This window comes from Sorex fumeus, unplaced genomic scaffold (assembly GCF_029834395.1).
Source record: "Sorex fumeus unplaced genomic scaffold, SorFum_2.1 ptg000007l, whole genome shotgun sequence".
NCBI classification, from domain to species: Eukaryota; Metazoa; Chordata; class Mammalia; order Eulipotyphla; family Soricidae; genus Sorex; species Sorex fumeus.
Window position 1 is genome coordinate 39,418,024 of NW_026606064.1, and position 144,179 is coordinate 39,562,202.

A 144,179-nucleotide genomic window follows, 5' to 3' on the forward strand; every position below is an offset into this window, starting at 1 on the left:
CTCTATTTCCTTCTGCATAATCTCTAAATTAAACTTTTCCTTCACTATTTGTCTGCTCCGGAAATTCTTTTCTGTGAGACAAAGAAGGCGGACTCAAAAAGTCCAGGTAAGATTTGAGACTGAATTTCCTTTCCTGTAATGAGCAATTCCTCACTCCAGCCTGAGTCCACTGCTCCCCCAAAAATCAGGTAGCAAATGTCACCTACCACATGCTGCAGTCCAATTATACTTCAGTCCCAGCTTGAGAGCTACCTCATGGGGAAGGTGAGAGACATGAGGTATGTACATTGTGGGATCTCATCACAGACTCATTGGTCCTAGATTTCCCCAGCCACTTCTCAGGTGACTTAGGTGGGTAGAGAAGGAAGTAATAGATTCCCGGTTGGAGGCTGCCATTCACCTCCCTCTTCTTTCCACTGCACAAAAGCATCTGCAACAAGCTAGTGGCTAGAATTTAGACACAAATGAACCTAATTTGTGGCCAACCTGGTGGTATGTGATACCCGCCCCTTCACTCCCACACCACCATGTCTAAAGGTTGGAATTTAGAAGTCAACCCTTAGGTCGAAATTTAAAGATTCCTGCTCATCCAGCATCGAAGTATGTTTTAATAGTGCTCAGGGCTTACTTCTGGCTCTGTACTCAAGAATCACTCCAGGAGATATCTGGGAACCATATGGGTACTGGGGATTTAACCCAGATATGCCACATGCAAGGCAAGCACCCTGCCTAATATATTTTTTTGGTGGTAGGGGGGCATACCTGGTGGTGTTCAGGGCTCACTCATAGCTGTATGCTTAAGGATCACTCCTGACTGTGCTCATGGGAACATGCAGGGTGCCAGGTATAGAATCCAGGTCAACTGAGAGCAAGGCAAGTGTCCAGGGCAAGTATCCTACCCGCTGTACTACCACTTTGGATCCCCTGCCAGCTGGTCGCACTGTCTCTCTGGTGCCCACTGTATTTCTATTATCTGTATTATTTTCTTTTCTTTATGGTTTTTGGGCCACACCTGGTTATGCTCAGGGGTTACTACTGGCAGTGCTTGGAGGACCTTATGGGGTGCGGGGAGCAAACTCAGATTAGTTGCATGCATAGCAAGTGCCCTACCTACTTTACTATGGCTCCAGCCCCTATCTTTACTTCTGAGTAGTACTTGGGTCATAAAAGTCTCAGGATCGAGATAAATAATACTCTAGGGGCTAGAGCCATAGTTCAGTGGGTAGGGCATCTGCCTTGCATGTGGCTGACCTGGGTTCAATCCCTGGCATCCCAGATGGTCCCCCAAGCACTGCCAGGAGTAATTCCTGAGTGCAGAGCCAGAAATAACCCCTGAGCATCGCTGGTTGTGACCCAAAAAGAAAAAAACAACAACAACTCTAATTCAAAATAAGAAAACAGAGAGGGGGTATGGTGCCGCCAGCAAGTCAATCTGTACCTGTGAGGCAAGTGCATCAGCTGCCTGATGGTGCCTTCAGACTTCCAGATACCCCAAAATTGCTGCTGTGCCTTTGGCCAGACCCCAAAAACTTGGGGCAAAGTTTACCAAGAAAGTAAATGGCCAAAAGTTAGGTATGTGGGAAACACATCCACAAACCACCTCTGGCTCAGCTATATAATTGGAGGCATGTCCTCTCTGGTTCCTGATCGAACTGCTTAATGGCCATGATCCCAGAGACTCAGAAACAAATATCAAAACCCAGCGACTTTTGGCAGAAATGAGTCCAGTCCCTACAGTAGGTTACTGGTGCTGGGCCAACCCAAGTGGGAAGAGGTTTCGTGCCTTGGCCTGTTCCCCCAGAGGCCACTGGACAGTCATATTTGGGCCTGCAGTGACGAGACACACAGGGCCTCATGGGATGGGGGTGGAGCTGGGCCTGGCCTCCCCACCCCAACGAGACCCCAAGTCATTGCCCACGAACAGCCTCTCTGGCTCCTGATCAAGCTGCTTAATGGCCATGATCCCAGAGACTCAGAAACAAATCTCGAGACCCATTGGCTTTTGGCAGAAATGCTTCTGGACCCTGCAGGAGGTTACTGTTGCCGGGCCACCCCAGGGGGGAAAGGGTGTTGTCACTCTGCCTGCTCCCCCTTGGCAGCTCGGTGGCTGTCATCCTCCAGAGGCCATTGGACAGTCAGGCTTGGGCCCGCAGTGACAAAACTTGTTGGGCCTCATGGGATGGGGGTGGAGCCAGTCCTGTCATCCCTGTCCCAACAAGACCCCAAGTCATCGCCCACGAACGGCCTTTCTGGCTCCTGATCAAGCTGTGTAACGGCCATGATCCCAGAGACTCAGGAGCAAATCTCAGAACCCAGCAGGTTTTGGCAGAAATTCCTCCAGATTTAAGTGTTAAAAGTTCGGAATTTCAAAATTGTGCGGCCACGACTGCAGCCACGTGACATCATATGTTATTCATAACCAGCAATAGAAAACAAATTGTCTACTGTTGCCTTTTCAGCAGATGTGAGTGTTGTTGGGGTAAAATCCCAAATAATAATGGTGGGTCTGGTGTCAAAATATTGAATGTAATCAAAGTAGAGAGAGAGTAATGTGGAAATCATCTGCCCCACAGGTAGGGGGAGGGGGAGGGATGGGGGGTATACTGGGGTTTTTGGGGGTGGAGGATGGGCACTAGTGAAGGTATGGGAGTTTCATTGTACGACCGAGACTTGAACCCGAAAGCTTTGTAACTGCTCTCACGGTGATTCAATAAATAAAATTATAAAAAATGAAAAAAAAGTAAGGTGGAGTTTATGCACAATTCAATCAGCTAATCAGTGGCTGAATAAATAGCAGTAGTCCTACATAAACAAAAATAATTCAAAATAAGAAAACAGAGAGACAGAGCAGTGAATCCTGGAAGATAGCAGCTTGCCAGAGATCCCTCTGGATCCCCATACTAACCCAGTTCCACCGGGGCACCTCAGATGGAGAGGGTGTGCCCTCTCCACCTGCTCCAGATGAAACCGCGGTGGCCATGAGCTTCCAGAAGAAAAACCCAGGTACGCGGGTTCAGGAACTAAGACTCCAGGACACATGGCATTAGGCGTCCCTTCCCGTCTCCCAGCCCCTTCGGCGTCTTGGTTCTTATTCCCATGAACTGCCTTCAGGTGCTATCTCAGTGCAGCAATGACCTTGATTCAGAGACTCACAAATAAATCTCAAAATGGATTAGCTCCTACAGAGGTGTCTCTGGACCTCAACCATTTAAAATTTTAAAATTCCAGCAGCACGTGACAACAAACCACAAAAGCAACTCTTCGACCTCTCTGATATTCGTAATAAGCAATAGAAAATAAATTGTCTAGAATCTGCCCCTGGCTTGAATGGTGGTGGGAAAATTCAAAATGATGGTGGGAAGGTGTAATGGTGGTGGGATTGGTGTTGAAATATTGAATGTAATCAATTAACATGAACAACCTTATAAAATAAAATTTAAAAAAATTAGAAAACAAATTGGTAGATTAGGCCAGCTGCCAACTGCCTGCTTCTTGATTGCACGAATACAGAGGTGGATTCTGTGTCATGAATTTTCATTAAATTTGATTTTTAAACTACTGCCTTAAAGGGTTTTTTTTTGTTGTTGTTGTTGCATTCAGATGGAGGAGGCTGGTAATGAGCTTTTGGGAAATAATAAAACTTAGGAAGAAACCATTTAGCTGTGAAGTAGTCCAAGATGTAAAGAACATGTTCCATTGAGATGCAAATCTTGAACTCTTAGGAGATGAGTTCAGTACACAAAACTGAGAAGCTGAGACATTACACACAAAAAAAGTGTGTATCCCTCAGAAAAGGAGAAGTTACAGGAGACTCTAAAGGTCCTGATAATGTGAAAGGACCACCAGGAGGTCAAGGCAAAGCCTAGATTAACTTTCATGCATGCAGATAAACTTTCATACATGCATGACCTGAGGTAAAGCCCAGATTAACTTTCACACATGCAGATAACTCCAGGCTAAGACAATCTGGAGAAATTTGTGTATAGCATTCTCCAGAAAGCTATTCCTTGCTTTTTCTCCTTCTGGAGCAGCCTAAGCTCTCTCTTGAAAGGGTATCACAAGGAAAACTACCTTGCTTGACTACTTCACCTCCTCCTCAAATTCTTTTCTGTGAAGAAACCCATTGTACCGGCAATGCTTGTGGAGGGTAGGACTGACTTTCCTTTGCTGCAATGGGCTCTAGACTGAGTCACAGCTCAAGAACTGGGGTGTGTGTGTGGGAGGGAGAGGGGCGAGTGGAAGGGTACGAACACACTGTTCTACACCTGCAGAATAAGTGGACTTCAGGGGCTGGAGAAGATAGTTCATTAAGTAGGGCGCTCGCCTTGCATGCAGCTGACCTGGTTTGATCCCCCAAACCCTGCCCTGGGTATACCCCAGTGCCCCGCCAGAAGCAATTACTGAGTGCAGAGCTCAGGAGTAACCCTTGAGCATTGCTGGTTGTGCCCTCAAAACCAACCAAATAAACAAGAGCATTTGACTGCAAACAAATTAAAAAAAAAAAAACGAATAAGTGGATTCAGGCACAGCTTGATCGGATTTCAACACTCCTAATTAATGCCAGCCATTTCCCTGGTGGCCAAGTGGGCCAAACAGAGAGCTGGAAGGACTCTTCCGGAAGCTATCTCCCTTGCTTTCGCACTTGACTAAGGACCTTGTTTCAGGTGTGTTTTGAATTTTTGTTTTTAAGCCATACATTTTTGCAACCAACTCAATGACTTACACTAATCTTACCGTCGTCCCAGCCCTATACAAATATTTACAAATCTACAAAAATCTATCCATTCTTTTTCCTCCAGGACTTTACACCGAAACCCCAGGTAGGCTCCTACTAGCCCCCGGGAATGCATCTTCCTTGGGTCCTGGCCGGGTTTCAGGCCTCCTGGGCTAGATTTTCCTTGCAAGGCTTCCCTGGCCTAAAATACCAAGACCCAGGCCGCTTTTATACTTGCATCACGAAATGACCGTTCTCTTCTCAGTTCTCCAAATGTCTTATTGGAGGACCACGTTTTCCACTGCGCTACCCTCCCCCATGTCCTGTCCAGCAGCCGGGATCTTCCCCCTCGCCCAGACTTGGCGGTGACCAGATCTGGCCCAGTTTGGGTGGCGCCAGTGCAGCGGGGGAGTCGCGAGGGAGCGTGTGCGCGCTCCTCCGCCCGCGCGCGCGCTCGAGCAAGGCCGCGCGCCCGGTTCTCCGGGATCCCCCTTCGGACCCGGTGGTGGTTCCCCGACAGGGGGCGCTGCTGACGGCCGGCTCGGCGGCAGGGGGCTCGGCGGCGGCGAGAGCAGAGTGCAGGGTCGCTCCGCCGCCCTCGGGGGCGGGCCCGGCCCCGGCCCGGGGGCGGAGTGGGGGGGGGGGCGGTGTGTGTGTTAACCCAGCGCGCTGGGGACGCAGGCCTGATGAGGCGAGCGACGGCGGGTGACAGCGGGCGGGGCGGCGGGCGGCGCCGCGTCCACGCCCTCTGCTCGGTGGGGCCGGGAGGGTCCTCCCCCGGCTCGGTGCTCGCGGGGCTCGGCGGGCGAGGCGAGGCTCGGACGCGGCGCCATGCACGCGCTGGCCCCAGCCTGGCCGCTGTGGCTGCTGGTGCGCCGGCCGCCGGCCTGTCGCGTTCGGGGCCCGCGGCCGGGGCCGACTGACCTGGGGCCGGCGCGACCTTGGACCGCGGGGCCGGGGCTCCTCGGGGGCGCGGGAACCGCGCGGAGCCCGTGCCGCTGGGTCAGCGGCGGGCAGCGTGCGGGCGCGGGGGCCCGCGGCGGTGGCGGAGCGGGCCTGGCGCGGCTGCTGTGGCCCGGGGCGCGAACCCCCGGCGCTCCCCTGGCGCCCCGCGCTGGCTTCCCGGGTGGTCCCGCAGCGGTCGCTGCACGGGCCGGGGACCAGGCCTGGCGCCGCGGACCGACGTTGCCCTCGGCATCAGCGCCTGCCCCGAACGACTCCGGGCTGCGCCCCGCCGCGGCCGGGCGCTCGGAAGCCCAGAAACTCCTGAGGCTGGCGTACCCCGAGCGCTGGAGACTGACAGGTAAGGCCCTGGGGGCTGATCCTCGGGCCACCGAGTGGACACCGTGCTGCAGCTGCTGCTGCCAGGGCCCGTTTATAACATCGCTGGAAGGTCCAGAACTTAACCTGGGCGGGAGTTGGGGGTGGAGGGTGGGGGTTTCCACCTAGTCGTTTGAACAGAAAGCTCATCTCCTATCACCAAGGCTTTCGGGTTAGGACTGGAAACCCATGTGCAGATTTCTTTTATGTTTGCTTTCTTAGCATTAAGCACACAGTTCTGATTCTTTAGTAGAATCTTTGCATTTGTTTCGCTTTGTCTTTGCCAGCCTTCTCAGAATGGGCTGAGGTTTTGTTAAAAAAAAAGTTTGGTAAAGATCACCCTCGTTTGGTACTATGATTTGGTCTTATGCACTTATACTTTTTTGGGGGGGGGGGAACATCATTTGTTTTAGGCTAATGGGAAATAACCAGCGATATTTTTTCGTCAGATGAAGCAAAAACAATCTAAATCTTTCAAATGTACTTCACATACTTCTACCAGAGTAGAAAGCAGGAAGTTCTTAAACACTTTTCGGAAAATCAACACTGCCTGGGATGGAACCTAGGCCATTTTCATACACAGCATATTCCCTGGCCCTAAAGTAAATATTTTTTGTTTTGCTTGTTTTGGGGCCACCCCCGGAGGTGCTCAAGGCTTAACTCCTGGCTCTGTTCTAAGGAATTGCTCCTGGTGGTGAATGGGATGCTGGGAATTGAATCTGAGTGAGCTTTGTAAGACTTGCGCCCTACCTGCTGTACTCTCTCTTCTGCCTTTAAAGGAAAACTTGGAAACTAGGTCCCCTCACTGTAAGCCGTTAAAATGAGCTGTGTCAGATTCATCTTTCTGTCTGATGTGTGTGTTTGTGTGTGTGTGTGTGTGGGGGGGGTGTTGTGTGCACTCAGTAGGAGTCCAGAGTGCCCTTACCAAAGACTATGATGGTAGGCCTAAGACCCGATGGAGCCCTAAATTTAGAGACCCTGGGCACTGTAGGGTCTTCCCCAAATCTAAGTAAACATAAGGAAATCTAGATTTGTTTTGTAGTTTAAGTTATTAGATGTCAGAAAGGTTTTTTTTTAAAAAAAAATTAAATCACCTTGTGATTCACAGTTACAAAGTTGTTCATAATTGAGTTTCAGTCATAAAATGTTCCAACACCAATTCCTTAACCAGTGTGTGTTTCCCGCCACCAATGTCCAGTTTTCCTCCTGCCAGCCCTCCCCATCCCCCAACCTTACTCTGGCAAACACCTCTCTGTCTCTCTGTCTGTCTATCTGTCTGTCTCTCTTTCCTCTCTCTCTCTCTCTCTCTGTTTCCTTTTAGCACTGTGGTTCATAATACTGTTATTGAAAGGGTAACAGATATATATCACTTTACCTCCTTTCAGTACTCAGTACTTGTTAAGCGTGATCATTTCCAACAATCATTGTCATAGTGGTCCTAGTGGTCCTTTCTGTGTCCTAACTCACTCTCCCCCCCCCCCCCCCCACCTCCCGGCTTCGTGGCAAGTTATCAGGAAGGTATTTAAGCCGTAGACTTTGCTCACTCACACTCAGCCCTGAGGAGTTTCAGCCTTGCCTTTTCCGTGACCATTCCCACAACCTATCGCCCATTCTTACTTGTCCTGCCATGCCTGTGTGTTAAAGCCGTCTTAAGTAAGGCAAGAATTGCACCTCCTTTTATTTGAAGAAGAGGGGGGCTAATTGGCTGCATAGAATAATTGTGAACACATAATTTGAGGAAATAAGTCTAGGGTTGGTTTACTTTAAAAAAATTGTTTTTAACAGATAATACGTATGTTAGTTTCTGAGCAAATCTAATAAAAAAAAACCTTATTAGGACATATGGTTTCTGCAGAACTCATTAGATATTACATATTGAAGTTAATCTGGATGTTGGCATTTGTATAATTAAGATTAAATACCAGGAGCCCTGGGCAGTGGGGTGTGGGGCTGGGAGGATGGGCAGAGCGCTAGTATGGCAGTTTAGGCACTTGGCTTTACACACAGCCGACTCAAGTTCAATCCCTGGCATTGCAGATGGTCTTTTGAGCCTATGAGGAGTGATACCTGAGCAGAGTCGGCAATAAGCCCAGAGCACAGCCAGGTGTGGCCCCCAAAACAAAACAAAGAGTATGTAGGGGACTCCAGACATGGCTCAAAGGAGTGGAGCACATACTTTGCATGCAGAGCATCATTTTTGATCCTAGGTTCCTCAACACTGCCAGGTGAGGGGGACCCAAACTAAAAAATTGTTTAAAGGAGGAAGTCTGTGTGAGGGCCTGGAGGGGGTAGGGAGGAATCATTATTAACTTGTACCATCATCAGAAGAGTAGCCCGGGAAGTTGGCACATCTGTTTGTATTACTGGCTATACGTATTTTGTGTGTCTTTTGTTTTTGTTTTGGAGTTACATCCAGTGGTGCTAAAGGCCTGCTCCCAACTCTGTGCTTGGAAACAGTTCCTGGAGGTGGCAACATGGGCAAAGCATGTACACTGGCCCTTTGAGCTGTTTTCTGGTCTTAGGGTCTTTTTTCTTTTTATGTGTGTGTGTGTCTCAGGTGGGGATTTCACACCTGGTTGTGCTCAGGGTTTACTCTGGCTCTGTGCTCAGAGATCACTCCTGCCAGATTTAGAGGATCATATGTGCTGCCTAGGATTGAACTTGTGTTAGCCATGTTGTCAGGTAAATACCTGCTGTACTATCACTCCAGCTCTTAGGTTGAAAAAAAAGTGAATTCTAATGTTAATTTGTTACTTAATAAAATGAATACAAATGACTTTTTAAAAATTCACCTATATGGAACCAGAGAGATAGATGTACAGCAGGTAAGGCACTTGCGTTGCATGCAACCAACCTGGGTTTGAATCCCACCTCCCCATTTGGTCCTTTGGGCAATGTCAGGAGTGATATTTGAGTACAGAGGCAGTAGTAAGCCCTGCGCACAGCTGGATGTGGTTCCCCCACACAGTTCAGCTATACATTTGACTAAAAATTTTATCATCTGTCTTTAGCAGTTTGTGAGTATACTACCAATACTGTGTAACCCTAAAACTCTGTCCTTAGATAATTTGTATTGGCAACTTTAAAAATGGGTTTTAAATGTTTATAGATGTGGGGTCAGTTTTAGCATTACTTCCATCCCTCTTCTAAAGGAACCCCCTGATCCTCCCTGTGTCTCATTTTGTGAAGACTTTGTGGCTATCTTCCTATAGCTGCGATCTGCTCTCCAGTCTCTTTTTCACTGATAGTTCTTGTCTTATCCCTTTTGCTTAAAAAAAAAAAATGCAGTGGGAGATGTGTGCTGAAAGTAGATAAAGGAGCAAACGTGATGGCCTCTCGTTATCTATATTGCAAGCCATAATGCCCATAAGTAGAGAGAAAGAGGGAAATTGTCTGCTAAAGAGGCAGGGTGAGGGTGGGGGTGGATACTGGGGATATGGGTGTTGGAAAATGTGCACTGGTGGAGGGATGGGTGTTCGATCACTGTATGGCTGAAACTCAAACATGAAGATTTTGTAACTGTAGCTCACAGTGGTTTACTACTACTACTAATAAAAATATTCAGGAGCTTACTGAGGAGCCCCTGTGGCCCTATAAGATAAGAAGTGACTCTTGCTATATGGGGCAGATAGAAGAAACCCACTGAGGGTTCTATTCATTGTAGTGAACTAGATGCAGGGGACCAATTCTAAGAATGAGCTGTGGATCCATAAGAAACTGTGAGAGTGCAAAGTTGGTGCCAACCTGCATTCTTTGTGTGGTGAGCAGGATACTTACCAGCTGATTACCCCAGCAAGTTTCTAAGTAAACTTCTAAGTAAGCTGGCTTCCCTCTACTTCCAATGTGTTCACTTTGGCCTCTCACTTAAATTACTGATAAGAGTCTGTGAGGTTTGAGATTAAAACTATCCTTAGAAGCAGATGCTCACCAAGAGCTTGTACAAAGTTTGCAGCTAACATTTATGAAGCTGTGACCTGACCAGAATGTATCGCCTGATAACAGCAGGAAATTCAGCTGTCAAGGAGAAAGCTAGGCATGGTTAGAATGACTATTTCCTGAAGCCAAGTCAGAACAAAGGTTCTGATAAAGTAGATCAGTCCTGATGGAAGTGAGGATACACCTTTGAGATGGAGATTGCTCCAAAAATTTGGGGATAGTTGGAAAGACCAGCTGTGGAAATTTCAGAAAGCATTAACCTTTTTCAACTATTCTGTAAAATGTTCTAGTCAGAATTCATTTAACTGTAAAATATACGTAAGATTTTGAAAGGACTTAGTATTTAAAAAAGTGAAAATATGCCATTCATTATGTTTTTTAATGTTATAGGTCAATTAATACTTTGGTCATTTATATTGACAGGTCCATTATTGTACAGGTCAACTAGTATTTTGGATATGTTGGATCAAATAAGATTTTATTAAAGTTAATTTTATCTGTTCCATTTTACTCTTAATATGGCAAATAGCATTGTAGCATTGGCACTATCTTCCCGTTGTTCATCGATTTGCTCAAGTGGACATCAATAATGTCTCCATTGTGAGACTTGTTACTGTGTATGACATATCAAATACGCCACAGGTAGCTTACCAGGCTCTGTCGGGTGGGTGGGATACTCTCCGTAGCTTGCTGGGCTCTCCGAGAGGGACGAAAGAGTCGAACCTGGGTCGGCTGTGTGCAAGGCAAACGCCCTACCCGCTGTGCTATCGCTCCAGTCCAAGGCAGATAGAAAATTTTTAATTACTTTTATGGCTTCTACTATGTCCTGTTTACAGGACAGCAAATGCTAGCAGCAAAGGCAGACATCTCTCTGCTAATAGAGCATAGACCCCTAGCTTTTCAGCACACTGACAGACCTTCTACTAGATGTGCCAGGGCTCTGGTCTTTGTTTGGCCTATTGCTCCAGAGTTTTGTAAATACTCTGCTTCCTACTAGTCTCTGTGCCCCTTGTATCTTTTTCCCTTTTCCAGAACAAATGTGACTTCACTTTGGCTTATAATCTATACTTCATTGTTCCACGTCACTGCATCCATAGAAATGTTTCTTTGTGGGCCTGAGTTGTGGCTTAGAGGAAGAGTGCTTGCCTGAATTTGGTCCCTGATACCACAAAAAAGAAAGGAAAGAAAGAAAAAAGGGGCCCAGAGAGATAGTACAGTAGGTAGGGCGCTTGCCTTTAATGTTGTTGACCCGGTTTGATCCCCAGAATCCCATATGATCCCCTGAGCACTGCCAGAAGTTTTTTATGGGTGTAGAGCCAGGAATAAACCCTGAGCAGTGCTGTACGTGACCCCAAAATATAAATAAATATTAAAAAAAGGAAGAAAGAAAAAAATTATTTTTAGACACCTAAAAATGCAATGTCTACGATTCAGTAGAGAAAAACCATCATCTCTAACACAAAGGCCTTTTAAATCTGCCTTACTGCAAAATTCCAATTCTACTTTATAACATAGAACCTGCTATCACCCCACTTTATTTCTCAATATTCCTTCCTCCGCTGCATCACAAGGTCCCTGCTCCAGCTCTAATCCTACAGTCTTTTTCGCTTTAGGGACAGCCTGATTCCCAAACTAGGCCCCTGCTGTTTTCCCGTATTTGGAATGTGCAAAGATGAGGAAGACAGATTAGATCTCAGTGAGGTTCTGCATCATGTGACCTATGAGCTCGGTCACCTTTCTAAGAATGAAGCTATTAAAGAACTTTGGTCTGATATCCTTTTATGCTATCTTTTCCAGAGTTCAATTTGTTTCTTCTTTCTTCATTCAGCAGATCTTTGTTGAGTTTCTGCTAATTGTTTGATCTTACGTGTTGTGAACAAAATAGATAATGGAGCCAGAGCAATAGTATAGTGGATAGGGTGCTTTCCTTGCATGCTGCCTACTTGGGTTTGATCCCTGGCATTTGATTTGGTCCCCTGAGTACCACCATAATAGAGCCAGGAGTAAGCCCTGAGTACCCCCACGTGTGGACCCCAAATGAAAATGAACAAAGAAGCAGAAAACAATCTTCTATGTTTTAATGGAGAGACAATAAGTAAGTGGGTTATTTATTTAGATGTCAGAAGGTGGAGAATGGTTGGAGGAAAGTGAAGAGGATGTGAATCTGTTTTTTGTTTATTGTTTTTTTTTTTGGCCAGGGATTGAAGCCAGTGCCTTAGGCATTCTAGGCATAAGCACTACCATTGACTCATATTCTCAGTCCTTGTTTTATATAAGGTTAGAACCTCTGTTTTATATAAGGTTGTCAGAGTAGGCCTCCATGAGAAGAGAATGTTAGAAGATCTGGGGGGGGGAGAAAGATTGTGATTGTCCCAAATGTTCTCTACTTAAAAGTCTTGCATTTCTCTTAAAACTCTTATTTGCCAACTAAGTAACCAGTTATCATTAAGTTTGCTATATCCTTTTTTTTTCGGGGGGGCTTTTGTGGTCACACCCAGAAATACTCAAGGGTTTCTCCTGTCTCTGCACTCAGGAATTACTCCTGGCAGTGCTTGGAGGATCGTATGGGATAGTGGGGATTGAACCCGGGTAGGCTGGGTGCAAGGCAAACACCCTACTCTCTGTACTATCACTCTAAAGTATATCACAATATACTTTTATTGGAGGGTTCCACACATAGATAGCAGTCCCCAGGAGATACTCCCAGCTCTGTGATCAGGTGTCATATCTGGTGATATTCATGTGGTGTCAGGGATCATGCCCAGGTCTCCTGAATGCAAAGTGTGCACTTAGCCCTTTGAGCTATCTGTTCAGCCCTTTAAATTAATTAATTAAGTATTGGGGTTATTCCTGGTGATGTTCACTGGTTACTGCTGACTCTGCATTCATTCCTGGAGGTTCTTGGGGGACCATATGGGATTCCTTAGTCAGCCATGTGCCAGGCAAGCACCCTACCCACTGTACTATCTCTTCAGTCCCCCTTTTTAATTTTTTAAATTTAGTTTTGCTCATTTTTCTTATTTTTTTGTTGTTGGTTTTGCTGTTGTTACATAAAAGTACTGCCTTAAACTAAAGTGTTAACATTAAGCAAACACAAATAGAGAAGCAATTACAGCTTAGGATGTCAGGAGCTCTCATCTTCTGGGGCTCAATTCCTGTGTTAAGATTAAAATTAAAAAAAATTTAGGCACTGTGTATTCTAAATACAATACTGTTAATGATTGGGTTTCATATATACTATGCTTGAACACCAAACTCTTCACCAGAGTTTTCCCCCACCTCATACTTTCCCTATTATCCCCCAGTGGTTCCCAGACTATTACTGCCACTTTTCAGAAGGAGCCTGTGTTATACTTCCTGTTTCTCTTCTGGAGATTTTCTGTGTAGACTTGAGAAACTAATAAGTAAGCTGGAGATAACTCAACTGGTTAGAGTGCATGTTTTGTATGTAGGGAGCCCAGGTTTAATCCCCAGAACTGTATGGTCTCCTGAACACCATCAGGAGTGACCCCTGAGCACAGAGCTAAGAGTGACCCAGAGTATCACTGGGTTTGACTCCAAGATAAAACAAACAAACAAACAAAAAATCAAGAAACCTCACACATTTAAATTTTATATTTATTTTATTTTTTGTCCTGGACTTTTTTTTCTTCTTGGGTCACACCCAGTGATGCTCAGGGGTTAATCCTGGCTTTGCATTCAGGAATTACTTCTGGCGGTGCTTGGGGGACCATATGGGATGCCGGGGATTGAACCCGGGTCGGCCTCATGCAAGGCAAATGCCCTACCTGCTGTACTATTGCTCTGGCCCCTGTCCTGGACTTTTTAAATAAAGAATCTTGCCTTAACCACAGCACCCAAAAGGAGAGAGAGAACAAAAGGGAATGCCCTGCCACAGAGGCAGGGTGGGATGGGGGGGATGGGGGTGGGAGGGATACTGGGATCAGTGGTGGTGGAGAATGGGCACTGGTAGAGGGATGGATATTCAATCATGTATAACTGAAACCCAAGCACAAAAATTTGTAAGTCTACAACTGTACCTCATGGTGTTTAACTAATAAAAATTAAAAAAAAATTTAATTAAAAAATTATAAAAAAAAAGAATCTTGCCTTATTTTGAGCTACTCTTTTAAATGACTGCCTGGTATTCATCAAATAAATGCTCCATAGTTGATTTAACTTTTTCCCATTGATAGGTGTTTATATCATTTGAATATTTTGACCACTGTGAATAGTTGGCTGACATGCATTATTGTAATGACTATGTCTAGGTTAGATATGACATTGCTAGATCAGTCCAACTTTGCCTTTATAGTTTGAACAGTATGATCACATAACTTTTCATTGCCCTTATGTCAGTTTGCACTCCCACTTACAATTTAATTTTTTGTTTGTTTTTTTGGCCATGCTCAGCATGCTCAGAGATTACTCCTGGCTCTGCACTCAGGGATCACACTTGATAGGGTTCAGGAGACCTTATGGGGTGCCAGCGATTGAACCCTGGTCAGCTGCATGCAAGGCAAGCACCCTACCTGCTATATAAGATAAGTTTGTTTTGTTTGGGGAGCATAGGAGTGCTTAGAACTTACTCTTTGCTCTATACGCAGGGATCACTTCTAACACTCTGGCCACTGCATGCTTTGTGGTACTGGGGATTGGACCAGGGTTGGCTGCATACAAGACAAACTCTGTCCGCTATACTATTTCTTCAGTCCCTTTCACTGAAGGGCGGGGGGGAAAGTTTAAAGCTCTTATTTTCTCATAGCTTCACTAACAGTTTATTATCAAAGTATTTAATCTTTTCCAATATAATAGATGGAAAATGGTATATCTTTGTAATTTAAATTTGCATTCCTCTTATTATGATTGTGGTTATCTAGGATATGTGTTTTTCCTAATTGAATTTATTGATGTTTTCATTTCTAATAAGAATCCCATGTGTTTTTTTTTTTTGGTCACACCCAGCGATGCATAGGGGTTACTCCTGGTTCATGCACTCAGGAATTACCCCTGGGATGCTGGGAATCATATGGGATGCTGGGAATCAAACTCAGGTTGGGCCGCATGCAAGGCAAATGCTCTACCCGCTGTGCTATCACTCCAGCCCCCTGTGTTTTATTAGAGTATTGAACGAATAATTGTTTTCTTATTTATTTTCATGATCAATTATACAAACACAATTTATTTTCATATAATCTTGATATTTTGGTGCTTCATTCCCCCAAAGAAGCAATATTAGAAAGGAACATATCACATGTATAATTAATGCCTGTAATTGATTTTTGTTTTGTTTAAATTTTGTTTGGGGGACACGTCCAGTAATGGTCATGGATGACTCCTGGCTGTGCACTCAGAAATTATCCTGGTTGTACTCAAGAGATGTATGGGATATGGGATGCTGGGGATGGAACCTGGCCCTGTCACGTGCTAGGAAAACGGCTTTTCTGTTGTACTGTTGCAGCCCCTGGAATTGATTTTCAAGTGTTAAAATGTTTTTGAAACATTAGCTATAATCAGGAGCTTAAGTTGCATGGTTTTATCTCCATACTAAAATGCAGTTTGATGACAAAGAATGTAGAACTATCTGTAGCACTGTCCTCCCGTAGTTCATCAATTGGCTCGAGCAGGCACCAGTAACATCTCCATTGTGAGACTTGTTATTGATGCCAAGGAATAATAATATATATCGTATGAATATAGGGGAAATGTCATCTGAGATCAACATGTATGGAAAGGGGAGAGAGGGCAGAACAGAGTTTTAGAGTTCTCAGTTGTACCTGCCAAGGAAGAGATGATCAGACCAAGATAATGTAATTTCTTTTAGTTGGGTACTGGATTACTTGTTTTGGCCTGAGAACCCATACGATCTCCGGGAGTTAAGGGAGGAAAGCACCTAGCTATTGAGAGCAGCTCTTACAGTTTACTGGTAAGGAAGCTTGGGGACTCAGCATCTGCCACTTTGCTGAAGCGCTAATGAACCTGAGAATTGCCTGTGTTTTTCAGCTGCTGTTGGGTTTCTAGCCATGTCCAGTGTCATCACCATGTCTGCTCCCTTCTTTCTGGGGAAGATAATCGATGTCATTTATACCAACCCCACTGTGGAATACAGCAGCAGCTTGACCCAGTTCTGCCTGGCACTCAGTGGTGTGTTTCTGTGTGGTGCTGCTGCGAATGGTGTTCGTGTCTACCTCATGCAAACTTCAGGTAAAGAGTCCCTTGTCTCTGGTGAGTGAGTCATCCTAGGGAGCATGTAGGTAGTGGAGTCAGAGTGGTTGTCTGGGCCTCAAGTTTCAAGTGCTACAGACTTTAGTATTACCCTCACTTCCTGGCGTCGAAGTCAATCGTGACGAATCCTATGTCTTGCTAGATGGGATAGTTATGAACTATTTAAATTGATCGTTCATTTCAACTCACTTTTTTCTTCAGTTTTTGGATCACACTCAGCTGTGCTCAGGTCCTACTCCTGGCTCTGTTCTCAGGGACCATATGTGGTGCCAGAGATAGAACACAGGTGGGCTGCATGCAAGGCAAATGCTTTCAACACTGTATCTCTCCAGCCCCTCAACTCAAACTTTTAATGAGTTTTAATGAGACTGAGTTGTTTCCCTATGTCTATGGGAGATTTGAGAGGGGTCCTCAGTCAAGAAGCTAGAGTTGGGGGGCCAATGAGATAGTACAGCAGGTAAGACATTTGCCTTGCATGTGGAGAACCAGGATTCCATCCCCAGCACTGCATATTGTTCCCTGAGCACCACCCAGAAAAATACCTGCACATAGAGGCAGTAAACACTACCCGGTATGCCCCAGACTCTACCCCCACTAACAACACCCCTCTCTCCCCAAAAAACCCAGACCTGGAGTTCTGGGTCATCTAGGAGCTTCAGAATCTGTTGATTCCCTCCATGCTTGTTATTCCCTTTTAGAATCACAAGCTGAGTTAACATGTTCGACAATATTTTTGTGATTAGGCTTACTTGTTAATAGGTAGAAGACAAACACAGAAACGATAGAGTCCAGGACACCCGTCTAAGTTAGTTGCTCTCCATTTGGCTAATAAAATACTTTGTAGATAATTAACTAGTTTTTCCATTTAAAAGTTCAATACAGAAAAGGGTTGCTAAGGAGGGTCAAAGATAGGTTTTGAGAAGTTAATGTAATAAAACTACTTTGTAAATGATAGGTTAAAAATATCTCTTAGTTATGTTTATTTTATTACTGTATCCTTTCCTCAACACCCATAGTCAGTAGTTACTAAGAAAAATATGGTACTCATTACTAGGGCACAGGAGAGTCTGTTCTTACCAGATTGATGCAGGGCACCAGTTGTGCCTCAGAGACTATGGCAAATCTGAAGGAGTGATTTGGTCAGACTAGGCCATGATCTATCCACTAGGCTCCCATACTGACACCATCCTGGTTTACTTTTGCAGGTCAGCGCATTGTGAATAGATTGAGGGCTTCTTTGTTCTCCTCCATTATGAAGCAGGAGGTTGCTTTCTTTGACAAGACTCGCACAGGAGAATTGATTAACCGCCTCTCATCAGACACTGCTCTTTTGGGGCGCTCAGTGACAGAAAATCTTTCCGATGGGCTCAGGGCTGGGGCCCAGGCTTCTGTTGGCATTAGCATGATGGTAAGTCAGCTGAACTTTTGTTGGTATCTTCTGGGTAGGGCTTGACTGCACCACGCCTCTCAAGAAGAAGGTGAGTTCAAGGTGAGTTGTTCTCATACTCGATAAGCCAGTTAGCCATGAGTGCCATCAGTTGCAGGAGGGGGCCAAAGAGATGTAATGCAGGTAGAGCATTGGCCTTGTACGCAGCCAATCCCTGTTTGATGCCTGGCATCCCATATGGTCCCATGAGCCCACCAGGAGTGATTCCTGATTCAGAGCCATGAGTGAGGCCTGAACACGGCTGGGTGTGGCCCCCACAAAAGTCAAAACAAAGCTCAAAAAGTGGCAAAGAAGGATTAATCTTTAGACAAAAAAGTGCACGCAAAAGGGAAGAGGGGAGCCAAGGGAAAACAGTGAACATAGCTAACCAAGAAACCAAAGACCTTCAGAGAATGAAGAATCAAAAACCAGGCGAGGCCAGCCTCTGGCACAGCAGAGACAATGAAGAGACACCAAGTCTGATATCTGCCATGTCCCATACGTACCATTGTACCCCATCTCCCTTCTTGTGCAACCCAGAGGAATATTTTTACCGAATTTTTGTAAATGCAAGGTTTTTAGTAGCTCTAGAAACACTTTTAAGAGGAGGGAATACTGCCTCATATCATTTTGTAAGGGTAAGTGTTTTTTTTTTAATGAGGTGAAGTTGTTTGTTGGTTATTTATATTTGGTACAACCAGAGAATAGTGGGATATTGAATATGGAAGGCTTTGAATGTCTTGGGTATCAGTTTAACATTCCATAGCTAGAGGAAAGGTTTTTATATCTTGTGTATATAAAGCACAGAAAATCTCAGTTTGGTGTAACAGTTGTGCATTTATAGATCTTGAAAATTTTCTTTTATATTCATTTATTTTGATTTTTGGGTCACACCTGGTGATGCTTAGGGGTCACTCCTGACTCTGCACTCCGGAATTATTCCTGGCAATGCCCAGGGGACCATTCAAGGACCCTACCCATCGTGCTATCTCACCAGCCCCAGATCTTAAACTAAATAAAAAATATCAAATTAAATAAAAAATTTAACTGCTCTGTTTTTGTGCTGTGTTTGATAGAAATGTTTCCTAAAGAAAACCATTCCTTGGTCCTGGCTTTTCCTGTCAGAATTTCATGAACTTGATTTAACATTGTTGGTCTTGGCCATCCAATTTTTCTAGTTTTTGTTACTGTGCTGTGCAAGGTAAAGAACTTGAGTATGTTGTGTATATGACACTAAGTTGTGAATTAGTAGGATTTAGGATGTAATAACTTATCAACATTTATTTGAAAATACTGGTACTTGATTTCCAGGTAAGAAAATTTTGTCTTTAAATTGTAAAGTGGAAAGTCACTGGAATAACTATTTAAAAAGGAATCACAACTCTATAGTTTTTCAGACTCTCTGTAAGTATATTAAAAATTGTATACAAATTGAAATGTCTGTACCAATCCTCAAAACAGCCAATAAAATCTTAGGAAAAAAAGCAAAAAGAAAGAGGAGGGTTTTAAAAACCATTCTGTATCACACTCCATGGTTCTTAGGGTCTACTTCTGACTGTGTGCTCATGGATAGGGATCAACCCTGCTGGGCTTGCGAGACCACCTGGGCTGCAAGCGATTGAACCTGGGTGGGCTGTGTGCAAGGCAAGCACCCTGCCCACTGTCCTGTCTTTCCACCCCCAGGATGAGGTTATTTTTAATAATATTTTTTACTTAATCCAATAAATATATTATTTATCCAGTATTAAAAATATTAACTCAACATATAACTAAAATTGAAATTATTGATTAGGATTGAGGATATAGCTCTATGGAATATTCTGCTTGTTTTTTATTAAAAGCCCTGGGTTTAGTCCCAAGTTATCCACTGTTATCCACTTAACCAGCAATTTGACAGGAATGCCTCTTAAGTTCTGATGGTGTGACCCCAAAATAAAAAGATATTTTTATATATATTTCTATATATCAATATATGTATTTCTATATTGTATATTATATTCTGACATTTTATATATATAATACTATTATTTTGAAATCCAGTGTGCATTTTATATTTATGGAATATCTCTTGGTCAGTTGGACCAATGGCTCAATAAGGGGGTTCAAGGATGCAGAGTTGCAAAGGGTCCTGTAGATGCTAGGGATAACCTAGGTCATTGCAGTAGTACTTAGAGGGTCAAACCAAGTGGTGCTTGGGTGTATACCCAGGGTTGTACCCAGTGATGATTGGGGGACCATGTGGTGCTGGGGATCAAACCGAAGTCAGCTGTATTCAAGTAATGTACCTTAAAACCCTATTCTCTCCCTAGCATCGCACCTTTCTTCTTAAAATTAAGAAAATAAAAACTTAAACTGTTTAAGATAAAAAAAATTCTACTTTTCAGTCACAGCCCTGTTTCAAATCTCATTAATTATTTGAGGGTTATCATTTTAGACAGTGAAGTTCTACATCCCCGCTTGTCTCTAGATAAGAACTTAACTATTGCTTTCTAATAGTGAAACGGCGTGGGTGTTTATCTTCTCTGTCCAACACAGCATTCAGCTCAAAGCAAAGAATGTGTTGTCAGAGTAAACCTATAGATATGACTTATAGAATAGAAGACATGTCTTGAAATGTCATTCTACTTGAGAAGCAAAGTTCTGGAAGAAGATCCTTCCCACCACCATTATCTCGAATTTTCCCCCCACCACCCAAGCCTGCCCCATAGGCAGATGCTAAATCGTGTATTTTTTATTATTTGTTAGGAATAGCATAAGATGTTGCACGCTCCTGGAATTATAAAATTTTTAATATTTTTAATATTTGGGGTCCAGAGGCATCTCTGCAGCATACTGCTCTCTTCCGAGATTCATCCGAGTCTCTGAATCATGGACGTTAATGCACTTAAATGGTGCCTAGAAGCAGTTCGTGGATGTGACTCCCAGGGAACCAGAAGGGCGCGGAGATGGGGGGAGGTGGCCCAACTCCAACTCCATGAAACCTGGACGTTTTCAGCACTAGTCCCGCATTACTAGGTTTTTCAGTGGATTCATTCTCATGCATGAGGAACTTGGGACAAACCTGTGAAGGTCGGCTGAGAGAAGGGGGCAATTGGATTCTGAAAGTTTGTGACTGCCAGGGTTCATTTGGGGTAGATGGATGGACACACCTGCCCCCCTCCAAGGTGCCTTGTGCAGGGTGGGAAGACATCTCTGCAGCGTGCTGCTGTCTTCAGAGATTCATTTGTGAGTAAATAATTATTTTTTAATTTGTGGACCACACCCAGAGTTACTGAGGGACTACTGTTTGTTTTGTGCTTATGAGTTGCTCTTGGTAGTGCTTGGGGACCATATATGGTACCAGAGATTAAACTTGGGCTTCTCATATGCAATCTGGTCCTGATATAGGTTGGGCATTTTTCTCCTCTAGCCATCTTGATCATTCCAGTGACGCACGTTGCTCTGTTTGCTCAGTGCCCCTGTCGTAGTCTATACTTGCATACAAAATTCCTGGTGTTATCTGGCCACTGTGGGGAAGAACAGGCCTCCTTCACTCCTGGTCTGCCTCCGATTTCTGTAATGTGGAACACCATGGTCTTACAGACCAGAAGTGGTATAGGGTGGGAGGCCAAAGTGCTTCCACCCTCTCTTTAGCGCCTCCCTCATTAGTGTTACTACTACTAGAGTGGACTGGAGCAATAGCACAGCGGGTAAGGTGTTTGCCTTGCATGCGGTCGACCCAGATTTGATTCCTTCATCTCTTTCAGAGAGCCTGGCATGCTACTGAGAGTATCCCGCCCGCACGGCAGAGCCTGGCAAGCTCCCTGTGGTGTATTCGATATGCCAAAAACAGTAACAAGTCTCACAATGGAGACATCCGCTCGAGCAAATCGATGAACAGTGGGAGGACAGTGCTATAGTGTTACTTCAGTGTAGCATGCTTAATATTCACAGTTGAGAGACAGCACTTGCCAACCTATTAACAAAAACCTCAGTAGTTAATGAGAATTTCTTGATACGTTAATAAGTATCAGGTAATAAGCATTTTTTGGCTTTTGTTTTTGACAGTTCTTTGTCTCACCTACTCTGGCCACTTTTGTTTTGAGTGTGGTGCCTCCAATATCTATCCTTGCTGTGATTTATGGACGATACCTACGAAAAATGACAAAAGTCACTCAGGACTCCCTGGCACAAGCTACTCAGGTAAGTGCCTTTCTCTATCCTCAAGGTCTTAACTAGAATAAACCCAGAGCCAATATATCAGTGGGAAGACCCTATAGGATGTACTTAGGCTTTAAAAAAAGTGTAAGTTACTTTAAATTAGACTCTAAGATCTTAAAAAACTAAAAAACTCAGCTTTCTAGAAGAGATTACTATCTAATGCTTCTAATGCTCAGAGTAGATTAAGTTTAACTAAACATTTTTTTAATCACTATTTCTTTCTATTTTTTTTTATTTTAGTTTTTGGGCCATACTAAAACCAGTTTTCTGGCTGTGCTCAGGGCTTACACCTGGCTCTATGCTCAAGGGTTGGGGGATCATATGCGATACCAGGGATTTAATCCAGGTTGTCTGCATGCAAAGCAAGCTGTTATGTGTTATTGTAACTTTCTGGCCTTTTGTAATCATCCATTCCATTCCCCTCCCTTCCTCGACCCCACCCACCCCTTTACTTTTTTTTTGGGGGGGGGGCGTATTTTTGGCCATGCATGGCTGTGCTCAGGATTTATTACTGGCTCTGCATTTAGAGATCACTCCTGGTGGGCTCTGGGATCAAATGGGTTCAGGGTCTGGCACATGCAATGCATGCAAGTGCTTTATACACTATACTGTCTCCTTCCCTCCCTCCTTCCCTCCCTTCCTTCCTTCCTTCCTTCCTTCCTTTTTTCTTTGATGCACAGACTGACCTGGCTTGTTAATCACTCTTTTTTTTTTTCCCTTTTTGGCTTTGGGGATCATACCTGGCGATACTCAGGGGTTACTCCTGACATTGCACTAAGAAATTACTCCTGACAGTGCTCAGGCGACCATAGGGGATACCAGGGATTGAACCTGGATCAGCCCATGCAAGGCAAGCTTCTTACCTGCAGTGTTATCACTCACCCCAACACTATTGTTATAGGACCAAAAGACTAATCATATTTTGAAAAGTTTGTGACTGGCACTTTATTCTTCATTAATTAGTAAAGGTAGCTTTGCACTGCTGTCCAATTGGTTCGTTTATTTTTAGTTTTTGGTCCACACCCAGTGATGCTCAGGAGTTAATCATAGCACTGTGCTCAGGAATCAATCCTGGTGTTGCTTGGGGAGCCATATGGGATACCGGGGATCAAACCTAGATTGGTCCTTTCTGCTGTACTATCTCTCCAGCCCTCTGTCCAATTTTTCATTCTTTAAAAAAATAAAAAATAATTGTTATATTTTGTTATTAAAACCATGCATGTTTGTAATAGATTTGAAAATGTACATAAAAACATATATGATCCTCTCAAAATTAATGTTACTAACATTTTGAAATCTATCCTTTTTATGTATCTTTTTCCCTGTATAATAAAAAATTTATGCAGGCTGGGGACCAGCAAAATAGGGATGATGTACTTGCCTTGCATGCAGGCAACTTGGGTTCGCTCCTCAGCACCCATATGGTCCCCTGAGCCTGCCAGGAGAAAGCCTTGAACACTGCCGGTAATGGCCCCTTTGCCCCCCCCAAAAATTAGGTAGTCTATAGAGAGTATAGCGCAACATCTTATCATCTCATTCCTAATTCAGTCAAACTGGCAGGCTACCAAATGTAACATGCCCACACGGCAGAGTCTGGCAAACTCCCCGTGGTATACCCAATATGCCAAATACCAGTAACAATGATGGGTCTCATTCTCCTAACCCTGAAAAAGCCTTGAATATGGCACTTTAAAAAAAAAAAATCTCAGGGCTAGGACGAAGAAGACGTTACTGGCACCTGCTCGAGGCAATCGACGAACAACAGGGTGGTCGTGATCGTGATCGTGATAGAGAGTATAGTGGGTACCTTGCACAAAGTACCACATACCTTCCAGGAATAATCCTTGAGCACTGTTTTGGTTGGCCCAAAAACAAAGACAGATTTATTTTCTCCATTGACCCTTCTGTTTATATTTCTGTATATTTCTACTTATGTATATATGTACTTAACTGATTATTCTATATACAATCCTATTATAGATTTTTCTATATGCTCCATTTTTTAAGAATTTTTTTAAAAATTTAAAACATTTTTTAGCTAATTTTTGACTTACACATGTATTATGAGCACCTTTTTATTCGTAGTGTCTTAAAGTAAAAACCATGTTTAGGGGTCACAGCAATAGTACAGGAAGTACTATTACAAGTAGGGTGCTTGCCTTGCACACAGATGACCAGAGTTCAGTCCTAAGCCCACCAGGAGTGATTCCTGAGTGCACCACTGTCATAGTCCCAACAACAAAATCAATTTTTTTTTTAAAAACCCACATTTTTGGGCTGGAGTGATAGTACAGCTGACAAAGTGTTTATCTTGTACATGGTTGATTGGGTTTGATCCCAGTATCCCATATGGTCCCCTGAGCACTGCCAGGAGTAATTCCTGAGTGTTGATCCAGGAGTAATCCCTGAGCATCTGTGGGTGTGATCCCCACCCCCCTGCAAAAATAAAAGCAAAAAAAAATCCACATTTTATTGTTAATTTTCATCCCCTCCTTCCTCTTCCCTTTCTTGTTATGGACACACTTGGCTGCAATGTCTTCAGGGTTTGTTCCCCTTCAGTTGCAGTGGTTCTGGTGCTTGCCGGCACTTCTCAGCCATAGTGCTTACTCACGTTTTGGGTTGGGTGCTTGCAACCCCTTTTGTTTGTTTGTTTTTATTAAATCACCATGAGATACACAGTTACAAAAGTTGTTCATTGTTGGGTTTCCATCATACAGTGTTCCAACACCTATCCTATCACCAGCATTCATTTCCCACCACCAATGTCCTCCTTCCATTCCCCACCCCAAGTCTGCCTCTACAGCAGGCACTTTTCTTCTCTCTCTCTTTCCTTTGGGGCATTACAGGTATGGAAAGGTTTTCATGTATATCCCTTTACCTAGTTTCAGTAATCAGTTCTTGTCTAGAGTGATCATTTCCAGCTATCATTCTCATAGTGGTCCCTTCTCTATCCCATCTGCCCTCTTTCCACCACTTGTGGCAAGCTTCCAACCATGGGTGAATCCTCCTGGCCCTCATTTCTACTCTCCTTGGGTAAGAATCTCATTCTGTGTATTTTATATCCCACAAATGATTGCAGTCATTCTATGTTTGTCCCTCTCCTGACTCATTTCACTCAGCATGGTACTCTTTGTTTGTAAAAGAAGAGTATCATAGTCCATTCGTTTATAAACATACTCCATGACTTCATCTTTTCCTGGTGGCTGCATAGTATTCCACTATGTAGATGTACCATAGCTTCTGTATCCAGTTGTCTGTCCTCAGGCACTCAGGATGTTTCCAGATTCTAGCTATTATGAATAGTGCTGCAATGAACATAGAAGTGCAGGTGGCATTTCTGCTGAGGCCATACCCCTTTTGTAGCTGGATAGCATTTATAGACCCAGGGATCACAGACAGCCGAGCTGTCATGGACTCCTTTGGGATACTGGTGATTTGAACTCATGACCATTTGAGCCATTTGATTTTTGGGGGAAAAAAAGCCTTATGCTTTTTCCCCAAGCCATGAGAACCATGTTTTAATTTTGCCTCTATAAATCTTGGAATGTGATCTCCCATTCCCTGAGATGTATTTATTATTCTCCCAGCTAGCTGAGGAACGAATTGGAAATATAAGGACTGTTCGAGCTTTTGGTAAAGAAACGACTGAAATAAAGAAATACACCAGCAAAGTGGACTATGTGATGCAATTAGCAAGGAAAGAGGCATTTGCTCGGGCTGGCTTCTTTGGAGCAGTAAGTACATTATTTTGGAAAAAGTGAAAAGGGCAAATGTTATTGGGAGAAATTTTCTATGATTCTTACCATAATAAAAAGTTATTCTATTCTAACTCGGGACTAAGCATTTCTTTCTTTAAGATATTTTTATAATAGAGGAGGAGGAAATGCTAACATAGTTAAAGAAAAGGCATTGGGTGGTAAGAACAAAACAGCATGTAATTCACATTAGCAGCCTAGCTCTACCAGGTAACTGGCTGAACATGTAAAGTCTCATCTCCACTCCAGACAGACAAGGTGGAAATTGATGAGATCATTTCCTTTAAGACTGCAATATATTGGAATTATTTTTAAATTTCAATTCATTTTTAAAAATTAATATTTTGTAAAAAAATCTTGCTCTGATAGTTAATGTAAAAATAAAATTTTAGACCATATTACTACTTTTTTGTATTTGAGGTCTTTGGTTCCCACTTAATATCTATGTATGTTTCGTTTCACAGACTGGGCTCTCTGGGAACCTGATTGTGCTTTCTGTCCTGTACAAAGGAGGGTTGCTGATGGGCAGTGCCCACATGACAGTGGGTGAACTCTCTTCGTTCCTCATGTATGCTTTCTGGGTTGGAGTAAGCATTGGAGGTATATAATTTAAATAGGAGTTAAAAGGTTTTTAATCAGGTTATAGTTTCTGAAACACAAATTTGACTTTCTCATTATTCCATCTCTCATCAATTGGTTTCAATGGGAAAATCATTTACTATAATGACTCTGAAAGAAAAAGGTGCCAGAGGATAGACAGGGATTAAGATGCTTACCTTGCATGTGGCCAACCAAGTTTGATCTCCAGCATCATATGGAGCCTGGAGCACAGCCAGAAGTGACCCCTGAGCACAGAGCCAAAATAGGCCCCTGAACACTCTCAGGTCTGAACGCTCCCTGCAAAAAAATTAAAATATATATGAGTGTGATCCTGCTGTCTTAGTGAGTAGTTCCTCTGTGGGACTTGACAGATTTCTACAGGTTTCCTGTACCTTCCTTTACTCAGGGTCCTCTTGGAGCATTGTTCTCTACCTGCATTTTACCTTGTTTACTTTGATCATAGACTGCAGGAAGCAGGAAGGTTGGTGCTAAACCCGTGTGAAAGAAAACATAATCAAGGACAGATATTGATGGGCAAATCACATACCTTCTAATGTCAGCAATGATCAAAGATTTTGTTGTCTATTCATGGGGAGGAGAGAGGGGGCTGGAGCGATAGTACAGCGGGTAGGGCATTTGCCTTGCACGCAGCCGACCTGGGTTTGATTCCCAGCATTCCATATGGTCCCCTGAGCACTGCCAGGAGTAATTCCTGAGTATAAATCCAGGAGTAACCCCTGTGCATCTCCGGGTGTGACCCAAAAAAGCAAAAAAAAAAAAAAAGTCACGGTGGGGGAGGGAGACAAGGTCCAATAAGATTAAGCTAAATAGAGTGAATTTTTTGTTTTGTGTCATTTGGAGGCCACACCCAGCTGTGCTCAGGACTTACTCTTGGCTCTGCACTCAGGGCTTAGGGGACCTTATGTGATGTGGGGAATCAAACCTGTCTTGGCCATGTGCAAGGCAAATGAACTATCTACTGAACTATTGCTCCAGATTCTTAAATAGTTGTTTTGTTTTATTTTGTGTTGGGACACCTGACTGCTCAGGGCTTACTCCTGGCTCTACAGTCAGGAATCACTCCTGGCAGTGCTTAGGGGACCATATGTGGTGCTGGGTATCTGACTTAGGACTGCTACATGCAAAGCAAGTAAGCAAGTGTATTAATGCTCCAGCCCCTAGTGTGACATTTTCTTATCTCTATCTTTTCTGGTTTCCAGTTAAAAAGGGACAAGTGATTTTTGGATATGGCAAAGAGATAGTAAAGCAGGTAGAACATTTGCCTTGCATTTGGCTGACCTGGGTTCAATTTCTGGCTCCCTGTATGGTCCCCTGAGCTCTCCAGGTATGATCCCTGAGCAGAGTCAAAAGTAAACCCTTAGGGCTAGAGCAGTACTTGCCTTGCGTGAAGCTGACCAGGGTTCTATCCCTGACATCCCAGTTGGTCCCACAAGCACTGCCAGGAGTAATTCTTGAATGTAGAACCAGGAGAAATCCCTGAGCATTGTTGAGTGTGGCCCCCAAACAAATCACAAGAACAAAAAGTAAGATTTGAGAACTATTGGGTGGGCCTGAAAAACAAAAAAAAATAGTTTTTTATTAAAAAAGATGAGAAGGTTAAATAATTTGAGATCTAATGAGCAGAACTAGGGTTCAGATAGTTTTTATTGTTTTAGAGTTTTGTGTATACTTGTTAAAGGTAGAGACTTTTTTCTTAGACATTTGCAGGCAAATGAGGATATTTTCTGGAGAGACTTCCAGAGACATCTAAAAGTGTTGTAGATCTGGAGAGGGCACACTGGGACCACTCCAAGCAATGCTTACGATTTACTCCTGGCTATGTTCTCAGGAATTACTCCTAGTGGTGTTCAGGATACTATCAGGAGACTATCTGTGGTTCTGGGGATTAAACCGTACCTGCTATGCTATCTTTCCAGTATAAAGCCTCAGGATTTTTAGTGCTTTAGTGAAGTTCATTGGTTTTTGGTTTTTGTTTGTTTGATTTTTGGGTCACAGGGTTACTCCTGGCTCTGCACTCAGGAATTACCTCTGGCAGTGCTTGGGGGCCCATATGGGAATGGGGGGGGGGGAAGGTGGGGAATGAACCTGTGCGCTACCTGCAAAGCAAACGCCCTACCCACTGTACTATCGCTCCAGCCCTGAAGTTCATTGTTTAAAGTAACTCGTAGGGCTGGTGAAATGGCTCAAGAAGCTGGTGCATATGGTTTTGTATGTGTGAGACTCAGATTCAATTCCTGTCATCACATGAATGCCCAGCCCCAAAACCCAAAAGTAATTTTGTAATTTCCATGCAAGAAATCCTATTTTATTTATTTAAAGCAATAGAATTTTTTAATATTATACTTAGAACAATGTGATAGAAATAAAACAATGCATTTTGCGTATATTAAGAGAAATTTTCACAAGTGTGTGTTCAGGTAAATTAAAATAGAACAGTATAGTTGGAGTTTGCTTTGTGTTATTAGTTAAATCATACTTCAAAGGTGACTTTGAAAAGAGATTGTTGGAAGCATGAATGGGGCTTTATTGAGCAAAATAAGTCTGAAAGAAAGAGAGATTACTGCATGTAATACATAAGGAATATAATTCATAAGGAACATAAGGAATATAATTTATAAGGAATATTAATTGTGCGTGAAAAAGTTTGATTTTTGTGAAATAAGTTGAAAATGAATTTTGAGATATTTTATATTACTTTTAAGTATGGAATAAAAATAAGCATTATGTTGCTATATTTTTACTATATCGACTTTGTAACTTCATCATTTAATTCAGTGATTGATTAGTATGAATATATGTATTTGTACCCCAATCATACATCAAATCCTTACCAGAAAGAAATTCATGATATAGGATCACGATCACAATCACGATCATCCTGTTGTTTGTCGATTGCCTCAAGCAGGCCCCATAACGTCTCTTTCGTCCTAACCCTGAGATTTTAAAAAGTGCCATATTCAAGGCTCTTTCAGGGTTAGGAGAATGAGACCCATCATTGTTACTGGTATTTGGCATATTGGGTATGCCACCGGGAGTTTGCCAGACTCTGCCGTGTGGGCAGGTTACATTCGATAGCCTGCCAGGTTGTCCAAAGTAAGAATGAGATAATAAGATGTCGGGCGACCGTGAATGCCATAGGAATGATATAGGAAGGGGAGAAATATGAGTCAGAGGGAATACTAAACATGAATTCCCAAGTAGATTTTTTTTCTTTTTTTTTTTTTTTGCTTTTTGGGGCACACCCAGTGATGCCTAGAGGTTACTCCTGGCTTTGCACTCAGGAATTGTTCAGGGAACCATATGGGATGCTGGGAATCGAACCTGGGTCAGCTGTGTGCAAGGCAAATGCCTTACTCACTGTACTATCTCTCCAGCCCCCCAAGTAGATTTTTTCCTCCGCTGTATTTTTGTCATAGCTGGTGGTGCTTGGGGCTTATTCCTGGCTCTGTTCTTAGGGGTCACTCCTGGCAAGACTTGGGGGATCATGTGAGGTTCTGGGGATTGAATCCAGGTAGGCCACATGCTTGGCAAACTTCATATCTGATGTACTATCATTCTGGCCCCCAGTCTATTCAAAATAGATTTTTATTACAAGAGAGGTGAAGTAGTGGATGGCTGTTTCCTGTTTCCAGAAGTGGTTCAATTTGTATCTTTGCTTCTTATTTTCAGGTCTGAGCTCTTTCTACTCAGAGTTGATGAAAGGACTAGGTGCTGGAGGACGCCTCTGGGAGCTCCTTGAGAGAGAGCCTAAGCTTCCTTTTAATGGTGGGTCTGAAATGGGGTTAAATTCACTTTGGATAGTTGAGCAGCTCTCTGCCCTTCCTGTGAAAGATGACTATAAGAAGAATATCATTCCCCCCCTTATGGCAGGATCATCAGAGGGAGAATAGCTGCTGGGCTGCTGTTGCGGAGCCCAAGAATATTCCTGCAGCTGTGGGCCTCACCACACAGTTTGCTGCCCACTGTTTACCTTGCTGCAGTTTCTTTGTTACCACCCATTGACTGGAAACCAATACAGAACAGAGTTGCAAATGAATTGCTCCACCAATCCACTAGATTTATCTTCCAGGATGAATCTGTATCTGGGCAGCTAATTTGTGTAAGGAAATGAAGTGGTGTTACACATGTAAAAGTCTCTATATTTCTTGACTTTGAGGAAGTGGAGTTGAGAATGCTGGTAATAATAGAAATGATCGCTCTGGACAAAAACTGAGTGTTGAAAGTAGGTAAAGGGATATATACCAAAGGATGATAACCTTTCAGTATCTGTATTGCAAACCTTAATGCAGAAAGGGGGGAGAGGGAGAGAGGGAGTTGCCTTTCATAGAGGCGGGGGTGGGGGTGGGGGTGGGAGTGGGTGGAAGGAGGGAAACTGGGGACATTGGCGGTGGAAAATGTACATTGGTGAAAGGACTGGTATTGGAACATATGACTGAAACCCAGTCACGAACAACTTTGTAACAGTAAATCACTGTGATTCAAAAAAAAGGAAAAGAAAAGAATGCTGATAGTAATTGGCTGAATCATCTCTTTTATTAACTTACTTCCATGGAAGCAAGTATTTCACAGGAAGAACTTTTTTGCCTGTACCATCAAAGGAGGGCGTTGGAGTGGTTGCTGAGAGCAGTAACCAGTCCAACTACTCAGTGACTCCTAGGACATTTTCAGTAAATGAAAGCCTGTCACTGTCACTGTCCTCCCATTGTTCATCGATTTGCTCGAGCGGGCCCAGTAACGTCTCCAATGTGAGACTTGTTGTTACTGTGTTTGGCATATTGAATATGACATGGGTAGCTTGCCAGGCTTTGCCATGCAGGCGAGATACTCTTGGTAGCTTGCTGGGCTCTCTGAGAGGGGTGGAGGAATCGAACTCGGGTTGGCCATGTTGGCCGCTTGCAAGGCAAATGCCCTACCCACTGTGCTATCGCTCCAGCCCAAATGAAAGCCTAGTTTTCTTTATTGTAGGCACTAGGAAATAAGCTCCGTTGAGAGATACTGAGCAGACTTCTTCCTAGTCAGTAGCAAGGTAATAAAAGGACAGGACAGATGTCCGACATTCACAGGTCCACATCTGTTTTGCAACAGTCTCACATTTGTCATAAGTAGATAAGAAATATTCTGGACCAAAGTAACTGCAGAGACTGTGGCATAGGGAGGAAGCAAATTGGATTTAAAATTAGATGGCTTCAATGTGAACACTAACTTATACTTGTTATCTCTGAGCCTTAGCTCCTGTTAGTGACTTCAGGCTCTGAGATCAAGCAAGACTCTACATATATGTACAGTGCCTGGTACATAGAGGATAAGGGCAGACCTCTTCCTGATTTACCCAGTAAGAGCTCAAACTCTAGACCTGACATGTAGAGTCAGACAAATGAGAGAATTTAGTGCAGCCCAAGTTTGATCTCTGCATTAAATAAATATTTATATTTCAGATGGAGTTGTTTTAAGTGAGAAGAACTTCCAAGGTGGTTTGGAGTTTAAGAATGTACATTTCACCTATCCAGCTCGTCCAGAGGTGCCCATATTCCAGGATTTCAGCCTTTCTATTCCATCAGGATCAGTCACTGCACTGGTTGGCCCCAGTGGTTCTGGAAAATCAACAGTGATTTCCCTCCTGCTGAGGTTGTATGATCCTCTGTCCGGTAAGCAATTTACTGCAATGTAGAGCAGAGCTCTCCTGAGCCCTCTTCTCCTGTGCAAAGACCCGGGAGTGTAAACATTCCAAATACCAGAGGGTTTGTTTCCACAAAATAAATCCCTTAGACAAAGATATTAGTTTTGAACTTGTTAGGCATTTTGTATATATTTTGTGTCCAGCCTCTTTAAGTTCAGTGATTTCCCAAGTCACACTTACACAATTCTAATGCTAGTGTCTCTGAGTCCCTTACACCTTATGGGAAAAGGACAGGTTGGGTTGCTTAACATCTATAAGATGTTTATCACTCAAGCCATAGAGATTGCACAAGAGGTAGGATGAAGAACTTTTTTTTTTTTTTTGGATTTTTTGGTCACACCTGGTGATGCTCCTGGCTCTGCACTCAGGAATCACTCCTGGTGGTGCTCAGGGGACCATATGGGATGCTGGGAATTGAACCTGGGTTGGCCGTGTGCAAGGCAAATGCCCTACCTGCTGTGGTATTGCTCCAGCCCCTGAAGAACTTTCTATATCATGGTACTTTAATAAAAATAAATAGCAAAAGAAAAGTTTTTTACTCTCTTCAGCAGTAGCACCAGGAGAGAGCAAGTACCACTGGGCACCAGATGTTGTGCAGAAGCCTTGAGAAGTTTCTGGTACCATCTGATGGCTTCTGCTCATGGATTGCTCTGTAGTTAGTATGGAAATAGGTAATGTGTCCATCAGCAATTTACTTCTATGTGACACTCCAGTGAAGCTATTTTGAGGCAGTAGAGATTATCTTAATTGATTTTTCTTTCCTTCTTTCTGTTTGTTTTGGGGCCAAACCTGGGAGCTTAGGGGCTGCTCTCGGCTTGTGAGATACTGGGGATTAAATCTGGACCTTTTGCATGCAAAGCATGCATTCCAGTCCTTTGAATTATCTCTCTGACTCAAATTTTTCTCATTTTTGTTTTTATTTAATTTGTAACTACATCATAGCATCTTTCAGAACAAAGAGTGTTATTTTACTTAAGAATATTTTTAAAGGTATAATTGAAATAATATTGTATGAATTCCATTAGTACAACTTAATGACACTTGCACATGTTATAAAAAGTCAGTGTAATATATCTGATTAATATCCATCCTGATACATAGTTACAAAGTTTATATCATTTTTTTTTTTTTCCTTTTTGGGTCACACCCGGCAGTGCACAGGGGTTATTCCTGACTCTGCGCTCAGGAATTAAACCTGGCGGTGCTCAGGGGACCCTATGGGATGCTGGGAATCGAACAGAAGTTGGCTATGTGCAAGGCAAATGCCCTACCCGCTGTACTATCACTCCAGCCCCCAAAGTTTATATCCTTGTATCATTCTGGAGTAAGCATTCCATATGATTGATTGAATTTTGGATTAAAAAACAATACTAACAAGAAAACAACTGTTAGTAAAAGTAAAACTATGAATTTAAATAGAATGTCTGTTGCTTTGTACCTATGTACAGAATTCTCTTAACTAAGATCACAGTTACAACTCATTATTTAAGATTGGTCAGATTTGATTCCAACTCAGTTTATTCAATAAAGCTGTTTTAAGGAGTGATCAAAGAGCTAAAAAATCATTGGCAGAGTTGGGCCTGTAAGACTTTTTCCCAAAACATCACTGCAGAACCAGAACCTCCCAGTGGCTGCCAAGACTGACATGGCCAGAAAAGGGCAGAATTAAGCAGCCTCGATTATGGATGTCAGCTTCAGAACTGTGTCACCTCTGCCTTTGTCCAACTGGTGGCTTCCTTAGTATGTTCCTCTCCCATATAACTTCCAAATAAAAGCTTTACACAGAATCATCTTGCTACGGAGTACTGAGTCACTCCAGGGGGTCTAGGAAGCTCTCAGCAGCTTCTGGAGCATGGTAAACTGAATAGTTCAACTAGAAAGGCTGATTATCTAACAGGGCCAGAGTAGACATGGAAATTCTGTGAAACACTCCATTTTAATTCCTGTTGGAGATTTTTGAGTATACTTTTAAAAGGTAAAAGTAAAGGCCCTCCCGTTGATCGTCGATTTGCTCGAGCGGGCCCAGTAACGTCTCCATTGGAGACTTTGTTGTTACTGTGTCTGGCATATCGAATACTCTCGGTAGCTTGCCGGGCTCTCCGAGAGGGGCGGAGGAATCGAACTCGGGTCGGCCATGTTGGCCACGTGTAAGGCCAACTCCCTACCACTATGTGGGTAGGGCGTCTGCCTTGCACACAGCCAACATGGCCGACCCGAGTTCGATTCCTCCGCCCCTCTCGGAGAGCCCGGCAAGCTACCGAGAGTATTCGATATGCCAGACACAGTAACAACAAAGTCTCCAATGGAGACGTTACTGGGCCTGCTCGAGTATACTTTTATCTTTTAAAAATAGTCTTGGAAATTTTTCTCCTAGATTCTAATGTGTCTACATGGTACTAAATGTTTCTTCCCTCTTCCCTTTACAAGGAACTATCTGTCTTGATGGGCATGATATCCGAGAGCTAAATCCAGTCTGGCTTCGATCCAAGATTGGGACAGTGAGTCAGGTATGAGACCAGGGTTTGTGTTTTTATTACACTTCCTCTTTTGGTTTCTTTTTGGTCCTATCTGGCCACGCTTGAGAGCTGGTCCTGGCTCTGTGCTCAGTGCTCCTCTCAGCAGACCTTGTGGTATGGGTATATAACTCAGGGATCCCAATGCAAAACATGCACTCTTAGCCCTTTGAGCTAGCTTAGTGACTCCTATAATTCCTTCTAAATTGTTTTTCTCGGTCTTGAACCACTCAGAGGGAAAAGACTGGGTGTTTTCCAGGTGTATTAAACTAATCTCACATGGCAGATTGGTTTTAAATAGTGCCTCTTTAAGACTTGGTTTGTAAATAGTGCCATTTAAGACTTTAAAATTTGGGCCACGGTGGGTTGAGTGCTTGCCTTTCATGCAGCTGATCCGGGTCTGATCCCTGGCATCCCATTTGGTCCCTGGAGCCATGTCAGTAATAATTTCTTAGTGTAAAGACAGGAGTAACCCCAGAGCATTGGTGGGTGTGGCCCAAAACCAAATGAACAAAAATGGACTTTAAACTTTTGTTTGTTTTTGGCCCACACCTGGCTGTGCTCAGGACTTACTCCTGGCTCTGTGCTCAGGAATCACTCCTGACAGAGCTCCAGGGACCACAGTGGGGTTCTGGGAATTGTACCTGGGTCCACCAGGTAAGCTTGCATGTACAGTAAGTGTCCTACCCTGATACTATCTTACTAGGCTTTTGAATTAAAAAATTGAATAACTTGAAATACTGATATTTTATCAAAATCTGAAGACCAATGTTACTTTGTAATGCTAATTATTCACAGATGAGGGAGAGAATAATAAAGCATTTTTGTTTCTATAACTCACTTGCAATTTCAATTTTTTATTAACAGCCATAGTTTAATATTTTGCATAAAATGTTTCTCTATAAACAAGCAAAGTTTATGGCAAGAACCATAGAGGTTCTTTGCAAAGATTTCTTTTTTTTTTCTTTTTGGGTCACACCCGGAGATGCACAGGGGTTACTCCTGACTCTGCACTCAGGACCTGGCGGTGCTTGGGGGATCTTACGGGATGCTGGGAATCGAACCCAGGTCGACCGTGCAAGGCAAATGCCCTACCCGCTGTGCTATCACTCCAGCCCTGCAAAGATGTTTCACAGCAGAGTATTAATGTAATATGCGCACTCCCTTTTGCTTCATGGAACTTTTGACATAGCTCTTTATATTTTATTACTGCTGGACCATGTGCAGAGGGGACAAACCCAAGAAATCCCATTTCTAAGTATCTTCCACTAATAAGTTCTCCTCAAATCTTCCCCTCACCCTGACTGCACTTGCTGAGCTGCAGGTGGAGATGGGAGTTGCTCAGTAATGATATTAATGATGTATATTATTTAGGGGTGTAAAAAGAAAGTTAGAAGTTTATTTTTTCACTCTTCTACAGGGTTCTTTCAAAATGCCATTTTCCTATCTTGTGTATAGTTTTAAAAGTTCTGGATAGAGATTGATTCCTCCTTTGTGCTTAGCGGAAGGCAGGCGTCTGGAAAGTACAGATGGATCCAAGATCTGCCAGTACCTCACATTGTACAGAAGCGGAACTTGAATTCATGAGGTGCCTACTGTGCATGAAGTATTGTGCACGCACCTACTATGGGGTCTTATTTCCTGTGGTGCTTTGTGAACTAAAGATAATAAAATTCCTTCTGTTCTAGACCAGAGACATAGTACAAGGGTTAAGGCAGCACTTGCCATGCATGCAGCTGTCCCCAGTTTGAATCCTTAGTACCACCTATGGTTCCCTTTGCACTACTAGGGGTCACTCAGCCAGGTGACAGGGATACCAATACAGAGGCAGGTACAGCTCCTGAATTCTACTGGATATGGCCCCAGTAACCCCTCCTACACCCAAAAAATCCTGCTCATGGTAGAAACTGAACTTTTAAAAAGTCTGCAGGGTTAATTTATAGAGGATAAGGAAGTAGAATCATGAAAATAGTATATATTCTTTGGGAAAAATGTAATCGTTTCTTGGGTGACTGTCATGTACAAAACTACTATATTTATTATGTATATTTTAAGTCTGTTTCAAAATTTATAATAAATACTTTTGATTTCCAATTTGTAGGAACCAATTTTGTTTTCATGCTCAATTGCTGAGAACATTGCTTATGGTGCCGATGACCCTTCCTTGGTGACCGATGAGCAGATACAAGAAGTGGCTCATATTGCCAATGCAGCTGATTTCATCCGAAATTTCCCTCAAGGATTCAACACTGTGGTTGGAGAAAAGGGCATTCTCCTTTCAGGTACTTTCCCTCTCAGTTCCCACCTGAGGTGCAAAAGTATCAAATCCCCTACTTTGCACATGTGGCCATGAGCGCTGAGCCACATCCCTGGCCCCTTTAAGTCCCACTTTGTTATTACTTTGCAGCAAGGACCCTGTAGACACTTCATATTACAGTAGTGGAGGGTTTTCTTTCGTTTTGGTTTGGTTTTGCTTTTTAGGCCATACCCAGCTATACTCAGAGCTTACTCCTAGCTCTGTATTCCGGCATCACTCTTGACAAGGCTCACTGACCATTGTGGGGATACCAGGGACCAAACCTGGGTTGGGTGCATGCAAGGCAAACATCTTACCTGTTATACTCTCTCTCCAGCCTGAAACTGAGTTTTCTAAATGGAAAACCCCAGAAGGAGTCCTGAATTCTTTCCCAGTGTAAGGATAGTGTATCCTGGGTAAAAGGATAAAAGGTGGTATGAGACAGAGATGAGAGATGAAATTGTCGCATATTTTCTGTTTTTATCTGTCTCTGGCCTTTATATACCCCCGAGTTTCGTCTAAATCTGTTTGTTCCTTGCTTTTAGTGGAATTGAATTTTTTGAAAATGGAGAGTAGGAAGGGACCAGGTGTAGCTCAGTGGCAAAACACATGTTTCGGATATATGAAATCTTGAATTCAATCCATGTCACCTAAAAAATATGTACATTCATAAGCATTGGATATTAGAGTGGTTTACTCTATTCTTTACTCAAGTTTCACACAAACACCAACTATTATATGCCATTTCTCCCAGAATAGGGAAAAGAAGAGAATAAGATGAGAACAGAAGTTTTCCAAAGCAGTACTCTGAGGGAGAAGAGTAGAATTATATATTCCAGACACTGTGATACCCTTTGCTCCATCTGTTTCACATACTGCCCAGAAACTTAGAAATTTCTTGGGTTTCTCGTTTTCTTGCTCCATTGCATATTCTATTTAGGAAGATGGTCTGTAATATGGGCTTTCATAGGGTTGGAGCTATTGTACAGAGAGTAGGGTGTTTGCCTTGCACACAGCTGAGTAGAGTTTGATCCCAGTATGCCTTATGGTCCCCTGAGCACTTCCAGGAATAATTCCTGAGTGCAGAGCCAGGAGCTAGCCCTCAACATAGCCTGGTGTTGCTCAGAAACCATGAAAACTGAAAAATTTACAGCTACTTTAAAAGTATATGATTATATATAATATCATGTATGTGCATAAGTTTTTTTCAATGAGCCAGGAGATAGTATAGTGGTTATGTTCTATCCTAACACCACATAACCAGGCATTACCAGATATAGCTCTCAAGGCTCCTGAGTACTGTCAGGTGTGACCTTGGAGACCCTGGGCACTGCTGGAATGGTTCAAGTAATCCCTGAAACCACAGGGCCCAACCAGCATGAACCCAAAGATTTTCAGTCCAGATAGCTGAGAATTGTTAGGAGAGCCCCCTAGGTCTCCTGACAACACTTAAATAAGGTAATGTAGCACTGTAACACTGTCCTCCCGTTGTACATCGATTTGCTCAAGCGGGCACCAGTAACATCTCACAACAAATTGTGAGACTTGTTGTTACTATTTTTGGCATATTGAATACGTAACAGGTAGCTTGCCAGCCTTTGCCGTGCGGGCGAGATACTCTTGGTAGCTTGCCGGGCTCTCTGAGAGGGGAAGAGGAATCGAACCCGGCTGGGCTGACTGTATGCAAGGCAAATGCCCTATCACTGTGCTATCGCTCCAGCCCCTATTTTATTATTATTATTATTATTATTATTATTATTATTATTATTATTATTAAATGAATCACTGAGAGATAGATACAAACTTATAAACTTTCATGATTATGTTTCAGTCATACAGTGATCGAATACCCATCCCTCCACCAGTGCCCATTCTCCACCACCAGTGTTCCCAGTATCCCTCCCACCACCCCCACCCAACCCCCCTGCCCCCACCTCTATGGCAGGCACATTCCCTTTTACTCTCTCTCTCCTTTTGGGTTTTGTGGTTTGCAATACAATACAAGTAGTAAGTGGCCATTATGTTTGGTCTATAGTCTACTTTCAGCACGCATCTCCTATCCCAAGTGAGCATTCCAAGCATCATTCATTTAGTGGTCCCTTCTCTATCCCAGGTGCCTTTTTCCCCAGGATGTGAGGCAGGGGAAGATCCTCCTGGCCCTTAACCTCTATTATCGTTGGGTGTTAGTTGCTCATTCTATTACTTTATAGTCCACAAATGAGTGCAGTCATTCTATGTCTGTCTGTCTGTCTGTCTGTCTCTCTCTCTTTCTCTCTCTCTGTTACTCATTTGACTTAGCATGATACTCTCCATGTTGATCCACTTATATGCAGATTTCATTATTTCATCTTTTCTAACAGCTGCATAGTACTTCACTGTGTAGATGTACCAAAGATTCTTTAACCAATCATCTGTTCTTGGGAACTCAGGTTTTTTCCAGATTTTGGATATTGTAAATAGAGCTGCAATAAACATAAAAGTGCAGATGTCATTTCTACTGTATTTTTTTGCATCTCTGGGATGTCTACCGAGAAGTGGTATTGCTGGGTCAAATGGGAACTCAATTTCTAGTTTTTTGAGAAACGTCCATATTGTTTTCCAAAAAGGCTGAATCAGTCAGCATTCCCACCAGTGGTGAAGGAGAGTTTCCTTCTCCCCATATCCACACCAACACAGTTGCTTTTGTTCTTTTGGATGTAAGCCAGCCTCTGTGATGTGCGATGATATCTCATTGTTATTTTTGTCTGCATCTCCCTGATTAGTGATGAAGAGTATTTTTTCATGTGCCTTTTGGCCATTTGGATTTCTTCTCAAAGAAGAAATGTATCTCATGGTGATTTCTCAAAGAAATCACCATGAGATACAGTTACAAAGTTTTCCTGTTTGAGTTTCAATCATACAATGATTGATCACCCAACCCTCCACCAGTGCACATCTTCCACCACCAAGGTCCCCAGTATTCCTCTCCCATCCCACCCCTCCCCCTTGCCTCTATGGCAGACAATCTCCCTCATACTCTCTTTTGTATTGCCTGTTATAAATAGCATAAGATGTCACATGGCCGTGAGAGCGGCCGTGTGCTCCTGGAATTCTAAAATTTTAGATAATTAGGTCTGGAGAAATCTCTGCAGTCAGCTGCTGCTTGGTTGGGAGATTCTTTTGTGTGTCTCTGTATCATGGCTGTTAAGGAGCTTAAGTAGCAGCCAGAGATCATTTGTGGGTGTGACCTCCAGGGTCCCATGTGGGGCGGATGAGAAGGACCCACCCATCCTGTTTCCCTTGAGACCTGGAGTTTGCAGTCACTGAACCCGTGTACCTGCACTTCTTATTGGGTTCTAGAAGTTGGCGGCCGCTGGGGGATTTTAGGAGGTAGGCAGTGGGATGATGCCTCTCCTCATCTGAGGCACCCCAGTGAAGTTGGCCTGGCTTAACATCTGGAGGCATCTCTGCAGCGAGCTGCTCGGTTTGGAGATTCTTCTGTGTGTCTCTGGATCATGGCCCTTGTTTCCATCTTTTCTAGAGAAATAATCTATTGGCATATGCCCTTCAGGGCATGCCCACTTGTCAGCAGTGTGCTGCACCACCAGCCCTAAGTGCAGCTTTTGATCTTTTTCGAGATTTATGGGTCTCTGAAATAAGGCCAATACATGAACTTGTATAGCTGAGCTGGAGGTGGTTTGTGGGTGTGGCTCCCACATGCCTAACTTTTGACCATTAAATTTCTTGGTATACTTGGCCCCAAGTTGTTGGGGTCTGGCCACAGGCAGCAGCAATTTTGGGGTATCAGGAAGTCTGAAGGCACCATCAGGCTGCTGATTCACTTCGGCCTGCAGGTATAGGTTGACCTGTTGACAGCACCATACCCCCCATGTAACGCATTTTGAAAATTCCTGGTATGTAGGAAATCCTCAATAAATGTTAGCTATGATAGTATTGTTTCTGATTTCTAAATTAATGAGGAGACATTTTCCAGGTTTCCTGAGGTTGATGTAGCTCATTGGGGAAACATGTTTTGCTTTATCTGGATTTGATATCTAGTACTGTATAACCAAACAACAGCAGCAGAACCTCACTAACTTCTCATTCCTCACTCGTCCCAACTTTGGTCATTAAAAAAACAGGGGTTTTGTTTTATGATATATCTTATCTATGACTAACTGCAAGAAAATGTCTTGAAGTTATCATGATTTATCAGAAAAAAACCTATTACCAAGTATCTTTCTTAAGACCTTCATCTAAGAAAAAACTGTCATTGTCAGGTGGGCAGAAACAGCGGATTGCAATTGCTCGTGCTCTGCTTAAGGTAGGTCTGAAAGCCCTTGACTGTTCTGTTGTTGTCATTGCTGTTTTACATATTGACCTTGTAATTTGTAATTTACCACCTTCTCTTTCATTTTTTTGGAGGTAAAGAATGATGATTCTAGGAAAATATAAGTTGGGAGTTTCATATTGGGGGTTTCATATTTAGACATGTTGTCTAAATATACCAAATATACTTGTTACCTGTTATGAGGAACCAGAACTCTACTTAGGATTGTCAGTGAAGGAATTTTTAGTCCATGAACTCGTTCAAGTTCTAATTAGTGAAATATATCAAAATGTTAAAACAGTATAATCTATAGTTTGCTGGTTGTAGATTATTATAATTATTTAGTACTAATATACTCTATAATACATATACAAAACTAAAGGCAAAAGAAAAGTCATTATAACAGAAGTTCATGGACGTTATAACTTTTCTTCAGGTATATTCTCCTCTGGTATAAAGGTCATTTAAAAAAAGACAGAACAGGAGGCCAGGGAAATGGTACAGATAGCACACCTGCCTTGGTGCACCTGACCTGGCACCACATCATTCCCTGAGTAAGCTGGATGTAGCAACCTCCACTCTTCTTAGCCAAAAGAAAAGAAGCAGGGCCTGGTCCATAGTTGAGGAGGTAAAGCAGTTGCCTTGCATGTTGCTGATCCCAGTTTGAATTCATAAGGTACTTTGAGCACTGCTAGGGGTCACTCCTAAGAACCACCAGTGACCATCCATTCCCCACCCCCCAGAAAAGAGAAAATAAACAGCTTTATTGTAGCATAATTTATATTTCATAAAATGCAGCAGTTTTAAATTTACTCCTCAGTGACTTTTAGTAAATTTACAGTGGTAACCATAACACAGTATTCCTTTAAAACTTCTAACACTCTAAGAAGATCCATTGTATCCATTTGTAGTCTTTCTAATTCCTATCTCAAACCATAGGGTACCACCTATTTATCGTATGTCTAGATTTGCCTTCCTGAATTTAGATAAATGTATTCATACAAGATATAATCTTTGCATATTTTTGACAATGTTTTTGAGACTTCTCTTCCATGTTGTAACCTATATCAACATTCTTTTCCTTGCTGTTGGGACTTTCTCGTTTACAGTTTATCATTCTCAAGTTGATAAGCATTTGGATTGTTTCTAGTTTGGGGATGTTATAAAGAGCACTCTTATGAATGCTATATATGTCTTTTTTGTAACATTAAATTATGAACAGATTCCTAGGGAAAGTTAGAATTTAATTTCACATATCTGCTAGCTCTTATTTTTTCTAATTTTTATATCCAATCTATACAGTTTGCATATAACTTATAACTAAACTATAAGTGGGCCTTGTAGATTTTAACTTCTGTTTACTTTAGATTCTTACCACACACTGTTAATTAATGCACCAGCAGGGTAAACTGTACTACGAATAATATCTGGTCCTATGACTACCTTGATAATTGTTTAAAATCATCTCTAACTCTTCATTGTAAGTGCTTATCTCAGACACTTAGTTTTTTCCCCACTATTTGTAGTAGCATTATTGTGATATAACAGTACTACATTGTTTACTCATTTAAAGTACATAATTCAAAATGATATTCAGAGTTGTGTATCCATAACTATAATCAATTTTAGAACATATTAGTCACACTGAAAAGAAGTCTTATACATTTTAGCAGTACGCAGCCCTTACTTATTTTCCCTTCACTGTAGCCCCACCTCATTTAGCAAAGTGTTTTCAAGGCCTAGCTATGTTATTTCATAAATACTTCATCTTTTTATTACTGATATAATATTTTCTAATAAAAATGTTTTCTTTTTAATATTTTTCCTCTTTTAGAATCCCAAGATTCTTCTCCTAGATGAAGCAACCAGGTGAGGATATCTTAATACTATGAGTATTACTATGAGTAAGTTATAACAAATATCTTCTTTACCAGAACTTTCTTGACTTGCTGGAGCGATAGCACAGTGGGCTGGAGCGATAGCACAGCAGGTAGGGCGTTCGCCTTACAAGCAGCCAACATGGCCGACCCGAGTTCGATTCCTCCGCCCCTCTCGGATTGCCCGGCAAGCTACCGAGAGTATTCGATATGCCAGACACAGTAACAACAAAGTCTCCAATGGAGACGTTACTGGGCCCGCTCGAGCAAATCGACGCTCAACAGGAGGGCCTTTACCTTTACCTTACCTTATTTCAGATTGATAGTTAAAATGCCTTTTCCCCTCTTACTGTGTGTGTTTGAGAGAGAGAGAGAGAGAGAGAGAGAGAAGGGTTTTGAGTCACATGTGGAGATTGTCAAGACATATTCTTGCCACATGTAAGACAAGTGCCTTCCATCCTTTACTACTTCTCTGACCCATTTCAAAATGACCTAGTCTGAGGGCAAGGTATGACTTGCATGTGCGTTTCTCAGGATTTGATCCCTTATACCATCACATGGCCTCTGAGTACCACGCAGAGTAGCCCTCACAAAAAAAGGAGACCAAGCCTGAATAAATAATAATTTATTAATAACAGAAAAGGGCAGGTTCATTATTCAGTTTATGATCCTGGTTCTAAATCAGACACATTTGTGATGTGCCTTAATCACTCTCATCAGCAACTGTCCAGTTTTTTCCCAGTTTCACAGCAACCAAGTATCCCAAGCTTTCTTATAATAGTAACTTTATATTATAAAATAGAGATAGACACCCAAGACGTTTCAGTTTTGATGAAAAGAACAAAAACTGGCTCTGGATTGCAAAACTGAGATTACCAAACCATGGTGGTGGGGTGGAGAGAGTGAATGTGGACTAGAAGTAAAAACAGTGTGGTCTTGGGCACTTTGATGGTGGTGAAGTGCAGTAACTGAACATCAGGACCATAAAAGTTTAATACTTACGGACATGTTATCTTAAGTACAAAAATAATTTTTCCTTCTTAAGTTGAAAAAATAGGATAATGGGTAAGATGCTTGCCTTGCCATCATGGGTTTTGGTCCCAGCACCCCAGATGGATGTTCATGCACTGCAAGGAGTGATCTCTGAGTGCAAAGTGCATTGACATCTTTGCTTTCTCACATGGGTTTTTCTGTTTCAGTGCACTAGATGCCGAGAATGAGCACCTTGTACAAGAAGCTCTAGATCGACTCATGGAAGGAAGAACAGTGTTAATTATTGCTCATCGGCTGTCTACCATTAAGAATGCTAATATTGTAGCTGTTCTTGACCAAGGCAAAATTATTGAATGTGGGAAACATGAAGAACTTCTTTCAAGACCAAATGGAACATATAGAAAATTAATGAACAAACAGAGGTTTACTTTAGCATAAAGAAGTTAGAGGGGCTGGAGAGTTGGTATAGTAGGTAGGGTACTTACCTTGCACTTGACTGAACCTATTTAAATCTCCAGCATCCTACATGGTCTGTCAAGCCTGCCAGGAGTGATCCCTGAGCATCTCCATGTGTGGCCCACAAACAAATAAAACACACAAAAAGAGGAATTCTAAGTAAACTGAATATAAGAAGAATTGATACAAATCAGCATTGCAGCCAAGGAGGGGGAAGGGAGACTTAGAGACTTATATAAAATCTGTAAATCATGCTTTAAATATTGAATATGCCTATTTTTTTCAAAGTGTATAAAATATTGTTTTGAAATGTACCTGTCCGAAGCATTTTTTATTCAGAGTTTTAATAACTGTAACTTTTTAAACATCTATAGTGCTGAAGTTATTTTCAGGTTTCTTTTATCTTGAGATATTTTAATATAGCAGGGCACCTCATTTTTTTTACCTGCTGTGTAAATATCAAATGACGACTTTTAAAAGGGAATTATAAATTAAAAGCCTAATTATTTTAGGCCAGTTTGCCAGTAACTGTATCTAACTCTATTTTATTCTGATAATCTTATGATGTGAAACTGACTAATTTCCATACAAAAGCATGCAATTCTGATGACTTTTTAAGGAGGGGTAGAAGCCCCATCCTTTGAATTGGGGAAACTTGTATTTTTATTATTCATTTATTTCTTTTTATGAGGACTTTGATGTGAGGCATGAACTGACAGATATAACCAAGAAAGTTATAAAAACAAATCTTACATTTGCATTGTATAAAGATACTGTATTTTGAAAATTTTAGTTAAAATATATAATTTCTTGCCAAATTTTAAGACTTATCAGCTACTAAAATAATTTTGAAATTGTATTCAGTAAAATTAAAATCAGAGCAATATAAGTGATGATTATAGTTTTATTTACCTAAATATTTCAAAAATGTTAAAAAGAACTGGGACTGGAGAGATAGTACAGCAGGTAGTGTGCTTGCCTTGAATGTGGCCCACCTGGGTTCAATTGCCAACATTTCATATGGTCCCCTGTACACTGCACTGCTAAAAGCAATTCCTGAGTGCAGAGCCAGGAGTAACCCCCGAGCATTGCTTGGGTATGGTCCCCCCCCCAGAAACAAAAAAATTTTAGGACAGCCACTGGATTTGCTACATTCATATTGAGGCTGTTAATTTGCTGTTAACTGAGAAAATGTGCTTTAAAATTTCATTTGTTTTTTGGGGGACCACAAAACTGGTGGTGCTCATGGTTTACTCCTGTTTTTTTGCTCAGTAATGAATCCTGGCAGGGCTAAGGGGACCATACAGGTGCCAGGAATTGAACCCTGGAGAGAAGCTCTAGTACTCTTGCTCTGACCCAAAAATGTGCTTTTCTATAGTGATGATGACAGAATCTAAGAAATACTTTGTTGATGTGATTTACATGAAAGTTCTCTGATGCACTTATTGGTTCTCTGATTATATCGAAAGAAGAAACCATTATTTTATGATAAATCTGGAGTATTATATTCTACTTATAAGGGAATTTATAAATGAATAAAATTGATTCATTGAATAAAATTAGTATTCTTTGAATTAGTGAACAGTAGTAATGAGTGATAGGCATCTTTAGAAGCTTTACCTGTATTCTTTATGTAGTTTATTATTATGGTGTGTTTTTCAAAAAGCAGACAAAACTATTTTAGGGTTTTATCTGAGAGAAATTTTTTGTGCCATAAAATATTTACAAAATAGAATTAGATTATTATATTTGATTTTCTAATACATTGTGCTCAGTTGTGTCTTTAGATAATATTTTTGTTCTTATATTTATTTATTGAATCACTGTGGGAAAAATTACAAAGCTTTCAAGATTAGGACTTGGTCATACAATGATCAAACACCTTTCCCTTCATCAGTACTTATTTTTCACCACCAAGAACCCCAATATACCCCCCTTCCACCCCTCCCAATGCCTGTGAGGCAGATGATTTCTATTTAACTCTCTCTCTACTTTGATCACATTCATTATTTCAACAAAAGATGCACCATTATTGTTTAGAATTTCCCCCCAACAATCAGAATTGCTGAAAATGCATTGTGAAATAATTTGTTTTCTATAGGTGGTTATGAGAATCATATGATATCGTGTAGCCGCTATAGGGGCCACACGATTTTGGATTTCTGATATTTTACTAGGTAAGTCTGGAGGGATTTCTGCAAAGAGCCAGATAATTATGAGATTGGTTTCTCTGCGTTTGGTGTTATGGCCGTGCTGGAGAACCGCTCGTTGGGGGCAACTCGTGACCTCAGTAGGGCGTGAAGGACGAGCCGGTACTGCCCCCCAACCCCCCGCTTCCCATGAGACTCCAGTTACCCCGTCACTGTGGGCTCCTACCTGGCTTTCCAATAAACTCTTGAGGCGGCGGCCACCTTGCTGCGCGGGGGAAAAAGGTGGAATAGGTAATGTTTTATATCATGGATTAAATGTTTAGTGAACTCTGAGTACTCTTCTTATAACACTTTATACTACATTCAGTTTCATACTAGAATTTAATTATGGAGATTCAGGAAGAAAGAAAAAGCTAACATTAGAAGATAAAAACTGAGTTACTATTACAAGTGTCCTTTTTATACATTTTATGTTTTATTGCTTCAGTATAGTAAATAAATGTTCCCTGCTCCTGTGGTACATAAAGAGTTGTCCAGTGGAATTGATGACAGATGAATAAATTTTAGGGTCTCTCCTCAAGGAGCTTCTAGAAGAAAGGTAAAGCAGATAAAGATTAATTACAAGAAACAGTTAAATGGTCAGTTGTTACTAACAGAGTTGATTTCATTTTTTGTTTGTTTCCAAAGTATTTGCACATTACTATATTAGATACTTTAGCAATTCTATGATTTAAGTAGAAACCAATTTCATTTCCTAGGTAAAGAAGCATTATCTGATTGTGTGTTAATTCACTGGTGCTGTATAGAAGGATATGGTAGTGAAATAGATACCATAGGATCTGACTGATTCAATGTCATCCTGAAAAATCTTAGTTTTCTCCTAAATGCATGGAGAGCAATTTAAAAATATAGAAGCAAACTAGGAAATAAGCAAAATTTTAAAAAATTTCAATGGATATTTTACATGTGAAAGAGAAATTTACATTATGAGTTTAACATTTTGTTGTTCATCTTCCCAAGGCCATCTTTATGTACAATGTACCTTCCCCACTTTTTTTTTTAAATAAGGTCCCTTCTGAACATGTAATCACAGGATAAACTCTTCTAAGTGCATTTTGTACAGTATGGCTTCATTTAATCCCATGCAATTGCTAAAGCTACAAAATAAATGTTCGACTGGAGCGATAATATAGTGGGGAGAGCCTTTGCCTTGCACGCAGCCCACCCAGGTTTGATCTCCAGTATCCAATATCGTCCCTGGAGTACCACCAGAAGTAATTTCTGAGTGCAGAGCCAGGAGTAATCCCTGAGCATCGCAGTGTGTGACCCAAAAAGCATCCTGGTAACCTCCATTATTCCATTAAACATTTACTAAGCATTCTCCATTTTCTTCATGTCCTATGTTAGCACCTATACTTACTTACCTCACAAAACCAGTGCTGAGGGGACATATACAGAATGATCTCTCATGCGGAATATAAAGAAGCATAGTAAGGAAATGAATCCCCAAAGGCAACAAAAACTGAGAGCTGGTCTTCAGTAGGAAGCTTGCAGTTTGAGGGGGGTGGGGAGTGGCCCGATAAGTTGAGGTGGAGAGACACTCTGGTGGAGTGTGTAGTTCTGAAACATTGTATGTATGAAACCCTGCCACTAATGGGATTGTAAGTCACAGTGCCAAAAACTAAAATAAAAGCTGGTTCAGGATGGGTAAACCTGTTTTGTGTGGCCTACAAAGGAGAGTTGCATACTTATAAATGTCTAAAAAATAATTTTAAAAAGTCAATAGACACATGAAACATGAAGTTCAAATTTCAGTATCTAAAAAGTTTTATTGGAGCTCAGCCACACTAATATATGAAGAGTTGAACAGAGTCTATTATAAGATACTTTATGGTCTTTGACAAGAGTCTGATGGTTCACAAATTAGTCAGACCAATGTGTATCTATTACTTGAAGTTTCATTTTATATTTTGTTTTTTGGAACCACAGCTGGGATGCCCAGGGCTTTCTCCCAGCTCTGCGCTCAGAAATCATTCCTGGCAGACTTGGGGGTGGGGGTGTGGACCATATGGGATGCCAAGGATCAAACCCAGGTTGGTAGCGTGCAAGGCAAGTGCCCCTATTGCTTGAAGTTTTAAAGTATCTGAAATGTAGTTTTCTTGAAAAGCTTCCCTGTTTTAGATGAGTATTAGCTGGTAAAGGTAAAAGGTAAAGGCCCTCCCGTTGATCGTCGATTTGCTCGAGCGGGCCCAGTAACGTCTCCATTGGAGACTTTGTTGTTACTGTGTCTGGCATATCGAATACTCTCGGTAGCTTGCTGGGCTCTCCGAGAGGGGCGGAGGAATCGAACTCGGGTCGGCCATGTTGGCCGCTTGTAAGGCGAACGCCCTACCCGCTGTGCTATTGCTCCAGCCAAGTATTAGCTGAATGTCTTAAAATGATTTGGCAGGGATCAGTGATGAAGTTTTCACTATTCTGCGTACTTTTCCACTTTAATGTCAAAATTACTGTGCTGCTGAGAATCAAATTTCATAATTTTACCATATCTTCAGGAAATAGCTGTGGCTAATTTCCTGTTGAATGCAATGATTAGTCCTGCATAAATCAGTTTGGTCTTAGCTGAAATGGCTGTATTTTAGGAAGTTTGTACAAAAAAGAGACACACAATTTGAACATCTCACATGTCTATTTGTAAGTTACTATTTTAATAAAATTATAACATTGTTGGATATTTGCTTTCTAAGATCTTTTGGGGTATTATAATTAATTATATAGCTTTGAGGTTTTATTTTTTCCAAATTTCTATGAGTGAAATGCTAAGTTTAGTTTTTTTCTCTTTAATACTACTTTTGGGGCCAGAGTGATAGTACAGTGGGTAGGGTGTTTGCCTTGCACAAGGTCGACCTGGGTTCAGTTGCAGGCATCCCACATGGTTCCCTGAGCACTGTCAGGAGTGTCTTACTTTCTTGGATTTGATTTGCTTGGTGATAAAATCGCTGGATGTGACCCAAAAAAAAGCAGGAAAAAAAAAACACCTATATTTACCATGCATCACCATGGAATGTAAAACACCTATATTTACCATGCATCACCATGGAATGTAAATTCAGGTTAGAAAATAATTTCTCAAGTTCAGGAGGTAAAGGGATATACATGATAACCTTTCAGTACCTGTACTGCAAAACATAATGCCCAAAGGAAAGAGAGAGGGAGGGGGAGAGGGAAAAAGAGAAGAAGAGAGGAGAAAGAAGAGAGAGAGAGACAGAGAGAGAGAGAGGGAGAGAGAGAGATGTCTGCTGTAGAGACAGCCTGTGGTGGATAGTGGGAGGGAAACTGGGGACATTGATGGTCAGAAATGTACACTGGTGAAGAGACGGTGTTGGAACATTGTATGACTGAAACCCAGTCTGGAACAACTTTGTAAATGTGTATCTCACAAGTTCAGCAAAAACATTCTGTAGTATACCAAAGTTTTGCATAAATGTCTGACAAAAACATCTTGTCCATAAATCATTGTTTTTGTTATAGGTAGTTTAATTATGATTATTACAGAGGAAATAAACATACTACATATATTTTTAAAGTATTCATGTATATTTGAATTAGTTCTTAAGATATTTATTTTAAGATAACATTTAAAAATTATTCCAGTAACAGCAGCAAGAATAAAATTCTACAATTACAAAAGAGCTCAACTGAATTGCAGAATAAATTACTCTTATATTTAATAAGTATAGATGTGATTCTGAAATAAATATTTGACAGTTCTGTTTTTAGCATTTTATGTTTGGTTTAAACAAATGCGCACATTTTGAGTTGTGGGAAGACTTGTGTTTTAATTTCCCTAAATAATTTTTTAAGAGCCAGTCAGCCCTTAACACTGAAATACTCAGAGTACATAATGTAATAAGAAAAAAGATAAGATAATGAGTTTATAGGACTCCTATAGTACGTGTCATATGCTAGAGCAAGTAGAAATACTTCAGAATTAAAATTACTGTCTTCTTTAGAACTAACTTCATCAGAGAAATTCAATTTTACCACCATCAAATGCATTTAACTGACACATTTCTTTTGTGCTTATGAAATAGTAATCAGTTATTTTGTCACCAAGCAAATCAAGTAACAAGAAAGGAAGCCAGTATTCAAATTACTATGTTACTTTCTGATTCAAATAATTTATTATTATTATTATTATATTTTGCTTTGGGGTCACACCCGATGATTCACAGGGCTTCTGGCTTTGCACTCAGGAATTACCCATGGCGGTCACTCAGGGGACCATTGGGGATCTGGAATCAAATACAGATCGGCCGCGTGCAAGGCAGACACCCTATTTGCTGTACTATTGCTCCAGTCTCAAAGATTTTCAACATAAAAATATAACCATAATATATATATATATATATATATATATATATATTGCTTTTTGGGTCACACCTGGCGACGCACAGGGGTTACTCCTGGCTCTGCATTCAGGAATCACCCCTGGCAGTGCTCAGGGATGTTGGGAATCGAACCTGGGTTGGTCGTATGCAAGGCAAACGCCCTTTCCGCTGTGCTATTGCTCCAGCCCCAACCTTAATATATTTTTATGGACTGCATTCCTTCTAAGGTTTTGGTTTTGACAAGTATTTGTGATACGTGGAATAGCCTATTCCAAGTCATTCCTCCAAAAACAAAAAGCCACAGTCCTATGATTCAAGTGAACAGACATTTTAGTCTTTCTTCTGTTCTTTAATAGACAATTGCTACAAAACCCACCATGCCACTGGGGACAAATACTGCCTCTAGCTTTGTGAGCAAGCTTAGAACCTTCGTCATGTAAAGAAATAGCAATATCCCATGTTGGTTGATATTGTGACCAAAGACTCTTTCCTTTAACCTCGCTTATCCTGAACTACCAGACCCAAATGCTCCAGCAGGCCTTGAAATACTAAGTCTAAAGAGCATGTACAAGGTTTGGAGAGATTGTACAGTGGGGAGGGCATTTACTTTGCATGTAGCTGACCCTGGCACTCCATATTGTCTCCCAAATCCTCCAGGAGTGATCCCTGAATACAGTCAGGAGTAATACCTGAGCACAGCTGGGTGTGTACCAACCCCAAGAAAACCTAAAGAACTGTACAAGTTTGGGGATATGGTTCAAATCATAGAGTACGAGGGTGCAGTGCCACCAGTAGATCATCTTGTACCTGCAGAGCAGCAGCCTAATGGTGCCTAATGGCTTTCCAGTACCCCAAAATTGCCGCTGTGCCTCTAGATAAGCCCCAACAACTCGGGACCAAGTTTCACAAAATTAAAGGCCAAAAGTTAGTTATGTTGGAGTTACGCCCACAACCCACCTCTGGCTTAGCTATACAAACTCTCTTATGGACCTTGCTTTAGAGACTCATAAGCAAATCTCGAAAGAGATCAAAAATTGCAGTTAATCTGAGCCCCGCACAAAACTAAACAGACCAGAGTAGATCAGAGGGGGCAGGTTAGCCTGCTGCCCGCCCAACCTGAGCGCTTGGAAGCTGCTTGCTTCACAACCCAAAATCGCCATCATGCCCCTGGTCAGACTCCACCATCGAGGACAGATCTCATTGAGGTATAATCTTCTGCAAATTCACGCATGTAGGTTTTGTGACTGAAATCTCTAGGCTTCCTTGGAGTTGAGATGGGCTACCTCTCCCCACTTCCCAGTACTCGTGGAGGCACTGGCAGTCACCCCCACAAAGCAACTCAAACTGCTTAACGGCTATGATCCCAGAGACTCAGATACAAATCTCGAAACCCCATGGCTTTTGGCAGAAATGCGTTCGATCCCTGCAGTAGGTTACAGGCACTGGGCCACTGCAGGTGGGAATAGGTTTCATGCCTTGGCCTGTTCCCCCTGGCAATCCTCCAGAGGCCACTGGACAGTCAGGTTTGGGCCCAAAGTGTCAAGACATATGGGGCCTCACGGGATGGGGGTGGAGCAGGCCCTTTCCTCCTCTTCCCAATGAGATCCCAAGTTGCTGCCCACGAATGGCCTCTCTGGCTCCCGATCAAGCTGCTTAACGGCCATGATCCCAGAGATTCAGAAACAAATCTCGGAACCCAGTGGCTTTTGGCAGAAATGCGTCCAGACCCTGCAGTAGGTTACTGTCGCCAGGCCACCCCAGGGGAGAAAGGGTGCTGTCGCTCCAGCTGCTCCTCTTAGGCCGCTCGGTGGCCACCATCCTCCAGAGGCCATTGGACAGTTAGGTTTGGGCCCTCAGTGATAACACATACAGGACCTCACGGGATGGGGGTGGAGCCGGCCCTTTCCTCCCCATCCCAACAAGACCACAAGTCACTGCCCACGAACGGCTTCTCTGGCTCCTGATCAAACTGCGTAATGGCCATGATTCAAGAGACTGAGGAACAAATCTCGAAACAGAGCAGGTTTTGGTAGAAATCCCTCCAGATTTAATTGTTAAAATTTAGGAATTTCAAAATCACGTGGCCACTACTGCAGCCACATGACACCATGTTATTCATAACCAGCAATAGAAAACAAATTGTCTACGGTTGCCTTTTCAGCAGATCTGAGTGTTGGGGTAAAATCCCAAATAATAATGGTGGGTCTGGTGTCATAATATTGAATGTAATCAAAGTAGAGAGAGAGAATTATGTGGAAATCATCTGCTCCACAGGTAGGGGGAGGGTGTGGGATAGGGGTTATACTGGGGCTTTTGGTGGGGGAGAATGGGCACTGGTGAAAGTACAGGCATTTCATTGTATGACTGAGACTTAAACTCTAAAGTTTTGTAACCGCTCTCACAGTGATTCAATAAATAAAATTATAAAAAATGAAAAAAAAAGATTCATGGACAAAAAGATAAAAATTAAAAAAAATTGTATTTACTTCATTCCAGAGTCATAGCAAATTGACACCTAAACTTGCACTAATATAACCACGAATAACCCTGAAATCCTGATGAGCAGTTTGTACAGCAAGAGGTAAGACAGCAACCAGTCAGACTAAAGACAATGTGATACCTTTGTTAAGAAAGAAACTTCACTTTGGAGCAATAATCTGCAATCAGGAAGAGATGAAAAACCTTACCATAGGAAGAGTATTGCTCTAAATACTTGGCATCTCAATCTTATAATCTGATGCTTATAAAACTAGAACGCAAATAATCTAGGATATAAACAGGAGTCAAAGTCACTGGCAGGTATCATCTTGGTGACTTAGTGCATCCTTGTTGGTGGACACCACAGTCGATTTTAGTCACCATAGGACATCATTTCAGACTCTGAGAGCAAATTCTTGAGGAAATTCTCACCCTCCCCTAGCAAATAGCAGAAGTAGTTATGGGCAAAGAGATAATTTATTTAGAGTACTTTATCAGACCGAAAGATGGCACAGTAGGCTGGAGTACATGTTTTGCATGCAGGAGCCCCAGGTTTGATTCCCCAGCATTACATGGTCCCTCAAACACCATCAGGAGCTGATTCCCATCTCCCAACCATTATTTAGGAAATTGTCCCAAGTGCTGCAGTGTGCCCCACCTCCACCAACAAAGGGGAAAAATAGTGCTTTCTACTGGCAGATAAACTGACCCCTGCTTGTCAGTCCACATCTGAACAGCAAGCATCCTAACTACAGTAGGATACTGTTCCACACAACTTGTTTTGATGACTGCACTTTGCTCTGGTGCTTGCCAGCGGTCACACACTTTTCAGTTGCTGTGTTCACAAAAGCTTGTGGTGTACTCAAACTTGAGGTTTATACTGCGGTGCCCAGGGTTTTAAGTGGCACTGCCACCAAGATTGAGCTTGGCACATGGCTAGGTATCAAGCTCTCAACCTTATGTTTTTTTTTTTTTTATTAGTGAAACACCATGAGGTACAGTTGTAGATTTACAATTTTTTGTGCTTGGGTTTGATTATACAATGATCAGATACCCATCCCTCCACCAGTGCCCATTTTCCACCACCATGGATAATATCCCTCCCACCCCCATCCCCCCATCCCCCCTGTCTCTGTGGCAGGGCAATGCCCTGTGTTCTCTCTCTCCTTTTGGGTGTTGTGGTCTGCAAAAGAGGCATTGAGTGGCAAACATGTTCAGTCCATAGTCTACTTTCGATATGCATCTCCCCTCCTGGAAGGGTCCTCCAAACACCCTTTATTTGTCAACCTTATGTTTTTAAGGCACAAATTCTCCCAGTGAGGAGTTGCTAGTATTTAGAGAGAAAGCAAGCCACTCCAATGGGAGGGGCAGCTCCAGAGGACCGCGGGGTGTGGCCCGAAACCAATCAAACAGAAGGGTACATTGATTTGTGTTGTCACTAGAACGCATGAGACTGAGCAGGTAAAAATGGGAAAGCCACAAATCTAGAGAAGAACACACATTAACACTAAAGTCTGGAAACACCAGGGAACGAACACTTTCTATTTCCCAAGACGCTCGGCATGCAAAGAAACTGCCTGTTCCGCCTCCGTGCACCGAGGTGAGGTGGAGAACCGCATCTGGGTGGTGAACGACTTTCGACTTTCACTCCCCTGCACTTCCGGTCGGTCCCCAGAAATCGGTATCCTCTTCCGTTTTCCTGCAGGACTCGGACAACACTCGCGACGAGGCGCGCTATGACGTCATCACCCCGCGCCTCGCGATTCCCACCCCGCCGCTCGGCGCCGCCTTTGACGTCTTCGCCGCGCGCCTTTTGGCGCCTTGAGAGTTCGGGTTGACTCGCTCGCCGAATTTTCATTCCCACGCGTGGAAACCGTGAAGCTCCTCCGAGTCTCCGCTTCCTCCCGCCATGTACCCCGCCGTCTCCTCTCCGCGGACCCCGGGGCCCGGCTCCCGAAGGGGCCCCCTGGGTGGAGTCGGGCCTGGCTCCACACCCAGGGCGACTAGCCGGAAGGGTCTGTCCCTGGGGTCTGCCATCAGCTCTCCCGTGCTCTTCTCGCCCGTCGGCCGGCGGAGCTCGCTGAGCTCGCGGTAAGTGTGACCGAACCACCGGGCCTGAAAGGCCTCCGTCACCCAAGTATCGGGAAAAGCTAGACCTTCCTCACCCCTGTGAGTTATTTGTCTCCTGCACAGGGGTTAATCCTAGCTTTGCACTCAGGAATTACGGGGGACCGACCATTTGGGATGCTGGGAATCGAACCCGGGTCGGCCGCGTGCAAGGCAAACGCCCTACCCGCTCTGCTATTGCTCCAGCCCCTACGTGGATTTACCTCTAAGCAGACAGGAACCCACTGGATAGGAATCACTGGTTATCTCCTTCCCACATCCTCCTGTCTCTGGTGTAAGACACTCATGATCCTCTTTATTATTCCTCAGTGTCTGACTTGCTTCTCTGTAAGACCAAAGGAGTCAAAACGAAATGCCACACCGTAGATGTAAAATGATGGGGGTGGGGTGGGGATTGGGGGGGAATGAAGTTTTATCACTCTGCAAAAGCATTCGTTATACAATCCCTAGCGAACTCTCTTGATCTCTGCTGACTGACAGTGAAAGGAGGATTGGCTGCAGAATTTAATTCTGTAACTGAATTCACTGGGGAAAGACTTTGTAATCAGGGCGAGAAGTGCTTTGCTATCCAGTGTGTGTGGGGGAACCAGTCTGTGTCATTGGTCAGTGCATGCTAAGCACCACCAATTTTGGACAGGCGCTTACCTTGCATACAGCCAACGTGCGTTTGATTGAGCCCCAGCACCTAATGTGGTCCACTGAGCCCCACCAGGAGTGATCTCAGAGAGAGCCAGGAGCAAATCCTGAGCACAGCAGGATGTGGCCTCAAACCTCCTCCCCCACCCCCTGCACTTAATAAAACCTTGCAATACTTTTTTTAAAAAAAACTTCTTTGGGGGGCTGGAGTGATTGTACAGCAGGTAGGGCGTTTGTTTGCCTTGCATGCAGCCGACCCGGGTTTGATTCCCAGCATCCCATATGGTCCCCTCAGCACCGCCAGTAGTAATTCCTGAGTGCACAAGCCAGATGTAACCCCTGTGCAACTCCGGGTGTGACCCAAAAAGAAAAAAAAAACCAAACTTATTTGGGTTTTTTTTGCCACACCTGGTGATACTCAGGAGTTACTTCTGGCTTTGCACTCAGGAATTACTTCTTGGGGTTCCAGAGATCAAACTGCATCAGCCTCATGCAAGGCAAGCGCCCTGCCCACCCTGTTATTGCTTCAGCCTCTGAAACTTTGCAGTACTTTAAAAGTGCTGGGATTTTTCAAGGCTTTGTAGCATTGTTGACTTTTGCATTTTTGAAGAGGTCTTTTTATAATTGTTTATTTTTCTTGAGAAATGTCAGGATAGAAACTTTAGTGTTTCATACTTTTATATTTTTCCTTAAATATTTTTCATAGGGGCCACACCCAGCCATGCTAGGCTTAGAGTGGGGTCACTCCTGGTAATAGCAGTGCGTGACAGTCAGTAACCATTACTTGCTCATTGGCTACCAAGACCTATACTCTGTGTTCTAGGATCTCATATTTCTCATGTGCCATATCTTCTACCCTATTTTATTTGGTTGTTTCTTGGGCCACATCCTCTGGGCGTACTCAGAGACTTTTCCTGACTCCTTTCTTGGGGGTTGCTCTTTTGCAGAGAATGAGCTCCAGCTCATTGAGCTATCACTTGCCCCCCTCCACCACCCTTCTCTGTGCATCTCATTCTCGTTTTCTTAAGAGATGAATGACTTTCATAAGTGGGAAAGGGGGCTTCCCCGCCAGACCCCAGAGGCCACTCTCTACAATATTCAACCTGGCTTGCTTGAAGGTTACAAAGAGTGCTGGGGTGTGGGAAGGCTGGGTAGGGTGGCGGATCAAGCATGGGGCCTTGTGAATTTATCTGTTTGAGCTCTCTTCTAGACCAGTGACAATTCACTTTTATGTCAGTAACTATGATAGTTTTTTTTGTTTTTGTTTTTGGTTGTTGTTGTTTTGTTTTTTGGGCCATGTCCTGCTTAGGTATTATTTCTGGCTCTGTGCTCAGGGATTACTCCAGGCAGAGTTGGGTGCCATATGGGGTGCCAGGGAACAAACCAGGGTTGGGTGCTTGCAAGGCAAATGCCTTATTCTCTGCTCTGTCTCTGTAGTCAGGTAGCTACAATATTTTGTGAGTGTTCAGAAGAAGGTAAGAAGGAAATACAATTTCTGAAGACCACATAACATGCACATGATGCTCTTTACTTGTATGATCATATACATACACATCTGACAGATTCCAGCTGTGTGCAAGGCAAAAACCATGCTTGCTGTACTATTGCTCTGCCCCAACAGATTCTTGTAATTCCAGAACTGACGGAGGTGAACGTAAGCTCACCTAGTGATTGAAAACTTGAAATCCCATTGTTGGATAAACTCCATTTTGTAAAGTGTAAGTAGGGTATGCATCTGATTACTAGTGTATCTAAAGTATCTAAATCCGCATTTTTCTAAGTTCTGTGTTTTTTAATTTTTGTTTTTATGTTGCTCTTGTCACAATGCTTGGGGATTATGCTGTGGTTGGGAATTGAACCCCAGCCTCCTGCTAGCAAAGCATGTGCTCGACCTATCTGAACCGTCTTCCTATCCCCAGTCCTCTAAATTTATTATTTTTTTTGCCACACCTTGCTGTGCTCAGGGCTTACTCCTGGCTCCGTGCACAGGAATCATTCCTGGAAAGGCACTGGGACCATATGTGGTGCCTGGGATGGGTTGACCATGTCTAAGGCAATCTCCCTACCTGCTCTAGCCACCCTACCCCCTATTTTTTTTTTGAAGTTTTTTTTTATGTTGTTCACAATAATCTATTCAATATTTCAACACCAGTTCTACCAGCATTACATCTTCCCACCGCCAATATTTCAAATTTTCCCCAGTCACCATCCACGCCTACCCCAAGCACAGGCCCTAAAGGATTTCTTTTATATTTGTCATGAACAATTTACTAAAAATGATCAAAAAAGGTTTTCTTAGAAGAAAATGTGTGAAGATTGTTGTATTTCACCTTGGAACTGTTCAGCCCTTGAATAAGAGACTACTAATGTATTGTTATAGGTTGAGCCTTGAGTGCTAATATATTTTTAATGACATTGTTTGCCTGTTCCTTTATATCCAATGTGGTGTGCTACTTCTGGTATGTCAGTAGTGTAGAGTATGAGAGGACTGTGTGCTCCAGGAATTCTAAAATTTTAAATAGGGTGATACAACTAGAGTTAAATTTTTAACTGGATGGTGACTTTGGGTTCTGGAGGGATCTCTGCAGCTTCTGGATCTCTTTGAAGATTTATTTGTGAGTCTTTGGATCATGGCTATTAATGAACTTACATGGTGCCAGAGACAGTTTATGGGTGTGACTGCCAGGCTCCCGGAAGAACAAGAGACTGAGGGGAGGTCACCCGTCCCTGATTTCGTGAGAGCCTGGAGATTTTGGTGACACAATCCGCATTCCTGAGTTTTTCAACAGATTCACTCATGGATGTGGCCTGTCTTCAGCTTGTGGAGATTGGCTTGTGAGCATGGGGGCAATTGGGTTCTGGAGGTTTTCAGCTGCTGGGGCTCTGTTTGGGTGGGTGTGCCTACCACAGCCCCCTCCAAGGTGCCCTGAATGAGACTCAGCGGGGCACGGGGTCTAGAGGCATCTCTGCAGCTTGTTGATCTCTTTCCCCCACTTTTTTTTTTAAATGAAAAATACATCTAATTATATAGCATACACTAATAAGCCAGGCGTCTCCCCTAATGCCCCATACCTCACAACTAAATCTCATCTCCCTTTTTGTTTATACAAGTTATTTTGATTTTATGTTTGGGGCCACACCCAGCATTGCTTGGGTTACTCCTGGCTCTCCTTGAGGGACCATATGGGATGTTGGGAATTGAACCTGGTTGGTTGCATGCAAGACAAGCATCCTACTTGCTGTATTATCTCTCTAACCCCTATACGAGTTCTTTTTTTATTTTTGTTTTGCTTTTTTGGGTCACACCAGGCGATGCACAGGAGTTACTCCTGGTTCATGCACTCAGGAATCACTCCTGGCGGTGCTTGGGGGACCATATGGGATGCTGGGAATCGAACCTGGGTCGACTGCGTGCAAGGCAAATGCCTTACCTGCTGTGCTATTGCTCCAGCCCCATACAAGTTCTTATAATTGTGTAAATTTACACATGAAAATTAGGATAATGAAAACTTTTATGTTAAGATGAAGTAATATGATTTTTTATCTTAGGGGAACACCTACACGACTATTCCCATACCACTCTGTAACGGAGTCTATAAACTACGATGTGAAAACATTTGGATCTTCTCTGCCTGTTAAAGTAATGGAAGTTCTAACATTGTCTGATGGTGAGTGTAATTTCCTATTCGCCTCTATTACTGATTAAAAATGAAGTCCCAGTCAGGCACAGAATTTTAAGTTTGTGATTTCTCTGGTATATCTTCATCTACATGGGGACAGTTGATAACGTATTTGGGTTCACTGCCATTGAGAAATAGAATAACTTTGATAAGCAGAGTGAGTTTTTTTGGGGTGAAGGATTACACTCATCAGTGCTGAGGGCTTAATCCTGGCTCTGAACTTAGGGATCACTCATGGTGTTTCCACAGGACCATGTGGTATACCAGGAATCAAACCCAGTTCAGCCACAGACAAGGCAAGCACTTTTTCCATTCTCCAAGTTATGACTTCATTTTTATTTCACAGGTTGCTGTCCTGTTAATTTTTATTAAGTTAAATAAATTTTATTAAATTAAATAAAATTGTGAAATTTCAGTAAGCGAAAGGGAAAGAGGAAAAAAGCATTTTGTGGAGGTACATCAGGGTCTAAATTACTAAAGCATCTCTCTTTCCTAATCATCTCATTTGTAAACTTTTAAGAAAGTCCTTCATTTATTGAATGCATAGTCCTAAAGGCACAAGCTTATTCCTTACAAGTGCATTCTTTCCCTGGAGAATAGGGAGCCATCTCAGGGCAAAGGACATGGTATAAGGGCTGCTAGAAAGGGAAACCATTGCTGGTGCTGCCCATCCAACATGACATTTGGGAGTGTGATATTAATGGCAACTTTGGTGCATTCAGCCCGTCCTGTTTTTTTTTTTTAATGTGGGATTCTGTTAACACCAACTATTTGGACAGAGTGAGGCAGATTCCATTTGAGAAAGAATAAGGAGAAACTTCTCTTCTTGCCCATCTCCCATTCTCTAAAGCTGGCCAGTAGGGGAGTGGGCTGGAACGTGGGTGATGACTTGTGGTAGCAAAGGGATGATGAATGGAAAACAAACTTGTTACACTTGTGAGTGTAAGTCAAGCCAAGGAAGCCAACAAAGAACAAATCACTGAACAATGGATCCCCTGCAGGAAAGCCTTATTCGGTTTCTTCTGTCTTTTCCTTGGAGTGAGGAGAGTGAGAGTGAAAAGGCCATCAGGTGGTAGGGCACAGGAGGGACTGTCACTGAAGAGCTCTGATGAGATAGAGCTTCTCTCTGTGCTCACCGATGAAGATGGGGGCCTTTTTAAAGTGTTCTGTTATTACATGTTATCTCTGATAGCAACATTCTCTGTTAGCAACATTCATAGTTCTGCTTTAATAAATAACACAACGTTCTCATTTTATGTAAGCAGTCAAGGGGGGGGAAATCACATTCCTTAAAAATGACGTGATTTCCCTCTCCAATAAGGATTCTTTGGAAAAATAATTATTTTATTTTATGGGGACACTGAAAAGTCAAATTCCACATTTACTAAAACTAAAGCTACTATGTGCCAGGAGACAGCGGCAGCTCAGAGAGAGGGCTGAAACACATTTATTTCTTGAGGCCTGGATTTGATCCGCAGAGCCTCAGTAGTGGCTCTGAGCAGGTTCAAGAGGGACCCCAAACCCAAGAAATTGTCGAGTAATTCAGGACTGCTTTTTATTGTGAATTAATGTTTTTTTTTTTTTTAAAGACAATGTGATCATTTTTCTTTTTTAGTAAGAAAGTACCAGTTAAGATTTTCGTAAAAGTTTTTGTTTTTTGGCTCATATACATTTACCTCTTTTTTGTTGTTGTTTGTTTTGGTTTTGGGCCACACCTCGCAGTGCGGAGGGCTTACTCCTGACTCTGAGCTCAAGAATTATTTCTGGTGGCACTTAGAGAACTATGTATTGTGCTGGGGATTGTATACAGGTTAGTGGTTGCGTGCAAGACAAGTGCCTAACCTGCTATACTATCTCCATGGTTCCCCCCAAAATTTGAAGTTTTTCTTATTCATACTTTAAGACTAATGTTTGTTTTACCTGTAGTTGATGATCAACTGAGTGTTCGCATCGATGAAGGTGGATGGGCTTGTCTGGTCTACAAAGAGAAACTTCTTATTTGGAAGATTGCTCTGTCACCTATTACGAAGGTAACAGCTCTTTAGGGAGCTAGAAGCCAGTAGTGAAGAGGTTTGTCTTTTGGGTCTTAATTTTAATTCTGAATTTTGAACTGCTGGAGGACAGTAAACTGAATCTACTCAGCATTATGGATTTGTTGACATGCTAAGAAGCCTACCCAGTGAAGTCTAAGATAAATTGCTATCCACATAAACTAATGAAAAAAGTTTATTCTAACACTGTTTCACTTATCTCCTGAATTATACTTAATAAGATTGGAAAATACGATACAAAATTTAATCGTTGCTAGTTTAATAGTGTTTGTTGTTTTTCATAAAGGGGTTACTTATCTTTGTATGTATGGTAATTATCATTAATAGCTTCTTTGTTCCACATCATGCATACTCTCTTTAATCACATTACTCACTGGGCTAGTGCCTCTTTGGAATGTGAGGCTCCTCCTTACCTAAATTCTTTGTCTACCAGCCTCATTAGTGCTGCTGTCTAGAAAGTATTACTTGTAGTTGGGACTGTAGGTGAGAGAGAAGTCCTGGGGGCATACTTAATTATTAGGGGGAGCCTGATATTGAGCCTTAGTTTAAGAAATATTTCAGACAACTGCCATAATTTGTAGTCATCTGGTCAACTCTAGACTGAAAAAACTGTAGTAAGCCTATTTTCTCTTAGCCAGTAGAGTTATTTTTAGTTTGGGAAGAGATTGTACTGGTTGATATTCAGGGTCAGTTCTAGTTTTTAAATTTTCCTGATTCTATATTTATTAAAACATTTTGTTTTACAGTCAGTGACAGCTATAATGAAAGCTTCATCAAAATGATATGAGAATGATAAGCAAAATGCTATGAGAAGATCTTATCTATAGGGCCAGAGAGATAGGACTTAAGTGACTTGACTGAATATTTTGCATATGGGAGTGCTTGGTTTGCTCTCCCATACCACATGATATAAATATCACAGGGTATATCCCCCACTTCAAAAAGAATGAAAGAATATTTGTAGAATACCACCAGTAGTGGACCTCCCCCCAAAAAAATATGCAGAGAAAGAAAATTAAGTTGGGTGCATATTCAGTCATTAATGTGATGTGAAAATTTATTTTATTTGCATTTGTTCTGTAGTTATCAGTTTGCAAAGAGCTTCAGCTGCCCCCTAGTGATTTCCACTGGAGTGCTGATTTGGTGGCTCTCACTTACTCTGCTGCCTCAGGTGAAGCACATTCTACTCAGGTAAATGTGACTAAACGTATATTGATAAAATTTTTTTTAAACAAGGGAACTCTGAAGTGGAAGGAATCATTCAATCTAACTCAAAACATAACTATAATGCTAAGAAATTAAGGCACTTTTGTTGCAGTAGGGTGGACATATTGGGTAAAGGTAAAGGCCCTCCCGTTGATCGTCGATTTGCTCGAGCGGGCCCAGTAACGTCTCCATTGGAGACTTTGTTGTTACTGTGTCTGGCATATCGAATACTCTCGGTAGCTTGCCGGGCTCTCCCAGAGGGGCGGAGGAATCGAACTCGGGTCGGCCATGTTGGCCGCTTGTAAGGCGAACGCCCTACCGCTGTGCTATCGCTCCAGCCTGGGTAATTGAACAAAATAGAAAGTACAGATCACAGATCTTGAGGTCTCAGCATTTTGTTCAATATCGGCTGTTTTCTTCCCCCTTATCAACATTATAATGAAAATTATTTTAAATAAAACTGCTTTTTGAGTGCATGCTGTGTACACCAGAGTACTTGTTTGGATAGAACAATCAAAACTTAAGCAGGGACTGGAGAGATAAATCAATGTGCTGAGCAAATGTTTTGCATATGGGAGCCCCAGGTTTGATATCAGGCACCTCATAGTGCCAAATACTTGGCTGTAGCCCCCAAACAAATAGGAATAGTATTTGTTTGTTTGTTTGTTTGTTTTGTGCCACATGTGGTAAGCCAGGGCTTACTCCTGGCTCTGACTCAGGAATTATTCCTGACAGTGCTTGGGGGACCATATGGGATGCCAGGAATTGAACTCTGGTTTTGACTTTATGCAAGGCAAGTGCCTTATCTACTGTACTCCACTATCTCCAGCCCACCAAAAGGAACATATCCAATATATTTCCTCTGTTTGACATTCTGAGAGATAAAAGTATCATGATGGAAATAGAAGTAGGGATTTGAATAAGGGTAGGTTATGATTAGAAAGGAAGAGCACTAGGGAGTTATAGGGACTGATGGAACTGTTCTCTGTCCTTATTGTTGTAATTACATGAACCTAGGTGTCCTTTAAAATAGAACTGTAGGGGCTGGAGCAATAGCACAGCTGGTAGGATGTTTGCCTTGCACACAGCCGACCTGGATTCAATTCCCAGCATCCCATATGGTTCCCTGAGCGCCACCAGGAGTAATTCCTGAGTACATGAGTCAGGAGTAACTTCTGTGCATTGCAGGGTGTGACCCAAAAAGAAAAAACATAAATAAAAAAGAACTGTATGAAAAGATGTCAGTTTTACACATGATTGAAAAAAACACTTTAAAAGGAGGTTTTTATTTTGAATTTTCTAATTTCTAATATTTGGTAATCAAATTGCCCTGGTTTCTGTGTATTAGTATAATGAGTTTCCCAATTTTGGGATCTGTCTTTCATTGTGATTGGTGAATGATATACTCTTTTTTCAAGGCTGTTGCTGTCATGGTCGCCACTAGAGAAGGATCCATCCGCTATTGGCCAAGTCTTGGAGGTGAAGACACCTACACAGAGACCTCTGTAGATTTGGGTGGTGATAAGACTTGCAGCTTCCTAACAGCAGTACAGGTATGTAAGAATCTTATTTTGTATTGGTTGGAAAACAGGTTTGGCTTGACAGTAGATTTGAGTAATGAAAATTTTAGGGTTTACAGGCCAGGGGGATATTAAAAAGAGAAAGTAAGTTTCACATCTATGTTCATTGCATTCTATTTACAGCAGGCAAGATTTGGAACTAGTTCAAGTTCCTGACAACAGAAGATAAAAAAGCTGTGGTGTATAGGCACATTGCGTTACTACTCAGCTCTTAGAAAAAATGAAATCCTGTGTTTTGCTACAACATGAATAGAACTGGAGGGGCTTATGCTAAATGAATAAGTCAGAAGGGGAAAGACAAAATACCAGATGATCTCACTTTTATGTAATATATAAAGAAGCAGGGGAAGAGACAATGTCCAATATCAGCACTTAGACTCTGACCACAGAAGTCGGGTTACCAGGAAGGATTGAGTAATGTACCAGGGTGGAAAGGGTCTAGTGGACTGTGATAGTAGGCATTGTGGTACTGTAACATACCCCTAAAACATACAGTCTGGTAATCATATATTAAAAAAACAAAAAAACAAAGAAACAAAAAACAAACATCAGAATCTTAGGTTTGAACACTTAGACAAAAAGGATATGTGTCTCATGGGACTCTGAAATGCTGATCTTGGGTAGTTGCCATTGGTATTACCTTTCAGAAACATTCTTAAGAGAGTGACTTAAAATTCCCTTATTTAAAACAAACTTTATTTTACTCACTCACAATTTTCAGTGCTGTCAGTTATAGAGTTCCATGCATACTACATTCCAATTTCACCCCTCTCTCCACTAGAGTATCATCTTTTTCTCAGGGTCCCCTCCCTGAAGGCACTATTCACCTTCCTCTCACCTTTCCCATCAGTCATGGTAAACTCAGTTCTGTAATCAGTTGACAGATTTTATTGCTTTGGTTCATTTGTTATTCTCTTACTATACTTAATATCCTGCATATGAAAGAGGTAATTCTGTATGTGTTCTCCTGTTTCTTGCTAACTTCATTCAGCATGATACTCTCCAGATCCAAATTGCATAATTTCATCTTTTCTTATATCCAAATAGTGTAATATAGTTATTATAAAGTCATTTGTTCTTAGACATTGAGTTGTTTCCAGATCCTATGAATATAGGAGTGTACATGTCTTCTGATTGAAGTTTTTGAGCCCTTGTGGTAGATACTCAGAAGTGGAATTGCTGGGTTATATTGAGCTCAAAGTTTAAAGGTTTTTTGTTTGTTTGTTTGTTTTGTGGGGTTCACACCCAGCGATGCTCAGGGGTTACTCCTGGCTCTGCACTCAGAAATTACTCCTGGCGGTGCTTGGGGAACCATATGGGATGCCAGTGATTCACTATATTGCTGGGGATTGAATCTGAGTCAGCCATGTATAAGGCAAGCACCCTACCTATTTTTAAAAACCTGTTTTTTTTTTTTTTCATTGCCTTGGCACCACCTAATTGTGTAATTTTGGTGTTTGCCAGTCTTACTTGTATGAGGTGATACCTCATTATTTTAATGTGTATTTCCCTGATAAGTGAGGCGTAGCATTTTTTTCATGTATCTTTCAGCCACCTGTATGTTTTCTTTGAGGAATTCTCTTTAAGAAAATGACAGTGGGGCCAATGCTTCGCTTATAGGATGGCTGGGTATAATCCTCAGTGTCACATGGTTCCCCAAGTAACACTGGGAGTGACCCTTAGTACTACCAGGTGTGTCTCTAAAGTCAAAAATAAAACTCTTAGAGACTGTTTGCTGATCTGTAGTGTGTAAGGTTACTAAAGAAAATCTGCCGCTTGATTTTGTTGAATCTGCAATGTAGTGAACCGAGAACTTTAAAAATTAAAATTATAAAAGTGCAACTTAACATTTTTATGAAAGAAATTATAATAAGTTATAACAAAGGTTTTCTCTATAGGAGTAATATTAAGTGAATAGAGTTATAAACTATTTAAAATAACACTTTAAGATTCTTTTGAAGTACATATTGTTTTCCTGTGAATCAGAGCATTTTGTATTTTCTTTCTCTGTGTTAGATATTTAATTGAACTAATTTTACAATATTTGTCATAGGGAGGAAGTTTTATTTTGTCCTCATCTGGAGGCCAACTGATTCGACTGATGCCTGAAAATTTAGGAAAGATTCAGCAGCATATCTTACCTCAAGGGCAAGGAATGCTTTCAGGAATTGGTCGGCGGGTTTCTTCTCTTTTGGGAATTTTATCCTCTAGTAGCGATCTCACAGTAAGTTAATAAAATAACCTTGTTTTATCATTTTGTTTCTTAAGAAATAAGTAACACTGTAGTACTGGCCTCCCGTTACTGATTTGCTCGAGTGGGCACCAGTAATGTCTCCATTGTGAGACTTGTTACCTTTTTTTTTTCTTTTTTGCATATTGAATACGTCAAGGGTAGTTTGCCAGACTTTGCTGTATGGGCAGGATACTCTCTCGGTAGCTTGCTGGGTTCTCCGAGAGGGGTGGAGGAGGAATCAGACCTGGGTCGGCTGTGTGCAAGGTAAATGCCCTACCCGCTGTGCTATCGCTCCAACCCAAGAAATAAGTAAATTGGAAATATCCTTTGAAATTGGTATTGTCTTCATATGAGCAGCAGCATACATGAAGTAAAACCTTTGATCTTTCAGTAAAGCATTTTTATGATGGCCAGATGTTTTAATACTGACCTGGATTTAATACTAATTCTCATGTGTACTCAATAATATTAATATTCTTTCTTATTTGGGGGCCACACCTGGTTTTTGCTCAGTACTTACTCCTGGCTCTGCACTCAGGGATTATTCTGATAGTGCTCAGGGGACCATGAGGTGCCAGGGATTCAACCTGAGTCAGCCGCATATAAGGATAGTGCCCTACCTACTGTTTTGTCTTGCCATCCCCTATAATATTGATATTCTTTAGTTACAGATAAGGAAATTATTTTAATTAAACTGTAGCATAAAATTATGTATGTGGGGGACTAGAGAAATAATACTAGCATAAAGACATATGGCTTGCATGCTGCTGACTCAGGGTTTGATCCCCAGCACCATATGGTCCCCAGAGCATTGCGATGCCTAGCCCTGGAGGTCCCCTGAGCACTGTTAGTTGCCTTGAGTGCCCTTCCACTACCAGAAGGGACCCCTGTCTCCTGAGCATGCTTGGGAGGCCCCTTAAATGTAAATGTAAATGAAAGGAATTATTTTATTCTTTTTAATACTTAAAAGTGTGTTCCACGTCCAGCTCTCTGTGTAAATGACACAAGTCTGGGTTTTTGTACTGAGCTTCCACCTTGAGCCTTGGGAGACTGAATAGGGAGGATGATGGAAACTAAGATTTATGGAGCATTACTCTGCTCGGTGCTTTGTATTTGTTACCTCATGTGACCATTATGGTGCTTATAATGTAGGGAGTTTTTATTACCCGTTTCTATAAATGGCGCTGTTACTTTTATTATTGACCTAGATACGTTTAAAACTATTATTATTGTTGTCATTATTATTGTTGTCTTCCTTTTTCTCAAAGATTACTTACCAGGTACTGTAGATTGACTTCAGTCATACCTCATTTCATCCCCATCTTTGTTTCCTTTTTAGGCCCAAAGATAGTACATTTCCTTAAGCTCTAGTGCCATGCAGTTTACTCATGGTGGCCTCTCCTATCTTTTTAGTGGTTATTGTCATATTTACAGGAGAATATGACAGACGGGCTTTTAATTTTTAAAATACCATACCATGTATACCTGTATATGTACATGTACCTGCATGTGCGTGTACGTGTGTGTGTGTGTGTATATATAGGCAAACATATATATACAGCTGATCCCACACATCCATACTTTGTTTTCAAAAGCCATTGATAATATCTCCCTCACTTTAAAGTTTACAAATTTACATTATAGACTGTTCCCTGACTTTACATTTGAGCCTAATTTTACATTTCTGGTTATAATCTACATTTCAATTTGGCAGGATTGGTTTTTGTTTTCAGTTTTTCAAGGGACCTTTTGTTTCCTGAGCTCTATATTTTATGGGCCTTTTTTTCTGTGCTTTTGCTTGTGAAAATTCTCCTTTGTTTTTAAGATCCTTTTACCCCTCTCTTTGAATTCTGAATGAAGAATTCTATTAGAATTACTAAGCAGTTATGAAAATACATAAAATTTCAGAGAAATTGTTCACTAGCTCAGAATCTAATAATCTATAAACTTGGCTTTTTTATCCTCTTCATACAGCTTTCAAGTGTCCTCTGGGATAGAACAAAATCAAACTTTTATAGCTTGACAAGTTCAAACATCAGTAAATGGGAATTAGATGATTCTTCAGAAAGACAAGTACATAGTTGGGATATAAATAGAGCCCTGAAGGAAAACATTGCTGATGCTATTTGGGTAAGGAACAATGATATGTATGTAATTCACATTTATGATTATATGCTAAATGCTAGTTTCAGCTTTCATTATTGGAATTTTTTCAGTGTAATATACATACATGCATGTTTAACCATCATATAAGAATGTGTCTTAAATGATTGGTTTGGTCGATGTTTAAATATGTACAGTAATTGCTTGAGATACTATGAATAGGGCACTTAAGTAGTGAGAGGAATACAAAGATGCAGAGTAGTTTATTGTCTTATTGATATTTTCATATAGGGATCTGAAAGTAACTATGAAGCTATTAAAGAAGGGGTCAACATTCAGTATTTGGATTTAAAGCAGAGCTGGTAAGTAACTATTTGTCATAAGAAGTAACAGAAGTAATACTTTAGAAATAGATGCTTTGATGGAGCAATAGGGCATTTGCCTTGAATGTGGCTGACCTGGGTTTGATCCCCGCCATCCTGGCTCTGTGCTCAGGGTTCACTTGTGGCAGGGTTCAGGACCAAGTGGGGTATGAGGGATCGAATCTGGGTCAGCCATGTGTTGACCTGCCCACTGTAATAGCTCTCTGGCACCAGTTTCTTACTCTTTAGTTGTCAGTAGAAAGTACTCTCCATCCTCCTGACATTTAAAACACTTGAATGAAAGTACTAGCAATGCTAATAAATGCTTTGGAAGAGTTGTTATTAGGGACCTTTGATTCTTTGTTGGGAGCAACAACTTTGTTAGATTCAAGAGGAACATGGAAGTTTTCAGTTGGAAAAGGTTTGCTTTCACATACATAGCAGCTTTGGAATTTCTATACTTGCTATAATTAGAGACAAAATGTTACTTTCTTTGCACAAAAGAAAACTTTAATGAGATTAGGAATTGGCAACCTTTTCTGTGAAGGGCCTAAGACTTAGACTCTTGACTTTGTGGTGTTCATTAGTCTATTCCAGCAATAGTAGCAAAGAAAACATATAAATATCCACACACATTACACAGTAACTGCGTGTAGCTGCATTCCAATAAATTTTCATTTATAAAAATTTGCCTGGGTGGGGTTTGGACTGGGGACTCCTCCTCCTCCTCCCTCTCCCCTCCCCCTCCCCTCTTCTCACCTCCTCCTCCCTTCCCCTCCCCTTCTTCCCCCTCCCCCTCCTCCTCCTCCTTTATTCTTCCCTCCCCTTTTTCCCTTTCCCCTTCTTCCCCTCCCCCTTCTTCTCATATTTAAATCTAACATTTTGTTAGAGATTAAAAGTGTTACAGCATTTACAGATTTTTTGTTGTTTTGGGTCACTCCTGGAAATGCTCAAGGATCACTCTTGGTGGGGATTAGGTGACCACATGGGGTGCCAGGGATCTAACCTGGGTTGCCTACATGCATACAGAACTTTACTTGCTGTCCTCTCTCTGGTCTCTGTAGTGTGACAGTTGTCAAATTCTTACTGAGCATTGGCTGGCTGTAGTCTAAAACAATAACCAACAATCAAAAAAGTACTCTCACTTCAAATATTTGATCTGTTGTTCATCCCAGATTTCTTCCCAGATTTTGTGTTTTGCTTTACTCCAAGTCACATAACTCTTCTATAGATTTAGACATTCTTAATCCTTTAGAACACAAAAGACTGAAACTCATATGTAATTTGCTTTATATATGATTTGTTATATGACTTTCTGATTGCTCTTAGCAGACAGGGTTGGATGAGAGCACTACATAACTCTGCATGGAGTTAGAGCGCAAACTACTGTGGGACTCAGATAGGTTCAGGTTCAAGATTCCACCAGTAAGAATTTGACAGTCGTCACACTATAGGGGCCAGAGAGAAGATAGCAAGTAAAGTATATGGGATGCTGGAGATAAGACCCAGGTTGGCTGCATGCAAGGCAAACACCTTACTCATTGTACTGTTGCTCCAGCCCCTCCATAACAATTATTGAGCTGCACTGTCTGTAGTGTGGGGTTGAAAATTGGGCCTTAATAGGATGTTCATCCTTTTTGGTGGTTGTGTGTGTGTGGGGGGGGGGGGGGGGCACTTGCACTTGGCAATGCTCAGAGTTTACTCCTGGCTCTTCAATCAGAGGTCAGTTGGGACTGTTCTTTAATACTTTCGGTAAATGATTGGTTGGTCTTGCTTTCTTAGAAGAGAGTTGGAGTACCTGGGATTAAATTCTAATAAAGATTTAGAAACTTTTAAAAGCTAATTAATTTTTAATTTTTGGGCCATACCCAGCTGTGTTTAGGGCTTACTCCTGACTCAGAGATCAGGATGGGGATTGGGGGACCATATGAGTTTTTGGAGATGGAACCCAGATCAACTACTTGCAGGACAAGTGCCCTATCTGCTGTACTACTTCTGGCCCCCAGATCTTGTTTTTAAAATCAAATTTGTTGAAGTATATTTTACCAGGAGTAAAAATAAATTCTTTTATTTTATAATTCTGTGTATTGATACATGTACAATAATTCAATCACACCCATATCAGGATAATAGAACATCATCTCCCAAATCCCCTCATGCCTCTTTATAATTTGCTCTTCCCATGTCCTACCCCTGGCAAGTATTTATGTATTTTGTGTCCCTATAGCCTTGCATTTTTCAGAATGCAGTGAGATCATTGCATTTTGAGTCTGACTCAGCACAGTACATTTAGTATCAATTCAATAACTTTTTACTGTTGAATGAAAACAAGATAATTTTATAGATTCAGCAATTGAAAAATACTGTGTTGCTTCAGCTTTACAGAACTGTGAATAAAGCCATTATAAATATTAGCACACAGATGTTTGTATGAATTTAGGTTTTATATGTCTTGCTAAATTCTGGATGTAGGATTGCCTCATCATACTTGTCATATTTAATTTGGTAAGACATTTCTTGTTTTCCAAAGAGGCTGTAGAAATGTTTTGTTTTGTTTTCCCCATGATTAGTGATGGACTTCTGATTTTGGCAGCAGCATGGCACCCGGCAGATAATCCCTGCCTCGTCTATTATTCTTTGATAACAGTAGAAGATACTGGCTGCCAAATACCTGATTCAGTTACAGTGGAAGTCACTCAGTATAACCCACCTTTTCAGGTAAGATTTTTATAAATTATCAAATAACAAACAGATTTTTGTCGGGTTTGGGGTAGAGCACACCCAGCTGTGCTCAGGGATCACTCCTGATGGTGCTATAGGACCATATGTGGTTCTGGGGATTCAGACCGTGGTTGGCAGCATGCAAGGCAAGCCCTGTAGCTGCTGTACTCTCTCTGGCCCTAAAGCTGAGATTTATTTTTCCATAACCTTTATAGGGAGTTGTATTTTTTTGAAACTTCTTTTGCAGAGTTTGGAGTTATATTTAATTCCTGTTTTAAGATGTTACACTTTATTTGGCAACTCAGATTATTACTTTGCTCACTTTAACTAAAGAGAAACAAAAGTGGCAGCAGCTGGTAGCAAGGAATTCCTTTATTGTGTTCAGCTCTTTTAAGAGATCATCGATTTTGTATTATTGAGAACAAAGGAAAGACTGATGATGAGCTCTAGAGTGAAAAATAAAGAGAAAAAAATAGGGTCAGTTTTGAGCCTTGGTTATTACAAGACCACCCACCCCTTAATTTTTTTTTTTTTTTATTGAAGTAACATTGGTTTAGTGTTGCTTTTAGAAGTTCAGGTTCATACCTCAAATGTAGTTCTCACATCCTTCTCACCGCTGAAGTGTATAAATAGCCATTATTCTCCATCATTTGCTTTTCCTTTATATATATATTATTGTTTTAAGTATATGTATATATATATATTCTTAGATTTTCCTTATTTTTTTGTTTTTTGATTTGTTATATTTCACGTGAAATAAATTCATTTACTATTTGTCTTTATTCTTCAAACTTATGCTTAATTTCTCCAGTTGCTCTCATGTTACTGCAGATGGCAAGGTTTCATCTTTTTTTAATTAACTGCTTTTACAAAGTTATAGTTAGGCATATAGATAGTGTTAGGCCTATAATATTTGAACATCAATATCACCACCAGTGTCAACTTCCCTTCCCCAGATTTTATCTTTTTTTATAGTTGAATAATAGTCCCATTTTGTGTACATGATCATCAACCATTCATCTATCAAAGGGCACTTTAGTTTTTAACATAACATGTTAACATATATGCTATTTTAAATAGTGCTGTAATAAAGAAAAGGGTATATATGTCTAGAAAAGGTTCCTTACTGCTCAAGGTAGGACTGTTTGTAGGCAACAACATTATATATTTATCAGTTACATAAACAGTTCAAAAGCAAACAGTATCTAATTTTAAGCTTCTTTTTTTTTTTGCCTCTTGGCATCATACCTGGCGATGCACAGGGGTTACTTCTGGCTCGTGCACTCAAGAATTACTCCTGGTGATGCTTGGGGGACCATATGGGATGCTGGGAATCAAACCTGGGTCGGTCATGTGCAAGGCAAACGCCTTACCTGGTGTGCTATTGCTCCACCCCTTAAGCTTCTTAAAAGTAACTAAAAAGCAACTAAACATTTTTTATTTTATTTATCTATTTGTTTGCTTTTTGGGTCACACCTAGCGATGCACAGGGGTTACTCCTAGCTCTGCACTCAGGAGTTACTCCTGGAGGTGCTCAGGGAACCATGTGGGATGTTTGGAATCAAACTCAGGTTGGCCGCTTGCAAGGCAAATGCCCTTCCCAGTGTGCTATCTCTCCAGCCCCGTAAACTTTTTTTAATAATTGGAAAGGCTGTAGGAGCTTATAAACTTACTTAACCTTGCATAATATCTCATTCTGTTGAACCCTTATTCTTTGTGTGCATGTGAGTTTTAATATCTTAAGATTCTTTAATAAGACTAGCATTTTTATTGTATTCTAAGAATATCTAGTATAAACCTATATTAGAGCTAAATAATTATATTATCTAAAATTTAATTAGTTCTTATTTCCATTTCTGCTTCTGATTTTATATATGAACATATTAATTTTTGGTGCTTCATACCTTTTTAGATGTTTTTAATTGATTCATCGTGAGTTACAGAGTTACCAAGTTATTCATGATTGAATTTCAGGCAGAAAGTGTTCCAACAACAATCCTTTTACCAGTGTCCACTTTCATCCACTAATGTTCCCAGTTTCCCTCCCATCCCCAGCCTGCCTCTATGGTAGGATGCCTAGTATCTTGACAGTGAAGTAAAAACCAAAGTGTTTAATAGGAGTCAGTGTGTGGTATTTGCAGTTCTAAAATAATATAATAAATTAAAATTTTTCTTTCTCATTTATTATAAACTTTTAGTTACAACTGTGAACTTGCTTTATTTGCTAGTTATATGCAACTCAGCAAATGCTTTCTTTAATGGATATTTATAAAATTTTCTCACTTTGGAAATTAACTCACTAGGGTTTTTTTTCCACCTAGACAAAATAAATGATCAGTTTATCATTTTGTAAAGTATGATAGTACTATGTGAATTTTTAAAATCAGTAAATATTGTTTCCATTCTCATTAAATGTATTCTTTAATTTTCAGTCTGATGACTTGATTATGTGTCGATTGCTGATCCCAGACTTTACAAGTCAGACTGCCTATCTGTATACTGAGAGTGCTGTCTATGTGTGCTCCACAGGAACTGGAAAGTTTTCTCTTCCTCAGGAGAAAATTGTCTTCAATACACAAGGTATGGAAGCAATTTCAGAAGCATGATTAGTGGATTTGTTCATTTTTTCGTTTCTTTTATAGTGATGTTTCAGGCATAACACCTCCAAGTGTTGCTAACATTCAGTACCACACCTACTGTAGCTGAGTTCAGTGCCCTACTGAAAAATCAGGAGAGGCGTAGAATTCCCAAATTGTATTGGGGGAGTTGTGTGGGGTGGATAGTAGCTTTTTCCCCAGAGGTGCCAAGGAGTACTGAGTTGATGTTTTCTAAATCCTAGCTTCCTAAATTGTTCATTTACCCCATCACCACAGTAACTAATGTTTATTCAGTTTAAATGGGAACTTTCAAAAAGCCTTTTAGCAAAGTGAACGTTAACACGTAAAGTATTATTTTGGTTAGCACTGGAGCAATAGTACAGTAGAGAGGGCACTACCTTGCATGCAGCTGACCCGGATTTGGGCACTAGCACTCCCAGGTGTGATTCCTAACTGCATAACCAGAACTAAGTCCTAAGCACCATCAAGGTGTTGGCCAAAAACAAGCCAGAACTTCTAAAGGAGCAAATATAAGACAAAACTTATTCCCATTAAGTAAAAAATAAATACTATTTTAATTTCTTCTATTAAGATAACTTTATTCGATGAAACGACAGCTAGGCAGATCAATTTTTCTTTTTTAACCAGAAATAAGCATGGCTGTGGCTGGAACTGGAGGTCTTCAGCTGCCGGGGCTCTGCTCGGGGCGGGAGGGAAATTCAACCCACCCTCCTCCAAGGGGCCCTGGTGAAGACAGCCAGGCGCGGAGGCAGGAGACTCTGCGCTATTCTCTTCCGGGAGCAGGGTTTTATAGTCTCTGGGTCTTGGCCAACATCTTATTATCTAGTTGTTACTCTGGAGAACCTGGCAGACTACCAAAAGTATCCTGCCACACGGCAGAGTCTGGCAAACTCCCCGTGGTGTATTCAATGTGCCAAAAACCTGTAACAATGATGGGTCTCATTTTCCTGACCCTTGAAAAAGCCTCAAAGGTGGCACTTTTTAAAATCTCAGGGCTAGGACAAAGGAGAAGTTACTGGGGCCTGCTCGAGGCATCGATGAACCACAGGATGACAGTGATACAGTGAACCAGGAATAAAATGATTTTTTATTGTTGTTTTGTAAACACAACTAGAATAAGTTGTCATTAATTTAGTCTAAAATGAAGTAATTCAGTATTATTTCACTATACTATTTAAAAATGTTTTTAAATAAACATTTTTAAAAAACATTTCAAACTACATTTATGATTTATTATCAGTAAATGTTAGATTGGTATAAATATTTGCTGGGTTTCCATAAATATTTCTCAGGTGAAAAGGGTTGCCAGAGGAAAAATTAAGAAAACCTCATCTAAATAACCCTTTTCATACATGGGTTAAGAAGGATTACAGGTGCTGCATTCATTCAAGTGGTCTAGAAATGGGGGTGAAAGGTGGAGGGAGAGCCCTACAGTAGTCTAAAAGAATAAGCAGATAGTTTGTTATTAATATATTGTTTATTATTGGGCCATGCTCTGTTGTGCTCAGGGTTTACTCCTGACTCTGCACTCGGGGATCACTTCTGGTAGGCTCAGGAGACCATTTGGGGCTCCAGAGAACAAAAACCCAGGTCCACCACATGCAAGGCATACTCCTTGCCCATTGTATTCTCTCTCGCTTCCAAAAAAAAAACAACCAAGCTGATAGTTTAATTGGGGTATTTACTATAAAGGAATTGACAAAGGGGGAAAAACACCCGAAAACTGAGTCTTATTAAAGCATTGAGTAAGTTTAGTTCCCTTTCCCATGGATTTACTTAATAAAAACAGAATTGGGTAAGGGGACTCTGTTGGTTTGAAAAAACTCATCTGAGTTTTTTGGACTAATTTTCTTTTTTTGCATATAATACTATTTTGAAAGACTAGTTTTTAATCTTAAAGACACACAGGCTTCTTCAGTAGTAGATTTACAACATTTGATGTGGGATTAAAAAACTGAACTTACAGTTGGATTAATCTTGTAAAAAATAAAAGTTACATCAAGATTTTTTGTTTAGGGTGGTAGATTTTAGACAGGATTCTTCACTTACTATATTTTTCTTTTTTCTTCTTTCTTTGTAGGAGATAGTATTTTAGGAGCTGGTTCTTGTGGTGGTGTTCCTATCCTTTTTTCTAGAAACAGTGGATTGGTGTCTGTAACTTCAAGGGAAAACGTGTCCATTTTAGCAGAGGATATTGAAGATTCCCTAGCATCTTCAGTTGCTGGACCAAGCAATGAGGTAACATGCTTCACTAGGTTTTAAATTTTAAAAAAACAAAAAGGAGCCTTTTCTTAATAGTATTTTTAAAAATCAGGTGTATTTATCTTACTTTAAATGTATAATTCTTTCATTTAGGAAACATGGGTAATTTCTTTTTTGGGGGAGTGGTGGTGGCAAAGTTGCGTTTGGGCACACCAAGTGTGCCCAAATTGGGGTTCTGCTGCTTGGGACGATGTGGGTGCTAGGGAGCCAGCTTGGGTGTATGCACAGCAAGCTCTTTAACCCCTCCGCCATTTCTCTGTCCCCAAAAAGGTCAGATAATTTCAAAGGTTGCAGTGAAAAACAGTTGATTTCTCTTGTCCCCTCTGACTTCTTTTCTAAAAGCAATTACTTTTTACTTTTTAATTCTTTAGTTTTTTTCTAGTATTTTTTTTCCCACATTTCTAAGTAATTTGATATATTGCTATCTTGCAGTCTATCAGTTTTATACATTTGTAGGTTTCCTGTTGTGGAAAATAAAAACTTAAATAATTTTTACCACTTCTGCCTTATCGTATGAATTCCTTTATAGTAACTGTACTTCATTGGATCACATTATATTGATTATATTGATTATATTTTATTTCTTATGCAACTTTATATGTATGCAACTTTATATGTCTTTTTTTTTTTTCCTTGTCTGGGGCCTCAGTCAGCAGTGCTCAGAACTTTCTTCTTGCTCTGTGCTCAGGAATCACTTTCTGGAGGGGTTCAAGGTTATATGGTGCTAGTAATTGAACCTGGGTTGGCTACCAGAAAGAAAAAACTTCTCTACTATCTCTCCTGGTACCTTTATGAGATTTTTAAGAATATTACTTTATTTCATTAGGGCTTCCCCAGCAGTACTTGGGGGCCTCCAGGGCATTATGGGGGATCAAAATCTGACCATTGTGCTATCATCCCTTTTTACTTTTCTATAAGAATATCTGTGTTAGTGCTGATTTATGCCAACACACACACACCCACCCACCCACACACACACACACACACACACACACACAAGAATATTTTAGTAATCTCTTATTCTCCAGCAGTTATATAAAGGCCTTTTGATGTTTCCCCTGTAGTCAAATTTCAAGAAACTTTATGTTAACTGTCATTTTGAGAGTTTGTTTGGAGGATTCATAGAAAAGTGCAGCTCTGTCTTCATGTATGTTGGAAAGGCTCCCCTTTTTTGACACATAAAGTGTCATTCAGAAGGAAGGGGGCACCTACCTGACCTGGCCTGCCATCAGCCAGGTCAGCCCTGTCATCGTTGGTATGGCATGTTGTAGCCACATTGTCTTCACCAGTTTTTTTTTCAGGAGGGAAGGGGAGGGGAGGGGAGAGATAGGGTAAATATCATAAAGTGCTTTTTTGTCATGGTAAATCCTGAAATAACCTATCCAGAAGGCTTTAGTCATTCTTTTTCTGGAAACTGAAAGTAATATTGTTTACAATTAAAATGGTTTGGTATGCATTTTGTTTGTTTTGTTTTGGGGGCCACATCCAGTGATGCTCAGGGATCACTTCTGGCTCTGAACTGAGGAATCACTACTGGCAGGCTCGGGGACCATATAGGGATTGAACTTGGGTCAACCAGAACAAGGCAACCTCTGTACAATTTCTCTAGCCCAATTTGGTATACTTTCACTAGTACTTAATTTTTGTAACTGTGGTTTTTGTAACGTTGTATATTTTAAAGCTATCTTACGGTTTTTTTAAATTATTTTAAATTTTTGTTTACGCTTAAAGTCAATCTTTTTGCTTAGTCATATACATTGTGATAGGCTGTATGAAAGTAGAACTATACTATATAGGGGCTAGAGCAATAGCACAGTGGGTAGGGCGTTTGTCTTGCACGCGGCCAACCCGGGTTCGATTCCCAGCATCCCATATGGTCCCCTGAGCACCGCCAGGGGTGATTCCTGAGTGCAGAGCCAGGAGTAACCCCTATGCATCTCTGGGTGTGACCCAAAAAGCAAAAAAAATGTAAAACTATAAAAAGCTTGTGTTGGTTATGATTCAGTCTCTTAAATCTTAAGCAGTTAAGAGATTAAATCTTAAAGTAAGCCTTAACTAAAAATGTAATTGCTGAATACACATAAGAATCTTTTGTATGCACAATGCGTGTATTAAGTATATATAAACCATTGAAATAGAGTATATGGAAAGCATATTCCATTGTGTGACTGTTAATTGTCATAAATTCAGGTTTTAGTAAATAATTTGAATATTCTGAAGTGTCCATCTATAAATAATTGTTATTTTACAGAATATGGTTTTTGAGACGTCTATAAGGAATGAAGTGATAGCCCAGGAAGATAAAACCAAATTGCTAAAAGCTGCTTTTCTGCAATATTGCAGGTATAACATTTTTAAAAATTGAACCCTTTTTTTACTGACGTTTGTTGCTTATATGTTGATGGGTGAGAAAAACTTGGAGAAATGAAGGCCATTAAAAAGAAAAAAAATGTTTTTTTGGTTTCAGAACTTTTTTGGTTTTGTTTTGGGGCCACACCTGACTGTGCGCAAGGATCACTTCTGGTAGGGCTCATGGTGCCAGTATATGGGCATCAAACCTGGGTCGACCACATACAATGCAAATTCCTTAACCCCTATGTTGTCTTTCCTCTTCAGTTTCAGTACTTTTAACAAACTGTTATACTGGACTTGGTAGCCAGAGGAAGTTTCCCAGCAAGGCTTAGAAAAAAACATGATGTAAACATGATATAGTGGAAAACAACCTACAATTAAAAATGGTGATGAGATTAGAGAGATAGTATAGTGCTTAAGGCACTGCACTTGCTTTGCACCCTGTTTGGTCGATTAGGTTCGATCCCCCACATTCCAGTGATCCTCTGAGCTCTGCCAGGAGTGACTCCTGAGCATTGCCAGCTGTGCCCCCCCCCAAAAAAAAACAAACAAAATCGGTGGTAATGAAGACAGCTTGCAAGAATCTATTAAATACAATGTTAATAAGTTGACTGCAAATTCTCATTTGTGAAATAAATTCATCTTGGCCTATTAGGTTTTGCTGTATTCTATATCACTATAGAACTTAAGTAATTTATTTTATATAGCTTATGATTCTGTTGTTTGAGTTGAATTCAGGTCATTATAAATTCAGTCACTGTCTTATATTCCAAATATAAGGTTGCTTACATTTGGTGGGGTTTTCACTGGTCAGCTCATCCTAATGTTCATGTTGTCTTCTCTTATCCTAGAGCAGGCTGTCTTGGCTTTATTTATATATTGCTGGGTTCTAGAAATGGCAAGAGAATAAGCCTTGGTTCACAAGTGTTTGATATCCTTTGGCAGAGTTATAGTCTGAAATCACAGTGAGAAAGCAGGAAAGGGAATAAATGTGCCTAAGTCTGTCACATATGATGCCAATAAAGTACTTCTAGTTTGGAGAAATTTAATCATTTCAGTTGCTCCTATGCTTTCTGAATTCCTTAAAGGATATCTGTAGTAAATTCATACTTAGATAAATACTAGGAGAATTGTGTTCTAGTCTTTTCTCTACCCCTAGTAAACTGCGTGAGACTTTAGACAAATAGCTTAACATTTCCAATACTGTTTCTTTAGTAAGCGGGGCAGCTGATGAAATTCATGAAAGTTGATTAGTTTATCAAGCAGATCTTTGTTCTAAAGACATATTCAGCATTCACGATTAGACAGTCCCATTCACAATGATACCTAAATACAGTATGATTCATTTTCATGAAAGGAAGAACAGGTGTATACTACAATATTTTTTATAGTTTTAATATTGTGTTGTTATTTCTGTTTTAACATTGTATTTTTAAATATAATGAAGTACTGAGCTTATTTCTTGTCCAGGAAAGGGCACTGTTAGGCAAGCTTGGGGTTCTGTTTTTCAGTAGCATTACTTTAATCTTGATCTGTCGCATGATATTCAGTCTTACTGCCGAGATTTGCATGAAAAGACTATGACTTTTATCCAGAGAGATAACTTAACAGACTATTTTATCTCTCGTTCATCCAGAGAGATTGCTTAACAGCACATGCTTGCATGCAGGGGGCATGGGTTCAGTCCCCATCACTGCCTCTGAGCACTGCCATGGGTGACTTCCCCAGCACAAAGTGGGGCTACTTCCAAGTATTGTCTCTCCCCATAAAAACAACCCCCTATGAGATTATCATGCTTAAATTTATTCTTTAGCAGTTTCATAAGATTATCAACGTTTATTTATTTTTGGTTTGGAGGCCACACCTGGTGATGCTCATAGGTAACTCCTGGCTCTGTACTTAATCAAACTTGGGTTGGGTGTGTGCAAGGCAAATGCCCTACCTGCTGCACTATTGCTCTGGCCACATTTCATCAACATTTACATGATAATGGAGTAGGTCATCATAGTCATTGTATCATTAGTTTCCAGTGGTGTGGTAGCCATAGCAAATAATCACAAACTGAGTAGCTTAAAAAAGTATGAATTTGGGGTCAGGGAGATACGTCAAGTGCTAAAGCATATGCCTCCGATAACACGGCACTGAGTTTGAGTCCTCGTTTCAGGTGGCTCTCTGAGCAACTAGGGTGTAACCCAGTTATCTAGTATGCAAGGCAGGAGGTCTGCCTGCAGTACTCTCTCTCTGGCCTCCTTTTGTCTACCATGTAAAGCAAAACAAAATTGATTTTTTTTTAATCTCTCCTTCTGATTATAATTAATCGACCTAGAAAGTTGTTTCATTTGCTATTGTCCTTTTTCTCTTTCCAGTCCAAACCTGGTTTTTTCACTTCCTTAGGTTTCATTTGCTGAATAAACATAGATGTGCTCTGCTCTGTGTCATTAGATAAGTGGAGAACATTGAAAAGTAGCTGCAATGTATCCCAGAGACACCTTACTTTCAGTGTGCCTTATCTTTTCCAAATTTATTCTTTTTCTTGCTACACCAGTACCGATGACAAGTACTACTGTTCATTCATTTTGTTAGAGAAAAAGTGTGTGGGGGAGGAGGGGTCCATCCTATACAACACCTCACATGATTGCCCAACTCTGCCTCTTAAACCTTTGTTTTGTTTTAAACCTATCTACTTGTGTCATTCTCCACCACAGTCTTTTCTTCTTTTTAATATAATCATCTGGAAATTACAAAGTTATTCATGATTGGATTTTAAGCATACAGTGCTTCAACACTGATCTCTCCACCAGTGTCTACTTCCTTTCGCCAATGTCCACCTCCCCATCCCCAGCCCTGTATGCCACCCACCTACCAGTCTGCCTCTGTTAAAGTTGTTTTTTAAAAAAAAGAAAACTGGTTTTTGCACAGTGGTTTTTAGTACTGTTGCTGATAGGGTTTCATAATAACACTCTACTACCTTGCAGCAGCACCTCTTCCTCCCTCCCACCACCATATACATTGCCCCTTCACTGTCCTATCCCCCATTCCCCAAGTGTCATGGTTTTTTTATGGAAGAACAGTTCTCATGTTCTTTGTTTACATTGTCTTTGAATATTCTTTATTCCCCCCATTATGTTTCTTTATATTCCACATATAAGATAGATCATCTTGTGCTTGTCTCTCTCTGACTAACTTCACTCTCCAAATGTCTCCATGTAACAGCAGTTTGCTTGATTTTTGCTTTTCTTGTGGTCAAGTAATATTCCATTGTGAGTGTATACCGTTCCCAGATAGATATTTGTTCAGGAGTCACTCCTGGATCACACCCAAGGTTGTCTTCATGCAAAGTATATGCTCTAATTTGTTAAGCTATTTCTCTGACCCAAATCTTGAACTCTTTTTCAGTGGGGTGGGGGGAGGCCACACCCAGCTATGCTCAGGGCTTACTCCTGGCTCTGTGCTGAGGGGCCACTCCTGACAGGGTTTGGAGGACCATATCTGAATACAGGGCGTGAACCCAGGTCATCTACATGCAAGGCAAGCATCTTGCTGTATTCTCTCTGACTCCTTGAAAGTTTTTTTAAACCTCTTCTCATTCATTGTTGTTATAGCAGTATCTGGAGTATTTTGTTGCAGCGGGCCTGGGATGGTTTCTTTTCATGCCAGGGATCACACTTGGTAATGTGGAATGGTATTGAGAATCTAATTCTTGGCCAAATGCTTGTGAAGCAGGCACTCTACCACCAAATACATCACCAGCTCCCTTGGACTGTTTTCTAAAAATTACTGTAATTTAGGTAACACGTTTATGGTGATAATATTTTTTTCTGCTTTTGGGGGGAACTTCCAGTGCTAGTCAGGAGTCTTGGGGACACCACTTCAATTGTTGGCCATCTGGGCCTATGGTTTATTGCAAGAACCTGAGGATGCAGTTAGTATTGCTCCATCTCTGTAGTGCCAGGGATCACCCAGATTACCCTACTTGTCCTCCGGGGCCTCCAGAGATTTACCCAGTGATGCTTCAGGTAGCATGTAGTGCTGAGGATCAAACATGGGTCAAGTCCATGCCTGACATGTGCCCTAAGTGCTATGCTATCTCCCAGCCCCAAACATTTATGGTTTTGATGCACTGTAGCACTGTCCTCTCCTTGTTCATTGATATGCTCCAGCAGGCACCAGTAACATCTCCATTGTGAGACTTGTTGTTACAGTAACGTTGTTACTGTTTTTGGCATATCGAATACACCAGGGGAAGCTTGCCAAGCTCTGCCGTGTGGGAGGGATAGTCTCTGTAGCTTGTTGGGCTCTCTGAGAGGGACAGAGGAATTGAACCTGGGTTGGCTGCATGCAAGGCAAACGTCTTACCCACTGTGATATCGCTCAGGTTAGCACTCCCCTTGACAACGTTTTGATGCACAAAGTTTTTATTGAACTTTGCCACCACATAAGTGCCCACTCTACCATTTTCTTTTTGTTATTTTTGTTCATTCCTCTTCATTCCTCCTCTCCTGTCTTAGAGATCTATGTTTTATAATATCACTGTATCACTGTCATCCCGTTGTTCATCGATTTGCTCGAGCAGGCGCCAGTAACGTCTCCATTCTTCCTAGCCCTGAGATTTTAGCAGCCTCTCCTTACTTGTCCTTCCCAACGGTGTCGTATTGGAGGCTCTTTCAGGATTAGGAGAATGAGACCCATTATTGTAACTGTTTTTGGCATATCGAATACGCCACAGGGAGCTTGCCAGGAAAACTTTATAATATAAGGCTAATGATTTGTCTTCATTTAGTACTGTCTATTCCCTTGTTTTTATTGTTTTGTTTCTCTATATATCATAGATGAGTCACATCATCTGTTTGTCCTTATTCCTCTAACATATTTTGCTCTTTAGTTTCATCCAAATTGTAGTGAATAGCAAGATTTCATCTTATAGTCGCATAGTATTCATTGTATATGCATTATCACAACTTTTAAAACATTTTTTAAAGTTTAGGCACCATGATTTACAAAAAATGTTAATGATAGGATTTCACGCATGCAACATCCAAACACTGTACCCTACTTCAGAGTATACCCCACCTCCAATCACTCTTCCCCCCATCCCAGTGTTCCCCCCCATTTCCTTCTCCTGACGATGGTAAATTTGAATTTTTAGGTTTATACCACAACTTCTTTATGCATTTGTCAGTTATTGAACATTTGGATTGTTTATATAACCTGGATATTGTGCAACAATAAACATAGGTGTGCACTTATCTCATAATTAATATTTTTTGTATTTGGAGAATAGATTTTAAGTAGAATCTTTGAGTCATATGGAAAAGCTCTAGATTTCTTTTTTTTTTTTTTTGAGAAATCTCCATACGTTTTTCATAAAGGATGAACCAGACAGCATTCCCACCAACAGTGAATGAGAGTTCCTTTTTCATCACATTCCTGCCCAAACTGGTTTTCTCCAGTCTTTCTTATATATATATATATCTTCTCACCGGTGTTAGATGAAATTTCATTGTTGTTTTACTTTGCACTTCCATCATGATAATTAGCAATGAGCACTTTTTAATAACTATAGTGGTCCTCTGTATGTTTTCTTCAGGAAGTTTCTGTTCATCTCTTCCCATTGTTTGAGAGGATTGTTAGATTTTTTTTGTTGTTGTTGTTGTTGAACTTTGAGTGCTTTATATATCTTGGATATTAATTAGCACTTTATCTGATGTAATTTATATGAGGGAGAAACTCCTGGTGGTACTCAGAGGACCTTATGCAGTGTTGGGACTTGAACCACTTATAAAGCTGTCTCCTTATCCCCTCTACTATCTCTCTGGTCTGGTCTGGTCTGGATATTGTGCAACAATAAACATAGGTGTGCACTTATCTCATAATTAATATTTTTTGTATTTGGAGAATAGATTTTATGTTAATGTATTGTGTGCAAATATTTGCTCCCTTAGTAGGGTGTGCTTTTATTTTAGCCACGTAAAAACTTGTTAATTTGTTATAGCTTATTTACTTTTTTTTGACTTGTTTGTGAACCTATCTTCATTTCTGTAGTATTCAGTACGTTGTTGAACTGTTTTTCAACATAAGTCAACGTATGTATGTATAATAGTTGTCTTCCTTTAAAATAAATGGTAAGAGTAATTCTGGACTAAAAGTTTTGGGAAATGTTTGCTTCCTTTTCATACTTTTATTTTCCAATTTTGTTTCAGAAAAGATTTAGGTCATGCTCAAATGATGGTTGATGAGCTTTTTTCTTCAAACTCTGATTTGGATTCTGATTGTGAATTAGACAGAGTTGTTACCCAAATCAGTGTGGACCTAGTGGATGACTACCCAGCTTCTGATCCACGGTGGGCTGAGTCTGTCCCTGAGGGTAAGAGTATTCTAAGTTTGGTTGTATGGAGTGTTGTATTTTTGAGGAAAATATTGGTTCTTTGATAGTTGTGTGTATATCTATATAATTTTGTTTTGGGGCCATACTTGACAATGCTCAGGATTTACTCCTGGCTCTGCATTCAAGAATCACTCATGGAACAGATGACTAGTTAAAGAAACTTTGGTACATCTACACAGTGGAGTATTACGTAGCTGTTAGAAAGGATGAAGTCATGAAATTTACATACAAGTGGTACTACATGGAAAATATCATGCTAAGTGAAATTGAGTCAGAAAGAGAAGGACAGACATAGAAATATTGCATTCATCTGGGGAACATAAAATAATAAAATAGGAGACTAACACCCAAGAATAGCTGAGATAAATACCAGAGGTTTACTCCATGGCTTGGAGGCCACCCGCACACTCTAGGGGTAAAGGCAGCTCAGATGGAACACCAAATAAAGGGTGTTGAGAAGATCTGCCCAGGATGGGAGATGCATGCTGAAAGTAGACTATAGACCAAACATGATTACCACTCAATTCCTCTTTTGCAAACCACAGCACCCAATAGGAGAAAGAACAAAAGGGAGTGCCCTGCCACAGAGGCAGGGTAGGATAAGGGGATGGGGGGTGTGAGGGATACTGGGATTAGTGGTGGTGGAGAATGGGCACTGGTGGAGGGATGGGTACTCAATCATTGTATAACTGAAACCCAAGCACAAAAATTTGTAAGTCTACAACTGTACCTCATGGCGTTTCACTAATAAAAATTTTTTAAAAATAAATAGTCACTCGTGGCAGTGCTCATGCGGCCATACAGGTTGCTAAGGATCATGCAAAGCAAATGCCCTGCCTGCTGTACTATCTATCTCTCCAGCTCCTTTGTAAGAAGGAAAAATAAGAAAGAAAAGATACTTTTTTTTTTGGACTATACTATGTAAGCCCATGACTCGCACAGCAAGAAATGCCTTTTATACCATACCTTGACTCAGCCCAGGATTGTGTTTTGTGTTAACTTTGAAAAGGACTCCAAAAAGATCTACGTAACAGAATAGAAACAAAAAAATTGGGGCCTGACTAATAATACAATGGGTCTTGCATGCAGTCAACCCAGGTTTGATCCTCAGCATCCCATATGGTCTCCTGAGCACTGCAGGAATGACTTCTGAATGCAGAACCAGGAGTAACCCCTGAGCGTCTCTGGGTGTGATCCAAGAAACCAAAATAATAATAATATTAGAATAAATTTAGAAAAAAAGAAACAAATTCTGTTTTAAAGAGGATTAATTAACCCTAATTAGTTTTCTCAGCATTTTATTTTTTTTTTAACTTTTTTTTTTTTTTTTTTGGCTTTTTGGGTCACACCCAGAGATGCTCAGGAGTTACTTCTGGCTCTGCACTCAGCAATGACACCTAGCAGTGCTCAGGGGACCATATGGAATGCTGGTGATCGAACCCAGGTTGCTTCATGCAAGGCAAACACCCTCTCTACTGTGTTATCGCTCAGGCCCTCAGCATTTTATTTCTAAAACAAAATTGGTGGCAAAATTGTTAGCTCCTATATTGAAAATTTGGATAATCACTGGTTTGACTGATAGAAGCTATACATTCCCCTCAGTGATGGTGGCAGACATGAACACAGAGAAGTAGACAGGTTAAGTCGTCTGCTCCCCTCTTTCCAGCCTGCCCCAGTGACTTATTTTTTTCTCCTGAGGGAGCAGGGGCAGTCTGGAGGTTCCCAAGTAACCAAGGAATTGAGCAGGCATTCTTTTTCTCCCCAGTGTTCTATCTGAGAGATTTCTTTTCTTTTCTTTTTTTTTTTTTTTTAGCAAATAACTCCATTTTTTAAAATTCTTTGTGATCATCTTGAGAATTAAAAATATATTTGAAATAGCCAAAATCTGGAAACAACCCAAGTGCCCTAGAACAGATGACTGGTTAAAGAAACGTTGGCACATCTACACAATAGAATATTATGTTAGGAGAGATGAAGTCATGAAATTTGCTTATAAATGGATAGACATGGAGAGTATCATGCTAAGTGAAATGAGTCAGAAAGAGAGGGACAGACATAGAAGGCCTGCACTCATTTGTGGAGTATAAAACAACATAACATGAGGCTGACTCCTAAGGATAGTAGATACAAGGGACAGGAGGATTGCTCCATAGCTGGAAGCCTGCCTAATGAGCAATGGGGAGAGGGCAGCTGGAATAGAGAAGGGATCACCAAGAAACTGATGGCTTGAGGAACCGGTCGGGATGGGAGATGTTTGCTGAAAGTAGATAAAGGAACAAAAATGATGACCTCTCAGTGTCTGTATTGAAAATCATAATGCCCAAAAGTAGAGAGAGAGTATGGGGAATATTGTATACCATGAAGGCAGGGGGAGAGTGGGAAAGGGAGTAAGGGGGGTATACTGGGGATATTGGTGGTGGGGAATGTGCACTGGTGGAGGGACAGGTGTTCGATCATTGTGTGATTGTAACTCAAACATATGGCAGACAGTTTCCCCAGTACTCTCTATTTTTGGGCATTATAGTTTGCTCGAATTTTCCTACCACCATTCAAGCCTGCTTGCCAGGGGCAGATGACTAGATAATTTATTTTCTATTGTTCATTTTGAATATCATGAGAGGTTGCAGCTGCAGGCTTCTGAAATTCTAAGATTGTAATTGGTTGGGGGTCCAGAGACATCTCTGTAGGGCACTAATCCATTTAGGGATTCAATTGGGAATCTGTGGACCAGAGCCATTGGTGCGCTGAGATGGCGCCCAGAGGCAGATAGTGGGCATGACAGCCCAGAATCCCAGGTGGGTGGGGGGCCAGGGAGGGACAGACATATTGACTCCTCTACCACCATGCGACCTGCAGTTTTAGTCCTGGAACCCTTATACCTGGACCTTGCTTGTGGAAGCTCATGGTTGCCAGGGTTTCATCTGCAGTAGGTGGGGAGAGCACACCTGCTGCATCTGAGGTGCCTGTCTTAGAGTTTTAAGATTCAGAGCTAAAGTAGAAAGAAGAAAATCTTTGACATGCTTCTTTTGAGTTGTCAAGATTCGAATTAATGTGATTAAATGCTTGCATTCTGTGTAAGTACTGTGTGAATTGTATATCTTCCAAGCTTCTTCTCTTTCAAAACCTCTTGGATGGAGGCAGTGAGTTAGGATAGTAGGTAAGGCTGCCTTGCATACAGCCAAACTGGGTTCAGTCCCTGGCACCCCATAGCATTAAGCACTAGCAGAAGTGATTACTGAGTATAGAGTCAGGAGTATGCCCTGAACACTACTAGGTATGGTATGGTAGCACTTCTGAGCATTGCCGATTGTTCCCCCATTCCTCCTTCACCTCCCCCCCACCCCCAAGAAAATAAAAATGATTTTCTCTTTAGGCAGTACCCATACTCCAGTCCCCATTTGCCCTTTAAAAAAAAAAAACTCTCTTAGATGTATGTAATATTTTGAGTTCTGGTTGAGTGTGGGTTGAATTGAAACTTTAGAAAATGACATCCTTGGGAATGGAGTTATAGTACAGTGGTTACGACACTTGCCTTGCACACGCCTGATGCAGGTTTGATATCTAGCATCCCATGTGGTCTCCTGAGCACCACCAGGAATGTTTCCTTAATTCAGAGCCAAGAGTAACCCCTGAGCATTTCCAGGTGTGCTTGCCACATCTCCCCCCCCACACACACACACAAAGGAAAAATGAAGTTCTCTCTCTCTCTCTCTCTCTCTCTCTCTCTCTCTCTCCTCCTCCTCCTCCTCTCTCCTCTCTCTCCTCTCCCTCTCCTTTTTCTCTTTCTTCTCTCTCTCCTCTCTCTCCTCTCTGTCCCTCTCCTCTCTCTCCTCTCTCTCCTTTTTAATTATAAAACTAGCATGTTGGGGCCAGAGCAAGGCATTGGGTAAAGTGCTTGCTTTGCATGCTGCCGACCAGTGCTTGATCCCCAGCATTCCATATGGTCTCTTGAGCCGCCAGGAGTGATTCCCAAGCACAGAGCTAAAAGTCTTGACTGCTGAATGTGACCAAAAAAATCAACCTAATATATATTTTTTATTTGAGTAACTTACGTTGTTGTGTTTCAACAGAAGCACCAGGATTCAGCAATACGTCTCTGATTATTCTTCATCAGCTAGAAGACAAGATGAAAGCCCATTCTTTCCTTATGGACTTCATTCACCAAGTAAGCACCCCAGTTACCCTGAGGACATGGGTAGCCAGGATGTCTGGTTTTGCTGTGCCTTTTATTAACTCTTCCCCTTGCTAAAGGAAAATTAGTTTTCTATTACTTGGGATAGGGGGTGGGGGTGGGGGCTGGAACTTGCTAGGTGGGATATGTAATCATCTTTTTCATTTTCTTTTTTGACTTAAGTAAATATACCTGGGCCTGGAGCGATAGTACAACAGGTGGAGTGCTTGCCTTGCACTCCAGGGTTTGATACTTGTCACCCCCTATGGTCCCAGATTCCTGCCAGGGGTGATACCTAAGTATAGAGCCAGGAGTGAGCTTAGAGCACTGCTGAGTATGGGGGGATTTTTTTTTTAAGTAAGTATTCCATGGACTGGAGAACATGAAATGAAATAAAGACAGCCTTTTCAACAAGTAGTGGTGGGTAAACTGGATAACCATGTATAAAAAATTAAAGCTGGATCTGTATCTCATGCTTTACATAAAAGTCTGTTCAAAGTGGATCAAAGACCTTGAGATCCAGCCAGAAACTATAAAGTGCATTGTGGAAATATTTGAACCTCAGAGGTGTCTTCAGTGATCTGATACCACTGGCAAAGGCAACAAAATAAAAAATAAACAAATGGAACTACATCAAATTAAAGAGTTTTTGCATGGTGAAACAAACACAAGCTAAAACTAAAAGGCAGGCAACTGAATATGAAAAATATATTTGCATTCAAGACATCAGATAAAGGGTTGATATCCAAGACACATAAATGCAAAGATCAACAACAAAATCCAAAAAATGGTGAGAGGAAATGAACAAGACACTACTCAGACGAAGATATGTGCATAGTGTAGAAGATAGGCAGATGGTAGTGAGCATATGAAAGTGTGCTCAGTGTCACTTCTGATTAGAGAAATCCAAATCAGGACCACAGTAAGATAACATCTTATACCATTGAGAATCACACATATCAGAAATATCGGAAACAGTCTGTGTTGGTGGGGATGTGGTGTAAAAGGAACTCTCATCCACAGCTGATGATGGGAATGTTGTCTGGTCCAGCTCTGGAGAACAGTATGGAGAGTTCTCAGTAAACTTAGATTGAGCTGCCAAATGACCCTTCAATTTCACCTTTCATTGCTGCACTTAGTATAATGGCTAAGATAAGGAGTCACCCTAGGTGATGTGGTATACTATGTAGCTGCAATGAAAGAGGAAATGATGCCATTTGCTGCAGTTGGTTGGAACTGGGAGATAGCATGTTGAGTGAAGTAAGCCAGGAAAAGCACAAGCTAAGGATGATCTCACTTATCTATGATATATATTGAATTATTGGACGAGGAAATAATAGTATTGTGAAGAGGAAATGCCTATATCAGCCTGGACCACAGGAGAGAAATCAAGAGAGGAAGGAAAAAGAGGAGAAAGGGAAGTGATGGGGGAAGAGTGTTCAAGGGCCTTGTCTATACTGGTGATGTGGGAGAGTGGTATAGCTATATATCCAAAGCACAGATTAACAGCACTGAAAACGTGAGAGCTAAACTACAACCACAGAACTTTGAAATGTGCTTGTCAAGGTGACAGATGGGGTGGGGATATGGGGTAGAGGGAGGGAGTATGAGAACACTGGTGGAAGGAAGGTTACAGTGGTGGTCGGATTGGTGTCCAAGTATTATATGCCCCAAACCCAACAATCAATTACTTTGTAAATCACAGCTCTTTAATGAAATTTTTAAAAAAAATTAATAGGCCATAAAAGAAAATTAAAGGGCCTGGGAGATGACTCAAAGGACTAGAGTACATGCCTTGCATGCAGGAGTCTTAGGTTTCTTTCCGGACCACATGCTCTCCAATGACAAGTGGCTCTGATCGCCCTTGTCACTGCTGTCCCAAATAGCACATATCACCTGGAGTGACCCCAGCTCCCCAAGCACTACTGGGGTAAGCTCTTCCCCCAAATTAACATTACATTTGGGGAAATCAGAAAATAAATTTGAATCTGCGAAGTTATGTAACTCTTAGTTTTTCATTTTATTTATTTTGGTTTTGGGGCCACACCTGGTGATTGTCAGGAATTGTTTCTGTCTTTGCACTCTGGAATTACTCCTGGCAATTGCCCTTCCCTCTGTGCTATTGTTCTGGCCCCCTGTAACTCTTTTTTAAATAATTATGTAAACAAGTTAAATAAATGAAGAATGATTCAGTGATATAGTCCATGATTATTAAAATAATGTGGTGAGGCAGAGGTCCAGAGAGATAGTATAGGAATTATGGCTACTTGCCTTGTAAGTGACCAACTTCAATTCCATCTCAAGCACCACACATGGTTCTCTCAACACTGCCAGGAGTAGTCCCTGAGCAGGAGTGAGCTTAACCACTCATTTCCATGTGTGACCCAAGACCCTCCTATCCCCCTCAAAAATGTGAGCTGGAGAAAAAGCTCTGTTGGCAGGAAGCCCAGATTTGCTACCTGATACCACATAGTCTTCCAAGCACTTCCTAGAGTGATTCTTGAACATGAGGATACTGGACTGGGAACAGCCTCAGAACACTGATGATATTCATCATCAGTCCCAAAACCCAGAAGATAATGAGGAATGCCTAAGTGTGTCATGGGTGGGGGGGTGGAGTATATAAAAACAAGGCATAGAATAATATGAAGTTCTGTGCTTTACTAGGAGGTGGGGGTTGGTATACCTGGCACTGCACAGGGCCTTTACCTTGCTCTATGCTCAGAAATGATCCCTGACTGTGGTGCCAGGGATTGAGCTGGGACCAGCTGTATGCAAGGAAAAATGCCTTAAATTCAATACTCTTCTCTTTAGCCCCCTGCCTTTTGTGTGTTTTAAAAGATATCTTCTAGCTTACAAATACATATAAAGGCATTTAAAGCTATGTAGGGAACTTAACTGCATCTGTTAGGCAGAGGTATGGGCTGGGCATAGAACCTTTTCCGTTTCTCCACTATTCACCTTTATTACTTAGTAGAAATTCTCTGGGGGTTAGATGATTATTCATTTTTGCTTCCTGAATTTAAAATAAATATAACTAATACATAAATATTAAATCACCGTGGGGGCGGGGCGGGGCCGTGTAGCACACCCAGCAGTGCTCAGGATTTACTCCTGTCTCTGAGATCAGAGAGAGCTATACTGGTCTTGCGCTCAGGGATCATTCTTGATGATCTGTAGACCATATGGGATACTGAGTACTGAACCTGATTCATCTCTTGCAAGGTAAGTGCCCTGCCCACTAAATTACTCTGACCCCTTAGTAAAATAAACTCAAAATGTGGAAGAGCATTTAATATTCATATTCATTGTCTTTTTTTCCTAGTTAAGAATGTTGTAATTTTTTATCAAATGGAAAAGCTTAGGAAAACTCTTTGAATGTAAAATCACACCAGAAAATGATCATGTTGAGATAGAAGATGGCAAAGAATTTTACTCTCCCTGGGGACTTTTGGGCTCTGGAAATATTTTGTTGAAGTTTGAGGCAGCTCAGTGTCTAATTTCCAAAGTACAGAATCTAGGGGAGGTGATTGATACAGCTAGGAAAGAACAGGTTTTACCATTTTGATAGCCATTAGTAATTTAAAAAAATAATGTTACACTTGAATAGATATGGCTCACTACCGGCAGTTTCTATCTTTGTTGTCTATGCACCAACATCCAGTTATGGAGAAAGAGAAACTGAGAAGTTCTACATGGAGCTGGAGAAGTTCTATAAAGAAGATCACACCTTCTACAAGATCATTGTCGGTGATTTTAATGCCAAGATAGGACCAAGAAGATCAGTCGATGAACTCCACATCGGGACCCTTGGCCTGGAATGGAACGAACAGGGTGACAGACTGTCTGAGTTCATCATGTCAACCAAAACCTTCCATGGTAACTCACAGTTCCAAAAGACTGAATCTAAACGTTGGACATGGGAGTCTCCCGATGGACGGTTCCACAATGAAATAGACCACATCATATTCAATCGGCAGTTTTGCCTAACCGATGTTGCTGTTATCCCAAAATTCCAAACGGGATCAGACCACCATCTTCTTCGTGCAAAATTCTACCTCACAGAACGAGGAGAAAAGAATGCAAGGTTTAAGAAGAGGACTCCCAGAACAACCACCAACTGGGAGCTCTTTGGCTCTGTTGCGGCAACATGGGAAGATGCCGTCATTGACAACATTGATGAGGAATACGATCGAATGATTCAGCACCTCCATGATTGTGCGAGGAATGCCAAGAGAGAGATAACCACAAAAAACCGCCTTTCTTCGAACACTCTTGAACTTATTCGCCAACGTGGCTTGGCACAAGCCTCAGGCAACCACAAGCGAACATCTGAACTGGCAAAGCAGTGCAGAGAAGCCATCTAGGATGACCTCAAAAACAAGAGAGCAGCAGTACTGATAGATGCGGCAGAAGCTGGGAAAAGCATTCATAATGCCCACCTGTCCTTCACCAACTACAAAACCAAGATGACTGCCCTCCGACATCATGATGGATCTATCACATCTTCCAGAAGGGCAATGGAGAAGATTATTCATGACTTCTACTCAGATCTCTTTAATAGCCACGTCCACTTGCCCACATACCACATACCACATGATGGATATGTCGTTCCCAATGTTCTCCCTTCCGAAATCCAACATGCCATCTCGTCGGTAAAGAAACAAAGAGCACCTGGCCCAGACAAGATCAGACCTGAACACCTGAAGAACTTACCATCAGTACTCATCAATACATTGGCTCGGCTCTTCACACGCTACCTGTCTGAATGCAAGGTTCCATCCCAATGGAAAACCAGCAGGACTGTACTACTATACAAGAAGGGAGACATCCACGACATTGGCAACTATCGCCCAATCTGCCTAGTGTCTGTCATCTACAAACTGTTCACTCAAGTCATCCTGAATAGGATTAGCAGAACACTAGATGAAGGACAACCATGTGAACAAGCCGGATTCCGAAAAGGATTCAGCACCATCGACCATATCCACACGATAACCAAGCTCATTGAGGTTTCTCGGGAGTTGAAGATGCCGCTCTGTCTAACATTCATTGATTTAAAGAAGGCCTTTGATTCTGTTGAGACGGAAGCGGTTATGGAAGCCCTAGCCAATCAGGGCGTACAAACTCAATACATCAGGATCCTTCGTGAGCTCTATTGCAGATTCACTACCAAGATCTCACCATTCTACAAAGAAGTAATCATCCATATCAAGAGAGGGGTTCGGCAGGGTGATACCATTTCACCAAAACTCTTCAGTGCCACCCTCGAGAACATCATGCGACGACTGGAATGGGAAAGCATGGGAGTGAAGATAGATGGTCGGCAACTACACCACCTCCGCTTTGCTGATGACATCGTTCTAATAACACCAAACATTAGCCAAGTGGCACAAATGCTGAACGACTTTGACCGTGAATGTGGAAAGGTCGGACTACAGCTGAATCTTACGAAGACAATGTTTATGAGAAACAGCCTTGTTCCTGACGCTCCATTCGCTCTCAACGGAACCAACATCTCCGAATGCAACAGTTATATATACCTAGGTCGAGAAATCAACATGATAAATGACCTGGCACCTGAGTTGCGCAGGAGGAAGAGAGCGGCTTGGAATGCCTTCAAGAGCGTTGAAGAAATAACTAAGAGGACAAAGAACCTCCAGCTACGAGCACATCTCTTTGATTCCACTGTTCTTCCTGCATTAACATATGCCTCAGAGACCTGGACCCTACGAAAACAGGATGAGAACGCTATTCGGGTCTCTCAAAGAGGAATCGAAAGAGCTATGCTTGGAATATCACGATTCACTCAAATGAGAGATAGAATCCGGAGTTCTGATCTTCGTCAATGCTCAAGAATCAGGGATGCTGTCTCATTTGCCAAGACATCAAAAATCAGATGGGCTGGACACATAATGAGGTTTACAGACAACCGCTGGACTAGAGCCATTACTGATTGGATTCCACGGGACATCAAAAGATCGCGTGGACACCCACCTACAAGATGGTCAGACTTCTTCGTCAAGACCCTGAATGATCGGTTTGAGGCTCTGCATGTAGAACAAACAGATACCATTGGGCTACGCTAGCACGCAACCAGGATGAATGGAGACGTTACTGGCACCCGCTCGAGTAAATCGATGAATAACGGGGATTAAGTGATTAAGTAATGTTAAGGGGCCAGAGTGATAGTACAGTGGATAGGGTATTTGCCTTGCACAAGGCCGAACCAGGTTTGATCCCTGACATCCCATGTGGTCCCTCAAGTACTGCCAAGAGTAATTCCTGTGTGCAGAGCCAGAAGTAACCAACCCCTGAGCATCGTTGGGTGTGCCCTCTTCACTCCCTACCCCCCCCCGCCCCCCGAAAAAAGAAAAATAATGTTAAGTAAGGATGACAGTATTAGCAGGAATTCTGGAGTAATAATAATCTTAGAACAAGAACATCTGTATTTTTTCCAGGTGTTTATGTATTTGTAACCCCAAGGGGGTGAGCTGACAGTGCTATTTGAGGAGGACCTTGGACCAGTGGCTCTGTACCTTTGTGCATCTTGTAGAAGTATGGCTGCTATTTTTGTATCTACTGTAAATGCTTTCTAAAAATTTTTGTTTATCGTTTCACAGGTTGGATTATTTGATCGTCTCCGCACTTTTCCAGTGAGGGGGGTGCCAATGACAACTCCACTGTTGCTCTGTGAGCATGCCGAGAAGTTGTCAGCAGCCATTGTTCTTAAGAACCACCATTCTCAACTTCCTGACCTGGTAAACACAGCAATATTGATTGCCTTAAACAAGAGGGATTGTGAAGTCCCATCCAACCTGACTCCAGCAGATGTATTTTTCAGAGAGGTAAGATTAGTTCTCTTGCTTGCATTAATGTGACTTTATAGAACTGTCCCATATGCTGATCACACCTTAAGCGGGGGGGGGGGGGGGGGGGGAATGAGGACAGATGTTTAGATTATTAATTCTATTCATAGGCACAGCGGTAGGGCGTTTGCCTTGCACGCAGCCAACATGGCCGACCCAAGTTCGATTCCTCCGCCCCTGTCAGAGAGCCCGGCAAGCTACCGAGAGTATCTCGCCCGCACGGCAGAGCCCGCCAAGCTCCCTGTGATGTATTCGATATGCCAAACACAGTAACAACAACGTCTCTAATGGAGATGTTACTGGGCCCGCTCGAGCAAATCGATGATCAACGGGAGGGCCTTTACCTTTACCTTACCATATTTTATGGGCAAGTTACTCAAAATATTTGTATATTGATGTCACATATATCATCTTGTTTCACTTGTACATCAGATATTTATGTATTATTCCTGGCGGTGCTCGGGGGACCATATGGGACGCTGGGAATCGATCCCGGATCGGCCGCATGCAAGGCAGATGCCCTACCTGCTGTGCTATCTCTCTAGCCCCAAGTGCCTTATTTTTTGTACTATCACTCCAGCCCTTTAAATTAAAACTCTTTAAAATTTTACTTGGAAGCATTTCAGGCTTTATTCCTTTTCTTTTCTTTTCTTTTTTTGCTTTTTTGGGTCACACCCGGCAATTCACAGGGGTTACTCCTCGCTTATGCACTCAGGAATTACTCCTGGTTGTGTTCAGGGGACCATATGGGATGCTGGGACTCGAATCCCGGTCGGCCACTTGCAAGGCAAACACCCTACCTGTTGTGCTATCACTCCAGCCACTCAGGCTTTATTTTTTTTCTATGACTTTTTTAGACAGTTTCAGAAGTCAGGCATGCATGCATCAATTCCATAACTGTAAAAAAAAGGGGAAAAAAAAAGCAAGTTAAGAGACACACCTTTTTTTTGTTTTAAAATTTATTTTCACTATTAAGTTTTTTTCCCTAATGAGCAGAGACTATGACTTAATGAGCACAGTCTACTGAGTAGCTTCTGAGTAGTATAATTATTACTCACATCATAATTTTTGTTACAAGTGGTTGTCTTTTGTATACTTTTGCAGGTCTCCCAGGTAGATACAATTTGTGAATGTTTACTGGAGCATGAGGAACAAGTCTTAAAGGATGCATTATTGGAATCTGTCGAATGGGCTGAAGTGGTGATCAACGTGAACAATATTCTCAAGGTACAAAAATATAGGGAAGATTCAGTCAAAGGCCAGAATGTGGATGAAAGAGAAAATGGAGTCCTTATTTTTTTTCTGTCACCAAAAGTTCATAAGGTTCTAGCCAGTTGTTAATTTCAAAAGACAAGAATTAATTCATGGGACCATGGTTATCAGACATTTTGAACATTGTCCTCTGTATGTCAGAAGTTTAAATAATTTCTAGTTCTTTTTGATAGAACACATTTTTTGATTTAGAAAATTTCAAATATCATTATAAGTGAATTAATGTGAGTCTTATTTCCATTTCTCATTCCGAAACTTACTACTTATGTTTCACTTAGTTTTGGCTGCTCCACTTTAGAGTCATGGTATTCCTACTTTGCCTACTTTACTTCTGTAATCTTCCAAAATTGAAATTAAAGTATAGAATAAAACAAATTTTAAATGGAAAAATAACCAAAAAGTAATCATGCAGTCTTGTGCTCAGTATTTCTTTTGTTAATAGACATGAGTATCTTACACTGTCTTTAGATATACTGAAACTTTTACGTTCTTCATGTAACAATGTGGGTTTTTTTTTTTTTTTCAGGACATGCTGCAGGCTGCTAGTCATTATCGACAAAATAAAATTTCCTTGTATAGAAGAGAAGAACCACGAGAAAAAGAACCAGAATACGTTCCTTGGACAGGTGAGGTTGCAAGCACTGAGCCCAAATATGTTTATTAGTAATTCAGAATATCTTTCTAATTGTCATCATTTTTGGAAATAATGTAGTGAATCATGTAAATGAAATTAAAAATGCAGTTTTGTAAATGAAAGGAACAATAGCTTAAATGTCATGTCAAAAATGATCATTCCTTATGAAAATCACTTTATTTTTTTGAAATCACTCATAAGTTTGTATATAATTAAACTGTTTGTTATTAAGGCCTCTAATAAATTATAGCATGTAATTTAATAATAGAAGCGGGTCTTGGTCCTGGGGGCCTGGACTATATTTTATATCAATTTAATACAAGAATAAAAACTGAATAGCATCAAAGAAATTTAGGGTTATATGTACTTGATTTCATAGAAAAATTTTGCATAGAGAAGGTAGCATTTGATAAAGTACAAGCAGTCTCTACTGGATCTCTTTATTTTTATACAGTCAGGAAAGTGAGATAAGTTTTTAGCAATCTTTCTCATTGCCATAATAAATCCTTTACCCTCTGTATTTTTGTGTGGTTTCACAGCAACAAGTGGCCCTGCTGGCATCCGAACAGCAATAATGCGCCAGCATGGTATTGTCCTGAAAATGGTTTATCCTCAGGCAGACAGTAACCTCCGAAACGTTCTGACAGAGCAGCTAGTATCACTCATCGATTGTTTCCTGGATGGTTATGTTTCTCAGCTTAAGTCTCTGGACAAATCCAGTGACCAAGAAAGATACAATAGTCTGGAAGTGGAATACCAGCAGAAAAGATCAGATCTCTTATCTCCACTTCGTAAGTGCATGATACATAACTGGCTCTTTAACGGTAATCAAGCTCTGAAGCAAAGCAAGTATGTACTATTTACCTTGATTGTCGGGCTGGAGCAATAGCATAGTGGGTAGGGCGTTTGCCTTGCGTGCAGCCGACTCGGATTCGATTCCTCCGTCCCTCTCAGAGTGCCCTGCATGCTACCGAGAGTATCCTGCCCACATGGCTGAGCCTTGCAAGCTCCCTGTGGCATATTCGATATGCCAAAAACAGTAATAACAAGTCTCACTTTGTGTTCCTGGAGCTAGCAGACGCCATTGGGCTACACTAGCACACGACAAGGACAAATGGAGATGTTACTGGTTCCCGCTCGAGCAAATTGATGAACAACGGGATGACAGTGACATAAGTGACCTTGATTGTCACTACTTGCCAGATATCATTATGGTTGACAAAGATGATCTAAAAATTAATTTGTTAACCCATGCAGACTTCCCTCAGAAACAAAAATGAAATCCTTATCTCAGAGCTTTACATGACTAACTAGACTGAACTATAGAAATTAATATGGGCTGTTAGAGGGTACAGATATATTTATTTTAAAGTGGGGGGAGGAGGAGCTTTCTGGGGGGAGTGAGCACACCCCATCATTGGTGCTTGGGACCATGTGGCATGTAGTACTTGGATTGAAACTGGGTTTCTCAAAAGCAAAGCATGTTTTCTTCAAGTTCTCCTTCTTCCAGAAGTTTTATTGACTAGTTTGTTTTAATAATATGTGAAAGAAGGAAATAACATTTGGGTTAGGTAGTGCCCAATTAGAAACTACATTTGTATTTTGAGTGTGTTTGTCTGAAGTATAAAATTAAGTGGTAACTGGCAACAAGATATCCAATTTGTTGCTTTCAGTTTATAGTATAAGGTATAATTTCAGGTAAAAATTTCAACAAAATTTGAAGTTACTTTTTCACTAAGAAGATTCTTTTCTATCTGTTCCCATTTCCATAGTCACACTAGGCCAGTATCCGTGGGCTGCTTCTTTAGCAGAAAAATATTGTGACTTTGATATCTTGGTACAAATGTGTGAGCAGACTGATAACCAGACTAGACTCCAACGCTACATGACACAATTTGCAGATCAGGTAATGAATATTGGGGACCTGGGATATAGATCTTCAGTAAAGCCTTGTCGTTTCTTTTCTTTGAAAAGAAATTTTTTTTCAATGTTGGATACTTTTATTTTAATTCAAAAAGGGGTGGTTTGGCCCTGGTCTTTGGAGCAGAACAGATAGATCAGTTTAAAAACATGTACTCTTCATGTTCTCGGGGCTTTCCTAAGCTTATCAATTGTAAGGCAGGAATTAAAATTGTTCTCTGCTATGTTGAGATGATACAACTGTAAACCATGTAAAGTTCTTAGTAAAGTGCCAGTCTTTCCTTTTGTGGTTCATAAATGCTATGTTTATTTGTTTGTTTTTTAATCTTTTATTTTTATAAAGTTATTAACAGTGATTTATTACATTCACTATTCCAACACCAATCCCACCACCATTACACCTTCCCACCATCATTTATCCCTTTTCCCAACCACCAAACAAGCCTGCCCCAGTAGCAGACCCGAAATGATTTCTTTTGTATTGGAGGTGGTGTGGTCACGCACTCCAGAAAATCCAGAATATTTAACTGGGCAGTGGCTTACATGGCTGCTATTGTGGGATGTGAGTGTGGCTGCCAGGGCTTCTTGAAGTACGGGAGTGGTGGGTGGAGGCTATCTCCCCCCATGTTGAGAAGTCCCCAGAGCTCTCAGCCAAAATAAATCTGTGTACCTGAAGTTTCCTGCAGTTTGGTGTCTCTGTGGACTCAGTCCTGAGATGTTCAAGTCTGGTCCCTAGCATAGCAGTAGCAGTGAGGGTATGAGTGCAGCTGCAGGGGCTTGAGTTGGGCAAGAGTTTTCAGCCACAGACTGGTCTGTCCGAGAATTTTTGTGGCTAGCTGATTTGTTTTTCTTGTTTTTGGTGGGTCAACACTGATGTTTATTGCAGAATACCCCCTCTAGTGGAACTACCTCTTAAGGTGAGACTGCAAGACATTAGTCTTTTACAGTGCAGCCCCATCATATTCCCTAAGCATTCAGCAGAAAACTTATAGGGAGCTCTGATTCCTATTCTGAAGTCTAAAACCTTTTAATGCATTGAACGTACTAGGGTTTGTTGTCTTTCTTTTTTGAGGGCTGGGGGAGTGGTGGGATCACATTGGCTGTGCTCATGGATCATTCTTGATAGTGCTCAGGGGAAGAGAGTGTATGTAGGGTATTTTGAATTGGAGTTGGTTGTGTACAAGAGAAGTAACTAAATCCCTGTACTATTTTTCAAGCGTTTTATGTTTATATTACATATTAATATAATATATAATGTGTTTTATGTTTGTATTATATATTAATATAATGTGTTTTATGTTTATATTATATATTAATTTATATTTAAATGTATTGATATCATTTTGAAGCTCTGTTGTTTCACGTTATTGAATTCTTGGTTCTGCTATATGTAGAATTTTTCAGACTTTCTCTTTCGCTGGTATCTGGAGAAGGGGAAGCGAGGGAAATTATTATCCCAGCCTATTTCTCAGCATGGACAGTTGGCAAATTTTTTGCAAGCTCATGAACATCTCAGCTGGTTGCATGAAATTAACAGCCAAGAATTAGAAAAGGTAAAAAGAGTTCAAGTACATAGTGCAGATTTCGGCTGTTTTGTTTAATTCTATTAGTTTAATTTTTAATAATTAAAATACTGATAAATAGCTTTAAATGTATTTTCCTTTGTTATGTAATTTAACATGTTATACTCGTTTGCTGCTAATTCTAATTTTAACTAAGATATTAGATATTAATAATTAAAAATTAGATCGCAATAATTAATTACTAGATTGATTATTAATATATTGGTTGATATACTATTTATTAATATATTGATTTAAATGATTAGTATATCACAATAATTAAATTATTGTGATCTGTTATATTAAATAAAAAATCAGCGTAAGTAACGAACCTTTTTTGTAATGAGCACTTTCTTATATAGCTTGAGGAAATAAGTGGTAATGTTCTTAACTTAAAGACACTTCTCAAGATATTACCAGAGTTTTCATAATATTTTGTTAATTGTAGGCTCATGCAACACTTCTGGGTTTAGCAAATATTGAAACTCGTTACTTTGCAAAGAAAAAAACCCTTCTTGGTTTGAGTAAATTAGCTGCATTAGCTTCCGAGTTTTCAGAAGATACATTGCAAGAAAAAATTGAAGGTAAGATAATTTGAACAACATACAGATCAGTTATTATACATGCAGATTATAATACAGATCAAAACTAAGATTATGCATACAGTTCAAAACTAAGATGTTCGCCTTGCATGCTACTGACCTAGGTTCATCCCAGTATCACGTAAGGTTCCCCAATCCCCACCAAGAGTGATCCCAGAGAGAGTTAAGAGGGGGGCACGGGGACACTGGGGGGGGGGTGCTAGATTGTGTTATGCATGGAACCCTGTCATTAACAGTTTTGTAAACCACACTAGAATAAAAAAAATTAAAAGAAAAAAAGGAAAAAAGAATGATCTCTAAGCCCTGAACACAACCAGGTGTGGCCCCCAAAGCAAAAAGGAAAAAAAAAGACAAAACCCCCTAGGTTTGTCTTTTTCTAGATTTTGTTTTTCCTGTGATACACTCAGTGGCTTGTTTTGTTTTGTTTTGTTTTGGGGACACACATGGAAGTGGTCAGGACTTACAAAGATCACTCCTGGTAGGGCACCATATGTTTGGGGGTCAGAGAGATAGTACAGTGGGTTGTACACTTATCTTCTATGTGGTCAACCTGGATTCATTCCCTAGCACTCTGTATTGTCCCCTAAACCTCACTAGGGTTGATCCCTGAGCACCGCCAGGTTATATGACCCCCAAAACAACAATTTAAATGTTTTATAACAGTGAATACTCACTCTGCCTCCCTTCTCACATTAAATCCTAGAAATGGCTGAACAGGAGCGCTTCCTGCTGCACCAGGAGACCCTTCCTGAACAGTTGCTGGCAGAGAAACAGCTGAGTCTCAGTGCAATGCCAGTTTTGACTGCACAGCAACTTATTGGTGTATGTGTATTTTACATCCTTTAACATTTCTGGGGGTTCAAAATTTCCTCAGCATTTCTTGAATCATGCAGTATAATTTCTAAGAGGAGTTATTTTTCTACTTACTGTTTTTCTGCTAATTTTCCCCTAGAATGTGTTGTCCGAAACTGTTTTGGAACAGGATATCTATTAGCATACTAACCTCTGCCTTCCCAAATATCCACCTACTCCTAAAAATGTTTATCTCGTGCCCAGAAAAAATTAGTTATGTTTTGCTATTTTCATTGTGGGACAGAGTTACATTTCAGGCTCAGAAGTATTCTCAGTCAATGAAAACAACTAGATAGCTTTTTATTTTTTTAATGATTTTACTATTGCCTTTGCTGTTAAATTATATATATAATATAAATGGAATTTCTTACATAAAGTTATGGGGGAAAGAATATCAGAAAGATTTATTTAAATTAATATTTTTAATAAGTATTTTTCTGACTATAGAATTACAGAGGGCTAGAGCAATAGCACAGTGGGTAGGGCATTTGCCTTGCACACGGTCGACCTGGGTTTCATTCCTCCGTCCCTCTTGGAGAGCCTGGCTAGCTACTGAGAGTATACCGCCTGCACAGCAGAGCCTGGCAAGCTCCCTGTGGCGTATTCGATATGCTAAAAACAGTAACAAGTCTCACAATGGAGACATCCGCTCGAGCAAATCGATGAACGGGAGGACAGTGCTACAGAGCTACAGAATTACAGAAAGTTTGAAGACAACAGAAATGTAATTACCTATATAATAACCAATAACAACCATTTATAACACAGTGGAGTAAATTTTCTTTTTAAGGAAACTAGATTAATTATGTGCTTTATCACTCTTCAAGACAATTTGAAAGGGCAACATTTAAAAACATTTTAATGGACCAAATGTTCAAAAATATTTAAACATTTTGGGGTGGAGCAATGTTGAAAAGTGGGTAGGGTACTTGTCTTACACAAGCCGACCAAGATTTGATCCCGAGCACTCCATGTGGTCCCCCAACCCTGCCAGGAGTGATCCCTGGTATCACCAGGTATTACCAAAAACAAACATAAAATTTAAACATTTCAAAATTATTGTTTTGTTTTAAAAGTGTAAGAATAATAGAATAACCTCAAAAAAACACTCAAAAAAGAAATGAGTGTACCATCTTGAATCTAAAATACAAATACATCTAAAAAATTTGTATAGGGCTAAGAGGTGTGGCTCAGTTGTATCCTTTCATGTGTGAAGACCTCACTTCAATCTCTGGGGCATCCCTCCCACATAAAAGAATTTTTTTTTTATTTTGCTTTTTGGGCCATGCCCAGCGACGCTCATGCTCAGTGGTTACTCCTGATTCTGCACTCAGGAATCACTCCTGGCAGTGCTTGGGGGACCATGTGGGATGCTGGAAATTGAACCCGGGTTGGCCACGTGCAAGGCAAACACAGTACTATTGCACTGGCCCCATAAAGGAGTCTTATAGAATATATTACGCAAAATAATTATGATTTATCATAGAACATTTTGTTGGTGATTTTGGGAGGGAGGCCCAAAGAGGTTATGAGTTCTTACTGGTGGTGCTCAAGGGCTATTCCTGGTTCTGTGCCTACCCAGGGGATGTTAAGATTTACCGTGAATCAAACCAGGGTTGTTGCAGAAGCAGCCACATGACTTAGCTCTTTTCTCTTCAGTCCTAAACATAGGTTTATTTTAAAAGATAATTTATTATGAGGAAGATAAAGGGTAATTTATAAATATAACTCTGTTCTCTACTATAAAAATAACTACCACTTACTTGAAAGATACATTGACTTATATTTTTTAGACATTTCTCTAGTTTTGGGCCAGAGTGGAAGTACAATGGGTAAGGTATTTGCCTTACACATACGTAGCTGACCTTGGGTTCGATTATTGGTATCCCGTATTGTTCCTGAGCATGGAAAGAAGCAATTCCTGAATGCAGAACCAAGGATAACTCCTGAGCATCACCGGAGTGTTTCCCCCCCCCCCAAAAAAAAAAATTCTCTAGTCTTAGTAATTTTATTACTTAAAGTAATCCATTACTTTTTAATTTTTAATTGCCATAGCTATATATCTGTGAAGAAAACAGAAGAGCTAATGAGTATGATTTCAAGAAAGCTTTGGATTTACTGGAATATATTGATGAGGTAAGTAGAATACTTGATCATAGCAACTATTCTAATTTACATATAATTTTCAGTTGAGCAGAACACATGTTTTAACTTAAAAGGGTTTTGGTTCAGTTACTACTAACTCATGGAATATGTAGAGCTCTTTAGAAAAACTCGAGATTCCATTTCCTGATAGTTCTTTCATTTCATATACAAAGAATGTTGTATTTTGAGCGGGGATGGTAGCTCAGTCAGTGGTAGAATATGTGGTTCACATCTCTGCGGTCCTGGGTTTGAGCCAAACCCTCCAACAAAGTATATATTTCTCTGTTCTGTATTAGCTATTAGTTCTGTTATTAGTTCTTTAGCTGATAATTTGTTTTTGTTTCTGGGCCACTCCTAGTGCTGCTTAGGAGTTACTCCTGGCTATACCTTTAGGAATCACTCCTGTTCACCTCAGGAGACCAGATGTAATACTGGGGATCAAACTTGGGTCATCCACATGCAAGGCAAGCACCCTACCTTCTGGACTATCACTTTGGCCCTTAAACTGATATTTTATGAGGTGTTTTTTTTTTTTTTTTTTGGAGGTGTACTACCTGCTGTACTCTCCCTTTGGCCCTTTAACTGTTATTTTATGAGGTTTTTTTTTTTTTATTTTGGAGGTGTAAGTTTGAGCCACATCTGGGGGTTTTGCCAGCAGTGCTCAGGGAATCATGTAGTGCTAAAGACTAAACCTGGGGGGGGAGGGGAGAAAGACTAAACCTGGGCCTGCAGCATGCAAGGCATGTGTTCTAACTTATGGACTGATATCCCTAGCCCCTGTTTTTGGGTCACACCTGGTCACGCTCAGGGCTTACTCCTGGCTCTGTGCTCAGGGATCACTCCTGGAAAGGCTAAGGGGGTCACATGGGGAACCAGGGATCAAGTCTGGGTCAGCTGCGTGCAAGTTAAGTGCCCCACCTACTGCTCTGGATCCAGTGCTACTTCAATTTAAATATATAATTTTAGCTCTCTTAGAGTTCCTATTAAAAGAGATTAAAATCATATTATTGTAGAATGATTGCAAATTCCAAAATTACTGATTTCTGAGTACTAGTGTTTTTAAAAGGGTGAAGTTTGGGTGCATGTACATGGGCACACCCCAGTACCATACAGTATCCCAAGCATTGCCAGATATGACTCTGGAAATACCTGAGCATCACTGGGATGGCCCTGGTCGGCCCCCTGCACTGCAGGGCCAGAGGAGCAGTTTATCATTGGTTCCTGGCACTGAACAATCAGCCTCATTAACTGATTAACATGATTGTGGGGGCTAGAGTACCTTGCATGCAGCTACCCTGGACCCCCGTATGGTCCCCCAAACCCACCAAGATGACTGCTGAGTTCAGACCCAGGAATAACCCCTGAGCACCACTGGGTGTGATCCCAAAACCTAAAACAAACAAACAAAAAACAGGATTGGGCCGTAGGTCCCCAAAGACAAGGATGGGTTTTTTTAATGTTTTTTTTTGTTTGTTTTGGGGAGGCCACACTTGGTAGTTTCCAGGGTTCAGTCCTGACTGTGGTACTGTATGTGGTACATACAAGACAAGTGTGCTACCTGCTGTACTGTGTCTCTGACCCAAGAGGGAATGATCAAATTAAACTTATATATTAAAAATGTGTGTAATTGGGACAGAGAGACAGTCTGGGATTTTGATGCTTGCCTTGCCTGAAGCCAACTTTGATTTGTTCCCAGGTACCACATAGTCACCCTGCACGGCCAATTGTGGCCCAAAATATAAACAAATATGCAGAGTTATAAGTTGGAACAAAAAAACCCCAGCATGCTATTTTTAAAAATCAGGACTAATGAGGATTTTGTTTATTTTGCTCCAAAGGAGGAAGATGTAAATATAAATGATCTAAAACTGGAAATTCTTTGCAAAGCTCTTCAGAGAGATAAGTAAGTTTTCATAGCACGAATGAAAGATATGATTGTGGAAAAGAATTTTTAAGGTAGATTATATAGAACATCATGAATTTTTTTTCATCTACTTGAATGATAATATCAAAATGTTAATGATTGTATTAGTAATCTTAGTTTTTCATTCAGTAATGAGAGAATAGTTTAAAGATTTAGAAACACCTAGAGGGGAATCTATACTTTAAATTTTAAAATTCAGACCAACATCTCCCAGTGTTCACTTGAGGACCTTGTGGTTCCAAGATATTCCAAGGGGGCCATCGGTGAAAATCACTTAAATCATCCGACCACAAGAAGGAAATAAGATCAGAAGGGCGCCATGTTGGGAAAGGGTTGAGAAATACTAATTAGGTATCAGGTATGTGGAAATAACAATTTTCTCCTATTTTCACAAAGTCAGGCCAGTTTTGGTGAAGAGGCTACATTTTAATTTCAAATGTACTATAGGGCTGGAGAGGTAGTGCCAGGGTTAGAGCAGTTGCCTTGTTCTAACCTTCAAACCCGTTGACCTGGGTTTGAATCCCAGCACCACATGTGGTTGGAGCACCACTAGGTGCAGTGCAACTTTCCTCCACCCCCCTGGCCCCTAAAATAGTTATTTTAGTTTGAGAATCAGAGCCCTCTTCTACATTGAGACTATTTTCACTGTCTTCTCCTTCCGCAGAGGAGAATCTCAATCCAAAGAAATGATAATGTTAAGAATCAGTAGCAAAGACTGAGTTTTCAAAAGAAAATCAGTTGTGGTGTGGGAGATGAGTTGCAGGAAAAGAATTTTACAGCAAGCATGACTTGGGTGCTAAAACACTGTCCTATATACTATTATTAAATAGTACTGAATTGTGCTATTCTCCCTTTTCCTATATTGTTGAAGAATAACAGTAGACTAACTGAAGTATTTCTTTCTTTAACGTAGTTAAATTTGGTCTCAGTCTTCAATTTTACTTCATCATGAAAAAGCATACTGTTGTTTCACTGAAATTCCTAGTCCTGGCTCCTTTTTAAAAACTTTTAAGTATCAGGTAGATAATAAGGCTCATTGTACAGCATGTGCCCTGCAAGTGTAAGGATGCCCTGGGTTTCTTCACTGGCACCACCAAAAATAGCTGAATGAAAAAACAAAACACACTTTTAAGTTGTCATATAGGACATATATATGTTTACTGCAAAGCTATGATTCTATTTGTATTTCAGCACTAGATCATCTCATTTAGATAGAATTTTTGTTTCCATTTTACTTTCATGAAAAGTAGTAGTTGTGCTCACTTTGGTAGCACAAACACTAAAATTGGAATGATACATAGAACATTACCTGGGCCCCCTCCACAAGGATGGCATGCGAATTCATGAAACGTTTTATATTCAAAAGAAAAAGAAAAGCAGTATGTTGTAGTGACATTTTGTTGCTGTAACTTCTACTCTGAAGAATATACTTTGGAGACTTTTCTAGATTTCTTTATATAATTTTCTTGGGAATGATAACCTCACTGGTTCTTCACATCATATACGTGATTATCTGATATAAGCATCTTATCTGTAATACAGAAATTAAGTACATCCAACATTTAATATAAATAACTTGAAATATGGGATCAGGGAAATAAACTTTTAAGTTTTTTTAAACTTTAGTTCTTTAGGACTAGAAGGCAGGTTGTGTGTGCTAGAGACCCTGATCCAGTCCCCAGCACCACATGATGTGGCCCCAAAATAGTAATTTGAAACAACATCACAGAATTCAAGATTCTCCTACCAGGACCATCAAAACAAAACCATAGCAGCAAACAACTCATTCATTTCTTTACAGCCATGACTTTATTGTCTTCTGACAGTGACTTTGTTTTCTAGCTGGTCCAGTTCAGATGGCAAAGATGATCCGATTGAAGTATCTAAAGACAGTATATTTGTGAAAATCTTAGAGAAACTTTTAAAAGATGGTAAGTATTTTACTGATATTAGAAATCACTCAAGGGAGAGAGAGAAAGAAGTGCCTGCCATAGAGACAGGCTGGGGGAAGCATGGAGGGAAACTGAGAACACTGGTAGTGGGAAAGGTACACTGTACACTGCTGGAGAGATGGTTGTTGAAACATTTATGACTGAAACTCGAACTTGAACAACTTTTTCACTCTATCTGTCAGTGATTCAATGAAAAAAAATTAATAAATGCTTTAAAATGGGGAGGGCGATAAATAAACTTGCAAGAAAAAAAATCACTCAGGTTTGAACTATTAGAGCAAGACTCTATTTGAGCCTCGTAGGTTATTAGAAAGCATCCTGTTTGAGTGCAGATGCTTTCCATGAAATTACATCTTCTAGGGGCCTGAGCAATACAACAGCAGGTAAGGACTTGGCTTTTATGGGGCTGACCCATAATCAATCGCCGACATCCCGTATGGTTCCCCGAGCACCACCAGGAGTAATTCCTGAGTACACAGCCAGGAGTAACCCCTGAGCATTGCCAGTTGTAGCCAAAACACAAAAACAAAACAACAAACAAACAAAAAATAGTTATTACAAAAGTGTCGGGATGGTGGAACAAAGAACTGTAGCTGTCATAGGTGAGAACCCTGGGTTCCACCCCCATGGACCATCCTCCCCAAAATGCTTATGGAACTGAATTGTAGCTAATTAAATACTAATTAACATTAATTCAGTATTTTTACTATTCTTAGATTATAAATCATAGATGGAAAATAGGAATGGAAAGTCACAAGATGCTACTGTGACTAAAAATAAATATAAATATGTATTATAACACCAACCAAGATGTATTTTAGGAATCTTCTGTGTACAATAGTAAATGTTTTCTAAGGATTATTCTAAAGGTACAGACAAAGAGTGTCACATATTTCATAGGCTACAGTTGGTTGTACTTGGGGCCATGCCAAGGGTCAAACTTGGGGTCTCTGCATGCAAGCTGTTTCTTGTCTCTTCAGCCCAAGAAAGAATTCTTTCACCTCTCTAATTGTCGGTTTAAATTATTGTAACATTTTGAGATATCTTTCATGACACTCCTTCTACTAAAATATCTTCCAAATAAGCAAATATATAATTATTTTTTAAAAAACTTGTTTGCAGGTGATTGGTTAGCTTAAAAGCTTCCACATTGCAGGAAGGACTTTAGTTGTGGAGAAAAATGAAAATGCTTTAGATGCTATTTTAAAGTATCTTGGCTATTTTGACCACTAGGGGGAAAATCAAACAAGAAAATAATGTCATATTTTTACTTGCAAGTGTGTTGGACAGATGGAAGGAATTTAGAGCAGAGTGTTTTGCAGTAGCAGAGAGCTGTATTTTTAACTGAAATACAGGTGTTTTTTAAGTCATGAGTAATTTAATTTATTTGAAATTTATGAAAAATTAAATGATAACTTTTTGTGTTTTATTGTAGGCATACAGCTCAGTGAATACCTGCCAGAGGTGAAAGACATACTACAAGCAGATCAGCTTGGAAGCTTAAAGTCTAATTCTTACTTTGAGTTTGTTTTGAAAGCTAATTATGAATATTATGTTCAGGGACAAATGTAACTTTTTCTTAAAATGTACTTTATTTTTAAAAACTCTATATAAGCAAGTCTTTATAAAAGGTTTTTTCATTTTTAAGTTTGTACAGTTTTGTTATTTGTGATGAGAGTGTTTTACTGTTTGGAAGCTACTTCATGGTTGTGTAGTTTTGGTTTTTAGTTACAAGATTTTTTTTTCCCCCAAATATGGTAATTATTTACATATAGTAGCCCTTTTATACCTCCCCATTGAGAGTTCTTGTCCTTTTTCTGACCAATATAAAGGAATCACTTGTAGATTCATTTTCTATAACTAAACAAGATTTTTTTTTCTTCTTTTCGATAGCATAGCTGTAGGGCGTTCGCCTTACAAGCGGCCAACATGGCCGACCCGAGTTCGATTCCTCCGCCCCTCTCGGAGAGCCCGGCAAGCTACCGAGAGTATTCGATATGCCAGACACAGTAACAACAAAGTCTCCAATGGAGACGTTACTGGGCCCGCTCGAGCAAATCGACGATCAACAGGAGGGCCTTTACCTTACCTTTACCTTTTTGGTGGGCATTGGGGTGGGGAAAGGCCCACATTTGGTGGTGTTCAGATTTACTCATAGCTCTGTACTCAGGGGTCACTCCTGACAGCTTGAGGGACCATGTAGCATTGAACCTGGGATAACTGCATGGAAGGCAAATACCCTACCACTATACTATCATTCTAGCCCCTAAAAATGGCAAGTATGTCTGAAATTTATATCATTTTTGATATAATGCACTGAAAAAAAATTTATATCATTTTTGATATAATGCACTGAAAAGATGCACTGAAAAGAATCTGCGACTTTTAATATTTTTTGGTTAGATCTAATGGAAGACATCCAGTTAAGAGCTGGATGATAGGACAGTGGTTAGGATCCCTGACTAGCATGCACCCAACCCAGCTTCTATTTCCCATAGTCCCTCAAGTATCCTGGGTGCAGCCTTGCATGCCCAGAGCACTACAAGGGTCACCTACATATACCTGACACTATAGGGCTCAAATAGCATCACATCCTTAGGCCCTTGTGCTGAACTGACTACCCGGTTAGCTGAAAACCATTGAGTCGGTGTCAGACCATTTTAGAGGGCATCCCCTCACCACCAGAAAAAAGGATAAGTGTCAAATTTTGCTGACTTGTATTAGACATAAGGAACAAAACAGTGGCCCTAATTTATTGGAAGTTCATTGATTCAGTGATAATTTTGAAGACTTTTCTAATATGTTAATAAAAATATTTTGGTAAATAAGATATTTGCATAACCCATCTGTAACTGCGTAAGTTTATAGTATTAAGTATTAGTTTTAGAAGTTTTCGGTGTAGGGGTTCAGTTTATTTCTGTAGTTATGGGATGATTTACACAGATTTTCAGCTTTACCGTATTGCCTTATCCTAAAGTTTATTGGGACACTTTTGGGGAGTATACAAGGACTGCTTGTGGCTTGGTACTGGGTAGGGGGTCACTCCCAGGGATGCTTGGAGAACTGTGGGTGCTGGGGATTGGACTCAGACATCCTGTGTTCAAAGCGTGCACTCTAAACTGTTAGCCATCTCTTCAGCCCATAACCTAAAGCAGCAGTTCTCAGGTGGGGGCCATATGACTCTGTCAGCTCCCAAGATATTCCAGGGGGCCACAGGTGAGTATCATACAAATGGGGTGCCCACAGCATGAGGCTAGAGGACTAACCATTGCACAAGGGGCCATAGAAATAAAAAAAGATGTGAAGGAGGCCACAGTGGGATAAAGGTTAAGAAAAAAAAAAAACCACTGATCTAAGCATAGTTAATGCTAGAAGATATTATAGTTTTACTGTTCAACTTATTTATTTTTTTATTTTATTTACTTTTTTGGGTCACACCTGGCAATGCACAGGGGTCACTCCTGGCTCTGCACTCAGGAGTTACTCCTGGCGGTGCTCAGGGGACCATTTGGGATGCTGGGAATCGAGCCTGGGTCAGCCGCGTGCAAGGCAAACGCCCTACCCGCTGTGCTATCTCTCCAGCCCCTGTTCAACTTATTTAAATGAAAAGTAATCTCAGAGCTTTTTTTCTGACCAGTATCAGCAGTTTTTATGCACTTTTATAAAAGTCTGGAGACTGTACTGAGAGTGTTTGGTATAGTCATAACTTTCCCCCGCTCCCCCCCCCCCCCCCCCGAATGCTCAGTAATACTAGTTTCACAAAGTACAACCATCATGCCCACTTCCTTCTGTTGCCGGAACCCATTTTGTTCTTAGTTCTTCCCAAGGAAGAATTACAAGAATTCAGATGGCAAATCAAACCTTCATTATTGAAAGTGAAAGTATTGGGCACTCTGTGGAGTGAAAGGAGCATCCATGAGGGAAGAGCCCTTTTTGTGATTGAACAAGAATTCAGATGGCAAATCAAACCTTCATTATTGAAAGTGAAAGTATTAGGCACTCTGTGGAGTGAAAGGAGCATCCATGAGGGAAGAGCCCTTTTTGTGATTGAGCCTCATAACTCTGATCCACCCCTTCCCCCCTTTCTTAATGTCTTCCTTTTTAAAAATTGGGTGGAACTTTTCCAGGATTGTGCAGATCATACCTGCATCTACATTGTCACCTGTTGCTTAAGGCCTAATAGGTCAGAGCTGTGCACCTTTGCTGGCAGCTAGCTAAAACCTATTTCTCTGTAGAATGATAAGATTCCCCCTCCTCTAGATTTAGAGGAAATCCCACTTCGCCTCCTGCCACCACCTACTCATGTCTAAATGTTGCCTAACACTTCCAAGTTTTGAAATTCAGATTTTAAACCTATTTTGAAATTCTATTAAAGCTAGAAAACTACTATAGCAGTTTTAGTGGTTGCCTTGTTTGTGGCTGACTAAATTTGATCCTTACCACCATATATGGTATTCATTCTCACCTCACCCAAACCCCCAGCATCACTAGGAATGATTCTATTTTTTTCTGTTGTTTTTTTTGGGCCACACCCAGTGATGCCCAGTCATACTCCTGTCTCTGCAATCAGGAGTTATTCCTGGCGGTACACAGGGGACCATATGGGATGCCAGGGATCGAACCTGGGTCAACCACGAGTCTCCTGCTGTACTATCTCTGTAGCCCTTAAGAGCAATTCTTGAGCACAGAGCCAGAATTAAGACTGCCAGGTGAGGCCCAAAATCCAAAAATCTATTAATGGATCTATTTAAATCAACAAAGGGACTTAGCTTGGTCTTTTTCTATTTGTAGCTGGTGTGTTGAGACAGCATTCACTTGGAAATATAATGAAGGGTATAAAGAGAAGTTAGAAAGAGAAGCTTGTCAACAAGACGGCATGTCAAATTATTAACTATCCATGCTAAGAAACAAGGCTTTCTCTTATGTAGACATCAAACAGTTGTCACCTTCATATGCTTTCATGAGATTAATTATCCCTAGTCACAGGAAAACCTCAGTCCCATGGATTACATGGATATGAAACTACTGCTCTCTCACAATGTGACATGATTATCTTTTGTTTTGGGGACTATACCCATCTGTTCCCAGGGACTTAGGGTCACTCTTGGTGGAGTTCAGGGGACCAGGCTGTACTAGGGATTAAAGCCATGCCTCCTTCATACTCCTGCATGCATATGCTCAGGCCATTGAGCTCTCTTTCCAACTCAGTTGTCTTGTTATGTTATTGGGTTTTGAGCCACACCTGGGGTACTCAGGGGAAACTCCTGGCTTTGTGCTCAGAAATTACTCCTGGCGGTGCTCAAGGACCATATGAGATGCTAGAAATAGAACCCATGTTGGTTATGTGCAAAGCATGCACCTTATCTGCTGTACTATCTCTCCAGCTTCTAAGTTGTCTTATTTTTGAAGGAAGAAAACACTCTACTACTGTTATTAAGGTCAGCAGTTACAGCACCAAAATGATTGGATTTATAAAAATTATATTAATGGATATGTTAGGCCTAGATTGGCCTTTTTTTTTTTTCCTGTCACTGGGAGTGCTGGCTGAATTTGTGGAGATGGATCAAACTTAGGGCCTTGAGTTAGATCCCAGACCTTAAAGCCTGAAATTTTATACAATTTTCTTTCTAAATACCTTTTCAAAAAATTATCAATAACTTTTTTGAATGAACTATTAATAATAATAAATTATAGAGATGCTCTGTGAGGATGCTTTGTGTTTTTCAAATCTCCAGATATATCTATTATTAATTGAGCATATTTTCTAAGGGAAGAGAAACTACTATGAGAAGGTTTTTTCCTGCTCTTTTAACGCTGTTCTGAAAGTCACAATTTGTAATCTGATTTTATTCAAACAGTAAGATGTTATCGAATAGTAGTCAGTTTGGGATATTGGCAAAACTCCAAGTACACAGCAACAGCCTTGCAGACTTTTTAGGGTTGTGGAAGGCTTTCGGCACCATTGTTAGTGTAGCTGTGTTTTGGGGATTTTGCTTTTGAAGAAAACTTTTATGAGATGGGTCATGTTTGCTTTGCACTATGGGGTCTGAATTGGGTTTTCCCAGCACCTTCCTGAGGCTAGTCTGGGAGGCAGGTAGGTGGTTCATGCTCCCTTGGAGACTGCTGGTTTCCTCCCATAATGAGAGCTGAGGGAACACTACACACGTCATGGCATTTGTGTACTTCTTAATCTGTTGTAGGCCAACACATTTGTACATCTTTTTGTTTTGCTTTAATTTAGTTTTATTGAACGTCCATGAGATAGACCATTACCAAGCTGTTCAGGATTGGGTTTCAGTTGTACAGTGTTTCAAAACCTATGCCTCTACCAGCATACATTTCCCAGCATCAATGTCCCCAATTTCCTTTCCACCATCCCCCAATACCTCCCCTCCCCCCACCCCACCCTCCTCCTCAGCCTGCCTCTTAGCAAGCACTTTTCTTTCTCTTTCTCCTTTTGTGCATTATGGTTTGCCATACAGGTACTAAGAGGTCATCTTGTTTGTTCAGGGCATTAGTATTTTTACTAAAGTAAGGCAAGAGTAGCTTTTTTTAACTGGGTGGCAGCTTTGGGGTATGTACATGACTGACTGCCAAGGCTTCTGAAAGTACAGAAAAATGGGGGTGTACATCTTGAGGTTGATAACTACAAAATATTAGTCTGTCCCCATCAACCTACTTTTTCTTGAACATATTAATGACAATTTTATAGTGCCAGGAAAATGCTGTATTGCATTTTATTCTGGGCATTTTATTCGAATGCCTAAAGTGAAAATAGGTTCATATGTGAAACTCACTCATTGAATATCAAGTACATTTATATTAAATAATCTTGTGTAGCTCCAAAATATTTTAAAATAATGTAAGAAAATGTCATTACCCCAAAGTACGTATAGATGGGAGGATGGGAGAGTGTAATGGGGAACATTGTTAAATCCCAACAGCCAGAAATTACTTCAGTTACCATTTTGACTACGTATCTTAGCATATTTCTGTCTGTGCATATATTTTAGACTAATTTTCCTGTGAGATGTGATGAATATTTCCCTAGTAATGCAGTATTTTTCAACCTTTTAAAAGAAATTATTGGGGCCAGAGCAATAGTACAGTGGGTAAGGTGCTGACCTGGATTTGATCCCCAGTGTCTCATATCATCCCCCAACCACTGCCAGGAATGATTTCTGAGTACAGAGTTAGGAGTAACCCCTGAACATCATTGGGTATGGCCCAGAATTTTTTTTAAAAAATTGTTGGGGAGCTAGAGCAATAATAAAGCAAGTAGGGCTCTTGCCTTGCACTTGGCTGACTCTGATATGATCCCTGGAATCCCATCCACATGATCCAAGGTTGCCAGGACTGATCCCTGAGTGCAGAGGCAGAAATAAGCCCTGAGCTTCTCCAGGTGTGGAAACAAGACAAAACAAGAATTGTCATTCCCCTTAAAGAACATTTTTCATTTTTCCTGATCATTCCAGTGCTACCAGTATGAAAACAGTAGCATTCCATGAAATAGGGTGCAGTTTGGTCTTACTATAAAAATAGCAGGTTTAAAAAAAAAATTAAAAAATAGCAGGTTTAATCCCCAGCATCCCATATGGTCCCCCAAGCCTCCCAACAGTGATTCCTGAATGCGGAGCCAGGAGTAGCCCCTGAGCACCTCTGGATGTGGTCCAAAAAATAAAAGATAAAAACATGTTAGTTTGGGGGCTTCTTTGCCCATTTTAATAATAATAAATAAATTTCTATACAGAAATCTTTGAGAAGTCCAAATACGTTTGAAATTACATCAACTTTTATTGTTCAGTTTGTGATGACATTGATGTGTTTGGTTCCAGACTTCTTCCAGCAGTCTTGGGAGACCATGATGTGCCAAGTGTGGGACTTCTGCAAGCAGATCATTTGCTCTCAAAGCAAAGCAAAGCATTGATTTACCTTTCCAGCCCCATAATAATTTTTAAATTCTTTGCTCACCTCTTCTACCACCTTACCCTTCTCAATGCCTTTCAAACATACGAAAGGCAGTGTACCATTTTTTGGGGTTCTTTCATAAATACAACTCTTCCTTCTCACCTTAAAAAATACACACATGTGTAAATATATATATAATTATATATAATTTAAGTCACCTTTAAAATGTAAGCAAAGTCTTTTTTTTTTTTTTTTTTTTTTTTTTTGCTTTTTGGGTCACACCTGGAGATGCGCAAGGGTTACTCCTGGCTCATGCACTCAGGAATTACTCAAGGCGGTGCTTGGGGGACCATATGGGATGCTGGGACTCAAACCCAGGTCGACTGTGTGCAAGGCAAACGCCCTACCCGCTGTGCTATCACTCCAGCCCCTGTAAGCAAATTCTTGCATGTCCAGAGAATGGCAGCATAGTTCTTCCTGTTTTTTAGGTCAACATTTCCAGCTCTTTCCCCTCCATTTTTTTTTTTCATTCCCAGTGTTTACTACCTACTGAGCAGCCTTTGGTCAGGCTTCCTACCTGGGTGCTTCCGGTAGGGAGAAATACAGATCACTGGGGAGGGGTCTGAGGGTCACTTCTCAGTGGCTGCTTCTCGCTCTTACCACACTGACACAGCAGCTCAGAGTTAAAAGTGAAATATGATTCTTGTCAATTATTGACTCATTCTCCAAAATAATTGAAAAGTCTAACTGTGAAGCCATAGTAGCTTTTAACCAGCTCTTGATATGCACTGTGTCTGTTCAATACTAACCAAACTTTTTCACACTAGCTTTGATCCTTTTTAGGAAGAGCATGGCTACAGAAGGAGGCTAGTGTGCTTTTATATCTCTCCTCAAGAGAATCCACACCTGTTCCAGTTGCTAGTACCATTACCAAATGTGAATTGCAGTTATTTTGGGAGCACTTAAGAACATTAGAAAAATGAATTATTCCATTCTGGCTGATCCCATGCCACTGATGTACCTCCTTAAGGCATGTCACTGAGTTCATCACAAAAGATTGTGTCTTCTTGTCCCTTGCACAAGAAGGTAAACTTCCTAGGGGAGGTTGGAGGACGGGGACAGTAAGAAATTCTTAAGGTATATATTAACCTCTGCTGACCCCTCACTGCACCTCAGCATAAGTAGATCCAAATCCATCTAGAAAAATGTGAAAGTCACATCCCCCATAGATCAAAGGTATAAATAGAACTGCTTTAGCAAGCTCTGCTGGACGGTCACTCTCCAGGGTAGACTGGGAAGCAGCCTGGCCTTGGCAAGGCATCACTCTCTAAATATAAAGATGAGTTTGTTCGGTGTTCTCAGGAGAAAAAAACACATCGTGAGTCCAATAGTTTTGTCTTCTTTTGGAGGAGAAGTACAAGCTAGGTTTCACCGATGCACCTCACCTGTGTCTACCTCCATGTCATGGATTGTAACCCTTGTCACCCCAGTAAAGTGACTCTAGAGCCCAAGAGGATGAGGTGGGGGTGGGACAACTGGTGCTCAGCTCCGCCCACCCAACTGGGGCAGGTCAGTCAGGGTTTAGAATCGAACACCCACACACACACTCCCTTGAAGACCCCCGTGCCATTTGTCATTGGAGACAACTCCGGGTGCCTTGGATATGTTTGGAGCTGCCAGAGCGGAGGCTGGGCCTGTCCCCAGGAGCCCCGCTCTGCCCTGGCCAGTTGTCATCCCCTCCACCCCTCCCCGCCCCGCGACAGCTGCAAGCCCTCTGGCCAATGCCACCTCTCCGTGGTGGGGGTGGGAGCCGCCTTGGGTCAGGCTTCTGAACCCCCGGGGTGCTTCTGGTGGGGAGAAACAACAAAGATCATTGGGGAGGGGTCTGAGTGTCACGTCTCAATGGCTGCTTCTCGCTCTTACTACGTCAGTCCCTTGTACCAATTTTCCTTTGCCCTCTTGGGTGTTGGGGTACGGGGGCGGGGGGGAGGAGCGGGGGTCTGCATCAAGAACCCGAAGAAGGGGTAAAATGAGGGAATCCCAGTCCAGAGTTCCGGGAGCACAAACGAGTAGGGATAGGAGGTTTTGCTGACAGGTGCATCCCAGGGGCACAGGCGCCCCAGCGCGCTAGGCCCAGCCGCACCCCCTCATCGCCCCCACCCCGCACACCCCGCCCCGCGCCCGCCCCGCCCAGGTCAGGGTCGGAGACGCTCCTTATACGGCCCGGTCGCGCACCTAGGTCCCCCGCCAGCCGCTCCTTCTTTGGTCAGTGCTGGGGACCCGGGCGGGGACCCAGACCGAGAATGGGTCGGGGGAGGGGGTCTGGTTCCCCACACCCAAATAAGGCTCGAGCAGGACAGCGACATTCCTGCGGGGTGGCGCTTCGGGGAGTGCCCGCGGGCTGTATAAAACCTGAGCTGGGAAGTCAGCGGCCACTCCCGCGGACAGCGCCCAGACAGGCCTCACTGCCCTCCGGGACGACTAGGACTGAGCCCCAGAGCAGCGGGTGTAGGCAACTGCCCAGGTAAAGCCCAGTGGTGGGATTAGGGGGGGGCAGACAGGGGGGCAGGGCACCTCCGAGGGATATCTGGGAACTGGAAGAGTCAAAATGACACTCCATCAGCCCAGATCTGCACCCTAAGCGCCTTGGTCCCCCCAACCAAGCCCGCTTTCAAGAAAAGTCAGAAGACTCCTGGCGTTGGGAAACGCCTCCACCTTTATCCTCGGCCGCTTTGGAGTGCTTGGCCTGCCTGTAGCCTGTGCCTAGGTAGAGGAAAGGTTTGACTTTTGTTGTCTCAAAGGCATTTTTTTCTCCCATTCTAAAGTCAAACCGCAGCACAGTGTCTACTCTGAACTCGTGAAGAAAACGCGACGTGCTTTGTGTCTGGACTGTGGTGGGCTCTGGAATTTGGCACTGTGTCCTGGGTAGCCACAAAGCCCTTCCCAGAGCCTCATCTTCCATGGGCACTAGTGTTGGAACAGGCAGCCCTCTGAGGCCACCCAGGCTCATGGGGTGGCCCTAGTGCAGAGGGTCTCTCAGCAGGCCACCAGCTGTGAAGACAGAGGGACTCGAGTCCCTAGAGGCTCTGTGGAGAAATTTCCTGAGTGGTCTGAATGGCACGTGTCACTCTCCCTGACACAGAGCAGGGAGAAGGGATACGGGAGGGGGCTGCTCTGCTGATCAGATGTGTTCCCTTGGTCGGCCCCCAGGGATGGCAGGACACAACGGTCTGGGCCTTGCCTCCAGGAGGCCTCTGCACTGACACGTGTGTCTTTCTGTCTTAGCAGAAACTAGACACCATGTGTGACGAAGACGAGACCACTGCCCTCGTGTGCGACAATGGTTCCGGTCTGGTGAAGGCTGGCTTTGCCGGGGATGATGCCCCTAGGGCCGTGTTCCCCTCCATTGTGGGCCGTCCCCGTCATCAGGTCAGGCTGCCGCTGTGGTCAGGAAGGTGGGTGGGGTCCTACACATCCGGCCCAGACTGAGCAGTGATCATGGTGCATGCTGTGTCTCCTCTGCAGGGTGTCATGGTGGGTATGGGGCAGAAAGACTCCTACGTAGGTGATGAGGCCCAGAGCAAGAGAGGCATCCTGACCCTGAAGTACCCCATTGAGCACGGCATCATCACCAACTGGGATGACATGGAGAAGATCTGGCACCATACCTTCTACAATGAGCTGCGTGTGGCTCCTGAGGAGCACCCCACCCTGCTCACCGAGGCCCCCCTCAACCCCAAGGCCAATCGCGAGAAGATGACCCAGATCATGTTTGAGACCTTCAATGTGCCTGCCATGTATGTGGCCATCCAGGCTGTGCTCTCCCTGTACGCCTCTGGCCGTACCACTGGTGAGTGTCCAGGAACTCCAGCTGCCCCAGCTTCATATTTGATGGGGTGTGGAGATGCTGCAGGCTGTTGACCCCTCTGCCTGCCCACCTGTTCACTCCTGCCTTGCCCCCTCTCTATGCCCCCTGCAGGTATCGTGCTGGACTCTGGCGATGGGGTCACCCACAACGTGCCCATCTATGAGGGTTATGCTCTGCCCCATGCCATCATGCGCCTGGACTTGGCGGGCCGTGACCTCACCGATTACCTAATGAAGATCCTCACTGAGCGTGGCTACTCTTTTGTGACCACAGGTGCACAGTGCCCTGAGCTTCCCTCATGATGGGGGGTAGTAGCTGTCAACCCTGTACCTCAGGCTGAGGGCACCTCTCCCGCCCCTGTTCCCTACAGCTGAACGTGAGATTGTGCGTGACATCAAGGAGAAGCTGTGCTACGTGGCCCTGGACTTTGAGAACGAGATGGCAACTGCTGCGTCTTCATCCTCACTAGAGAAGAGCTATGAGCTGCCAGATGGACAGGTCATCACCATTGGCAATGAGCGTTTCCGCTGCCCGGAGACACTCTTCCAGCCTTCCTTCATTGGTGAGCCCTAGTCTTCATTCTCCCTGAGATTCCCTGGCTGACCCTTACCACCTGTCCCTCCTAATTTCCTCCTGACCCATGGTATGCCCACTCATCCCCTCCTCCCTACCCTCAGGCATGGAGTCTGCGGGCATCCATGAGACCACTTACAACAGCATCATGAAGTGTGACATTGACATTAGGAAGGACCTGTATGCCAACAACGTCATGTCCGGGGGCACAACCATGTACCCTGGGATTGCTGATCGCATGCAGAAGGAGATCACAGCACTGGCCCCCAGCACTATGAAGATCAAGGTGGGCAGCAGCCCATACCCTGCCCTCTCAGGGGGACTTTGAGGTGTGAGTACACTGACACTGACGCTCTTGTTTTACAGATCATTGCACCACCTGAGCGCAAGTACTCCGTGTGGATTGGGGGCTCCATCCTGGCCTCTCTGTCCACTTTCCAGCAGATGTGGATCACCAAACAGGAGTATGATGAAGCTGGCCCCTCTATCGTCCACCGCAAATGCTTCTAGATCCCCACTCTCCCCCACAGAGTGCCAATTCTCCTCAGGACGACAAATCTGCTCATGTTGCAGGTGACTGAACTTCAGTCACCACACAGCAACCTTCTAGCAATCTGGGTTGCTGTTGCCACAAACTGACACAATGTTTATAATGTGTACATACATTAACTTATTTACCTCATTTTGTTATTTTTAAAGTGAAGCCCTGTGGAAGGAAATGCAAAACTTGAAGCATTAAACTCAGCTATTCTGTTACACTGCCATAAGTTGTTGTGCTTATTTCGTGGGGGTGGGGGTGTGGAGGGGAGGTACAACAGGATGCCAGGGAGAGAGAAGGACCCCTTCTTCTATAGTAATTGGACTGAGGGCACTCCTGGAAAGACCGCGGCTCACCCTCTAGATCAGACCCATCCTCAAGCACTGGCAGGCTATCCGGCCTGCCCTCCAGTTCCCACTCTGCTCCTCTCTGGCGCTGCTTCCTTGCTTCCTTCTACGGAGGATATAGGCATGGAGGCGTGCAGAGGCTCCAGCTGGCTGGGATGGCGGGCGCTGGCCATGGTGCTAACCTCCCGGAGCATGGCTGCTTCACCTGAAGCCTCCTCCCTCCTTGAGCTACAGAGCTCTAAAGGATGGGGATGCACTTTGCGTTTAATCAACAAGGCTTTTTTTGTTTGTTTGTTTTTTGGGTCACACCCAGAGATGCACAGGGGTTAGTCCTGGCCCATGCACTCAGGAATTACTCCTGGCAGTGCTCGGGAGTAATTGGGATGCTGGGAATCGAACCCAGGTCGGCCGCGTGCAAGGCAAACACCCTGCCCGCTGTGCTATTGCTCCAGCCCCCACCAACAAGTATTTTAAGCTGTAAGTAAATACAATCCCTTCTCTTCCCTTTGGTCCTTTGTTACGTGGCGGACGTGTTTATAGAGGCATCTCTTTGAGCCTGGAGGCACCCCTTTCAGGCTGGGGGCGCTGACACCCAGTGAGGGGCCGAGAGGGAGAAGGACCAAGGGAGGAGTCAGGGTTTGGTGGGCACTAAGGGCAGGCCAGCGAGCAGGCGCTAAGATCGATTTTGGGAGGAGTAGCAAGAGAGAAGGATCATTCACAGCACCCCCCCCCCATCCCAATGTTTTAAAGGCACATGTACAGCTTGGTATCACAATATCTTGGGGTGGGAGGCTTGGGGGTGAGAGACATACTTGCTTACTCTCTGCTGAGTGGGGACCTACTCCCTGAAATGGAATCCGGGTCTCTCACATATTTGGCCTTCTGAACTACTCTCCTGCACAGTTTCTAGTTTTAAAAGATAATTTGGATGCTGAGTGACAGTACAGTGGGTAAAGTGCTTGACTTGCAGCTCACTGATCAGGCCTCCAGTCCCCAGCACTACATATGATCCCCTTAGTCCTGCCAGAAGTGATCCCTGAGCAGAGACCCAGGATGAAGCACCCAAAGGTGCTTTTTTTCGCACCAGGTGGGTAATATGTCAAATATGTTATCCTTTTATGGAGAGAAACATTTGTGGAAAACTGGCTACAAAAATCCAGACATCAGAATTGATTATTTAGTAGTTTCAGATTTTAATAAAGTATATTTTACCACATCTACTGACAACTATATCACACACACTCATGTACAAAAGTTAAAATGCACTTAATTCTGATCTTTTAGAGGAGTATAGAATTTACTGATATCAACAAACACAATTTGCATGTATTACAAAGCCTCTTTCATTCACGGAGTCAGTGACATTGAAAAATGAGAGACTAAACAGCAGTACTACATTTAAAAAAAAGAAGAAGAAAAATAACAGAATTGAGTTATCTAATTGTCATGATAAGCATTTTATTTATTTATTTGAAGGGTTGGGGCTACATCCAGTGGTGCTCAGGGCTCACTCCTGGCTCTGTACTCCTGGTGGTTCTCAATGGATCATATGGGGTGCCAGGGATTGAACCTGGGTTGATTGCATGTTATATCAAATGCCCTACCTGCTATACTATTGATCTGACCCTGATAGACATCTTAAAACTAAGCATTTAAAACCCAAATCACTTAACCAAGATTAAAGTAGGATATATCAGGGGTGTCAGTTTCCTTAGATATCTCATTGTTGTCTTGATTTGCATTTCCCTGCTAAGTAATGCAAAGCATTTTCTTTTCATATAAATTTTGGCCAACTTCTTCTTTGAATAAGTTTCTGTTTGTTCATCTCTTCTTTAGTCCCAATTTTTGATGGGGATGGGTGTTTTATTCCCCTGTTAATTTCTATCAGTGCTTTATATTCTATATTACCCTTTGGAAGATGAATGATAGGCAAATATTCTCTCTGAGTCTGTGTGTAGAGTATCTTTTTTTTCCTTTTTGGTCACATCCAGCGATGCTCCAGGCTGACATTTTAATCAAAAGAAAATTTATAAACAAAAATGTCAGAACCCAAGAACTCACATACTCAATGCAAGTGCTCTCCTACCCTTGATACGTCGTTGGTCTGAGAGAATGCAAATTCATCAATTGAAATTTACTGCGGGCAATTGCTTGGTCTCCCTAGGTGATAGGAATTTAGGCTGAAAATACATGTGAGGACTACAGTTTGGGTTCCTAGATTCACAAGTCGGCTCTCCACATCATTTCTAAACTTTTCTATACACAGAGGGTGGGAAAGAGTTTATTTGTGTCTCATGCTTAACCAGTGGCATGTCCCCAAACTTTATAAAGCTATTCACTCCCAAATGTAAGGTAACTTAGATAAGCAAATGCTGCCAGGTCAATCTCAGGAGCAGTTGAACATCTGGTTTCCTTTAGATTTTTGCTGAGTAATTCTTAACTATCTTGCTGGCTGTTCAAAGGTAGGGGTAGAGACAGAGTCCTTGCCTGGGGAGGGAACACACTGATAAGAAGTGATAAACATCTGGGTTTGAAAATTCCTTAACTCACTGAATTTATTTTATTTTAGGTTTTATCCCTAACCTACCATAACTGGAGGTGGTCAACTGTGTGCAAGCAAGCAAGTTCCTTCCACAATGTATTATCTCTCTGCCCATCCCTCATCCTAACCAGCATCCTGACTGCTTTGCCAGAATGGGTAATTCCCATCCCTGCCTCCACCCCCCATAAAACGGTAGGGGGCAGAGCAATTGTACTTGCCTTGCAAGCGACTTACTCGACTTACTCGGGTTGGATCTCTGGCATTCCCAAAAAGTTCTCAGGAGTGATTTCTGAGAGCATTCCTAGGAGTTAGCTCTGAGAGCATTCCCAGGTATGGCCCAAAAGAAAAACAAAAAACCCAAACAAAAGGATAGAAAAGGGTTGGAACCCCACTCTGCTGAAAAGGTTGCGCTTTCCAGCAAAAGACCACCTATAATCCTCCTTTCTGGAATATCTGGCCCTTTACTATGAAAAGGGGTTAAAGATCAGAACCAGATTTCCAGGCATTCTGTTTCACCTCCGTCTGCTTCCCCTTCCTTCAATCAGAGGACTTGCATGCTTGGGCTTCCGGTACCAAAATTCTGCTGCTCCTACTTTCTCTGTTTTGACACGTGGAAGAAGATTTAAAAAATATTTTCTGACTCTCTTGGTTATTTTCAACAAGAATGCTGATCCAGATAATATTTAGCCTATTCCATTCTCTAAAAAGAGATCTCAGCGTCTCTGACCTCAGCTTCAGTCTCCCCTGAAAAACAGCTCAAATTTCAGATACACATTTAAGGAATTTTGCTCCAAATTCTGCTGTCGCATTTTGAAGCAGAGCCTAAAATTGCATTGGGTCTGAAGTATCCCAGGATGATAGGGCACCAGCTGGAAGGCAGAGATGCCTCAAGCTCTTACAGCCCAGTGCTAATATGCCATGTGTCAGCAGGGATCACCATGAACCATGAAAAGCAAGAGAAAAGAATGAAGGACAAAAGGGACAAGAAATCAGGCCATAGTGATAAATTACGGTGACAGCTTCTGAAGGTAACATGATGGGTCTATATTTTTTTGGTCTTTATTATAACCTAAACATTATTCCAACTCCCTCCCACCCACCAACCACCAAGAATTATGTGCTGTGTTAAGATTTAAAATACTATGGTTTTTTTTTAAAAAGCCTGAAATAAAAAGGGGCTCTAACCCAGCAGTCTTGGATACTATTTGCAGTAGCAGGAATGGGTTTGAGAAGTTCCACTTAGACCCTCTCTGGGACCAGGGATAGCTCCTGAGACAAATTGAGGAGCTTTAGAAGCTGTGATAGCACAGCGGGTAGGGCGTTCGCCTTACAAGCAGCCAACATGGCCGACCCGAGTTCGATTCCTCCGCCCCTCTCGGAGAGCCCAGCAAGCTACCGAGAGTATTCGATATGCCAGACACAGTAACAACAAAGTCTCCAATGGAGACGTTACTGGGCCCGCTCGAGCAAATCGACGATCAACGGGAGGGCCTTTACCTTTACCTTTACCTTTAGAAGCTGTGCAGTAAGTAGTTTAGAGAGCTGCTCAGCAGGACTCCAAGGTGACACCCACAGAAGTAAGCTACACATACTTGTTTCATTTCTTTGTTCTAAGATCCTAAAAATCCCAGGTGATCTTGGAAGATTGTATGAAGAGAATCTCTTCAGTCTTCTGGCACTGAGTTTTATCCCTAGCTCTGCTGCTTGCATTGAATTTTCACCTCTCATAGGAGGGAGAGACCTGTTGTGATTGAGCCTTTATTCCTCTGACCAACTCTATGACCCATAGATGGAGCTTAGAGAGGACACTTTGAAGCTCCCACCCCCAGAAAATAGGTCAAGTATGAGGTAGGAGAAGGGAGAGGCTCAAGTGCTACTTGAGTTTCTTTCTCCACAACCAAGTTCTCTGTAAAGTTATGAAAAGATTTTATCTTTTATTTTTTCCTTCCTAAGTCAGAATACTCAAAACTCTCATGCTTCTACATTTCAGTTCTTTCAACAGCATATATTAGTTGACTGTCTTCTGCCAGCCATCAAGAGGCCTTCTAGAAAAACTTGACTGTTGGGCCAGAGCAATAGTACAGCAGGTAGGGTGTTTGCCTTGCATGCAGCCAACCAAAGTTTGATTCCTGGCATCCCATTTGGTCCCCTGAGCACTGCCAGGATAGACTCCTGAGTGCAGAGCCTCCTGAGAACTGCTGGGTGTGTCCCAAAAGCCAAAAGCGAAAAAGATAACCTTGACTATACTTCATTGCTCTGGTAAATACTTAGAAAGACTCCCTAATGCATGTCACATGTGTTTCTCTGGGGGTTTTCTCTGCATTTGTGTCTGGTCTCCAGTGCTTGGGAAAGGGCAAGTAGGTCAAGAGAAAGAGCCCGGTGTAGACCCAAGCTTCAGGCGCAACATGTCCCACAAAGTCCTAGGCAGACATCAGGATGCCACAAAAGCCTGCCTGCTTTGGAAGCTAATGTCTTCAGGAGTCCTTTACTCACCCATGAAGACACACTGGTCTGGCCCAGCATGAGTTGAATCAAGTGAGCCTTACCCTGCTCTGGTCTGGCTTGTCCTTACAGAGAGAATCTCTCAAATCTATAGCCTGAGACCTTACTAGTTGCCCTACCCCCCGCCCCACCCCCACCGCAGCACTGGGTAGCTAGATTTTTCCAAAGGGCAATCCAGGCACTACAAGCTGCAGGATTTGTTCCAGGCCATAAGAGAACACAGGAGTGTGGTTCAGAGCCAGTGAAGTATCCTTTTTCCTCCTCCCAACTTTCTGGTTACCCAAGGACACAGGGGTGAGAGCTGTCCTTCTCAGCATGATAAATCTGGACATACAAAATTCAGTCTTGGCTACACTTGATTTCTCAAAATGACCCTGAACTCTGTCAGTCCTCTGGTGCTGGCTAATTGGTATGGTCTCTAGTCATCTATCAATTTGCTGAAGTGTGTAACAAGCATTTACTGAGTATACCTACAGTGCCAGGCACAGTGCTGGAAAAGTGCCCAGCCTCAGCCCTCAGGGCGTTTGCCTTGCACATGGCCTACCCGGGTTGGATTCCCAGCATCCCATATGGTCCCCTGAGCACCGCCAGGAGTAATTCCTGAGTGCATGAGCCAGGAGTAACCCCTGTGCATCGCTGGGTGTGACCCAAAAAGCAAAAAACAAACAAACAAACAAAAAAAGAAAGCAGACCATGAAGTGTGGGAGACCTCAGAGGGAAGTAAGTTAGCAGCACAGTTAGTTAGCACCAGAATCTGTTGAGGAGAGCATGGATGCCGCTTGTGGAAGAGGCCACAGGTTTGCAAAGGCATGAGAGCAAATGCAACTTGAGCGTGTGAAGGGTCAGTAGGAGCCAGCCCGTGAAGGGGAGAGAGTATAGCTCTGCAGAAAGGTGGGGATGGCTGGGAGAGCATGATGGGGTGCAGTGGTACTTGTGCAGAGGAGGCCTGCCCAGCCCGAACAGGCCTCTAGACATTTCCCTTTTATTCTCAGAGCAATGGAAAACCATGGAAATATTTGAAGTGGAGATGAGCACCTGGCATTGCTAAGGCAGGAGGAAAAGATCTGAGTCACATTTGCATGCTTACTTACAGTGACTAGTCTGGAACCAGACAGATTGGTCTTGGAGCAGGAACTGCAGGGAGCAAGCACAGAGGGCCTGAGTCTCAGAAGGGAGGTGCAGCAGGCCCTGAAATGGAGTGGGGCTCGTGCTATAGTCTTTCACTTCCTCTCAGTCCATTTATGTCATAGAAAAGGCAGGCAGGACTATAAGAACTGTAATGTTCTCTGCAAAAAAAAAATCCAGAATGACCACAGGAGAATGAGGGTTTTCTGCTTTGGCATTTCTTCCTCCTCCTGGGTAGTGGGAATCTGAAATGGTAAATGAGCCTCAAAGAAAGTGGCCTGAGGGGCTGGAGCAATAGCACAGCAGGTTGGGCATTTGTCTTGCATGCAGCCAACACAGGTTCGATTCCCAGCATCCCATATGGTCCCCTGAGCACCGCCAGGAGTAATTCCTGAGTGCAGAGCCAGGAGTAACCCCTGTGCATCGCTGGGTGTGACCAAAAAGCTAAAAAATAAAAAATAAACAAAAAGTGGCCTGAGATAGCAAAGCCTTACCCAAGTCTGCTCTATGCTGAGAAGGGAGAGCTGGGAGCGGGGAGAGAGGGGAGGAGGGAAAGGGGTGGGGGAGAGGAGAGGAGAGGAGGAAGGGGAGGAAAGGGGAGGAAGAAGAGGGGAGAGAGGGGCCTGCAGCTGTCACCCAGCTCTGCCGAGTGAGTCACAGTGCCATCTCCCACTGCCTGCCTCTATTTTTATACCCGCGCCTGCTCATATCTGACTCACTGAATAAGCCTCCAACTGGTGCTGGGGATCTGATGGCAGAGCATGAGGACTGAGGGAATAATTTAGAAGTCTAAATAGGAATTATAAAACAATCCCTCTCTTATTAGGAGATCTTGGCTGTTTTAATAACCAGGCGCGCTAAGCAGCTGTTGCTGCTGCAGCACAGGGAGTGAAAAGGTGGCAGGTTCCCTGTGACAGCAATGCTTGTGGGGACCAGAGAGAGACCACAGCACATTCTGGCTTTCACACAGGACAGTGGTGGCAGTGCAGCTGTGCTAGAGCAGAAACCCAACGTGGCAGGGCTACCAGAAAGGCAGGAAGGCTGCTCTGGAGCAGGGCAGATTGTCAACAATCAGAAACAAATGGAAGAGACTGAGAGTGACAACCAGTCTGAGGCTGCTGTCCCACAAGTGCAGTTGCCTTGAACAAACAATTTGACATTTAAAAAAAATTTTTGCTTTTTGGGCCACACCCAGTGATGCACAGGGGTTACTTCTGGCTCTGCACTCAGGAATTACTCCTGGTGGTGGTTGGGGGACCATATGGGATGCTGGGAATTGAACCCGGGTCAGCCATGTGCAAGGCTAAAGCCTACTCTCTGTACTATCATTCCAGCCCCAATTTGACATCTTTTTTCCCCCCTTTCATTTTTTAAAAAAATTTTTATTAATGAAACACCATGAGGTACAGGTGTGGACTTACAAATTTTTGTGCTTGGGTTTCAGTTATACAATGATCGAGTACCCATCCCTCCACCGGTGCTTATTCTCCACCACCAATGATCCCAGTATCCCTCTCACCCCTCACCCCCCCATCCCACCCCTTCTCTGTGGCAGGGACAATTTGACATCTTTGAGTCCCAGTTTCTTCATATGTCAAGGGGGGTGATATGCCCAGTTTTGTGGCATTGGAGGAGTGTAACACACTAGTAAATGTCACACCTCCTCTCTTCCCTGGGGTGTCTTCAGGAAGATTCTAACCTTCAGACCTTCTAGAGTTGGTGTTGCTCTTCCTTTGGTGTGTGATGACAATACAAGCTCCCTGAAATCACAGACAGGGCTCAAGGACAAGAGGTGCTTTGCCATGCCTCCAGATCTGAACCTGTTGTTTGCTTTCTGACTCCTGGAGGTAACTTGAGAGCATCCAGCCAGGGTGAAAGCTTATGTCAACCTGGGTGCTTTCAAGGTAACTGGAAGAGGAGGATGAAGGTTTTATCTCGCTGACACAATGTGAAGAAGCATTCAGCTTTGCAGAAGGGTAGATGGATGGAGCTAATATGTCCTTGGGGTGGTCAGTGGCCCTGATGTCCCCTCTCAACTCCTGGGCCTGGTGGGAAACAGGTAGGAGCAGCATCTCTGGGAGTGGGTGGTGGGGGAACCTGCTGCTGACCCACCCTGCCCACCTTGTAGTGCCCTGAGGACCATGCCCACAGGAGCAGACGCTAGGTTTAGCTCTCCTCCCCTCTTCTTGGCTCTTCCCCTACCCCACAGAATTGGCTTAACCCTCAAAAGAAGAAGGACAATAGCCACCCACTTATTTTGCTTTTTGCTTTCCCCATCTCTGGGCAGCATAAGTATGGCTGTCACTTCTAACCTTAAAGCATAGTGCTCTGGGGGGCACGGGAGAGGCAGGAGCATCCAGAACCTGCAGAGAGGAGCACTTGGCCAGCTCATCCAGCACACAGCCTTTCCCCTGCCTCCTCTATGAGCACTGAGGCAGGAACCTGGCTCCCAATCCCAATTCTTTAAACTTTAGAAGTCTCATTCCCACAGGACCGCCAGAGTTCACGCCATGTACCTCCACCCTATCCATCAGGGACCTAGATTGCTCTGCCCTTTCTGAGCACAGGCTGTGAAGCCTGGGGTGTAAGCGCATGTGCTCATAATTGTGTGTGTATAGACATGACCCAAGGGAATAGCAGCAGTGTGCCTTCTTTCTGTGGAGAAGGCAGCCTGGCCTTAAAAATCTAGGCCACTCTTCTCCAGCTCCCAAAATCTGACATTTGTTTTTTCCTTTCCATCTCTGAGTTTCCTTGGAGCTACCCTGATAATGTGACCCAGTGGTCCCCAAGCTCCTTTGTTTTTTTTTCCTTTTTGGGTCACACCCGGCGATGCACAGGGGTTACTCCTGGCTCTGCACTCAGGAATTACTCCTGGCGGTGCTCAGGGGGACTATATGGAATGCTGGGAATCAAACCTGGGTCAGCGGCATACAAGGCAAACGACCTACCCGCTGTGCTACCCTCCAGCCTCCCTACCCCCAGCTCCTTTTATAGGCTGACGGAGTGAGGATTGTGGGCCCATCAGAGGTCAAGAAACAAGCTGACATGGAGGAATGAGCCCAGGGTCCTTCTGCAAGTTTGAATAACATGGTGAGAGCTGGCCACAGGACCAGGAACCTGTGTCTGAGCCTGTTAACTTCTGAGTTGTGGAGCCCCTGAAGAGTGTGATGGTGGGAATAGGGAGTGATATGGCATCCGAGTGATGTACAGCTGGTAGGGCGTTTGCCTTGCACCTGGGCTGACCCAGATTCAGTCCTCAGTATCCAATAGGGTCCCCCCAAGCACTACCAGAAGTAATTCTTGAGTGCAGAGTCAGGAGTAACCCCTCAGTATTGCTGGGTGTGACCCAAAGAGTTAAAAAAAAAAAGGTGGCGGGGGGCGGGGGGAGGTGGCAGGTTTTTTTCTCAGGTGAAAGATGAAAATAACCCAGATGTTTCCCTCCAAGTTCCCTCTGTCAGAGTCAGCACTGAGGACACAGTTATCACTTTCTCTAGAAAAGTTTTGGTCCTTGTTTTGGGGCCACACATCTGGCTGTACTCAGGGCTTACTCCTGGCTCTGCACTCAGAGACCACTCCTGGAAGGGCTCAGGGTGGTGCCAGGATTGAACCTGGGTCAGCTGCACATAAGGCAAAGGCCTTACCTGCTGTACTACCTTCCTGGCCCATTGGAATGAGTATATTTTCCCTCTGTGGCACACTATTTTCTATGTTAGAGCATTTGTTTTCAGCTAGAGTGAGTCTGAGCTGTGCTACTGGCTCCAGGACCTGGGATTTGGAAGGAGGGTGTGGGGAGAGATGGGTCTGGGCTGGGATCATGGTGACAGCTGGACCACATGCCTGCCATTCCCCCCCCACATGCTCATCTTCTCAATATAAGGTGCTGCTGGCACGCCAGTTAGGGGCCTTGTATGCTCTGGGGCTGGAGCTGGCTGTTTCAGGGGAAGGCCAGGGGCCCAGGCCAGGCCGGTGTCAGCTTTCCTCTCTCCTTGCATGGCCAGGACCAGAAAGCCGGCCTTCTGATTCGTGTGTATTCTTAGGTCCAAGGGACTCCTGCAGCCATGGCTGAGTCTTAGGGGTTGGGGTCAAATCCAATCTGTGCGGGAAAATTTATCTCTGAATCTGAGCTTTGTTGGGGGTCTCCAGCATGGAGGAGAGAGCAGGCCCACTGTCTCATGCATGCAAAATGAAGACAGCTTGGGGGCTCATATGCTTGGGGAAAAGTCAGCTCAGATAGAGAAAGGACCACCAAGTAAAGAGTACTAGGAGGGCCCTCTCGGGATAGGAGATGCGGGCTGAAAGTAGACTATAGACCGAACATGATGGTCACTTCATACCTCTATTGCAAATCACAACACTCAAAAGGAGAGAGAGAGAGAGCAAAGGGGAATGCTCTTCCACAGAGATGCGGTGGGGGTGGTGGGAAGGATGCTGAGACCATTGGTGGTGGAGAATGGGCACTGGTGGAGGGATGGGTACTGGATCATTGTATGACTGAAACACAAGCACAAAAGTTTCTAAGTCTGTAACTGTAACTTCACGGTGATTCACTAATAAAAATTTTCTTAAGTAAATAAATAAATAAAGATATTTTAAGAGAAAAAAATGAACATGGCTTGGTACTTTCTTCAAAGATACTTTCAGGGCCATTTGCTGCCCTCCAATTCCCTCCTTTGTTCTCTGATCCCCTTCTGCACCCCAGGACTCATTTCTGTTAAAAAATGACCTACTTTATGACTGACAAGGGCTAACTTGTTCCTCTCCCTGGTAATTTGAAGGCATGTTTATTCTGCCGGCACATAACTCAACAGAGTTAATTTTGGAAGCTGGTGTGCCACCACCAGGAAGCAAGGGTGGAGGCTGCATCAAGGCCTGTGGCCTGCCTGGCCAGGGCGGGGGCTGCTCTGTGGAGTTTTGAGAGGGAGAACCATACACTTCCTTGCCTCCAGCGGATGGTGGTGCAACTTTGGCACCAAAGCGACAGGAAGTAACAAATATCTTTGGGCAGTTGGAGAGGAAGCTGTTGGCTGGCTTCAGACAGTGCCCTAGGCACTCAGTCAGAGCCAGAGTCCTGCATAAAGAAGGGCATGCATTCATCTTGTTAGTATTTGCTATTGTAAGGTGGCAAAGAACTTTTCAAACCTATGTTTCCAACTTTATTTCCAGGCTGTTTCTTAATGAGCTGCAGAGATAAGCAGTAGTAAGAGCTGCAGTAGCTATGGGTTTGGACTTTTCCTTCCTCTCCTCCCTCCCTCCCTCCCTCCCTTCCTTCCTTCCTTCCTTCCTTCCCCATACATGGCAGTGCTTAGATCTTACTCTTGGTTCTCTGCTCAGGAATCACTCCTGGCAGAGTTCAGGGGATAATATTCAGGGGTGTGCTGCTGGGGATCGAACCTGTGCCATTTGCTTATTCTCTGTACTCTATACTCTATACTCAAGCTCCTAGACTTTAAACTAATAGATAATCTAGTTTTTCTCAGCGTCATAAAAAAAAAAAAGAAGCAGTCACACTATAAAGTGGCAGCTCCTAGCATCATTTTCACCTTTTATCTTCTTCAAAAGTTGACTCAGTTCATTTTGCCTCATCCCTGGAAGCCTTATCAAAATTATTCCCAGGATCTAGAACTCCACAGCTATATGCCAGGAACGTGTGCGAGCTGAGAAGCGGGTGGCGAGGCTGACTGGCAAGCAGGGACCTTGGAGGTGTGTTGTGACCTCTCTCTGGCCCTGGAAACTGGGGGGTGGAGCTTGACCTTTCCTCAGAGCAGGTGCTGGAGGGAAGCTCAGTTACCTCTGGCTGTGCCTCCGGTGGAGTGTTTCCAGGAGAGACATCCACCTCTGGTCTGGGACCTTCCACTGTGCACGCAAGTGGGGATGGGTTCTCCCTGCCTTCATTCCTCCTTTTATTTTTTATATTTTTGCTTTTTGGGTCACAAAAAAGTAATGGTGATGCACAGGGGTTACTCCTGGCTCTGCACTCAGGAGTTACTCCTGGTGGTGCTAGGCGGACCATATGGGATGCTGGGAATTGAACCCGGGTCGGCTGCATGCAAGGCAAACACCCTACCCACTGTGCTGTTGCTCCAGCCCCTCATTCCTCTTCTTGACTCTTCTCTTGGCACTGCCTTCTGCTGGCCTTGTATTCACCATCAATAAAGCTTGGGGCAGAAAATCAACCTCCAGAGCCCACAGAATTCTGGCATCCTGACCATCATTACAGATGACAAGTCCTGAAGCCACACTCAATATCACACTATCCTGTGACAGTCCAGAGGTGACCGTGAAGCCAGGTGAATGGTCAGTCTGGGGTTAGACATGCTGACAGACATTCTAACAGCAATGTTAGAAATAGGAGGTGATGTTTATGTTGCCTTGAATGGGGTAGGCATGACATACATCTTTGTTGAGTACGTGAACAATACTTTATTTACAACCTTAATCAGAACTGTTGTGTGTGGGAGGCTTGTCCCACTTGGAAGGACTCAGGTACCACTCCTGCAGTGGTCCTTAGAGGTCACTCCTGATGGCACTTGGGAGATAGTGTCATGCCAGGAATTAAACCAACCTGATGTGCAAAGTATGTGGTATGGCCCATTTCTTTTCTTTCTTTTTTTTAATGTAAGAGTACTGCTATTTATTCAGCTGTTGATTAGCTGATTAAATTGGGCATGAACTCCACCTTACTTTTTTTTTCATTTTTTATAATTTTATTTATTGAATCACCGTGAGAGCAGTTACAAAGCTTTCAGGTTTAAGCCTCGGTCATACAATGAAACACCCGTACCTTCACCAGTCCCATTCTCCACCACCAAAAACTCCAGTATACCCCCCATTCTACACCCTCCCCCTACCTGTGGGGCAGATGATTTCCACATTACTCTCTCTCTACTTTGATCACATTCAATATTTTAACACCAGATTCACCATTATTATTTGGGATTTTACCCCAACAGTCAGTCAGATCTGCTGAAAAGGCAACAGTAGACAATTTGTTTTCTATTGCTGGCTAAGAATAACATGTGATGTAGCTTGGCTGTAGTAGTGGCTGCACGATTTTGAAACTCCGAAATTTTAACCCTTAAATGTGAAGGAATTTCTGCCAAAACCTGCTAGGTTCTGAGATTTGTTCCTGAGTCTCTGAGATCATGGTCATTAAGCAGCTTGATCAGGAGCCAGAGAGCCATTCGTGGGCAGTGACTTGGGGTCACGTTGGGGCGAGGAGGAAAGGGCAGGCTCCACCCCCATCTTGTGAGGCCCTGCGTGTCTCGTCACTGTGGGCCCAGACTGTCCAGTGGCCTCTGGAGGATGGCGGCCACCAGGCCCCAGGGGGAACAGGCCAAGGCATGAAACCTATTCCCACCTGGGTTGACCCAGCACCAGTAACCTGCTGCAGGGACCGAATGCATTTCTGCCAAAAGCCGCTGGGTTTCGAGATTTATTTCTGTGTCTCTGGAATCATGGTCATTAAACGGCTTGATCAGGAGCCAGAGAGGCCGTTCATGGGCAGCAACTCGGAGTCTTGTTGGGGTGGGGAGGAAAGGGACAGCTACACCCCCATCCTGTGAGGCCCCGCGTGTCTCGTCACTGTGTGCCCAAACCTGACTGTCCAGTGGCCTCTGGAGGGTGGCGGCCACCAGGCCCCAGGGGGAACAGCACCTTCTAAGCTGTCAAACTAAAGATCTATCGGGTGCTACTACTGCTAACTAAACCCTAGTTTTGTTTTTTTTTAACCATCCCCAGAGTACCAGTCAGTGATCCAAGATGCCAGCTGGGATTGTACTGAATTTGCTTACCACCTTCCCTTAGCCTTGTGTGTGAGAGTTTCTCAGTCTTGTGTTTTGGTGACCTTAATAGTAAAATAACATCTGAAGAGTGCAGGACATGCACTTTATAATAGGTCCCTCAGTTTGGGAATCTCTGATACTTTTTTTTCCTCTCATGACCAAACTGCAAGCAGGGCGCCCTGCCCCTCAGGCATTCCCCCATCTGGAAGATTCCTAGCTTTGGGCATTTGGGGGCTTTGAGATCCCACAGCCAGGGGGCTTTGGTTCTGGGCAGTTTTCCTACTGGGTCAGCATGCCTGGGCAGGGGTGGGTGACCCTGGGTGATCCACTTCGATTGCATACTCCCTCCTACCCCACTGATCCTTCCATATGCTATCACATGTATTGTTTAGAAGGAGAGATCACTTCTCACCCATTTGTTTACTTATATGGTCATAATGTACATCAGATAGATTCATATTTTTATTACATTTGGGGCTATAATTCAGTGCTATGTTGTGTAATTTTTATTGCTCAAATTCTTTTAGCTTTAAAAAAAAAATTCTTTTAGCTTTGACCATAGACAGTTGACTGCTTCTGACCTGTCCCAATACCATTGCCTATGGAACTCTCTCTTGCTTTCTCATACTATAATATATTGTGTTTCCCTTGCCCAGAATCAACCATTTGTGGGGACCTGGGAATACATCGGTGTTGGAGCTGAGTGTGATGCCAACAGCATTGCTGTGTGAAATTCCCAGAGTGACAGTAGAAGCATATAATCACCTGTCATCACAACAGCAAGGGGAGGGAGGAGAAAAATAGTCATAAAAAGTAGTGCTGGGAAGAGTGTTCCAAGGGGTAGCTCACATCCCTTGCATACTCGAACTACTGCTTTACTAGACGTAGTCTGGTGACCCCCTGTATCATGGGCCTGAGCACCAAATTGCCAGACTCACATTGTTGGGCTGAGCATGAGTGACCCCTGGCACATGCCACTGGAGAAACATGCTATATAAAGACTAAGTCATTAAATTTAAAAATAAAAATAGGGGCTGGAGCAGAGTGGGAAGGGCGTTTGCCTTGCATGCGGCCAACCCTGGTTTGATTCCCAGTATCCTATATCATCCCCCGAGCAGCGCCAGGAGTGATTCCTGAGTGCAGAGGCAGGAGTAACCACTGAGCATCGCCAGGTATGACCCAAAAAACAAACAAACAAAAAATAAAATAAGATAAAATAAAAATAGAATCAACTATTTGTCCTAGAAGTTCTGGTCTCTTTTATTTAGATAATAATGTTCAGAAACCAAGATCTGGCCACCAAGGGCACTCATTGCTTCTGGGCCATCATGCTTTTAGGCTCTATTGACAAGCAGACTAAATTATATATATATATATATATGATTAGATAACAAATATATACATATATATATCAATCTTCCACTCCCTCAGATAAACCAATCTTCTTTTGTTGTTTGGGGGCCACACCCAGTCTCAGAACACTACTGGCAGAAGGCTCACTAATTTCTGTACTATCTCTCTGTTCTAACTTCTAGCTAATCTCTCCAGATAAGTCAATCTTCTTCACACCTTCAGATCTTGTCACCCAGTGTTCCCCTGCCTGTGGGCGAAATTTCTCAATATCTGGGCATGCTGCCTCTTTCTTTTCCTTCAGATGCAGCAGGAAGGCAGTTCAAGGTGATGTGGGGTGATGGCAGAAATAGTGATCACTAATGAAAAAGTTTTATACTGACTGCTGTTCCCTAGTAACAGGAAGCCTTCTGTTAGGCAGGGTGGAGACAGGGAAGCACTGGTTTGGTCAGGTCAGGGACCAGAAGATAATGGAGTGATTAGAGCAGGTTATGGTGATCTGAAAGAGAACTGGAGCAAGGTGATCTAAAGAGATACTTCAGGTGTGAGCTCTTCTTGACTTGATTTGCTTTTCAAAAGTACACTTCTGGATAAGTTGCTTATAGTTTGGAACTGGTCAAGCCAATTGGAAAAGTAACATCAGGGTCACTGAGGTTCAGGATGTTATAATGACATCAAAATAAGGAAAATAAGACCCTGTTACTAAAGGAGATTTCTCCGCAGAATTGTATTTATATATATTTTTTATGCCTTCTCCAGTTTTATCTGTTTTCTTCACTAGAAAGCAAGCTCTGGAGAAAAAGTCATGAATTTCTTCTTTTGTTTGGTGTGTGTGTATATGTGTGTGTGTGTGTGTGTGTGTGTGTTGGGCGTGGGGGGGGGAAGTTATCCCAAGTAGAGCGCTCAGGGAGCTCAGGTGACTCCTGCAATATTTAGCCCTCAGTGATATGGTGTGATGTGGTATGCTGGACCCAGTGATGCAGGGGGCCATAGACTGTGCTCTAGACTTTTGAACTCTCTCCACAATCCCCATGTCTGTCTTCTTTGCCAGTGTATCACTAGCATCTCTCTGGGGTCTAAAACTTTGTAGTTACCAAATGAACAGTGAATAAGTTAAGAAGTAAATGAAATTCTGGATTTTTTTTGAAATTCTGAAATTTTAATTTTTCTTACAATCACCCTACTTATGTGAGCAGGTGTTTGCATGCATGTGCATTTGAGTGTGTAATGTTTTTGGTTGGACCCACTGGTCTTTGTTCTTCTGCCTACATGCCGTCATATCTCCCAAATGATAGACAGTTGAAAGTAGTCAGCATATCTGGAGTTCATATCCTATTTTCTTACTAGCTCCCCTTAAAAAAATTAATCAGCATTTTCTTTTGTTTTGTAGGTAGCAACAGAAAAAAGCAACAGTATCAAGAGAGTGAAAGGTTGTCTTTTACTGAGACATTGGGCAGTCTGCAGTTGTATTTCTTTTTAGACGAGGTCTCTACTGGGATAAATAACGCATGTGCTAATTCCTGTAGAATTAACGCTGGATCACATAATTCTCCATCTTGACCTGATGTGTAACTGATATTTCCCTAAACACGAATGAATTCCTTTTGACTTTGGAGCCAGTTAAAACACCTCTGAGGCTGAAAGAACATCAGGACAAGGGAAGCCAACCCACAATCTTCAAGAAAAAAAAAAAAAAAGAAATGTGAAGAGAAGAAGGAAATGGAGATGGTTCAGTTAGTTAGATGGTTCTCCCAACACTTAGCACCACCACTTTTTTTTCTTTAAAATTTGATGAATAGGGACCAGAATGATAGCATAGCTGGTAGGGCATTTGCCCTGCATGTGGCCAACCCAGGTTCAATCCCTGGTTCTATTTTTATGGTTCCCCAAACTTACATGGAGTGATACCTGAGTACAGAGCCAGGAGTAAGCCCTGAGTACAGCTAGATGTGACCCAATACTCTCCCCCCCAAAAATTGATGGATAAAAAATTACACTAAATATTGACTTCATTTGTTTTTGTTTGTTTGTTTGTTTGTTTACTAGTAAAGTTGAACTTTATCATCTGTGGAAGATGTGTTGAAAACATGCCAACCTTACCTCTTGTTACCTGCCTGATGAATCCTTTTTCCAGTTCTTGTTTTTGTGTTTGGGCCACACCCAGCAGTGCTCAGGGCATAGTCCTGATTTTGCACTCAGGTATTACTCAGAGAAACCTTTTGGTTGCCAGGGATCCAACTAGGGTCAGCTTTGTGCAAGGCAAATGCCCAATCTCCTGCACTATCACTCTGGTCCAAGTCCAGTTTTTCTTGTTTTTGTTTTTAAATTGGTGAGGCTCTCCCTTCTAATGTCTGAGGTGGTTTGTCTGTTCTAATCAATTGTAAGGCTTCTCATTCTGGGCATGGCCCTATGATGACAAAGTGGAAGCAAATCTGTAGTTATTTACATATTTTTTGTTATGTGGATTTAGAGGTTATGGTTGAATGTAGGATAATATTGGTTCATCCTTTCTCTTCCATCCTTTTTCCCTTGTTGCAGGGAGCTTAGGTTTATTGAGTTACACCCATCACAGTGCTCCTGAGACACTCCCATTCATCTGCATTTATCTTTAACCTCTCCTTTGTGCTTTGCTTCCCCTATCTGTTAATCATTTATATTCCCAAACCAGACCCTCTGACTTGTAAGGTTAGATCCTTCTAAAGACTCTGGATTTTGTGAAATATTGCTTTTCTCTTTCCCTTATATCTTCTGCATAGTTTACTTTAGAACAACGTCCTTTTTGTATATACACAGGAAGACAGTTAATGCTATGCTTTTGCAACTTGAGAGTTAATTGACTCCAAGTAACATTTACTCCTGGGCATCTGTCATATTTATTTACTCGACTTAAGCCACAGTTGCCCTTAGTTCCTAGCACTCCAAAAGGAGAGTCCTGACAAAGGAACTTGGATGGACTCAGGGCAAGCTGTAAGCTACCCTAGCATCGAAACAGGACAAGCCAAGTGCCATAAAACTTACAATAAGAGCATGGTCATGGACAAATTCTGTCATGAACCAAAGAGAAGTGACTGGACAAGGACTCTGTTGGAGTTAGGAAGGACTAATCTGACTTGAGGACTGTAGTCTGGGATATATTGAGATGTCCTCAGGAGAGCCATCCTATAAGCTTAATATATGTCTTACTGTGTCCATAGAAAATGACTAGAAATATTATTATTAAGAAATAAATTTAAGATGACCGTTTAAATGAATATGAACTAAGGAAAGGAGGAATACTCCCTTAGATGAAATTCCACCCTTGAGCAAATCTCTTAGCAGAATGAGATCTTTGTCTTAGAAGGGCTTCCCTAGAAGAAAGGACTTTAAATATGTTGATTGTGTTATCTGATCTAGGTGTATTTGCTACTGAAAACTTCAAAAACTCCAAGTTCTGGGGGATTGGTTAATGACTAATGCCGCAAGACTGGGCAAGAGAGAGGCTAGCATAGGGAAAAGTAGGAGATAGGAAAGAGGGACAGTGTGAGACTGGAATGGGGTGCACAGTGAGATTGATATAGGTGCACAAGGAAAATGGAAAAACAGAGGGACAGAGATTGAAATAAATGGCGACTGGCCACCAACCAGCTTGGTGGCCCAGTTCTCTCCTTTATGCGTCTGTTGGTGGTGGCAGCAGGCTGGGTGGGGAAGCAGCTCATGGCTATTGAATGCATGTGGAAAGCACCCACACACTTTTATTGAACATGCAGTTGGAATTAAGTTTTATTATTTTTTGTTTTTTAAATTTAATTTTTGTAAGATTGCTCACAATAATTTATTACATTCAATACTCCAACACCAATCCCACCACCATTACACCTTTCCACCACCAGTATTTCGAATTTTTCCAATGACCACCCAAACTTGCTCCAATAGAAGGCCCTAAATAATTATTTTGCATTGCTTGTGATGAATAAGTCACTAAACATTATCAAAGCAGGTTTTTTTTAGAAGAAAGTGTATGGAGATTGTTGTATCTCACTCTGGAGCCATTGAGTCCTTTCATAAGAGATTACTAATAACTTGTTACAGGTTGAGTCTTAGATACTAATTTTTTAAATTGAGATTGGTTACCTTGTACCTTACATCCTATCCAATGTGTGCTACTCCTGGAACATCAGTGATATAAAGTATGAGATATCACATGGCCACACGTGTGGCTGCACACTCCAGGGATTCTATAATTTTAAATAAGGTAACACAGTTGGGATTGGACGCATTTCTGCACAAAGCCGCTGGGTTTTAAGATTTGTTTCTGAGTCTCTGAGATCATAGCTTCAGGATCATCTCGGTAGCCGCCATCCTCCAGTGGCCACTGGACAGTCAGGTTTGGGCCCTCAGTGACGAGACACACGGGGCCTCATGGGATGGGGGTGGAGCTGGCCCTTTCCTCCCCATCCCAATGAGACCCCGAGTTGCTGCCCATGATCAGCCTTTCTGGCTCCTGATCAATCTGCTTAATGGCCATGATCCCAGAGACTCAGGAACAAATCTCGGAACCCAGCAGGCTTTGGCAGAAATCCCTCCAGATTTAAGTGTTAAAATTTCGGAATTTTAAAATCGCAAAGCCACTACCGCAGCCACGCAATATCCATATGTTATTCTTAACCAGCAATAGAAAAGAAATTTCTACTGTTGCCTTGTCAGCAGATCTGAGTGTTGGGGTAAAATCCCAAATAATAATGGTGGGTCTGGTATCAAAGTGTTGAATGTGATCAAAGTAGAGAGAGAGTAATGTGGAGATCATCTGCCCCACAGGTAGGGGGAGGGTGTGTGATGGGGGTATACTGGGGTTTTTGCTGGTGGAGAATGGTCACTGGTGAAGGTATGGGTGTTTCATTGTATGACCGAGACGTAAACCCAAAAGCTTTGTAACTGCTCTCATGGTGATTCAATATAATAAAATTATAAAAAATGAAAAAAAAGAGTGAGATGGAGTTCATGCCCAATTCAATCAGCTAATCAGTGGCTGAATAAATAGCAGTAATCCTATATTTTAAAAAAAAGAATTCCACATTCCTTTTTTATTCAGAATATTAATTTTGTTTTATTATTTTTTCTCCCTTTTTATTGCTTTTCCATGAGATACAGTTGTGGAGCTTTCATGTTTGAGCTTCGGTCATGCAATCATCAAGCACCCATCCCTTCACCAGTGCACACTTTCCACCACTAGAGTCCCCAGTATTTCTCACCCCCTACCCGTTCCAACCCTTCCCCTGCCTGTGTGGCAGAAAGTCTCCCCCATACTCTCTCTCTACATTCAATGTTTCGACACCAGTCCCAGCACCACTCAAACCTGCCAAAAAGGCAATGCTAGATGATTTGTCTTTTATTGCTTGCTATGGATAGAATATAATGTCCAGGAAATTCTGTGTCATTCTCTTTCGGGGGCTTTAGTTTACAGTCTCTGGGTCTTGGCCATTGACGAGATTACATGGAGCCAGGGATGGTTTGTGGGTGTGACTGCTAAGCTACTGGAAAACTAAGGGCCTGTGGGGAGAAGGTCCAGTCCCGATCCAAGCAGGCTTGGAGATCTCAGTCATGGGTTCCCACATACTTGGGTTTTCCTGCCGGTCCACTTGGGTGAGTTTCATCTCATTCTTTTCATCTGTGCTTATTTAACCCAAAGTTTATTGGTATATGGTTTGGAAGTGCAGCCTCATGCTTCCAGGAGCTGGGTTTTATAGTCTCTGGGTCCTGGCCATTGATGGGATCACACAGCCATGCAACTTCTTATTATCTAGTTCTTACTCTGGAGAATCTGGCAGGCTACCAAAAGTATCCTGCCCACACGGCAGAGTCTGGCAAACTCCCTGTGGCGTATTCAATATGCCAAAAACCAATAACAATGATGAGTCTCATTCTCCTAACCCTGAAAGAGCCTCAAATGTGGCACTTTCTAAAATCTCAGGACTAGGACGAAGGAGACGTTACTGGTACCTGCTCGAGGAAATCGATGAACAACAGGATGACGGTGATACAGTGACAGTGAACACAGTTGGAGTTAAATTTTTAACTGGATGGTGACTTTGGGGTCTGAAGCATCTCTGCAGCTT

The 144,179-nt window shown here is 42.1% G+C and overlaps 3 protein-coding genes and 1 non-coding gene across 5 annotated transcripts; all 4 read left to right on the top strand.

Annotated features, from left to right (window-relative positions):
* Nucleotides 1-5,382: 5,382 nt before the first annotated feature.
* On the top strand, nucleotides 5,383-44,941 carry ABCB10 (ATP binding cassette subfamily B member 10). The gene is made up of 13 exons (XM_056130712.1): nucleotides 5,383-6,017; nucleotides 15,974-16,174; nucleotides 17,401-17,603; nucleotides 21,669-21,803; nucleotides 25,409-25,555; nucleotides 26,041-26,176; nucleotides 29,867-29,962; nucleotides 31,633-31,842; nucleotides 34,302-34,381; nucleotides 36,489-36,669; nucleotides 40,943-40,986; nucleotides 42,827-42,861; nucleotides 44,069-44,941. Exons 1-13 carry the CDS (start codon nucleotides 5,546-5,548, stop codon nucleotides 44,298-44,300), a joined length of 2,172 nt encoding a protein of 723 aa, XP_055986687.1. The 5' UTR covers nucleotides 5,383-5,545; the 3' UTR covers nucleotides 44,301-44,941.
* A 10,240-nt stretch (nucleotides 44,942-55,181) lies between these two features.
* Nucleotides 55,182-111,200, top strand: NUP133 (nucleoporin 133). Of its 2 annotated transcripts, none has more exons than XM_056130700.1 (26): nucleotides 55,182-55,425; nucleotides 59,647-59,765; nucleotides 61,704-61,807; nucleotides 62,912-63,019; nucleotides 64,453-64,587; nucleotides 66,668-66,838; nucleotides 68,822-68,977; nucleotides 69,242-69,312; nucleotides 71,883-72,030; nucleotides 74,466-74,613; nucleotides 76,732-76,889; nucleotides 79,165-79,256; nucleotides 85,466-85,629; nucleotides 89,721-89,815; nucleotides 96,445-96,669; nucleotides 97,795-97,917; nucleotides 98,489-98,588; nucleotides 99,136-99,387; nucleotides 100,369-100,502; nucleotides 101,911-102,069; nucleotides 102,527-102,662; nucleotides 103,384-103,502; nucleotides 105,588-105,668; nucleotides 107,516-107,580; nucleotides 109,444-109,532; nucleotides 110,989-111,200. In XM_056130700.1, the coding sequence occupies exons 1-26, from the start codon at nucleotides 55,244-55,246 to the stop codon at nucleotides 111,123-111,125; spliced, it is 3,471 nt and encodes a 1,156-aa protein (XP_055986675.1). In that variant the 5' UTR covers nucleotides 55,182-55,243; the 3' UTR covers nucleotides 111,126-111,200. The 2 variants fall into 2 exon arrangements, with proteins under 2 accessions (XP_055986675.1, XP_055986680.1); XM_056130705.1 differs by having other exon boundaries at nucleotides 89,724-89,815.
* Nucleotides 108,857-108,964, top strand: LOC130017127 (U6 spliceosomal RNA). Its single transcript, XR_008791336.1, has one exon. It is a non-coding gene; the product is annotated as a U6 spliceosomal RNA (small nuclear RNA).
* An 8,634-nt stretch (nucleotides 111,201-119,834) lies between the features above and the next one.
* ACTA1 (actin alpha 1, skeletal muscle) lies at nucleotides 119,835-122,658 on the top strand. The gene is made up of 7 exons (XM_056130771.1): nucleotides 119,835-119,985; nucleotides 120,750-120,890; nucleotides 120,987-121,311; nucleotides 121,441-121,602; nucleotides 121,700-121,891; nucleotides 122,007-122,188; nucleotides 122,269-122,658. The coding sequence occupies exons 2-7, from the start codon at nucleotides 120,762-120,764 to the stop codon at nucleotides 122,410-122,412; spliced, it is 1,134 nt and encodes a 377-aa protein (XP_055986746.1). The 5' UTR covers nucleotides 119,835-119,985; nucleotides 120,750-120,761; the 3' UTR covers nucleotides 122,413-122,658.
* The last annotated feature ends 21,521 nt before the right edge of the window (nucleotides 122,659-144,179 follow it).

Bases quoted from the DNA above. Each gene is read 5' to 3' on its own strand.
- ABCB10 (XM_056130712.1), top strand. From the start codon at position 5,546: ATGCACGCGCTGGCCCCAGCCTGGCCGCTGTGGCTGCTGGTGCGCCGG. The intron at 16,175-17,400 runs GTAAAGAGTCCC...TTACTTTTGCAG, and splicing joins CTACCTCATGCAAACTTCAG to GTCAGCGCATTGTGAATAGA. The intron at 25,556-26,040 runs GTAAGTACATTA...TTCGTTTCACAG, and splicing joins GGGCTGGCTTCTTTGGAGCA to ACTGGGCTCTCTGGGAACCT.
- NUP133 (XM_056130700.1), top strand. From the start codon at position 55,244: ATGTACCCCGCCGTCTCCTCTCCGCGGACCCCGGGGCCCGGCTCCCGA. The intron at 66,839-68,821 runs GTAAGTTAATAA...CTCTTCATACAG, and splicing joins CCTCTAGTAGCGATCTCACA to CTTTCAAGTGTCCTCTGGGA. The intron at 103,503-105,587 runs GTATGTGTATTT...TAATTGCCATAG, and splicing joins CTGCACAGCAACTTATTGGT to CTATATATCTGTGAAGAAAA.
- ACTA1 (XM_056130771.1), top strand. From the start codon at position 120,762: ATGTGTGACGAAGACGAGACCACTGCCCTCGTGTGCGACAATGGTTCC. The intron at 120,891-120,986 runs GTCAGGCTGCCG...TCTCCTCTGCAG, and splicing joins TGGGCCGTCCCCGTCATCAG to GGTGTCATGGTGGGTATGGG. The intron at 121,603-121,699 runs GTGCACAGTGCC...TGTTCCCTACAG, and splicing joins CTACTCTTTTGTGACCACAG to CTGAACGTGAGATTGTGCGT.